General features: G+C 38.5%; 1 protein-coding gene, 1 long non-coding RNA gene and 1 pseudogene across 2 annotated transcripts; 1 reads left to right on the forward strand and 2 right to left on the reverse strand.

The window, feature by feature from the left end:
• Nucleotides 1-18,300: 18,300 nt before the first annotated feature.
• Nucleotides 18,301-41,861, reverse strand: LOC137771542 (uncharacterized). The gene is made up of 4 exons (XR_011075381.1): nucleotides 41,735-41,861; nucleotides 38,228-38,378; nucleotides 23,252-23,311; nucleotides 18,301-19,057 (listed from the first exon to the last, which is right to left on the reverse strand). It is a non-coding gene; the product is annotated as an uncharacterized lncRNA (long non-coding RNA).
• Nucleotides 41,862-42,072: 211 nt separating this feature from the next.
• On the forward strand, nucleotides 42,073-120,492 carry TMEM123 (transmembrane protein 123). Its single transcript, XM_068555149.1, has 5 exons — nucleotides 42,073-42,319; nucleotides 46,515-46,571; nucleotides 113,740-114,090; nucleotides 115,249-115,402; nucleotides 117,944-120,492. Exons 1-5 carry the CDS (start codon nucleotides 42,220-42,222, stop codon nucleotides 117,966-117,968), a joined length of 687 nt encoding a protein of 228 aa, XP_068411250.1. The 5' UTR covers nucleotides 42,073-42,219; the 3' UTR covers nucleotides 117,969-120,492.
• LOC137771992 (synaptobrevin homolog YKT6 pseudogene) lies at nucleotides 91,442-92,038 on the reverse strand (annotated as a pseudogene).
• Nucleotides 120,493-144,179: the final 23,687 nt, after the last annotated feature.

Genomic DNA, 144,179 nt, shown 5'->3' on the forward strand with positions numbered 1-144,179 from the left:
CATACAAAGGAATCCCCATAAGGTTAACAGCTGACCTTTCAGCAGAAACTCTGCAAGTCATAAGGGAGTGGCAGAACATATTTAAAGTGATGAAAGGGAAAAGCCTACAATCAACATTACTCTACCCAGCAAGGATCTCATTCAGATTCAATGGAGAAATTAAAACCTTTATAGACAAACAAAAGGTAAGAGAATTCAGCACCACTAAACCAGAAATACAACAAATGCTAAATAAAGGAAGTTCTCTAGGCAGGAAATACAAGAGAAGGAAAAGTCCTACAATAACAAACCCCCCAAAATTAAGAAAATGGTAATAGGAACATACATCGATAATTACCTTAAATGTAAATGGATTAAATGCTCCAACCAAAAGACATAGACTGGCTGAATGGATATAAAAACAATACCCATATATATGCTGTCTACAAGAGACCCACTTCAGACCTAGGGACATATACAGACGGAAAGTGAGGGGATGTAAAAAGATATTCCATGCAAATGGAAATCAAAAGAAAGCTGGAGTAGCAATCCTCATATCAGAAAAAATAGACTTTAAAATAAAGACTATTACAAGAGGCAAAGAAGGATATACTACATAATGATCAAGGGATAAATCCAAGAAGAAGATATAACAATTGTAAATATTTATGCACCCAACTTAGGAGCACCACAATACATAAGGCAAATGCTAACAGCCATAAAAGGGGAAATCGACAGTAACACAATCATAGTAGGGGACTTTAACACCCCACTTTCACCAATGGACAAATCATCCAAAATGAAAATAAATAAGGAAACACAAGCTTTCAATGATACATTAAACAAGATGTACTTAATTGATATTTATAGGACATTCCATCCAAAAAAAACAGAATACACTTTCTTCTCAAGTGCTCATGGAACATTCTCCAGGATAGATCATATCTTGGGTCACAAATCAAGCCTCAGTAAATTTAAGAAAATTGAAATCATGTCAAGTATCTTTTCCGACCACAATGCTATGAGACTAGATATTGATTACAGGGTAAAAACTGTAAAAAATACAAACACATTGGAGGCTAAACAATACACTACTAAATAACCAAGAGATCACTGAAGAAATCAAAAAATATCTAGAAGCAAATGACAATGAAAACACAATGACCCAAAACCTATGGGATGCAGCAAAAGCAGTTCTAAGAGGGAAGTTTACAGCAATAGAATCCTACCTCAAGAAACGAGAAACATCTCAAATCAACGACCTAACCTTACACCTAAAGCAATTAGAGAGAGAAGAACCAAAAAAACCTCTAAGTTAGCAGAAGGAAGAAATCATAAAGATCAGATCAGAAATAAATGAAAAAGAAATAAAGGAAATGATAGCAAAGATCAATAAAATAAAAGCTGGTTCTTTGAGAAGATAAACAAAATTGATAAACCATTAGCCAAACTCATCAAGAAAAAAAGAGAGAAGACTCAAATCAACAGAATTAGAAATGAAAAAGGAGAAGTAACAACTGACACTGCAGAAATACAAAGGACCATGAGAGATTACTACAAGCAACTCTATGCCAATACAATGGACAACCTGGAAGAAATGGACAAATTCTTAGAAAAGCACAACCTTTGGAGACTGAACCAGGAAGAAATAGAAAATGTAAACAGACCAATCACAAGCACTGAAATTGAAACTGTGATTAAAAATCTTCCAACAAACAAAAGCCCAGGACCAGATGGCTTCACAGGAGAATTCTATCAAACATGTAGAGAAGAGCTAACACCTATCTTTCTCAAACTATTCCAAAATATAGCAGAGGGGGGAACACTCCCCAAACTTATTCTATGAGGCCACCATCACCCTGATACCAAAACCAGACAAAGATGTCACAAAGAAAGAAAACTACAGGGCAATATCTCTGATGAACACAGATGCAAAAATCCTCAAGAAAATACTAGCAAACAGAATCCAGCAGCACATTAAAAGGAGCATACACCATGATGAAGTGGCGTTTATCCCAGGAATGCAAGGATTCTTCAATATACGCAAATCAAACAATGTGATACACCATATTAACAAATTAAAGGAGAAAAACCATATGATCTTCTCAATAGAGGCAGAAAAAGCTTTTGACAAAATTCAATACCCATTTATGATAAAAAAAACTCTCCAGAACGTAGGTATAGAGGGAACCTACCTCCACATAATAAAGGTCATATATGACAAACCCACAGCCAACATCGTTCTCAGGAACAAGACAAGGTTCCCCAGTCTCACCACTATTATTCAACATAGTTTTGGACCTTTTAGCCACAGTAATCAGAGAAGGAAAAGAAATAAAAGGAATCCAAATCGGAAAAGAAGAAGTAAAACTGTAACTGTTTGCAGATGACATGAGAAGATGACATGCTACCAGAAAACTACTAGACCTAATCAAAGAACTTGGTAGAGTAGCAGGAGACAAAATTAATGCACAGAAATCTCTTGCATTCCTATACACTAATGATGAAAAATCTGAAAGAGAAATTAAGGAAACACTCCCATTTGCCATTGCAACAAAAAGCATAAAATACCTAGGAATAAACCTACCTAAGGAGACAAAAGACCTGTATGCAGAAAACTATAAGACACTAATGAAAGAAATTAAAGATGATACAAACAGATGGAGAGATATACTATGTTCTTGTATTGGAAGAATCAACATTGTGAAAATGACTACATTACCCAAAGCAATCTACAGATTCAATGCAATCCCTATCAAATTACCAACGGCATTTTTCACAGAACTAGAACAAAAATTTTCACAATTTGTATGGAAACACAAAAGACCCCAAATAGCTAAAGCAGTCTTGAGAAAGAAAAACGGAGCTGGAGGAATCAGGCTCCCTGACTTCAGACTATACTACAAAGCTACAGTAATCAAGACAGTATGGTACTGGCAAAAAATATATATATATAGATCAATGGAACAGGATAGAAAGCCCAGAGATAAACCCAGGCACTTATGGTCACCTTATCTTTGATAAAGGAGGCAAGAATATACAATGGAGAAAAGACAGTCTCTTCAATAAGTGATGCTGGGAAAACTGGACAGCTACATGTAAAAGAATGAAATTAGAACACTCCCTAACACCATACACAAAAATAAACTCAAAATGGATTAGAGACCTAAATGTAAGGCCAGACACTATAAAACTCTTCGAGGAAAACATAGGCAGAACACTCTTTGATATAAATCACAGCAAGATCTTTTTTGATCCACCTCCTAGAGTAATGTAAATAAAAACAAAAATAAACAAAGGGGACCTAATGAAACTTAAAAGCTTTTGCACGCCAAAGGAAACCATAAACAAGACGAAAAGACAACCCTCAGAATGGGAGAAAATATTTGCCAACAAAGCAACTGACAAAGGATTAATCTCCAAATATACAAGCAGCACATGCAGCTCAATAACAAAAAAACAAACAACCCAATACAAAAATAGGCAGAAGACCTAAATAGACATTTCTCCAAAGAAGATATACAGATTGCTAACAAAAACATGAAAATATGCTCAACATCACTAATCATTAGAGAAATGCAAATCAAAACCACAATGAGGTATCACCTCACACTAGTCAGAATGGCCATCATCAAAAATCTACAAACAATAAATGCTGGAGAGGGTGTGGAGAAAAGGGAACCCTCTTGCATTGTTGGTGGAATGTAAATTGATACAGCCACTATGGAGAACAGTATGGAGGTTCCGTAAAGAACTCAAAATAGAACTACCATATGACCCAGCAATCCCACTACTGGGCATATACCCTGAGAAAACCATAATTCAAAAAGAGACGTGGACCACAGTGTTCATTGCAGCACTATTTACAATAGCCAGGACATGGAAGCAACCTAAGTGTCCATCGACAGATGAATGGATAAAGAAGATGTGGCACATATATACAATGGAATATTACTCAGCGATAAAAAGAAACGAAATTGAGTTATTTGGAGTGAGGTGGATGGACCCAGAGTCTGTCATACAGTGTGAAGTAAGTCAGAAAGAGAAAAACAAATACCATATGCTAACACATATATATGGAATCTAAAAAAAAAAAGAAAAAGAAAAAAAAAGGTTTTGATGAACCCAGGGGCAGGACAGGAATAAAGACACAGAGAATGAATTTGAGGACACAGGGAGAGGGAAGGGTAAGCTGGGATGAAGTGAGAGAGTAGCATTGACATATATACACTACCAAATGTAAAACAGATAGCTAGTGGGAAGTAGCTGCATGGCACAGGGAGATCAGCTCGGTGCTTTGCGACCACCTAGAGGGGTGGGATAAGGAGGGTGGGAGGGAGACGCAAGATGGAGGGGATATGGGGACATACGTATGCATATAGCTGATTCACTTTGTTATACAGCAGAACTAACACAACACTGTACAGCAAGTATACTCCAATAAAGATGTTAAAAAATAAATAAATAAATGCATGTCAGTGCCCCTAATTTTTTGAATGATACTAGTCCATAAAATCCAAAAACCTGGAAATCACTGTAGCAGGCTACAAAGACAGGGGAGGTTTTCAGTAAGGAACTCACAAGATGAGCTTTGTTTTCTAGATGTCAACTAAAATGTCAGCCTTATGAATTATGAACTCTCCTATCTATAACCCCGTCAAAAAAGGGCAGGAGACCAGTACTAGTTGGCAAGACTGTTAAAAATATTTACCATGGTAGGAATAGCAAAGTACAATTTAAAAAAAATATTCCTAGGCAAATGTGATTTTCTTCATCAAGATTATTTAGAAGTCCATTTATTTTTAACACATTTTAAAAGAGGTAATTAACATTCGGCTATTTCATCAACAATGAATCCCTGTATTTACCAGATAGTTATAACTTATTCTAAGAACTACACAGAAACCATGATTTGACCATTATTCTCAGTTAACCATTCAAAAAACACTCACTGAGTCAGGAACTTGGGGGTCAAAGAAGTATACAAAGGTGAAAAATACATAAAACCTGTCTTCAAAAATCTCAAAGTCAGTCTAATTAATAAAGCACATACTCAAGAAATATTTATAATACAACATTTTAAGTGTTACAATAGAGCATTTTACAATGTGTGAGGGAGGAAGTCCTAATATTGAGATTCCAGGAGTTATTTTAATGAATTTCTGAGCTACATTCAACAAATTCTAGCATACCACAGATAACATGCAAGACCAAAACTCCAGTTTGATCATAAAGTATTCCAGATAAGTAGGACTTCTCAAATAGGCCTAGGACTTCCCACCAGCCTGATCAAAACTTTTTTAGAACTGTGATGTATCCTAAGACTTCACAGATACCAGACCTGCATCATGGTCTGAAGGCTCTCCCTACCTACTCCACTCCCTCCCCCTTTATCCTTCCTAACTCTAGGAAGGATACCTAAGAACAAATCTCTTGCATGTCTAATCTAAAAAAAAAACCAAACTCACAGAAAAAGAGATCAGATTTGTGGTTGCCAGAGGCAGTGAGTAGGGAGTGTGGGAATTGGGTGAAGGTCGTCAAAAGGTACAAACTTCCAATTATAAGATAAATAAGTGCTGGGGACGTAATGTACAATATGATGACTATAGTTAACAATGCTGTATGGTATATTTGAAAGTTGTGAACAGAGTAGATCCTAAAGTTCTCATCACAAAGAAAAAAATTTTTCATAACTAAATGAGGTGATGGACGTCAACTTATTGTGGTAATCATTTCACAATATATACGTATGTCAAGTGATTATGCTGTACACCTTAAATTTATACAATGTTGTATGTCAATCATATGTCAATAATACTGAAAGAAAAGAAATCTCTTGCATGTCTAATCCTCTCTTAGCATCTGCTCTTTGGAGGACCCGAAGTAACACAAGCGGTGTTCTGTTTATCTATCATTGCATTTAAGACTGCCCTAAATCGTCACTTAAAACAACAATTATTTTATTAAATCTCATGATTTTGTGGGTCAGGAATGCAGGCAAGGCTCCACGGGGTAATTCTTTTGTTCCATCAGGCAGATGGGCTGGTTTGGAGGGTCCAAGATGGGTGCGCTCATATGTCTGCCACTTTGGTATAGATGGCTAGAAATCTGGGCTCAGCTGGCACTGTCAACCATATGGCCCACATGTGCCCTCTCCAGTATGGAGATCTTAAGGTGGTCAGACTTCACACATGTGGCTCAGGGCTCCAAGAGCAAGTGTTCCCACAAACAAAGAGAAGCTGTAGAGCCTTCTAGACACATAGCATCACTTCTGCTATACCCTACTAGTCAAAGTAATCACAGGCCACCCAGAGTAAACATGAGGGGGAACACCTCCCGCTTTGATACAAGAAGTGCCAAAGAATTTGCAGTCATGTTTTAAAACTGCCACATGGGGTCACCCTTCCTCTTACAAAACCATCTATCATTTAAGCCAGGGGAGATTAATTCTAGCTGAAAGTATACTTGCTACAATAAAAATGCTATATGTATCAGCAGAATTAAGTTTTAGTTTGCACTCTCGTTTGCCATCACAGCCCAGATGTCAATACCCCGATGAACAAAAAGGGAATTCAGAGTGCTTTACTGTTCAGGTGTAGACCTGTAGACCATGACCCTGGTGACCACAACTGTTTCTTTGGGGGTAAATTTTTTACTTTCTGCATGTATTGAAGGCTGTCATGCAACATGACCCCTGCCCACTTATTCAGTGATCATGCTAAGTGTGTGAAAGAGTTACTCCCATTACTAGCAAGCATAAAGAGGATGGTGAATTGCCCTTTGGCTTGACTCCAACTAAGGGACAGCTGTGAGCTACTATTGCAACTTTAATTGGTGAGAAAGAAGCATGGTGTTGTGATTACCAAAGGATAATGGGTTAAATTTTAAGGAACAACACAGTCTTTCATCCCTGATTTCTTTTGCTGAAGCATTTTCCTGAGGATTATAGACTTTAGGGCCAAGAACCAATGATTCTCCTTGGATATAAAGTACCTAAGTAAGGGTGGACTTGCTCTCTTAGACTTTAATAGTAATGATTGTCATTTGTTTTATGTGTATGTGTATGGGCTAAACATTCACATGGAAGAAGCCTTGAGAACTACCTCAGCATCAGAGCAAATACATTCGACAGGCTTCTTTTTCTTGCTTCTCAGGTTAGCAAATACACCTAGCCCTGAATAAAAACAAGCAGCTATGTAGAAAAGTTTGGGAACCTTAAATAACGAATTGGACTTCTATTCAAACTTAATACCTAATATACTTTTTTGGTTATCTATAACTAGATCATATTCAGGGATGAATCTACCTCAAAGTAAGTAGATTACAACCTCTATCTAAGGAATCATTCTGGTATAAAAACATGATTAATCTAATATATTTTAAAACTTCTTCTCCCCCATGACATTGATAAGAAAAGTGTAGTTCTTGACAGAAAAGGCAGTCTATGAGTTAATTGTTCTGAATTAGAAGCCTAAGGATTAGCACCATCACTGGCACATAAAGGTTGTCTGATAAATTTATTTGTTGAATGGTTGAATGATTGAATGAATGCAGTATTTGAATTAACTTGCTCAATTAAAATTTTCATTTTAGACATCTTCCAAAAGATGATGGTATAAATCAAGAATGATATGTAAGGTGGATGCTAATTTAAATTTGAAATACTTTAATGGTTTCTATTCAGCTTATTAAGGATTAATACTTAGAAGATGTTAATTATAACTTACCTAGGACAGATTTCCTTTGAACCTCATTTCTTATATGTTCATATCAGATAATTAGTCCTTTTTAGCTAAACCCTAATATTCTGGTTATATCGATATCACAAACAAAGACTAAAGGATATCATCTTAATTACTTTCAGGCAGGGAATTTAGCTGCTTTGTTAGTACCCAGAAGAGTATGTGACAAAGAGTAGGGCACCCATTCAATATTTTCTGAATGAAGGAATTAATGAATGTATATATTAGTGGCCTGGAAAAGCGTTGGCTAGAAATTGACTTTTTCCTGAATGATTTCTCCATGTGCTGGGCTTACTGGAATAATAATTGCTAACATGTAAATGCTTAGAAGAATTACTTGGAATACTGTTCCAAGCATTCTGGTGGTTGTTGAATATATTCTTTGGGTTGTCTATTGCTACATAGCAAACAAACCCCAAACTTAGTGTCTTGAAACTACTACAACCATTTTCTAACACATAATTCTGTGGCTTAACTAGGTAGTTCTGCTAGTTTTGTTTAGGGTCTCTCATAAGTCTTCAGGCAGATGGTGGCGGGGCTAGAATGCCCAAGATGGCTTCATTCACATGTCTGGTGCCTTAGCAGGATGGCTGGAGAGCTGGGACCTCTCTCCCCACAAATGGTCTCTGCTATACGCAGTGACTGAATCCCCGGACCTACTGCTTCCAAGGAGGAAGAAGTAGAAGTATCACTTCTTCCAAGTGCTACTGGTTAAAGCAGCCACAGTGCCAGTCAGCCCAGATTCAAAGTGAAGGAAAATAAACTCCATTTCTCAATGGGAGAACACAAACAAAAAATGTGTAACCATCTTCAATCCACCCTACATACTTACATTCTAATCATTAGAGCAACCCTGAAAAGTAGGTATTATTTTCTCCATTTCTTAAAAGAGGAAATTCTCACAGCCAATAATGGCACTTGGATTTGAAGCTACGTTTGTATATTTCCAGCCTTTTTTACTGCCTCTCCAAGAAGATAACACTAAGGATACATACAAAATAAAAACAAACAAAATTACTGTATATCTAATTCTGTGTCTGGACTTGGTCACTTGTTTTATTCTTGTCCCTGCAATTGAATCATCAATCAGAGCCTCATATTGCTTTTTGCCTCCAAAGTCTGCCCCTTCAGGTTTTCCCATCATTGTTGTCGACCAAAAAAAGAACAATCATTCTTTATTCAGCCTGGCATTCCTTTCTTTTCACAACCCAGAAATGGTTCAGCCACCAGCGCATCACCAGTCCTCGGTTCTTTGATTGAGCCTATGCTCCCCTGAGTTTACCATGAAGATTTCAGCTCCAGGGTAACTTGCCCTAATAACACAATCAATTTCTCTGGTGACATGTCCTCCGAGAATGCAAAGTAGTTTAATACTGGCCTAACAATCATAATTCTTCCCTACCCCAAAGTCCTAAAGATAGTTGATATGTTCTTCTAGCAATTTTAATCTTTCATATTTAGCACCTTACTTACTTTTATATTCTGGAGTTTATTTTTATACTTTGCCTGAGGTAGGAATCTTTTAATTTTTTTCATATAGTGAACCAAATTTTCCTACAAAATATTTAAATAACCCAAATTCCCATGTGCATTTTTCTGAGTTCTATTCTGTTCCACAGTGCATTTGTATGTTTCTATACCAGTACCACATTGTTTACCTAGGGTGGCTGGGTAATATGTCTAAATAGCTAGTAGAATGAGTCTGTCTCTTCCCTGCTTTTCTTTTTCATGATTGTCTTAATCAGGGATCAGGGAACTGCAGCCCATGAGCCAAACCCTGCCCGCTGACTATTTCTGTAAATAAAGCATTATTAGAACACAACCACATGCATTTGCTTACATACCATCTACGCCTGCCTTTGAGCACTACAACGGCAGAGTTGAGTAGCTGCATCCTGCCACCAAAGCCTAAGATATTTATAGTATCTAGCTTTTTTACAGAAAAAGTTTGCTAACCCCTGGTCTAGGTGACTCATTACCTTGAATTCTTCTACATAAATTACAGAATCATTTTGGCAAGACTCCCAGTTCCAAGTTCTTGATTGCAAGCAACAGAAACTGGTTCTGTATAGTTTAATGCAAAACAAATTTATTGGAGAAGATATCAGTGAGTTCACAGAAGTTCTCAGGAAGGAGGTTATAGAAGAAGCCTCACAAGTGGGCAAGAACCAAGGGAGGCCTGGCAGTAGCATGACAGACAAGGCTACAATGCAGGGGACACCTGGTTAAGATGCCACCATGCCACCACAGTGAAAAGCCTTCTGAACTCTCCCCGCACCACTGTAACACTCACTCAAGATTCAGAGTCCTGGGAAGGAAAATTTTATGTCCGAGCTGGGATCACATACTCATGTGCTAGCTTCCAAAGAGTGAGAAGGAGTGTCTGACCCTTCCTCTACTTCCATAGAGGGAGAAGGAGTGTCTGACCCTTCCTCTACTTCCATAGAGGGAGAAGGAGTGTCTGACCCTTCTACTTCCATAGAGGGAGGTAGAGTCCTGCCTTCCATCACGAGTTTTGATGGTTCATTCAAAATATGAAAGGAGCAGTATCTCCCCAAAGGTAGCTATGACTTTGCTTGGAACTGCATTACATTTGGGGCAACTTGTTATGTCTAAATACTGCATTCTCATTCATGAAGATGGTTCACCTCACCGTTAATTCAACTCTTTCTTTAGGCCCTTTTGCAGAGTTTTTAAATGCTCTTCTGTAATGGTCTTGTGAGTTTTTATCCAGTTAAGTCCTTGAAGTTTTCCAGTTTTGTTGTTGTTGTTTTGGATGATATCTTACTATCTTCTTGATATTAATATTGCTGGTATTGAGGAAAGCTGCTGATTTTGGTATGCTGATCTTATAATCAGCAAACTTACTGAACTCTCTTATTACTTCTAAGAGTCTGTTGATTTTCTTTAGTCTTCTATGTAAATGATCATGACACTTGAAAATGACAGTTTTATCTCTTCCCAGCCAATCTTGTATTTCTTAGTGTTATTTCCTATCTTAAAACATTGGCCTGAACGTCCAGCATTATGCAGAACATTGTGATAGCATATATTTTTGCATTGTTCCTAATCTTAAGGCAAATGCTTTTCAAGTTTTTCCAGGTAAAAAGATAAATACCTTTCTATCACATTAAGGGATGTTCCCTTCTATTTCTACTTTAAATCATAAATAAGTATAAAACTTTAAAGAATGCTTTTTCTGCATCTGCTGAAATGTATTTCCTTCTTTAATTTGTTAGTATGGGAAATTATATTAATAGATTCTTTTCACATAGAATTTTCTCCTTGCATTCCTAAGAATTAACCATAATTGGTCACAATATATTACATACTTTTTTTTTATTTTTGAATTTTATTTTATTTTTTATACAGCAGGTTCTTACTAGTCATCAATTTTATACACATCAGTGTATACATGTCAATCCCAATCGCCTAATTCAGCACATAACCATCCCCACCCCCCCGCAGTTTTCCCCCCTTGGTATCCGTACGCTTGTTCTCTACATCTGTGTCTCAACTTCTGCCCTGCAAACCGGTTCATCTATGCCATTTTTCTAGGTTCCACATACATGCGTTAATATACGATATTTGTTTTTCTCTTTCTGATTTACTTCACTCTGTATGACAGTCTCTAGATCCATCCACTTCTCAACAAAGGACTCAATTTCGTTCCTTTTTATGGCTGAGTACTATTCCATCGTATATATGTACCACATCTTCTTTATCCATTTGTCTGTTGATGGGCATTTAGGTTGCTTCCATGACCTGGCTATTGTAAATAGTGCAGCAATGAACATTGGGGTTGCATGTGTCTTTTTCAATTATGGTTTTCTCTGGGTATATGCCCAGTAGTGGGATTGCTGGATCATATGCTAATTCTATTTTTAGATTTTTAGGGAACCTCCATACTGTCCTCCATAGTGGCTTTATCAATTTACATTCCCACCAACAGTGCAAGAGGGTTCCCTTTTCTCCACACCCTCTCCAGCATTTGTTGTTTATAGATTTTCTGATGATGCCCATTCTAAATGGTGTGAGGTGATACCTCATTGTAGTTTTGATTTGCATTTCTCTAATAATTAGTGATGTTGAGCAGCTTTACATGTGCTTCTTGGCCATCTGTATGTCTTCTTTGGAGAAATGTCTATTTAGGTCTTCTGCCCATTTTTGGATTGGGTTGTTTGTTTCTTTAATATTGAGCTGCATGAGCTGTTTATATATTTTGGAAAATAATCCTCTGTTCATTGGTTCATTTACAAATCTTTTCTCCCATTCTGAGGGTTGTCTTTTCGTCTTGTTTATGGTTTCGTTTGCTGTGCAAAAGCTCTGAAGTTTCATTAGGTCCCATTTGTTTATTTTTGTCTTTATTTCCATTACTCTAGGAGGTGGATCAAAAAAGATCTTGCTGCGATTTATGTCAAAGAGTATTCTTCCTATGTTTTCCTCTAAGAGTTTTATAGTGTCCAGTTGTACATTTAGGTCTCTAATCCATTTTGAGTTTATTTTTGTGTATGGTGTTAGGGAGTGTTCTAATTTCATTCTTTTACATGTAGCTGTCCAGTTTTCCCAGCACCACTTACTGAAGAGACTGTCTTAGCTCCATTGTATATCTTTGCCTCCTTTGTCATAGATTAGTTGACAATAGGTGCGTGGGTTTATCTCTGGGCTTTCTATATCTTGTTCCATTGATCTATGTTTCTGTTTTTGTGCCAGTACCATATTGTCTTGATTATTGTAGTTTTGTAGTATAGTCTGAAGTCAGGTAGCCTGATTCCTCCAGCTCCGCTTTTTTCCCTCAAGACTGCTTTGGCTATTAGAGGTCTTTTGTGTCTCCATACAAATTTTAAGATTTTTTGTTCTAGTTCCGTAGAAAATGCCATTGGTAATTTGATAGAGATTGCATTGAATCTGTAGATTGCTTTGAGTAGTATAGTCATTTTCAAAATGTTGATTCTTCCAATCCAAGAACATGGTATATCTCTCCATCTCTTGGTATCATCCTTAATTTCTTTCATCAGTGTCTTATACTTTTCTGCATACAGGTCTTTTGTCTCTCTAGGTAGGTTTATTCCTAGGTATTTTATGCTTTTGTTGCAATGGTAAATGGGAGTGTTTCCTTAATTTCTCTTTCAGATTTGTCATCATTAGTGTATAGGAATGCAAAAGATTTCTGTGCATTAATTTTGTATCCTGCTACTTTACCAAATTCATTGATTAGCTCTAGTAGTTTTCTGGTGGCATTTTTAGGCTTCTCTATGTATAGTATCATGTCATCTGCAAACAGTGACAGTTTAACTTCTTCTTTCCAATTTGTATTCTTTTATTTCTTTTTCTTCTCTGATTGCTGTGGCTAGAATTTCCAAAACTATGTTGAATAACAGTGGTCAGAGAGGACATCCTTGTCTTGTTCCTAATCTTAGAGGAAATGCTTTCAGTTCTTCACCATTGAGAATGATGTTTGCTGTGGGTTTGTTGTATATGGCCTTTATCATGTTGAAGTAGGTTCCCTCTATGCCCACTTTCTGGAGAGTTTTTAACATAAATGGGTGTTGAATTTTGTCAAAACCTTTTTCTGCATCTATTGAGATCATCATATGGTTTTTATTTTTCAATTTATTAATATGGTGTATTACATTGATTAATTTGCATATATTGAAGAATCCTTGCATCCCTGGGATAAATCCCACCTGACCGTGGTGTATGATCCTTTTAACGTGTTGTTGGATTCTGTTTGCTAGTATTTTGTTGAGGATTTTTGCATCTATATTCATGAGTGATATTGGTCTGTAGTTTTCTTTTTTTGTAGTATCTTTGTGTGGTTTTGGTATCAGGGTGATGGTGCCCTCATAGAATGAGTTTGGGAGTGTTCGTTCCTCTGCAATTTCTTGGAACAGTTTGAGAAAGATGGGTGTTAGCTCTTCTCTAAATGTTTGATAGAATTCACCTGTGAAGCCATCTGGTCCTGGACTTCTGTTTGTTGGAAGATTTTTAATCACAGTTTCAATTTCATTACTTGTGATTGGTCTGTTCATATTTTCTATTTCTTCATGGCTCAGTCTTGGAATATTATACCTTTCTAAGAATTTGTCCCTTTCCTCCAGGTTGTCCATTTTATTGGCATAGAGTTGCTTGTAGTAGTCTCTTAGGATGCTTTGCATTTCTGCAGTGTCTGTTGTAACTTCTCCTTTTTCATTTCTAATTTTATTGATTTGAGTCCTCTCCCTCTTTTTCTTGATGAGTCTGGCTAATGGTTTATCAATTTTGTTTATCATCTTCTCAAAGAACCAGCTTTTAGTTTTATTGATCTTTGCTATTGTTTTCTTTGTTTCTATTTCACTTATTTCTGCTCTGATCTTTATGATTTCTTTCCTTCTGCTAACTTTGGCTTTTGTTTGTTCTTCTTTCTCTAGTTCCTTAGGTTTAAGATTAGATTTTTTATTTGAAATGTTTTCTTGTTTCTCGAGGTAGGCTTGTATAGCTATAAACTTCCCTCTTAGAACTGCTTTTGCTGCATCCCATAGCTTTTGGATTGTCGTATTTTCATTGTCATTTGTCTCTAGGTATTTTTTGATTTCCTCTTTGATTTCTTCAGTGATCTCTTGGTTATTTAGCAACGTATTGTTTAGCCTCCATGTGTTTGTGTTTTTTACGGTTTTTTCCCTGTAATTCATTTCTAATCTCATAGCGTTGTGGTCAGAAAAGATGCTTGATATGATTTCAATTTTTTTAAATTTACTGAGGCTTAATTTGTGACCCAAGATGTGATCTAACCTGGAGAATGTTCCATGAGCACTTGAGAAGAAAGTGTAATCTGCTGCTTTTGGATGGAATGTCCTATAAATATCAATTAAATCTATCGGGTCTATTGTGTCATTTAAAGCTTCTCTTTCCTTATTTATTTTCATTTTGGATGATCTGTCCATTGGTGTAAGTGAGGCGTTAAAGTCCCCCACTATTATTGTGTTACCATCGATTTCCTCTTTTATAGCTGTCAGCAGTTGCCGTATGTATTGAGGTGCTCCTATGTTGGATGCATAGATATTTATAATTGTTATATCTTCTTCTTGGATTGATCCCATGATCATTATGCAGTGTCCTTCCTTGTCTCTTGTGACATTCTTTATTTTAAAGTCTATTTTATCTGACATGAGTATAGCTACTCCAGCTTTCTTTTGATTTCCATTTGCATAGAATATCTTTTTCCATCCCCTCACTTTCAGTCTGTATGTGTCTCTAGGTCTGAAGTGGGTCTCTTGTAGACAGCATATATATGGGTCTTGTTTTTGTATCCATTCAGCAAGACTGTGTCTTTTGGTGGGAGCATTTAATCCATTCACATTTAAGGTAATTATCGATATGTATGTTCCTATGACCATTTTCTTAATTGTTTTGGGTTTGCTTTTGTAGGTCCTTTTCTTCTCTTGTGTTTCCCACTTAGAGAAGTTCCTTTAGCATTTGTTGTAGAGCTGGTTTGGTGGTGCTGAATTCTCTTAGCTTTTGCTTGTCTGTAAAGCTTTTGATTTCTCCTTTGAATCTGAATGAGATCCTTGCGGGGTAGAGTAATCTTGGTTGTATCTTCTTCCCTTTCATCAGTTTAAGTTTATCATGCCACTGCCTTCTGGCTTGTAGAGTTTCTGCTGAGAAATCAGCTGTTAACCTTATGGGAGTTCCCTTGTATGTTATTTGTCATTTTTCCCTTGCTGCTTGCAATAATTTTTCTTTGTCTTTAATTTTTGCCACTTTGATTACTATGTGTCTCGGCGTGTTTCTCCTTGGATTTATCCTGTATGGGACTCGCTGTGTTTCCTGGACTTGGGTGGCTATTTCCTTTCCCACGTTAGGGAAGTTTTCTACTATAATCTCTTCAAATATTTTCTCTGGTCCTTTCTCTCTCTCTTCTCCTTCTGGGACCCCTATAATGTGAATGTTGTTGCATTTAATGTTGTCCCAGAGGTCTCTTAGGGTGTCTTCATTTCTTTTCATTTTTTTTTTCTTTAGTCTGTTCCGCAGCAGTGAATTCCACCATTCTGTCTTCCAGGTCACTTATCCGTTCTTCTGCCTCAGTTATTCTCCTACTGATTCCTTCTAGAGTAGTTTTCATTTCAGTTATTGTATTGTTCATCTATGTTTGTTTGTTCTTTAATTCTTCTAGGTCTTTGTTAAACATTTCTTGCATCGTCTCAATCTTTGCCTCCATTCTTTTCCCGAGGTCCTGGATCATCTTTACTATCATTATTCTGAATTCTTTTTCTGGAAGGTTGCCTATCTCCACTTCATTTAGTTGTTTTTCTGGGGTTTTATCTTGTTCCTTCATCTGGTACATAGCCCTCTGCCTTTTCATCTTGTCTATCTTTCTGTGAATGTGGTTTTTTTCCCACAGGCTGCAGGATTGTAGTTCTTCTTGCTTCTGCTGTCTGCCCTCTGGTGGATGAGGCTATCTAAGAGGCTTGTGTAAGTTTCTATATTTCTTTGTTTAATCATTACTGAATTTAGTTAGCCACTACATATTACGATTCTTGCACCTTTGTTCACAAGTGAGACTGGACTGTAATCTATGTTTATTGTACAGCTTTTATTAAGTTTTGAGGTTAGGGTTAAATTGGCTTTATAAAAGGAGGTGGCAATCCTATCTTTCTTAAAGGAAGGAAATAATAAAACTATTACAAATCAGTAAGGTAGGGAATTTTTTAAAGTAGAAGTGCTTACCAAAATTACAATTCGTTCTTTAAAAAAGTTAATAAAAATAGAAAAATAACCAGTTTCCCACACATCCCAATCTGCTGAAGAGAACTCCATTGTACACCTAGTGTCCTGGCATAATTATTAAGAGCAGCCCCTTTCATTCTCAAAATGTTGCTATTGGGCAATAAATCATCCATAGGTTGAACCTACAACTGACAAGTGTTTAGGCCACACATTAGCTGTGTTACTGTGGTAAATTCACCTGGCCTCTCTGAGCTTCAGGTTTCCCATCAGCAGAATGGAAATTGTAAAATTTACCACCCTGGGTGGTTTAAAGAGAGAATTGAATAAAGCAAGTAAATGCTTATCTTCTAAACAAAAGTTAGCTGATTCCAGCACCAGCCATTCCCAGCAATCCACAGATTAGAGCAATGATCCCGGCACCCAGATACAACCCAACAGAATTCCAAAGCCATCCTGACTAGAGGTAGGAAAGTATGTATGAGGCTATACCACTGTGAAATAATAGACAAAATATATATTGGTCTCTGCCCCCACTTCATGCCACAGAGCTCCTAAAACCCTTGTGACTTCCAAAGTGATAACAGCACCAAGAACATATTTTTTTCTCATATTTGGTCTTTGACCCCAGTTCCTTACACAGGATTCCTGAACCCTTTGTAATTTCCTGAGTGATATAAACTTTTGTCCTCATAAGGCAATTCTGGGTGGGCTCCTGGATGAGGGCTGGTCACCAGAAAAACCAAACCATGATTAGAAGCTTGGAATTTTCAGCCCCTTTCCCAACCACACCCCATTCTCTTGAGGAGGGAGAAGGAATGAGTTAATCATCAATCATGCCTACGTGATGAAGTCTCCATAAAAACCCCCAAAGTAAGGGGTTTGGAGAGCTTTCCAGTTGGTGAACGCATCCATGTTAGTGTACCCCAACTCCATGGGGACAGAAGCTCAGGACCCTCCAGACTTCTTGCCCCATGTATCTCTTTTTCAGGCTGTTCATCTGTATCCTTTATTATCGTTTATCACATCCTTTAATAAACTGGTAAACAAACATACATATTTCCTTGCGCTCTGTGAGCCATTCTAGCAAATAACTGACTCTAAGAAGGGGGTTCTTGGGAACCTCCGATTTGCAGCCAAGTTGGAAGGAAGTTGTGGGTAACCTAGGACCTATTACTCATGATTGGCATCTGAAGTGTGTGTGTGGGTTGGGGGAGGAGGGATCTCCTGGGATCTGAGGCTATCTCCAGGTAGACAGTGTCAGAATTGAGTTAAATTATAGGACATCCACCTGGTGATGCTCGTTGTTGGGGAAAATCTCCACACATCTGGTGTCAGAAGTGTTGTTAGTGTGGCAATGTAAAAGTCAAGGAGAAACACAGGAGGAAGACTGGGTATTTTTCCTACACAACCAACAGTGCCCAGTGCTCCCCCCTCCCCACCCCACCACCACCTGCAACCCTGTCTACTAGGTAACTGGGGATATTCAAGGTTTGATCTATGACCCCTGAGTGCAGGCTCCCTGCAATGCTCCATTCTAAAAATCAGGGAAGCCCAAGTCCAAAGATGTCACCTTCAGCTACTCCTCGTCCCCATCTCCTGTCCCGCCTTATTCATCCAGCCCTTTAGAGGCCTGGGTTCTTCCTTGGACTTGCCAATCTCCTCTCTACCAATATGTGCCAGGATACAAATGCTCACACTGTTCCAATGCATAATCTTATCTGGTTTTGTTTTTCTTCTTTTTCTTTGATGCACTAGAAAGTGAAATGCCAAGATTTTTCCTCCTCTTTGGTGAAGAAAGCCCTCCCCTCCCTGGAGCAAAGAAGAACATGTTTTTCAAGTTACAGATTTAATGAACTTAAAGTGTATGGTGAAGGAGCAAGAGGGAGGAACTTCCACCCATACTAGAGATTACTTGGCAATGGTGGGGAGAAGAGGTCCATAGGTCTAGAAGCAGTAGGAAGCCAGGCTCTGCTCCAAGTCATTACCCCAGGAAGCAGCAAGACTCCAGAAGGAGGTATGTGGTTTACCTAGGGAAGCAGAGGCCTAGGCACTGGGTTTCAGAGCTTTGACAAATATTCTAGTATGCTAAATGTGTCAGGGAAACTGCCAAAAGCTGCCCGACCTGACAGGATTGTGCGGACAGAGACAACGGGCAGACCAGCAGTAACTTGGGTGGGAGAGATGACTCATGAGTAAGAAAGGCCTCCAGAACCTTGGTGAAACGAGGGAGCACAGATGAGGCGGCAATGCAAGGCTGCTAGAATAAGTTGTGTACACCTTCCTACCAGCCCAGTGGAGTGGTGCCTTGGAGTCAAAACTAGGTTGATTCAGGGATCACAAAGAAATGTGATATTTCTTGCACACCAGAAGGTCTTAGATTCAGACCTGTTACAATATAGTAGATTCCTACTTGGGGTGTAAATGCAGTAGCTGAGGGACTAACCCCAGGAGGAGAGATCTCTGTTGACCATTCCTTGGTCACCCTTCCAGACTCATTTTTGCCACACCAACCACGCCTCAGCCTCTGGCACGACACTGCTCACCAGCCTCAGCATCCATCCTCAGTCCTGCCAGGTGTCCAGGGCAAGCCTTCTGTATCTTCTCTTCCACCTTGTCTTGATGTGGTTTATCTAAAGAAAGAGATACTTGTAGGATGGAGAAGTTTCTCTTCCTCAATTTTACTTTCCAAATGTTCACCATCTATCCCCTGGTGACTCTCAAGTCTGTATCTCCAGCCCTGTCCTGACTATAGAATAACAGTTCATATATGTGACATCCCCTTGGTACCCTACCTAGAATTCAAGTTCCAGATGCTAAAACTAGAACTCATTAGCTTGTGCCACCCTGCCCTTAGATGTCCCTATCTCAGTAATTAGAACCACCAACCAGTTGCCTTAATCAGAAACCCAAAGTCACCAACTCTTTTTAAATGTTCTTTATTCTCCAACTTCTCAGGTCCTATTACTTCTGATTTCATTCAGGACTTCATCATCTTCTGCCTGGATTATTACAACAGCCTCCTAACCCATCAAACTCCAATATACTTTCCACAAAGCCAGACCGATATTTCCAAAACACAAAGTGACTGTCACTCCCCTTTTTAGCATCCTTCAGTGGTACCTCACTATTTTGCTGTCCCATGTCATACAAACTGCGGCCCCTGGACAAATCCAGCCTATACCCTCTTTTTGTATAGCCCTCAAGATAAGAATGGATTTCACATTTTTAAGTGTTTTAACCAAAAACAAAAAAGAGAAGAAGAAACCCAACAATGGTCATATATGGCCTACAAAGCCTAACATATTATGATCTAGCCTTTACAGAAAAAGTTTACTGCCCCTCTTAAGTTTAAAGGACTCCATTCTGGCCCTCCTCCAACCACTCCCCTCCCCAGTCAGGGCCAGGAGTCCCCATCTATCCAAAGGGTCGTCTCACTGAGAACCTGTGTCCTTCTCCCTTCCAGACAACAGTCCTGGAATTCCCAACCCAAACAGCCTGATCCCACTGCTAGGGCTCACTCTTAGGCCTTAGAGGTGGCCAAAGGCAGATATTTTCAGGGAGATGGGACAGAGCCTGGACATGCAAGCTAGGTTGTTCACACATGTGTGTGAGGAGAATTACAGGAGAGAGGGTAAGATGAGAAGGGGACCAGCCAGGAAACTGTACTTGTGTTTTTGGCCTGGGCTCCACAAGTATAAGGATATTTTAGAATTCCCTAGGTCTGCTCAGGATACTTTTAGAATTCCCTAGCGTGATAAGGAAAACTTTTCATGATGTGGTACCCTTGCATTCCACACTCAAGACAAGCACTAACAAGACAGACTCTTAGTGCACCCTGCTGTTTTACCAAGCTCCCATGGACTTGCCTCCCTTTTGCTGTCCATACTCCTCGTGGAATCCTCTCAATTTCAAGACTCAACTCCAAGGTCAGCTCCTCAATGAAGCTTTTCCTAGTCTCACTCTCTCATCTCTCATCATTTCTCATTTAGTTTTTAGGGTCTCAATGCCCTATACAAATGTCTACCACAGTACTTCTGACACTTTATTCTACCTCATTTCTATGCCTGTTTCCTTCCTGTAGACTGGACCTTCCTTGAGGACAAAGACTTGGTCTAATTTTTTTCTGTAACCCAATCAGTGTAATGGAGTATCTAATGCATAATACGTACTCAATGATTTTTGAAAGACTGCATGAATAAATCAATATATATGATCAGTTTACCTTACCAAATCTTGGGATTCACCCTCAAAGGGCATAGATACTTACATAATCCTAAGTGACTATGGTCTCCATCCCATTTTAATCCATGGGGAATTAAAATAAAAACTAGGATCCTATAACTATCTGCAGTTTTCTACATGCACCATATGTTTATGGCCTCTATGACCTTGTTTTGAGGTCTGATGAAGTCCTCAACACTTAACACTTACCTCAGGTGTCACCTCTTTCAGAACACCTTCAAGCTGAGTTTGTCTTCCCCATTAGCGTACTCTTGTTCCATTGCCTATTTCTCATACCAAACTTTCACATTGTTTATGTCTTTCTCCCCAACAAGATTGAGAGCTCCTTGAAGGCAAGATCTGTCTATGCATTTTTGCATTTCCAGTGCCCAGGGCTACAACTGACACTTAGAAGTTGTTTAATAAATGTGTGTTGACTGATTAATGTTCACACACACAGAGACTTTAGAGACTGTGGAAGTTATCCAGTCCAAAGAAGGAATCCCAGCCACTGTATTCTCTCTGATCAGCCCATCTTTGTTTGAAAACCTCCAATGACTGCCACATAAGACTACCCTAACAGAATGTACACCTCACTGGGACAAGAGTTTTTGTGTTTTTTTCACTGGCAAATCCCCAGAACCTAGATCAGTGCCTGGCACATAGTAGATGCTCAACAAATATTTAGTAATGTTTGAATGAATAGTTGAAAAGTTTTTCCTGACACTGAACCCAAATTTGTCTCCTTGTAATTTCCACCCTTTGAACTTGGAATATATGTTTTCCTTCTTCACATGACAAGTTCCACATATTTTTCAGGGAGATCTCATATCTCCCCCACCGTGAACCTCCTCTTCTCCAAGCTCAACAACCTCAGTTCCTTCAACTCTTCCTAATCTGTTCCCAGTCCCTTTGCCATCTCCATGCATGCCCTTATCATCAACATCCTTCTGATACTGAAAAAATAATTAAGAGGAGCTGTGAAAGAGAGGAGCATAATGTAATTAAAACCCACAGCCCTAGGCCTAGTATAACAACTTGAACATTAAAGAGTTCAGAGAATCCCTAGGGGTTAACTAGTTTAAGCTCCTCATTTCACAAATGAAGAAACTGAAGTTAAATTACTCATCAGAGCAAGACCTGCTCCTGGTCCAGTAGCTAATCAGGCATAGACCCATCTCAACCCCAAGATTAATCATCTTATTCTACTTGAATTCTTAGTTGGATGCTAAACTGAAAAAGCTTAGATTTGCAGAATCTAGCTCTCTGCCAAAGACTATTCTCTCTAGAGATGTGATGAAATTATTTTAAAAAGAAGGCCAAGTTTCCTAATTCTATAAGCAATAATTTACACTTGTTTGAGCTGTTTTTCATGAATCACCAGATTCTTGGTAGCCTTTTAAAGAGAGTTAATAAAATGGTTTATAACTTGTTATAAGAGCTATAAAAATCATTTTATTAAGTTCTTACACAGATTCTTTGCATGATACTTAAATTTTTTTAGTTCAAGAACTAACTGAATCTCAATGTACATTATATGACAGAGGTAACCCAGCTGAACCACAAGAGGTCCATGCCACACTTTTTTCTTTTACCCCATATCAGGCAAATGTAGAGGAAATTAAATTAAAACCAATTTTTTGGAACAAGAAGGGATCACCCATTCCCACCCCGATTTACCACTTCCTCTTTTCTATTTACCACTTTTTCTTATCCCATAAAAGAATGAACAAAATTAAGTAAACAAAGTCAAATTTTTAGTAAAGACATTTAAATATTTCAAAGGCATGGGCAGTTACATACCTTTTAAGGAATTCTGTCTCAAAATTGATGGAGTAGAATAATTAACAGAGGGATGGTAAGGGTTACTTTGCATTTAGTAGGTACAACGTCTATTTGCAAATAAGCCAATTTGCAGATAATCCAGTTGAAGGGCTGGTTTTCTAACCCATTTTTCTAAAATGGATCTGCCTATTTGTAATTGGGAACTTCCTGGAAAATGGATAATACACACATAAATTTTACTTTCACGTTAAGTACGAACTTTAGTAGTCAACAATTTGCACAAATTATTTTGGAGAGAATTTTCCTCTATGAACTTCTCCCTCAAAGATTTGTAATTTAAAACAGGAAAATGCACAGTGTAGTCCAGTGTCAAAATTGCATCAGAGTATTACCAGGAGAAAGTGGTAGATTTTTATCTTGGGAATTGCAGCTAACTACAATAGGTCTTTTCTTTCCCTGTAATCATCCTCACCTTTGATACTTCCATCTATGTCAGTGGTTTTCAAAGTGTGGTCTGGCTGCATCAGCAACACCTGGGAACTGGTTAGAAATGCACATTCTCAAGTCCCACCCCAGACCTACTGAATCAGAAATTCTGGGGGGTGAGGCCCAACATTCGGTGTCTTAACTAGTCTGCCAGGGGATTCTGATGCACGTTAGTTTGAGGATTGACACTGTATCGTAATAGCAGTTCACCACATCCTGTTCCTTTACCTTTCAAATGCAATGTTCTTACCCTTAGACAGGCCCTTGTCACCTTATAGAGGTGAGAAAGAGAAAAGTAGTCACTGACATCTGGGAGCTGATCTGGTACTCACGGCTTAGGCCTTGGTGTAGAACATATTCAATTTCACAGAACATCATCAGATCAGGCCACTCTGTGATCAAGACAAAAACAAACCCAGTCCGTAATCATATCTGAACACAGACAAAAACAGGAACATGTCCAAACCACAAAAATAACCAAAATATTTTCCATCCTAGCTAATATAAGCGGCCACTGCCTCTTTGCCAATTAAAGTTTAGGCTCTTTTTATTCCTGTCCCTTTCCAATAAGATTTATAAGATACCCAATCACAGAATTGCCCCCACTTCCTGACAGCATCCAATCCCAGACAAAGCCCCATCTCTCAATATTACCTAACACAAGCCCAAATCCTAAAATAAGTCCTTTCTAATTACATAAGCCCCCACTTATCTGCAGTTTCACTTTAGCGGTTTCAGTTACCTGTGGTCAACCTCAGTCTAAAAATATTAAATGGAAAATTTCAAAAATAAACAATTCATAAGTTTTAAATTGTGTGTGGTTCTGAGTAGCATGATGAAATCTCACACCGTCTGCTCCATCCCACCCACGACGTGAATCCTTCCTTTGTCCAGCTATCCTGCCCCTTAGTCACTTAGTACCCAACTTAGTTATCAGATCGACTGGTCATGGTATCACAGTGTTTGTATTCAAGTTGCCCTTACTTAACAGTGGTCCCCAAGTTCAAGAGTAGTGATGCTGGCAATTCAGATCTGCCCAAGAGTAGAGGCAAAGTGCTTCCTTTAAGTGAAAAGGTGAAAGTTTTCGATATAAGAAAGAAATAGTATGCTGAGGTTGCTAAGATCTACAGTAAGAACAAGTCTTCTATCCATGAAATTCTGAAAAAGGAAAAAGAAATTCATGCCAGTTTTGCTGCTGCACCTCAAACTGAAGAAGTTATAACCACAGTGCATGATAAGTGCTTAGTTAAGATGGAAAAGGCATCTTAAATTTGTACAATAAGATATATTGAGACAGAGACCACATTCACATAACTTTTATTATAGTATATTGTTATAAGTATTCTATTTTATTATTAGTTACTGTTGTTAATCTCTTACTGGGCCTAATTTATAAATTAAACTTTATCATAGGTATGTATTTTTTTTTTTAAATGTAGTATGTATAGGGTTTAGTACTATCCACAGTTTCAGGCATCCACTGGGAGTCTTGGATCGTATCCCCCGAGGATGGGGGAGATGACTGTTCTTACTAAGATGTTGCAGGGTGTGTAACTCATCTTGCTACAACGAGTAATAACCACCTTTCTCAGGAACAGATGTGTTCCTGCAGTCTTTGACTGGACGGCATTGACATAAGAATTACTGCACAACCTCCTAGTCAGTGGGGACAAGTACCCTTCCATGAACAGTTTGTTCCCAGTCCAACACAAGGTAAAAATTAGGATTTGTTGTTTAGAAACATTGACAACCATTTGAGAGAGTAATTTTATGTCTGTTGAACCTAAAAATAGAACATTGCTTGTATTTTGTATACCAGTTGTTTAGATTTTATTTTTCTAGTAATTTGTAATTATATCTTACAAATGATCTGCAATAGATTTAAAAAAGAAAAAAGAAGCTGATACTCCATTACAAATTGTTTGAGAGGCATCGTCCTATAGGACTTCTCTAATACTTTTCTTTTTCAGTGCTGCTATCACATTAATCTTCTGAAAATTCTGCTTTCAGTATATTGTGCTCTTTCTCAAGCATCTCCAACATTACGATCTCCTCTGTTTTCCAGTTGAAGAGAGAGGAAACTAACATATTTTGAGTGTCTACCATATGTTATTAATTGTGCACATTTAAATACACCCAATTCCCAGGAAACAATTCTAAATAAATATTAGCATTCTATTTCAAAACCTATTCCACAAAAAGTACAAGGACTTTTAGGTGATTTTTTTTAAATTCAAGGAACATATATATCAAATGTTATTTAGACAAGAATAAAACAGGACAGGCTTTCTAATTAATTTTTTAGAAGCCATCATAGTAGAACAAACCTGATCAATATAGCATTTGAAAACTCTAGTGCAATGTCATTAGTAAATATTGATGCAAAGGTGCTGTACTAGGCACTTGTGAGAATTTGTTCTTCACTTAACATTTATCAGGTACTTACTAAATGTTGGCACCATTCATGGTCCCTTTGGCAGCCACATTTGTGCCACTTCCCCTTCTTTTGATAATAGGCTTTGTCATCCTTGGCTACAGAAGTAGGTAAGCAACATAAGAGCCAATCAAAACACCTCACCCTACTGGCCTCAATGATGGATCCAGTGGTGTGTTCATTACCCATGTAGAATAAATCAGTTTTCCCCAGAATTGTTCTAACTATAGGTAGCAGGGAAGTTGCCCTTTTTCCTTTGTTGTGGGTCATTAGGACATGGTACAGATTACCAGTAGCATATTCCCCAGTACATGGAGAAAAATCTATCCGGCATGGGGAAAAAAATAAATTCAAAATGCAGAGAGACATAGAGATAGAACAAGAATGAGAACAAGAGTGCAAAGGAGAGACTCCCAAAACTGTGGGATTCCCTGGGGCCAGGTCATCCCTGAAGCCAGCACATTCTCTTCCCTGTCTCAGGCTTGGTTTCATAAAACAAAAAAATTCCTTTTTGGTTTAAGGTAGTTTGAGTTCCTTTTCTGTCACTTGCAACCCAAAAGCCTTCATTAACACAAACCTTCAATAAGTAGCCTGTGTGGTAGAAAGAGAAAGGGCTAAAGATTGAGACAAATATAGTTTTTCCACTTAATAATTATGTGACTATTAGCCTCTCTGAGCTTCATTTGCCTTGTTTGCTATCTGGGAATAAAAAGAGCCCACTCCTAGTGTCATGGACATATATACACTACCAAATGTAAAATAGATAGCTAGTGGGAAGCAGCCGCATAGCACAGGGAGATCAGCTCGGTGCTTTGTGACCACCTAGAGGGGTGGGATGGGGAGGGTGGGAGGGAGGGAGATGCAAGAGGGAAGAGATATGGGAACATATGTATATGTATAACTGATTCACTTTGTTATAAAGCAGAAACTAACACACCATTGTAAAGCAATTATACTTCAATAAAGATGTTTAAAAAAAAAAAAAAGAGGTAGAATATTTTAGCTTAGTGCTCTTCACCTGGGAAGCAGGGTTCCCAGAGATGGGCCATTATGTATAATTTAAGCTTATAGGCAACATCCCTTTGTAATAGAATACAAAGGTTCTTCCCTATTACGACACTGAAGCTTACTCTTTGGTCTCTTAAGTTGCTGCCTTTCTAGGAGAAGCCATCCACCATGCCATCCCCCCACATCCTGGCCATTACATGATCTTATTAAACTTAAACTTATTAAACTTAAAACTTATTAAACTTAAAAAAATTTCTCATTGATAAAAAAAAAAGAGCCCACTCCTAGAGTTAGACTGTAAGCTTTGGAAGGACAGGAAATATGTCTACCTTTCTTGTTATGTCCCTCTCACATGAGGGTCTCATGACCTGCTTAATGCAGGAAGGGCCAGGGGAAGGTCAGAGAGACCTTCCTGCTTCTGCCATTTTCTCGGACTCCTTCAACTTAAAATATTCAATATACCAAGATGCCATATTTTAGGATAGCATGTCCTAAACCCTATCAATCACTTGAAAACCAGAGCTTGGTTTGGCAAATGTTCCCACAGTTAAAGCCAATTCATTGACCTTTTTGTGTTTCTGCTTTCACTCACTTTTTAGCCTCTAAAATTCCTAACTTACTCATCCATTTATTGTTTTTCAAATGTCCTTTTATCCTTTATCCAGCATTTTTATTGTGAGAGTCAACCAAGATATCTAGACTGCCATTTTGCCAGAAACACAAGTCTCTGACTGGTAGTTCTATTTACTAGTCTTACGGACTTCCACTGTTTTCATTCAAAAATCTTTCCTTAATTTAGCATCTTCTATCTTTATTATTGTAGAATATTTTAATGTTTTAGTCTATATGATTTTCCTTCTCATATTTCATGATTAATTTGTCTAAGTTTTCCCAGATGTCTTACAATTTTCTAACCTTTGACTAAAGCTAGTAAGTGGTCAGGAGTATGAACAATTTTCATAAAATAATCAGTAAAGCAGAGTAGTTAAGAGCACGAGTTCTGGACCCAAACTTCCTGTGCTCAAACACTCATTGCCACTTAGCTGTGAGACCTGTACCTTGAACTTCCTCATGTGTAAAATGCAGGTGATAATAATAGTACCCTCCTGTTAGTATTAAAGAGAAAACCACAGGCCCAAAATGGCATCACTTCTGCTAAAGACCATGATGCCAAACGTAGATTTAATACCTAACCCAATTGCAGTTTCAACCTTCCCCAGAAATGTAATCTTAATCATCCAGTCTGGAATGTTCTGGTCAGTATCAAGGAGGTAATCTGCCACAGTGGGCCCTCTCCATTCTCCCCCATCCCCAGAGGAATAAGAGGCAATCTACATGATAAAACCCTTGCCCTTCTCTCCCCTCCCCCCAAAAAGATATCCTTTCTTTTCTTTTGCTAATAGCTTCCTCATCCCACACTTCTTCCTATAAAAACCTACCATTTAGTACAACCCCTCAGAGTGCCTTTCTGTTTTCTAGATGGGATGCTGCCTGATTCATGAATCATTTATTAAGGCCAATTAGATCTTCAAACTTACTGGGCTGAATTTTTTAACATTAGGGACTGAATTAGTTAATATATGTAATGCTCTTAGAACATAGTTTGCCACATAGTGTTATATTTTTTATACCATTAAAACTGTAATATGATTAAATTATTAAAATTAGTGTAATTACCTGGCACCTGTCAGTGACAACATTTATAAATTAGTAACTTTTTTTCACATAATCCTAGAGGCCTGTGCTTCATTGGCTGCAGAAACCATATAAAAGCCATACCCATACGAACCTTAGAGAAACCAGACCTAAGTGTTTTATATAAAAGAATTAACACTGAACACTTACTGTGCCAGGCATAACAGTAAGGACTTTCTATGAATTATCTCATTTTTTTCTAATGTCACTGTGACATAGGTAGTATTATTATTCTCATATTACAGTTGAAGGAATGGAAGTTCTGAGAAGCTAAAGTATATGATTGGGCCACCCAAGATGGCTGTATCTTGCTTTCTGTACACCCCCTGGTCAACCAGTTCCTGCTTCACCTATACCCTACCCACCTAACTGACTTTCCCTCTTAATTACAGATCCTAATCAGTAAATGCCTACATACTTGCACCTGGTCCCAGCTAGTGATAGTTCAAAACTTTAGATCAAAACATCTCCACTATGATAGCTTATCAAAGGAGCAATGAGGAGAGGGCTCCTCTGCTGGTTTCCCTGGTAACCAGTGAGCCCACCTGAAGTCAATTCCCCCTTTGACCAGTAACCTCCTTCTCCCCCCTGAAGCGAAGACTGCTGCCATGTCCTGCCCACCATCGGCTGCACACAGTGGGGTGTCACTCCAGGACCTTACTTCAGACATGTAAGATCCCTCATCCATTAAACCATTGATGTCTCTGTTGCTGACTCTGGTCTCTTCCTTCGGTCTTGAGGCTGGGCAAGTACAGTGCTTGCAGGCCTGCGGGGTGCAGCCCAGCATAAGCATACTTAGGCTTGTGATGGAGGGAGGCCCAGATTCAAAGTCAGGCTGTCAGACCTCACAGTGAGTATGTTTAACCAAGAAGGTGGGCAGCACATCTCTGGGGTCAGCTCACGCTTTCATCCTTTGAATTCATGGGTTTGGTTCCATGTTGCTGTTGTTCTGGCAGCTGGATAGGACATTAAAGACTCCTTTGTCAAATGACTCCTCTCCATTTTACCTAGCAGGAAATTGGGGCTATAAGTTTGTGACTTGGGCTTCACAATTAGAAGTGGCAGAAATGAGGCCTTCTAACACAACACTCTAACACTTATTCATTTACTTCCTTAATCCTGAAGCCAAAGTATTATTTATTCACACCATCTGAATTCACACCATCTGAGTTATTTGATATGTAAATTATAAATATAACAATAAGAAACTTATTTAGGTGAACACGTTTTGAACTTGCTGGATTTCTATATTAATAAAACAAACAATAAAACAAATAATACAAAACCAAGCAATTTGAACAAAAGTATCTTCAAAGGAGAAATAGGTTTAGCTAGATTGGATTATAATGCCGCCATCATTAGAGCCACACCATCTTTCTAATATGCTAGAGGGTCATGTGAACCACCTGGTTAGCAAGAAAAAAATGTTTCAAGCCTCAGTAAAACTTCCTCCTTCCACTGAAGCATACTCATCTTCTGTGAACAGATATAGCAAAATACAATAGAAATAAAACTAAGGCTGTCCTGAATGAGAATGGGAATGACCACCTCCCAGACTCAGCTCATCTCACTAGTCCCTTGAGTCTCAGGTACCACCAGGCCAGTTGGCAGCCCCTCCCAGCGAAGTTAGTCCTCATTTACAAGAGTGAAGATCAGGAGATCCTCAAATTGATTCAGGTCTGGACATGCTATCTCTGAGATTGGGATGCTCATGGTGTTCTAGCTAGCTAAGTGTTTAAGGGCTTCACTTATTCCAGCCTGAAACTTCCACAGGGAAGGGAATTTGCCATGTTCATCTTTGTCTCCCCAGCACCTAGCATGGTCCTAATGCTTAGCAGGTGGGCCATACCTGTCTTTGGAATGTTGTAAAGGTTAGACAAATGAAGGAGTCAATGAGTTAACGGATGTGAGTGAGACTGAAGGTCAGGGACGGGATGGTTCAGTTATGGCATCTTCCTTCTGTGGTCACAGACAAGGTCTGCGTGAAAACAGCAGACGATTTAAGTTCCTCTCACACTCAACATAAACCAGCAGTGAGATGTGGCTGATAAAAAAAAATTATGATATAACCTTGATATTGAGTTAACAAGAGTATGATACCCAAAGAAAAAAGTTAGTAGGGGATTCTTCACTCCTACGGTCACTTCCCAAGCATCCCAGATGCCATGCTCAAATCCAAAGGAAACTGATCTTTCTTTCCAAGATAGACTCTCACCCTTTTGTCCTGTTTCTTCACATGGTTTTCTTCCACCCATAAAAATCCTTTCCATCTCATCTTTCATTTGTCCGTTGTCCTTCTTGGAATACTCTGCTGTTCCACAATCCCAAGCCCCATGCTCCCAACCTACCTCTATATCCCCCAAACCGCTATTACAATGTTATGGTACTTATCTTTTTTAATCTAATATTTTCACTATTTATGTTCTTGTCTTCCTTCTCAAAAGAATCTAAACTGTAAAGCACTGATCAAAGGCAAGGAATTTTCATTTTTATTGTTGTACTTGCCTCCATGTACATTTCACATCCATTAGATTATGATCTTCTAAAGGCCAGTAAGAGACCCATTTATTTTATTTTATTTCTCTTTAAGTTACACACTGTACCTAGCTAGTTGTTCTGGGCAAAAAACAAATGTTGCTTGTCTGATGGTTGACTCAGGTATAACTGCAAGCCACAACAAGAGGAAGCTAACACACTAGCAAGGAAAAAGAGCATACATACACTGCAAGCCAGGGTTTGAAACCTCTCTTAGTATGCAGACATACAGATCTGTTTCCCGATTACATACTTTCATGTACATAGATCAAACAAGAGTTAAGCAACTAAGGACAAAAACAGATAGTTCACAGAAAAGGAAATACAAATGGCTAATGAAATAGACAATGATGTGCCATCTTAGTTAATAAAGAGAGAAATGCAAATGGAACAAAATGAGACACCATCATTTGCCTACCATACTGGCAAAAGGCAAAGAGATAGATAATATTCAGTGTCAGCAATGGTGGGAATGTAAATTTTAAAGGGTACTTTACAATACTGATCAAAATTTTTAAAACACACATTCCTTACTAAATAAGCCCACTTCTAAGAATCTACTCTTCAGAATAACTTTTTCCATATTGCCAGGATATTGGCTGAAGAAAGTTCACAGTGCCATTAAATTTATATTAGTAGAAATCAGAGATAATGTAAATATGTCAAAAGTGAGATGTTTAAGTAAATTATATTCGTACTCTGATGCTACATAGCCATCACAAAGAATGAACCATATCTATATGTGTAGATATGGGAAAATGATCACAATACATTGTCAAAAAAAAGCAAGTTGCAAAGCAGTAAATGTAGTATAATTTCTTTTTTGTGGGGAAAAAAGACATGTTCCATGTCTCTGTGTTCATATAAATACACAAATTTCTACATAACTCTACGTGCAAAAACAAAAACAAACATACAAACAAAAACAAAGGTCTGGAAAGAAAAACACCCAACTGCTAACTGCGGTTACCCCTGAGGAGGTAAAGCAGGAAGGGCTTTTCTTTTTGTGTATTCCTATGCATTGTTTAAATTTTCTTGCAACATCAATGTAATACTTTTGACTTTTCTGAAATAAAAAATAAACCCAATTAAAGTAGCTATAAAATATGTGAAGATTCACAAAAGCAGTGATCAAACTTTCAGGAACTGCACGCATGAATTATCTCTTTAAGTATTCTTTAGAACTCTATGCTCACAAAATTATTCACATGTATTTGTGTCAGTTACCAAAACCTGAAACCTTATGTGGTAGCATAAAACAGTCATTCCATGTTTTAGAAGAGGTAAGAAAGGAAAAAAGAAATTTCTTTAACACTGTGTATGAAGAATGTCACCTGTTATCAGTAAACAAAGGATGCTGCAGCCATCAAGCCAACAACTGCAGACACCTCCAAGTGTACACCCTGAGGGAACTCAAGATGGGAAAGAACAGGATACTGGCTCTAAACAGTTAAGGTGCATATCAAAGGAATGATTTTAATGAGCCCAGGCTCTTGCACCTTCCCATACGTAAAGAAGGGCTAAATTCATTAACTTGAGATGTCTGGTTTTCTTTAATCAACAGTAATCTTTTGATGTTCCAACTACCTGGATTTTGCAAAAACTCACATATCCTGGCTACTCCTGTACCTCTTTGGAACAGCTCCTCAGAGCTACCTGAGACTGTGTTTCCCAGGCTTAAGTCCTCAGTAAGTCCACCGAATAAAACATAATTTTCAACTTTTAGGTTGTGTATTTTTTTTTTTTTTAGTTGACAACACTTTTTTTTAAAGAAATTGACAAACCAAGCAGAGGGCTCTCAGAACTAATTCACCTGATCATTGATTTATGCTAGGGGCCACAAATTCAAATGCCACAGGAGACTGGCAAGTAACAGATTAATGAGGCCAGCTGGGAATAAGGCAGCAAGGACCAGAGGGACTATTTGGAGAGTGTGTACCTTTTAAAGGGAGCAGCTACTTCAAAACTCCAGCTAAGTGAGAAGATGGATCTGGTGTTATCAGATCTTTTAATATTTCAAAGGAAGTCAGAAACCAGAATTTTTAATAGCAATACACCCAGGTTTTACATTTTAACAACTGATTTCTTAAAATCTTAAATGCCATGTTGGAGGACTTCCCTGGTGGCACAGCGGATAAGACCCTGCACTCCCAAGGCAGGGGGCCTGGGTTCGATCCCTGGTCAGGAAACTAGATCCCATGTGCATGCTGCAACTAAGAGTTCACACGCTGCAACTAAGGAGCTGGTGAGCCACAACTAAGGAGACCACCTGCCGCAACTAGGGAGCCCATATGCCGAAACTAAGGAGCCCACATGCCGCAACTAAGACCTGGTGCAACCAAATAAATAAATATTTTTAAAAATAAATAAATAAATGCTATGTTGGTAAACATTGCACAAGCCCAACAAAACACATCTCCTAGCTGGATGTGGCCTGCAGCCTCCCATTTGCCATTTTTGGGTTTCACTGTCTCCATAGAGATCTAGTGGACTAATTCTGACAGACACATCCTTCATCACCCAGATCAGTTCCCTCTTCTTCCATTAGCACTTTGGCCATGGTATTATAGAACATTAGAGTTCAAACATATTTTTAAAAATCTCATTAAAATCTCAATTTTTTATGGTAGCAAAATACATATAACATAAAATTTGCCATTTTAGCCATTTTTATGTGTACAGTTTGGTGACCTTAATTACATTCACAATGCTGTGCAAATGAAGCAGGAGGGAAGGGGGCAGGGCACAAGCTTTAAAAGAATGACATAGCCATAGGACATGACAAGAACTGGTTAGAACCAACTAGGTCCAAGATGGCAGAAGGTTCGACTTCCAGTAGACCTTGAGCCTCATTATATGCTCATTGTAATACATTAACAAGATAAATGACACACCTACCAGTGCCATGACAATTCTGAGGCCAACCATAAAAGGTCAAAAAGTGAGCAGTGGGAGATTGGCATTGATATATATACACTAATATGTATAAAATAGATAGCTAATAAGAACCTGCTGTATAAAAAAATTAATAAAATCCAAAATTTCAAAAAAAATAAGAAAAGTGAGTGGTGGCCCAATTCCTGGAAATTCCTGCCCCTTCCCTGAAATAATTGGAATAATCCTCCCATTCATTAGCCTATGAAATTACCCAGTCCATAAAAACTAACCACGCCATATTTTGGGGCCTGCTGCCTTCTGAGATGTCCCACACTCTGTCTGTGGAGTATTTTTCTCTCTAAATAAATCCACTTCTTACCTATCACTTTGCCTCTCACTGAATTCTTTTTGCAATGAGACATCAAGAACCTGAGCTTCATTAAGTCCTGAGACCAGGTGTGTGATCTCAATTAAAAGACGTGGGTTCAAGTCTCAATCTGGGTTTTGGCTGGGTTCGAGTCCTGGGACACGGGTTCAAGTCCCAGTCTGAGTTGCACAGTTTCATTACCATCACCACCAGCTCTTTCCAAAATTCTTTCATCATCCCAAACAGTAACTCTGTACCCATTAAACAATAACTCCCCACTCCACCCTCCCCGAGTCCCTGGTAACCTCTAATCTATTTTCTATCTCTATGAATTTACCTATTCAGGGTACCTCACATAAATGGAATCATATAATATTTGTCCTTTTGTGTCTGCCTTATTTCACTTAGCTAAATACTTGTAAGGTTCATCCATGGCACAGCATGTATCAGAACTTCATTCCTTTTTACAACTGAGTAATATTTCATTGTATATTGTGATTCATATTAGGAAATATGTATTTGGTCTTTGTTCCCATTACTAGCACAAGAGTTTCTAAAACACTTGGAATTTTCTAAGTGGTGTGAGAAATAAAGGCTTCTTTTGTTATGTCAATGAGGTGATTTTTGGAATGCCCCTAGGTCACCTAAGAATGGATGCTGGTTGCCAGGGGAACCAACCCTGTGATTGGAGGTTTGGAACTTTCAGCTCCATCCCCCTGACCTCCAGAGAGGGGAGAGGGGCTAGACACTGAATCATCACCAATGTCTATTGATTTAATCAACTGTGAGTATTTAAGGAAGCCTCTGTAAAAACCCAAAAGGACACGGTTTGAAGAGTTTCCAGCTTGGTGAACATGTGATTTGAGAGAGAGTGGTGCACCTGGAGAGGGCATGAAAGCTCAGCACCATTTCCCCATACCTTGCCCTATGCAGCTCTTCTGTCTAGTTGTTCCTGGGTTATATCCTTTTATAATAAACCCATAATCTAGTACATAAATGGGTTTCCTGAGTTCTGTGAGCCACTCTAGCAAATTGAACTCAAAGAGGCGGTCATGGGGACCTCTGATTTACAGCCAGTTGGTCAGAAGCACAGGTAACAACCTGGACTTCTGATTGGCATCTGAAGCACAGGGTAGCCTTGTAGAACTGAGCCCCTGACCTGTGGAATCTGATGCTGTCTCCTGGTAGGAAGTATCAAAATTGAGTTAAATTGCAGGATACCTAACTGGTGTGAAAGCATTGTTTGTTGGGAAACGCCCCTCTGCTGCCACTATGGAACTGTCTTCAGAACGATTTGTATGTATATAGCACATTTTGTTTACCCATTCCTCTGTTAATGGACACGTGGGTTGTTTCTACCTTTTGGATATTGTGAATAATGCTGCTATGAACATTTGTATAAAAATATCTGTTTGAGTCCATTTTTTATTCTTTTGGGTATATACCTAAGAGTAGAACTTCTGGGTAATATGGTAATTCTGTATTTAACTTTTTGAGGAACTGACAACCTGTTTTCTACATCAGCCACACCATTTTACATTCCTACCAACAATGCATGTAAATCCCTCATTTTTAAGATGAAGAAAGCAAGGGTGAAACTTGTTAGATAGCTTGACCATATACACAGAAAGTCAACTGCAGAGCTGACATCAGAAACCAAGTATCTTGACTCCCAATACAGTCCCCTTTCAAAGGTTAACTCCACTAGGATTTAACTCAGATGACTAGGCAAATGGCAGTATTGTCTACACAAAGAGTGGGTCTTTGGAAATAGATCAGTTGATATATTGGAGGAAAGAATTTGAATTAAGTTCTGGATTTTGCTCTCCATAATGGAGAGAATTTTGTTTTTCTTCTTCAGGTCTAAGCTCTTCTCTAAGAGAAGATTAAGTCATACTTGTCTTTAGCCTAGTACCTAATTGTAGAATAATCATAGAAACATTATTGTATCATTATTAGTCTTAACATTCTGAACTAAGGGCTTTTTAAAAAAATTCCTTGAAATGCAATAAAAACTTATTTTAGAGGAGTTGGAAAATTCAGAAAAGTGGAAAGGAAAAAGAAAGGGTCACCTAGAGAACTCTCAACCTGAAAAATATTCACTTTTTAGTACTTTCTTCCAGGCTTGTTGTCCTAAACATGGTGTTTTGGTTTGCTATACATGGTCGAAATTATAGAATCTTAAAGCTTAAGAAAATTATTACAATTTGGGGAGCAAGCTTAAAAAACAGAATAAGGAAAAGTAGATATTAAAGTCTAGGAAAGCACCCAACATAGAGTTAGCACTCCTTCCTACCAAGTCTCAGCCCTCACAGTCTTATGACATCCCTTTTGGTGGTATGTTCTTACTTACCTGTCCACATGGAAATGTGTTATTTATCTAAATGTAAAAGCTCCAAGGACATGGCCACACGATGCACTATTTTGTTTCTCCCTCTGTGCCTCATAGAGTGCTACAAATACAGTTGGTACTCAGTAAAGAACTTCTGAATGATTATTATTGATTTCGTACCATCTTCAAGGTTAACACCCCTTAAGAGTCTCCATAAGGGGTAACCCAATTCAGGCCCTGCAGGACCCAGTCTTGGCAGGGCTTCACACTCCACAGAATTTGGTTCCATAATCAAAGATAATTTAAAAGTCATTTGAATCTTTACTTCCATTACTTGAATACTATAGGTAATTCAACTTGTAACCCACAGTAGCACTTCTTAAAACCTCCTTGGCCCCATTCTTTTCACTTCAGTATATTTCAAGTCCACAGCTGACTTTAAGGCCCAGTCTCAAAATCTTCACCAATAATTCTCTCTCAACTTCATCCTTTGTGGTTCTTGGTTTTGCTTTTCATCCCCTTTATCTTCTATTTCTTCTTCCTTTCAGCCAAAAAATTACAGCCATTTGTATCACCTTGGCATTCATTCTTACTTCTTCAGCTCAGCCCCTCTCTCCTCAGTCTCTGATTCTTTTTCAGAAAAGTTCAGGAATAGAGTGGGCATACTCAGCCCCTCTCTTGGAAGGAGACCCAGGAGTTAGGACTGGGGGAGAAGAAGGGGGAGGAGGTGGGAGAAATCACAAATGCTTATAATGTACTGTCCTTTCTTTTATTCTCATCACGCAATGAAATTCTCATATATTTTTTATTTGGGGTGGGCTACATGAAAGTTCTTTGGAAAAAATGTGACAAGTCGTAAAGGTAAAATGATGAAATTTTCTTTGAGGACGGAGGTCACGGCCTACCCACCCTCTCCTCTTTGGGGTGTCACCTTGAGGGCATATAATAGGCCTGATAAAAATGGTCTGATCTTTTGATCTTACAAAGCAGAGTCACAGGCCTTCTGACCCTTGAAACTGTAAACATTTACTCTGGAATTAGCTCAGAGGTCTCTCATGGGTATAATGAGACAATTACAAGGTACATCATCTTGTCTCTCACAGAGATAAGTTTTCATTTTTCTCTCTTCTACTTTCTGCATAAATCTGTGTGGAAATTTCTCCAAATTTTGTATTCACTTTTGTGATATCTCATATGCATGTTATCACTGATAATGCTTACCTAATAGTAAAATTACATTCTCTCTCTCTTCTATATTGGTACAGAGGGGTCTTTTGTTGGAGTCTTTGTTTTCTTTCCCCAACACTATGATATGGTCCTCCAAACAACAGTTACATCTGTTTAACTATAGTTCTTATTTCATCTCTTCCCTCAGTCCAGTAATACCCACAGTGCACTACTCCTAGGTGACAGCAGACTTAAGTAATACTTAATACTACTTGACATGCGTCGAGTAGGTACCAACAGATAATCACTGAAACTTTTTATTCTCCCTGGCTATCCCTGTATGCAGAGACTCAGAAGAACAGAAGGACAGTAGGACGGAGTTCAGAAAGTGTGACTGAATATTCCAGGATAAGGGATGTAGAGCTACCACTCATCCAGTTCTCAAGCCACAAACTTAGGATTTTGCCTTAATTTCTCTTTCCCTCAAACACCACATCCAACTGACTCCACACTCAATCCACATCCCAAATCCATTCAGTTCTTCCATTTTCACTACTTCTACCCTAGTTCAAGCCCATCATGCATCAGCCTCTAACTGCACTTCCTGTTTCTACTCTTGTTCCTCTCTATAGCAGCTGGTGTAATCTTTTATAAAAATATAAATCATAAAATGCCACTGCCTAGTCTTTAATGGCTTTTCATCATACTTAAATTAATACCCAACTCACCTGAAAAGCCCCAAACCTCATTTTATACTTCTCTGCTTCAGCCACACTTGATTTCTTTCTGTTTCCCCAACACACCAAGCTTGGTTAAAATGTACTTTCCCCTGGTTTTCACATGGCTCCTTTTAAGGACTCAGTTTAACTTCTACCTACTTAGAGAGGACTTACCTATATATTGTAAGGTAACCGCCCAGTTGTTCTCCATCACATTGCTGTGTTTTATCAGCATGACACATTTCTAGTTGTTTCTTGTGTGTATGTATGTTTTCAATTGCTCAAACTTTTGTTGAATGGATGGTAAGCCTTACTCTTCCATTTCCTAGATGGGAGATAGGAAATACTGAGCAGGGATCAAAAGACTAAGAACTTTATTTCAGATTTTTCTTTAACTTCCTCACAACAGCTATTTTATCTACTGTCAGTTTTCTCCATCGTGATTAGCTCTTACTATAGAATGGCATGGGGACTGGCAACTAACTCCTTATGAAGTCTTGAAGAAATAAGAACACCAAAGAATGGGGTAGGTGGCAGTGACTTCAAACAGGAAAGGAAAGTATGCTGAATCCCTATAGCCTCCTATAGAGAAGAAACAAAAAGAGTCGAAGTAGGAGCTGATAAATAACCTGGGACTAAGAACGGAAAGGCCCATGGGACTTCCTAGTGCCCGCCACTGAAATCTCTGAACTCAGATCTCACCTTCCTACTGTCCTCATAGCACAACATAATCCTGCCAGATCCATACTGAAAACTCACCATCACCACCTCTCTCCCAACCAAACCCTTCAGATTCAGACACAACTCTCCAATTCCTTTTTGAGAAGTCATTCCTTAAAACTTTAGTCCACCAGAACTCTCTTCTCTGATCTCCTTGTTTCAAAAGTAAAATCCAATTGTGGAGCTCATTGGTCTTTCTTTGTTTGTTTATCTTTACCATTACTCTTGGTGTTTTGTTTTTTTTTTTGGCTTGTTTTATTTTTATTTTTGCTCTTGTCTTAATCTTAGAATCCTATGTAGCATTGAACACAAGATACCCAGTAAGGTTTTTGGGGGTTTTTTTTTTGGATTAATTGAACAGATTCACACTCTGGCTGCAGTTTGTACCCTCAGGGACAAAAAAAAGAAGGAAAAACTAAAAGGAGAGGGAAGAAGAAGGTGTGAGAAAAACAGGGACTCTAATATATAGGGAAAGGAAGCAGGGGTGCAGAAGAGGGAAAGGACCCAAAAAATCAGCTTTCATTGTGAAGACTTAATCACAGTTTATAACATGTTGTCAATCTGCTAAAATGGAAGTTGACAGGAAATTGGCAGAAACAGGGAAATGGCCACAGGCGAACTTATACTCTTGTGTTAAATCTTTCCACTGCCTTGCCTTATTTGCAGCTACCTCACGGTCTCAAAGCCAGGTAGATTCTGATTTGTTCCTCATGCAAGTATGGATTTATCAACAGACTGATTTATACATAGCTAGAAAGTAATAATCATCTGTGGACATCAAACCAGATGAGCCTTCCTCTATCACCTCTTTCTTTTCACAAATAAAAACTTACTGTGGGATATACGTAAGTTTCAGTGGAATAACATGAAATCTCAATATCTCTTGTACAGTCATAACAGAAGCGGTTTCTGCCATTCCTATCCAGAAACTAACTCACTTTGAAACCACTCACTTGGTCTATCAGGTAGATCAGTGTTATTCACTGCTATTTCCTAGCACCTAGCATAGTGCCTGGTACATGTCATGTGTGCAATAAATTTTTGGATATTGACTGATTGGATTAATGAATAAATGATGGTTCCAATCTCTGGTGCACCCTTGGGTGACCTTAAGCCAAAGATACAGACATACAGGAAATACAGGATGGATTTTTAAAAAGGACATAATTGAGGGAGAAGATTACCAGAGTTTTGCTGCTTTGTTTATCTCCACCTAAAATTCATTCCACGAATAGAAACTGAATGCCTTCTATGCCTTCTATGTGACAGGAAGTGTGTTATACCCTCAAGTACAAATATAAAGATACAGACCCTGGATCCAATGTGTGCTTTTCCATGACTACATCATAGCCTCTAATCACACTGTTTCAGTTACTAGACTGTAACTGTCAATGTATCTGTCTTGCCACTATATTGTAAGCTCTATTAGGACATTGCCCATCACACAGTAAGCACTCAGTAAATAGCTGGTAAAGTATCTGCTTAAAGATGCCTTACCAGCTATTACCAATTTACCAATGGAAATTGTAGCCTACTAGGGGGAAAAGACATAATGAACCGTATAAAGTCAGGATTCTTAGTTTTGAGAAAGAAGAGCTAACTCTTGCTGATATAGCAGAAAAGGAGCATGTTGAAGATACTGGGTGGCTCTCAGAATTACTGGAGGGTAAAGAGAATCATGGCAGACGCTAGGTCTCCAGGAATAATGCACAAAATCACTACAGAACTAGTCCGGTGAGGAAACTGTCTCCATTGCAGTTCCCCACCCATGCCACTTCTGCATCGGAAACTCAGTCTTGCAACCACTGAGAAACTGCTGTTGCCGTCAGTGCTGCCAACAAAGTCAGCCACCTCTGCTGCTACTCCTATCAAATGTCAAAGAACCAGAGAGCACCCTTGTTCATTGGCAGCTGAACCAAGGTTGGAAAGACAGGTTGAGCCTGGATTGTGAAATGCTTGAACAAAGGCATAGGCAGTCACCAGAACAATTTATTCCTAAACCAGATTCCCCAATCAAATGGAGTAACCAAAAGCTAAATGTGCAGTGCTTGCTTTTTGCCCATGGTGGATGTCAATGAGTATTTGCAAGTTTGGTTGAAACAACAGATGGGGAGTCTGCAAATTTAGGACAGACTGCCCCACTTAATCCCTATGATTAGTCATGTCTATATTGATAGCCTTACCTGAGATCAGAAAGTACTATCTCTCATAACATATTTTTGGGAATACAACTATGATATCGTGGCCCTTATGTCATGAAATCTGGGTCAGGTACCAAGAGAATCAACAACATTTAGATCTGCCACATTTAGAGTGTTGGGAAGGGGGGTGGATTCACCAGGATTTTAAGTGCCCTGGATCCTTTTCAACTGAAGGTTTCCCACCCAAATCAGGACTCAATCTTTGTCGTTCTTTTGCATCAGCCACGGGTTGCTACAGGTCACTTCGGAGTTTCTGAGCAAAAACAAAATGCAATCTGTAGGAGCACTGCAAGTCAAGACAGGTGAGTAGAATTGGCTCCAAGGGCTGAAGAGGAACTTAGCCAAAAACTATTCAAAACAGGTTAATCCATCTGAACTGGGATAGCAGACCCCAAGGAGAGAAGGGACTAGGTTAGACGTGTGCAACCTCGGCCTTGTTGGCTATTCTTGCCTATGAATAGCTACCAATTCTTCCAAGTCCCCCCGCCACCATCCCCCCGCGTCCACTCGGATAATCTCTTTAGGCACGTTGGCTAGCCAGAGAAGCAGGGAACCTGTGGAAGAGGATGAGGTTATTTGGGGTATAGAGATCATGGATGTTTTACGTATGCACTTAATTTGTCGAGCCCCTCACCCCCGCCCCATCTTAGGCTGGGTCACTCGGAGGAAAAAAACCCTCTTTCCTGTACCTCCCTTTAAGCTGTCCTCGCCTGCGACTTCTCCCTCTCACTCCGAGCCGCACGCAGCCTCCGTGCCTCACCTGAAAACTACTCTTCAAAGACTTCCTTCCGGGCCCAGCAAAGCCCGGCGTACTCGGTATCGGGAGAGGCAGAGGTGCTCACTTCTATCCAAAAAAAACAAAACTGCCCTTTCCGAAAAAAAAGAAAACTGCTCGAGCGTTCCGGGACTCGCATGCGCGCGTCAGAGGGGGAAGCAGCTAGGAGGGTCCAGCAGCTAGGAAGGTCCGGGTGCTTCGAATTGCAAACCCCGCCCCCGCGTGTCGGCCCCGCCCCGCCCCGCCGCCTCAGCCCCGCCCCGTCCCGCCGCCGGGGCAGGCACGCGACGCCCTCTCCAGGCCAGGCTCTCGCGCCCTATTTGGTCTTTGGGGGGCAGGCGGTGGGAGGCGAGGCGTGCGCGGCGGAAGGGGACGCAGGGCGGGCTCGGGTGCGCCAAGGCACAGCTCTAACCAGCGCAGCCGCCACCTCCTCGGGAACCCACGAGGCTTCCGCGTCCTGCCTCGGAACAATGGGACTCGGCTCGCGAGGTATCTTGGCTGTGCTGGCCCTGGGGGTCGTGGTGGGGGTAGCGCTGCTGAAGATCATCGCCGACAGCACAGACCCGGAGGGTAAGTGGCTGCGGGGATCGCCAGCCCCGGCCCCGGGAGGAGTTGCGCTGCCCATCGGGAGTTTCCAAGTTGGATCTGGTTGTGCAGAAAGTTCTGCAACTCTTAGGCCAAACGCACGGGGCAGACCTGGAGGTGACCTGATGGCCCCATCAGGGGGAAAACTGAGACTTGGGCCAGTCCCCCAGCTGCCCCAAGGCCGCCTGCTTAAGAAATGGTCCGGTCCTTCCCCTCGGTTTTTCTGCAAGCAGCGGACGCAGGCCTGGAGGAGTGCGTATAACCTGTTGAGTTACCGAAGGATGGGCCTTCAGCAGGGGTTCAACTTAGTTGTTACAGTCTTTCCCCGAAGTTAATGTTTTCCTGGGAGGTTAGAGATTATCTAAACCTTGCTTTTGTAAACGATTAGATGGATTGAAAAATATGTCTACCGATTCCTGAGCAAACATGTCTACCAGTTAGTTGCGGAACCTTTTAGGCGTTTTCCGGTGTTTCATCGCCTAATTGTGTATTATCAAACCAATTATTTATAGTGTTAAGGACCCCAGACGCTCTGGGGCTAGTGTAGCTGGTTGGGAGCTTTCGGGGAGTGCGGACAGCTCTCCCGGGCGCAGGTGATGCTCGTGCTTCTGTGGATGGGCGCTACCAGCCCCTTGTGTACCGTAAACACCGGCCGAGGCGGGCCGAGGCGCATATCAGCTGTGCAGCCTTAAGATCACAGCTGCACTATTGTTAGGAGTCCACGACGTCGTCAGTAAAATCATAACAAAATGATTTTGACATTTCTCTTCTGGGGGAAGTGGAGGTGTCCCTTTAGGCCCTTGGCCCTTTGGGAACTTTTTGGGTAAAGTCGTGAAAACTGATTTGCTGTGTAAATTCTGTTTTCTCTTTGTCAACTCTTATAGAAGTCAGGTCACTGATTAATGGTCAGTAAACTAGAATAAGTTAGTTTAAATGACCCAAGTTTTTCCTGGTTTTAAATTCTATCCACTGTATATTACATTAGTTTTATCCAGCAGTTTGCAAAACCAGACGGTTCAGGCACAACACCTGCTTTTGCTAGAATAATCTGGGTGACTTAGACAATAACAGTTTTCGTTTGTTTTGCTGAATTTTTTTGTTTGCCGAATTGCACATGTGACAGACTGACTTTGTAGAGCTAATTTTGAGATCGTTTCAGGAAAGAATGATCAGTAAAATCATGTCTGTCATATTTTCAATATTATGAGGTATTTTATTGTAAAAGTGAACTATCTGGAATTAAACTGTATACTTTGCTGCTAATTTTATGCCAATATTTATGTGAGTTGGTCTCCATTTTTTTATTTGTTACTTTGTGAAGGTATACCTGCTTATTGTTTGTCTAAAGAATTACTGAGTAGAGAAACTGAGTGTGCTTGCTTTTCTTGCCCTCATAACAGATTTTTTTTGCCCTGTTTTAATACTCACTGTTTGACTGTTCTGTTTGTTACTTGATGTCTCACTAGACATTAATGCTATTTGGAAAACTTGGAATGTTCTACTATATGAAAGCCTTGATTTCATGAACTAGTATAACCAATGTGAGCTGGAATCCATTTCTGCAGACTATAAGGTCACCTTGAAACTAGAGTAAAGGAAGGTTCTATAGAGGATGTCTCAAAAGAGCAAGTAAACGTTGTCCTAGTCGTTATATGCAGTGTGTAATCTGTATAAAGTGTCATTATGAAGTACAGTGATTTTTGTCATACTAGAGCTTATATAGCTAATTTTTACTAGACACTTTTCCTGTGCTCCTCACACTATGCTGATTGAGGTCCATACTTCATCCCATTGGATCCTCACAGTATTATCCCCATTTTATAAATGAGGAAACTGAGGCTTAGAAGTTACCTAATTTATTCAAAGTGAAACAACTTATACATGTTTGATTTCAGAGGCCAGAATCCAAACTCTCAATTAACCATTTTGCCACTAAGCTACAGTAGGTGATGTTGGCTCTTCAAGTAGGTAATACTTTTATCCACAATGCTGTCATTGCCCAGAATATTGTGGGAGAAGATAAAAACATTATTGAAATTCTTCTTTTAAAATATCCTTCACAGTCTGCTGCATAGTTTCATAAATATCTTCAGTTGAAGGAGGAGGGATACTATGAACAAGTTAGCAAGCCAGCAAACAGGATAGATTGTGGTAGTGCAATGAAAGACATAAGGGTGGGGAAGGCTATTAATCAGGACTCTTGGTGGCAAGTGACAGAAACCCACCTTAAACAGCCTTAGGGGAAAGGAAGGACTTTATTGACCCTTAAATGGAAAAGTCCAAGGATTAAGGTGGCTTCAGAAATGCTGCATTCAAGAGTTCAAATAGGTTGCTAAGAGATGGCCATTTCCGACTCTCTAGATTACATCTATCAAACCATAGGCAAGCCCTCGTTAAAGTGTTCTTAGCCTGCAGGGGGAATCCAAATAACAGGGACTTTCTAAAGTGATTCCCAGGCTTCAAAAGCCAACATAATGGGTAGCCAGTTAGGATATGAAATTAATCTTTAATGAGCCTATGCCACTTAATGAACTTAACTTTCTTTTTTTCTATTTAGTGCAATATTCTATTTTAATACTTGGTCATTTTGTCAGGTAAATCGTCAGCCTCCTTGTACTTAGATTGTCCATGACATTCTTTATCTCTTAGGACACAGAAACAGTGCCTGCCCATAGTAGATACTTCATAAGTATTTTTTGAAAAGAGGAGAAAAAGTCCTAAAGCTAGAAAGAGCTTAGAAAGAACACTGCTTCTGCCTTCTTCCTCAAGCAAAAAAAAAAAAAAAAAATGGGTTGTCAGGATATCATCCCTCATAAGAGTGACAACAGCAGGGAGACAAACAGGAGGCTCTCGTAGCAGTCTAGGCAAAAGACGAAGGCACGTGGTAATGGAGATAAGTAGATAGAGTCTAGATCTTTTTAGGGGGTAGAACTGAAATCATTTGCTAATAGAGTGCATGGTGGAGTGAGGAAGAAGAAAGAATCAAAAGATGACCTCTTGGTTTTAGGGTTGAACAACTGGTAATGCAACAACTGGGGACACTGGGGCAGAAGCAGGTTTATAGCAGAAAATCAATGGTTCCATTTTGGCACTCACAAGTACAGGCTTTGGAATCAAACAGCCTGGTCCAAATCCAGACTCTGCCACTTACTAGCTGGGTGGCCTCCTTTGGGTCTCAGTTCTGTCACTGCACAACAGTGTTCCTGTCACAGAATTGTTGTGAGGGTTAGATGAGCTAATGCAAGTTACATGCTCACCACGAGGCCTAGCATGTAGTAAGCCCTTAATAATGTTGGCAATTATTTGCTACCTGCTGCTAAATACATGTGTATAGTCTACTGACCTTGATCTTTTTCAAGTTTAATCTTCACACTATATCCTTTTGTGATAAATGGATTATGGTTCCAGCAAGAGGAAGAAACGCACAGTAAAGATAGCTCCTTCAAAGTTGTTATTGCTTACTTTCTTTGTACTTTGAAGGTTTTTTGGGTAGGGGAAACCTATCTTTGTGAGAAGTGCACAATAATAAACTTACTTGCCTCCCATGTAGTATATGTGTTAATCTTCCATTATACAAAGACCAAAGATGAATAACCCACTCTGAAAAGTTGCTTAACTGGGGCATAGAATTCTTCCAAACTTTTTCCAAAATTTAAGGTACTAGCTAAAAATTCAAAGAATTATACTGAGAAGACTTGCAATTTTAAATGAAAATCCTAACCCACTTCATCTTCTCTCCATTGTATGAAGTTAGGTATGTTGGTGGTACGAGACCTCGGGGCACCCATTAATAGTAAGGGCCCCTCCCAGGATGGTCCACTCTACTCAGAAGAGCAGAGTTGTCAGTAGCAAAAATTCCTCACCAACCACTGTGTCCTCATGTGGGTGAATGAACTTTGGCAAACTATTGTATCATTGGCTGGCACATAGTAAGTACTATATAAGTGTTACATTAGCCATATGTTTTCTGTCTTGAAAAATCCAATAATACAGTCCCAGATTTACTGACAGTTTCGAGGTATATTTCATAGCAACAGTGACAAAAGTAGAACTTCCTGTGGAATAATCTACCCTTCCCCCACACCACCACCACCCCAGAGACAGAAAGAAACATATTGCCAGTGTTCTTAGTTAAATATTAAATGTCCTTTCATCACAGGATATTTCTTTGTTTTTATAGGATCTCCAGGTAAGAAGAATCCTATGTCTGTGGAAGACTCCAATGATAACCCAATAGGTGAGTTTAAAAAGGTTAGGAAACGGATTATCTGTCTAGTATACATAAAGTAATATCAGCTAGTCAAGTACATGTAAGCTGGTACACTGACCTGTCTTAACCATGATTTGTTCATTCATGAATCCCTAAAGCCTACCATCAAGGGCTGCCCTTAGTGGGCATCAGTAAATGATAGTTCACTGGATTAATAGTCTTTCTCAGTTTAGCAAAGATGTGAATAAATTCTAAAACTAAAAGCATACAGGAATTTATTACTGAGTTCTGAAGCACATTTTTAGGTATGACATTTTGCGCTCTGCCTATAGATATGTACTATGAATATGTAAGTCTGCTGATCTTGCTGGTAGAACAAGTCACGCTAAGCTGGTCAGCCACAGCAGCCTTAATTTGCCTTGGTGGACTCCAGGGAGACCCTACTTATATTTCACCCATCAGTTAGATTTCAACCCACCCTCTTGCTTCCCTATTGAAACAATAGATGAGGCCCTTTTTTAATTTTTTGGCTGCACTGGGTCTTCTTTGCACCTTGCCGGCTCCTCTCTAGTTGCAGCACGTGGGTTGCCCCACGGCATGTGGGATCTTAGTTCCCCAGCCAGGGATCGAACCCGCATTCCCTGCATTGGAAGGTGGATTCTTAACCACCAGGAAAGTCCCAAAAAGATGCTCAAGCACTTTTCTTGTGCTTTTAGTTTGGGACAAATGGATTTCTTTCTTGATTTTCTGAGTTCATTAGCATGGAAAGATAGGAACCAGGCTGATGTTATAAATAGTAAACCATCAAGGCATGTTTCTTGTAAGCAGTATTTAGTTTTTCTTCTTACTGTCCTTGTTATTAAGAGTTGACAGAGGTAGAAACTAGAAAAAGGCATGCAAATCCTATCACTGGACCCATTTTCTCTACTTTTATTCAACAAATATTTATTGAGTGCCCTAATGTAAGGACACATTACAAAATGGACCAAGCCCTTACTTCTTGGAGTTTTTGTTTGTTTTTTGTTTTATGTCATTGTAGAAAAATACACATAACATAAAATTTACAATGTTAACCATTTTTAAGTGTACAGCCCAGTGGCATTAAGTACATTCATATTGTTGTGCAATGTCATGGAGTTTTTTTTTAATTAATTTTTTTGGTGAAATATAGTTGATTTACAATGTTCTGTGAATTTCTGCTATACAGCAAAGTGATTCAGTTATACATATATACACATTCTTTTTTATATTCTTTTCCATTATGGTTTATTCCAGAATATTGAATATAGTTCCCTGTGCTATGTAGTAGGGCCTTGTTGCTTATCCATTCTGTATGTAATAGTTTACATCTACTAACCCCAAATTCCCAGTCCATCCCTTCCCCACAGCCCCCACCCCCTTGGCAACCACAAGTCTGTTCTATATGTCCGTGAGTCTGCTTCTGTTTCATAGATAGGTTTATTTGTGCCATATTTTAGATTCCACATATAAGTGACATCAAATGACTTTCTTTCTGACTTACTAAACTTAGTGTGATAGTCTCTAGTTGCATCCATGTTGCTGCAAATGGCATTATTTCAATCTTTTTTATGGCTGAGTAGTGTTTTATTGTATATATATACCACATCTTCTTTATCCATTCATCTGTCGATGACATTTAGGTTGTTTCCATGTCTTGGCTATTGTGAATAGTGCTGCTATGAACAAAGGGATGCATGTGTCTTTTTGAATTATACTTTTGTCCAGATATATGCCCAGGAGTGGGATTGCTGGATCACATGGTAATTCTATTTTTAGTTTTCTGAGGAAACTCCATACTGTTTTCCATAGTGGCTGCACCAACTTACATTCCTACCAACAGTGTAGGAGGGTTCCCTTTTCTCCACACCCTCTCCAGCATTTGTTATTTGTAGACTGTTTAATGATGGCCATTCTGACTGGTGTGAGGTGGTACCTCATTGTAGTTTTGATTTGCATTCTTCTAATAATTAGAGATGTTGAGCATCTTTTCATGTGCTGTTGGCCATCTGTATGTCTTCTTTGGAGAAACGCCTCTTTAGGTCTTCGATTGGGTTGTCTGCTTTTTGGTTGTTGGGTTTTATGAGCTGTTTGTATATTTTGGAAATTAAGCCCTTGTTGGTCGCATCTTTTGCAAATATTTTCTCCCGTTCTGTATATTGTTTTTTCATTTTTTTATGGTTTCCTTTGCAGTGAAAAAGCTTATAAATTTGATTTGGTCCCATTTGTTTGTTTTTGTTTTTATTTCTGTTGCCTTGGGAGACTGACCTAAGAAAACATTGGTATGATTTATATCAGAAATGTTTTGCCTATGATCTCTTCTAGGAGTTTTATGGTGTCATGTCTTATATCTAAGTCTTTAAGCCATTTTGAGTTTACTTTTGTGCATGGCGTGAGGGTGTGTTTTAACTTCATTGATTTACATGCAGCTGTCCAACTTTCCCAGCAACACTTGCTGAAAAGACTTTTTCCCATTTTATATTCTTGCCTCCTTTGTTGAAGATTAATTGACTGTAGGGGTGTGGATTTATTTCTGGGCTCTCTATTTTGTTCCATTGATCCCTATGTCTGTTTTTGTGCCAATACCATGCTGTTTTGATTACTGTACCCTTGTAGTATTGTCTGGGAGGGTTGTGCTTCCTGCTTTGTTCTTTTTCCTCAGGATTGCTTTGGCAATTCTGGGTCTTTTATGTTCTGTATAAATTTTAGGATTATTTATTCTAGTTCTGTGAAAAATGTCATGGGTAATATGATAGGGATCACATTAAATCTGTAGATTGCTTTGGGTAGTAGAGCATGGGATATCTTTCCATTTCTTTGAATCATCTTTAATTTCCTTTATTAATGTTTTATAGTTCTCAGCATATAAGCCTTTCAGCTCCTTGGTCAGGTTTATTCCTAAGTTTTTTTTTTTTTTTTGGTGTGATTTTGAAAAGTAATTTTTTTTACATTCCCTTTCTGCTATTTCATTGTTAGTGTAAAGACATGCAAGTGATTTCTGTATGTTAATCTTGTATCCTGCTACCTTGCTGAATTTATTTATCAGTTCCAATAGTTTTTGTGTGGCATCATCAGGGTTTTCTATATATAGTATCATGTCAACTGTATATAGTGACAGTTTTACCTCTTCCCTTCCAATTTGGATATCTTTTATTTCTTTTTCTTGTCTGATTGCTGTGGCTAGAACTTTTAGTACTATTTTGAATAGAAGTGGTGAGAGTGGGCATCCTTGTCTTGTTCCAGAATTTAGCAGGGCTTTCAGCTTTTCACCATTAAGTATTATATTGGCTGTGGGTTTGTCATAAATGGCTTTTATTATATTGAGATATGTTCCCTCTATACCCATTTTGGTAGAGTTTTTATCATGAATGAATGTTGAATTTTGTCAAATGCTTTTTCTGTGTCTATTGAGGTTATCATGTGGTTTTTGTCTTTTCTTTTGTTGATATGGTGTATCACATTGATAAATTTGCATGTGTTGAACCTTCCTTGTGAACCTAGGATGAATCCCACTTGGTCATAGTATATGATCTTTTTTATGTGTTGTTGGATTCAGTTTGCTAGTATTTTGTTGAGAACTTTTGCATCTACGTTCGTCAAAGATATTGGCCTGTACTTTTCTTTTTTGGTGGTATCTTTGTCTGGTTTTAGTATCAGCGTGATGCTGGCTTCATAGAATGTCTTTGGGGGTGTTGCCTCAACAGTCTTTTGGAAGAGTTCGAGAAGTATCAGTAAAATTTCTTCTATGTATGTTTGGTAGAATTCACCTGTGAAGCCATCTGGTCCTGGACTTTTGTTTGTAGGGAGTTCTTTTTTTATTACAGGTTCTATTTCACTTCTAGTGGTCGCTCTGTTCAAATTATCTATTTCTTTTTGATTCATTTGTGGTAGGCTGTATGCTTCTAGAAAGTTGTCCATTTCTTCTAGTTTGTCAAATTTGTTGTCATATAATTGTTCATAGTATTCTCTTATGGTTTTTTGCATGTCTGTGGTATCAGTTGATATTTATCCTATTTCATTTCTTATTTTATTTGGGTTCTGTCTTTTTTTCTAGGTCTTGGTTTTATTGATTTTTTCTATTGTTTTTTATCTCAATTTTATTTATTTCCTCTCTGAGCTTTATTATTTCCTTCCTTCTGCTGACTTTAGGTTTTGTTTGTTCTTCCTTTTTTTGATTCTTTTAGGTGATAGGTTAGGTTATTTTTTGAGATTTTTTTCTTGTTTCTTGAAGGCCTGTATCACTATGAACTTCCCTCTTAAGAACTGCTTTTGCTGCATCCCATAGATTCTGTATGGTTGTGTTTTCATTGTCACTTTTCTTAAGGTATTTTTAAATTTCCTTTTTGATTTCCATGTTGACCCATTGGTTTCTTAGTAGCATTTTGTTTAGTTTCCATATAATCAGGTTTTTTTCATATATCTTTTCTTGTGGTTGATTTCTAGTTTCATGTCGTGGTCAGAGAAGATGCTTGAAATAATTTCTATACTCTTAAATTTGTTGGGGTTTGTTTTGTGCCCTAGTATGTGGTCAGTCCTAGAGAATGTTCCATGTGCACTTGAAAACAATGTGTATTCTGGTTTTTTTGGATGTAATGTCCTGAAAATATCAATTAAGTCTAACCGTTCTATTGTATCCTTTGGATCTTTGTTGCCATTGATTTTCTGTCTAGAAGATCTGTCCATTTATGTGAGTAGGGTGTTAAAATCTCCTACTATTATTGTATTTCCATCTCTTTCTCCCTTTATGTCTGTTAGTATTTGTTTCATGTATTTGGGTGCTCCTATTTTAGGTACATATATGTTGACAAGCGTAAAAATCCTCTTCTTGTATTTGTCATGGATTTTTATTGTTGTGGGTTTCCTAATGCTCCATGTAGTTCATACTCTCAGTTTCCTCTGGGCTTGCTTTTTATTATTTCTGCTGTACATAGTCAGAATATACTTTTATTCTAGTTACAGTAATTCTACAGAAAAATTTTCAATTGGAAAAAAATGACTAGATAGATTACCCTAAATGTACTTGTGATTATTATTGGGCAGTTGTGGGAGTGGTTTTTTGTTTTTAAATACTTTATTCAGTTGTTCGGTGTCTTTTCCTATTGGCCTTTTTTTTTTCATTTTTAAAATTTCAATTTATTTAAACAGACTAAAAATAAAGCACAGTTCACCCTTTACTCTCATGCCCCCATCCTCAACCTCTGGCAGCCACTGATTTGTTCTCTGTATCTATGAGCTTGTTTTGTTTATTTTTTGAATTCCACATATAAGCGATATTATACAGTATTTGTCTTTCTCTGTCTGACTTATTTCACTTAGCATTATGCCCTCACAGTCCATCCATATTTGTCACAAATGGCAAGATTTCCTTCTTTTATATGGCTGAATAATAGACCATTGTGTATATATACCACAATTTCTTTATCCATTCACCTATCAATAGACACTTAGATTGTTTCATATCTTGGCTATTGTAAGTAATGTGAAATGAACGTGGGGGTTTGCATATCTTTTTGAGTTAGTGTTTCTGTTTACGTCAGATAAATAGTGAGAAGTGGTAACTGAACATACGATAGTTCTATTTTTAATTTTTTGAGGAATCTCCATACTGTTTTCCATAGTGGTTGCATCAATTTATGTTGCCACCAACAGTGCATAAGGGTTCCCTTTTGTCCATATCCTTCACAACAGTAGTTATTTCTCGTCTTTTTGGTAATAGGCGTTCTAACAGGTATGATGTGATATCTCATTATGGTTTTGATTTGCATTTCCCTGATGATTAATGAAGTAGAGTATCTTTCCATGTACCTGTAGGCCATCTTTATGTCTTCCTTGAGAAAATGTTTATTTAGATCTTCTGCCCATTTTTAATTTGATTGTTTTTTGATGTTGAGTTGTATGGGCTCTTTATATATTTTGGACATTAACCCCGTATTGGATATATCATTTGCAAATATTTCCTCCCATTCAATAGATTGCCTTTTCATTTTGCTGATGGTTTCCTTTGCTATGCAGAAGCTTTTTAGTTTGATGCAGTCCCACTTCTTTATTTTTGCTTTTGTTGCTTTTGCTTTTGGTGTCAGATTCAAAAAAGTCATTACCATGCCAACATCACTGTCAAGGAGCTTACCACCTATGTTTTGTTCTAGGAGTTTTATGTTTTCAGGTCTTTTGTTCAAGTCTTTACCATTTTGAATTTATTTTTGTGTATGGTGTGTCAACCTTAAAAACTAAATAGCCAGTTATTTTACCAGCAAAATGAGTTCATTTGGGAACAGCAGACTAATTGTAATTCAGGACAAGCAATATATGGTGAATCATAGGCAAGTCTGGAGAACAAAGGAGAGAAGCATGCTTTTATAGAGGAAGGGAGGAAGTTGGGAGGGCCTGCTTCAAACAGAAGTTCGTTGGAGGAGAGCAGGAGTGCAGGGTGATAGCAGCTTCTCATTGGCTGGATGTGGTGGTTTCTCATGGGCTGGGCTGTTGCTGGGCAAGGAGAAAATCTTTCTTCCTTCTTCTGCGGCATGTAAAGTAAGCTTCTTCCTGCTGGGTCTGCAACTGGCAGTGAGAGGTAGTGTATGAGAGCTCTCCCTTCAGGGCTTCTCAACTTCATTTTTAAATGAGAGTTTATTTATTTTCACATTTCCCCCTGTTGATCAAGATCTTTCCTCAGAAGCATCACTGATCAAGAGTCAGGTTTTGGTGATTCTGTTCCTTGGTTTGAGGAAGGTCCTTTCCTGGTTGTCATATCCCACGTTGGAGGGAAAATGCACAAGTTGGAAACTGTTGAAGCTACATTTGAGTAACAGGGAAAGGTAGGAGGGAGAACTCTCAGACACTTCTCATGTAAAGTTTATATCTTATCAAGGTCATAGCATTTGGAGATCATCTAAGAGTATTGAGTTAGAATTTTCTCTATTTGATGCAAAACCTCTACAGAGATTTGACAGGCAACCAGTACAAAGTTGAAAAATAATTATGCAAAACAATAAAAAGTAACAGGACAAATCCAAGTTGTTTGATGATTCTAAACCATAACCCTAGACCCGAAGGTAGCCAGCTGAACAAATCAAAGGACCATGGAGAGAGTCAGGTGAAATTCCTTGTAACCAGTACACTTGCTCCCTGATCTTCTGCAGTTGAATTTCTGTCTTCCCAGAGGCATTAATCCATATGTGACAGGGGGTATTTGCTATTACACAAATGCCTCCTTGTTCAGCAAGTAGACAAACAAAGGCTATATGATTGTCCAAAACTACCTTAGCCAACGAGTCATGTGATTATTGTTAGGCAGCTACTGCCTTGGCTGTGGAGTTGGCTAGCTCTCCTAATGTTAGGGAGAGATTTTTGATTATGCATTCCCTGGTTCTTACCCCAACCCATGGGAGAAGGGCTCTCCCTATGGAGGCAAACCCAGAGTCATGTGTGCTTCCTGGAAGTTCCTGTTTAAGGCAGCCATGGAAGTTTAATGGGGAGAACCAATGGGAGGCTTCTGATTTGTTACAAATGTTGACAGTTAAATGTCCCAATAAGCATTGGCCTCCAGTTCACCATCTATCTAAACATTCATATACCCGTGAGAAATGTCATCCACTAGAGAAAAAGATAAAACCAGGTGGAGCAGAGAACTCCATCTAAGGTCTGGTTCTTCATTAGCTAGAATTTCCTGATTGACCTTTTCAAGCCAAGGGTCAGAGGAATTGGGATGACATTCTGTAAGGTACTATCCGAGCCTAAAGGTGTCTTTTCTAAAAACCTTGCAAAGAGAAGTTTGCCCACTTGTATTTCCCTTGGGTGTAGGAAAACAGATGGTATTTTAATAAGGAAAAGGGTGTGGGAGAGTTAAGGTCGTACAATTGGTCGTACAATTGTTATGGTTGGAGAAAGATTGAAACAAGGCATGGGAACACCTGCATGTAACAGCCTAACCAAATAGGTAACACCTGTAGGCTTGTAGGTATAATTGACAGTGGCATTTGGGACTAATGAGAAATTAGTTACAGGTAAAAACGATGGATTTCCAACATCATGAACAGTTTGGAGTATCTAGTGACATCCAGCAGTCAGAGAGGTTTCCCCTTTTGCAATAGATTGGGAAATGCAGATAAGAGAATTGTCTTTTCAAGAAAGAAGGGGAGAAAAAGGTGTATACCTGTACAGGCCTGGTTCAGTCATCTTGGAAGAGCTGTCTCCTTCAGGTGTCATCTGCTTCAATTCCTGTAAATCTTTATTTTCAGATCACCAGTTGGTGTACCGGTCCAGTCAGTGTTTGATGCTTTCTTGAGATGTGATGTGTTAAATCCGAGTCTATTTTTTTGAAGTTTGGCAACACAAGGGTTGGTTAACAGTGCCTGATAGAGGCCTTTCTAGTGGGGTTGAAAGGAGTGTTTCTAGAGATGTCTTTTCCAATAGATGAAATCTCCAGGCTGCAGTGTGTGGTGTTTGAGGCCTTCATCTCCCAGGAGTGCACTATGAAAAGATTGCTCTACTAAAGTATGGTTATTTTTGTGACACACATTTTAGGATACTAACTAGAATTATGACTGATAACATCATACCAGGACATATCAGAATTTTATACAATTTCTAGAACATTTATGTTAATAACATTCACCCATGCAATATAACTTAAAAAGGTTTATTATAGTTTATTTGACAATGCTTCCCATGTAATTTAACATGCCAAATAAGCCTAATTAGTTTAATATCTCTTTGTAAAGAGAGAGAACAAATCTTTTGAGATGTTGTAGGAGCTCTGGAAATTCCCAGGGTTACGTTCAGGTCAAAAAGACATTATTTAGAATTTGATTTTTGGAAAGTTTGTCAAAATTATCAAAAGGTTTTTGACACTTGACTAAATGAAATCACAGATTATTATAAAGCAATACTTTATTATCTAAAAAGTTTACATAGTTCTGAGCAAAACTTAGTTCTTTTAAAATTGAGAAGACTCTGTTTTCCCAAGTAATCAAAGACCTGATTAAGATAACATGAAGCACAGGAAATAATTTTGATAAAACACAAAATCTTTGCTTTCTAAGCAGGTTACTTAAAAGATAAGAATAAACCTTTCACAGAATCTTATCAGGAGCAGATCAATAGTCCAAGCAAACTTTGTTCTTTTAGTAGATGAAAGAAAATTAAGTTCCAGTTTTACATAAGTACACTATTGATATTAAAGGTTATTTTTTTAAACCCTTAGGACAAATTTGTTCAATCTTATCCAGCTTGATCACACATAAAACTTCTTTTCCAAGATTCTCTTTCCACAAACCTCCTACAACTTTCTTAATATCCCTTCAGATTTTGTTCTGTGTTTTTTCCTCTTTCCCTTTCTGAAATAACAAGCGTCACTTTAGGACAAATTACTTTCTTTTCTCTCAACAAAAACACATCTCTCATACCTTCTTTTACCAAAAACACACATCCTAGTTTTCTTGCATATGGAGATGTTTCCCTTATTATTTCTAGTAGCTTTAATCATGTTGAAGCATTAAAATTTTTAACACTAAGTAACCTTAATTTCTAGTGAAAGTAAGAAAAAGAACTGAACTGTTAGACCAGCATTCTTTAGATTGGTCAGTTTATGAATACATTTCATAATTTCTAGAAACATATGCTTTCTCATAGTACAGTTTTTTAGCATGGTACAAAGAGTATTTACTAAGAGAACTAAATATCTTTAGTAACTCTATAAAAGAAAGCCCAAAGTGGATAAACCTGGGTTCAGTATTTAGTGTTTCAGTGTTTTATCTTATTTGGAAATGATTCAGGTATTCAATGAATTTAACTTAACTCATTATTTAACTGAACTTAGTGAAACTTTAAGGTTCCAGATTACCAAAAGATTTAGGGAAACTATTTTAAAAGTTTACCCAAAAACTTTTTATTCTGTGTACATCTATTTAATTTACTTGTTTGTAACAATCATATTTAGGTTAATTATGACAATCTGATCATACTAAGTTATTTTTCTTGAATAATATTTTTCTTGAATAATTTTCTGAATGATCATTAAAGATCAATTCAGTACTTTGAGAACAGCTTCAGAGTCAGTGAGATGATTTCAAATACCCCTTCTAGCACAGGGAAATTTATTCTGAGGGGAGAAAAAGCATTGCCTCAAAATATTTTTCTGAAGAGACCAGATAATACAGCTATTATAAGAATATTTTGTTCATTGTGTAACATTTTCCATAACTGTTTTATTCCTTTTATATCCTCTATTTTCTCTTTTGTAGTAACACAGTTCTAATCGTTGAAAGGTTGTCTTTTGGACATACCGTTTGCCAATTTATTGGATGCAATTTAGCACAGTTTATTTGGCACCAATCCCGAAAGGAAAACAGCGTCTTTGGGGAATCCTGTATGATGTGTATTCCAGGAATGTGCTGTTGGGAAAAGTGGAGACAGCCATTAATACTACAACATCGGTGCCTATTGCTTTTGTAGGACTCACCACATTGGATTCAACAAATCCAGTTTTTCTCTATTTTGTTTGTTTTTCTGGTCTCTGTCTAAGTTCTATGAGTGGTATTTATGATTTATTCATCCTGGCACCTAACACTATGCCTGGTACGTGTAGTAGGTATGCACACATGTTGGTTGAACTGAATTGTGGAACCAAGTACATATTTTGTAGTTGCTGATTTAACTTATCAAAGAACCATTATATATGTTTTTCAGACAAGACTGGTCCATGCTCCAATCTTACCCACTATCATAGCTGGATTTTTTTGTTTGTTTGTTTATAGAGTAAGATAGATACTTGAGGTCAAAGAAACAGGAATTAAGGTTACTTTCTAACTGTACCACCGAATTATATGTAACAGTTCTATTTTTTTAATATGCTCTAATCATTATTTGAAGACGGACATACTTTTGACATTCTTTTGTGCAGGGACTTGTTTGATGATTTATAAGCTTATAGAGAAAATAATTTCCTCCATTTCATGTACAGTCAGGGGCTTATAATTTAGGGTCTGTGGATGGATGGGTTTATTCTTCATGGTGCAAGGAAGGCACATGCCCAGATTATTTTTCATAAAAGGGGTTTGGGCAAGGATACAAGGAGATGTAACATGGTCTAGAATGGACAGTAGGTCTCAGAGCAACAGCTCAGTATCATTCAGGATACTGCCTTCTCCTCAGTCAGTTAGCATCAATGCTTTCCCCAAAAGGGGAATCTCAGAGGTTAAGGGTACCACCGTCCAGTCTGAAGCTCTGTTCTTGGGCATAATTTTACAAAACCAGATTCAAAGCAGTTGATCTTCCCTAATATTCTATCCATACACAATTACCTTTGGCTTGGTAACCCATCCTTGGTACCGTCACTTGGGCTACTCTAGTAGGGTTGGCTTTATCCACAGACCTGGCAGGACCATAGCAATTTTGAACAGATGGACCTGATTTGGAGGTTAGATTTCTGCAGAAGAGGGCAGCCGAAATTTGGGAACAGCTTACTCAAGTAATTATTCCAATTTTTACCCCCAGTGGAAACACTAAAAGTCTTACTGAAGTAGATAGAATTTTACTTCAGGTATATAATCCCATATTCCTTACTACCTTCTTTTATTCACTTTGGGTAAAATGTTTTATGTGTGAAAGAAACATTAGATGGAAACTTCCTGTTAGGTTGTAAGCTGCTATAAGACAGGAACCAGTTGGCCTGACAGGTTGCTTCAGATGCAAATGGTGTTAGATAGACAGACAGACAGACATGAAGGTATAGATATTGATACTTGTTTCTAACTAGAGAGTTGACGTAGGAAAGAATTTCCCTGACAACTCTGAAGGATTAATTTGTACTTAAGGAACTGCTTCAACTCCTCAAAGACTGTTTATTGTGTTCAACTCATGTTTTTGAGATTGCATTTGAAAATTGCTGGTAATTTTTAACATCATCAGGTTTTGTCTCAAGGAATGTAGAGTGGGAAATCATGCAATATTATGTTCAGTTATAGAGTGAACAGATGTTTGTTTTGATTGCCCACTTTACTATTCACTGTTTTAGGCACAAGGCATACAGTGATAAATAAGACAGATTAGTCCCTGCTCTCAAAAAGTTTATAATCAGGTGGGGAGAGACAGACTATAAGGAGATAAACAACTAAAGAAGATGATTTCAGATTGTGATTTTTAGAAATAAACAAGGTAATATAAATATGTAGATACATAAACAGGGTAATGTGGTAGAGAATGACTGAGGAAGGGCTGCTTCAGACTGGGTGGTCAGGGAGGACCTCTCTGAGGTGGGGTCATCTGAGCTGAGCCCTGACTCACAGGGAGGAGCCAGCCCTGCGTATACCAGGGAGAGAGCGCTGCAGGCAGAAAGAATAAATAGTGCAGGTGTGAAACAGGAGTGAGCCTCTTGTGTCCAAGGAGCCCAGGCAGGTCATGTGGCTGGCATGCAGCCGTGGCTGTACACTGCAGTTATGTTATCACATATAGGAAATTATGAAGTGGAAATACAGTATTTAAGATGTAAGAGTTGTATTTTGAAACGTCAAAAACAGAGCAGGCTCCAGAAGAGGAGGCCGAGGGATGTGGATTCTGCCAACTTCATTAATTTTTCTGGGTCTTTTTTTTTTTTTTTTGGTGGGTGGTGGGTTTTATTTCTTCAAGCATTAAAATGCTACAGTGATTCTAAACCACTATGCACCTTCATACTCTGCACTCTCAAGACAGCAGGTGTAATAATAAATTGGAATTGTTCTAGTGTTTTCTTTCCTGAAGCATGCCTCTATCCTGAAGTTATAATTAGGAGCCAAATGAAATGCTTCCAATTCAGATCAAGAACTGCTGCTTGCACTTTATTGTGATGTGAACATCTAAGGGAATATCTAACGTTTAAATCATTTTAAGGGTTAGAGATAATGGGGCTGAGTAACCAGCCTGTTGTATGAGTTCTGGGAAAACCCAGGAAATTGTGAATATTAGCTTCAGTTCGTGGGGGCAGCGGGAGGGGGGAAAGTCATGATGAACGGAGGTTAGGAGAGATAAACAGTGCGGGATGCACATGCACTGAGAAAAGTTTGAGCAATTTTTTTATACTTTTGTTCCTTTTGAAAAGCCAGAAAAACAAAAGGTGGTGTAGAAGATAAACATAGGTCCTCTCTCCCCACAAAAGTAGGCCTAGGGCAGAAAAGCCAACCATCAGACCCTCGGTTCCTGTTGTCTTTCAGTATGCCCATGAAGGGGCTGCCACACATTGAGTGCCCCATGGGTCCTTGATGAATGTGAATTCTAGTTTGAATAGGAAAATGGACTCAGCTGGAATTGAATACACAGCACTTCTTTTTTATCTTTCTTTTTCATGGAAATCTAGTAGGCTTGCTCTGGACTCTCGTGACTTCTTTCAGACTAAGATTAATGACTTACCTACCCAATTATGTGCAGTAATACATAGAGATTTCTCAAGAATAACTTCCCCAGATGCATAATGTTCCAAGGAAGAGACTTTGATGTACTGATTATAGAGTTAAGCAGTAGTTGGTATCAGGCATTCATCTTTTTGCTTGCAGTATCTTCTTTTTTTCCTTCATATTTTAATTTTGTTTACAACTTATTATACAATAGGAGTAATGCATGTACATAATTTAAAAGTTCAAACAGTACTTGAAAATATGAAATACATAATACCAGTCTTCTTTTCTCTATGGAGTCCCACTCAGTCCTTTTCCCAAATGTACTTCAACAGTCAAAAGCCAGATTCATTATCCACCCAAAGATCTGCTCTTGTATTCCGTATCTCACTTGAGGGACCAACCATTCATATCTAAAGCAAGAAATGGTTACCAGTTTTACATGTATCATTCCAAAACACAATTTAAGCATAATGCAAATGTAGCATATGTGTTTTTTATGAACATAAATGAATACTGCTAAGCACACTGTTCTCTACTCAGCTGGTCTCACTTATCCTCATCCTTCCTAATGGCTACGTGGACTCCACGGTACAGATGCAGCATAAGTCATTCACCCAGGCCCCCACTGATGGATATTTAGGTTGTTTGCAGTCTCTGCTAACTTAAGCAGTGCTACAGTGAGCATCCTTCCTATTGCATGCTGGTATACCTCTGCTAGGGCACCTGTGGTGTTCTTTTCTAGTGGTGGGATTGCTGAGTCAAATCATGCATGTATTTTAATTGGTGATATATTGCTAAATTTTCTTCCAAGACAATTGCACTAGTTTACTCCCACTGACAGTAAAAGGTGCCTGCTTTCCACGCCTCGACAGCACTGGGTAATAGCAAACATTTTAATATTTGCCAGTCTGATATGTGATTAATAAAAAGTTTTATCGTTTGGAGTTACAATCCTTTAAGTTTAGAATATTTTCATATTGGTTTTGGGGGGTTTTTTGGTTCTTTTTTTAAAAACAGCTTTACTGAGATATAATTCAGCCATTTCAGGTATATAATTCAGTGGTTTTTAGTATATTCAGATAAGTGCAGCCATCACCACAGTTAATTTGAGAATATTTTTCATCACCTCTGAAAAGAAATTCTGTGCCCTCTAGCCATCATCTCCTTATCCCCCATCTCACCCCAACCCCCAGCCCCAAGCAATCACTAATCTACTTCCTCTATAGATTTCCTTATTCTGGACTTTCATATGAATGGAATCATTGTAGTATGTGGTCTTTTGTGATTGGCTTCTTTCACTTAACATAATGTGTTCGAGATACATCCAAGTTGTAGCCCTTTTATGGCTGAATAATATTCCACTGTATGGATATACCATATAATGTTTCTACATTCATCCATTGATGGACATTTAGGTTGTTTCCACCTTTGGACTACTATGAATAATGCTGCTGTAAACAGTTGTGTACACATTTTTGTGTGGATATATGTTCTTAGGAGCATAATTGCTCTGTCATGTGGTAACACCATGCACAATGAACTGCCAGGTTGTTTACCAAAATGGCTGTACCATTTTACATTCCCACTAGCAGTGTATCCTGATTCTGATTTCTCCACATCCTTTCCAGCACTTTTAAACTTTTGATTCTAGCCATCCTAGTGGGTATGAAATAGTATCTCATTGATTTGCACTTCTTTGTTGACTAATGATGTTGAGCATCTTTCATGTATTTATTGGTTATTTGCATATCTTGCTTTGAGAAATAGCTATTTAAGTATTTTTTAATTGAAGTATAGCTGATTTACAATATGTTAACTACTGTTTGTTAGTTTACTGTACAGCAAAGTGATTCAGTTATACATATATATATTATTTTTTTATATTCTTTTCCATTATAGTTTATCATAGGATAATGAATACAGTTCTCTGTGCTATAGAGTAGGACCTTGTTGTTTATCTGTTCTGTATATAAAAAGCTTACATCTGCTAACCCCAACCTCCCACTCCAAAATATTTAAGTATTTTGCCCATGTTTAAATTAGGTTATTTGTTTTTTTGTGTCTTTTTTTTTTCTTATTAGTTATCCATTTTATACATATTAATGTATATATGTCAATCCCAATCTCCCAATTCATCCCACCACCACCCCCCCCCACCACTTTCCCCCCTTGGTGTCCATACGTTTGTTCTCTACATCTGTGTCTCTATTTCTGCCCTGCAAACCGGTTCATCTGTACTATTTTTCTAGGTTTCACATATATGCATTAATATACGATATTTGTTTTTCTCTTTCTGACTTACCTCACTCAGAATGACACTCTCTAGATGCATCCACGTCTCTACAAATGACCCAATTTCGTTCCTTTTTATAGCTGAGTAATATTCTATTGTATATATATACCATATCTTCTTTATCCATTCATCTGCTGATGGACATTTAGGTTGCTTCCATGTCCTGGCTATTGTAAATAGTGCTGCAATGAACATAGGGGTGCATGTGTCTTTTTGAATTATGGTTTTGCCTGGGTATATGCCCAGTAGTGGGATCGCTGGGTCATATGGTAATTCTATTTTTAGTTTTTTAAGGAACCTCCATACTGTTCTCCATAGTGGCTGTATCAATTTACATTCCCACCAACAGTGCAAAAGGGTTCCCTTTTCTCCACACCCTTTCCAGCATCTGTTGTTTGTAGATTTTCTGACGATACCCATTCTAACTGGTGTGAGGTGATACCTCATTGTAGTTTTGATTTGCATTTCTCTAATAATTAGTGATGTTGAGCAGCTTTTCATGTGCTTCTTGGCCATCTGTATGTCTTCTTTGGAGAACTGTCTATTTAGGTCTTCTGCCCATTTTTTCATTGGTTTTTTTAAAATATTGAGCTACATGAACTGTTTATATATTTTGGAGATTAATCCTTTGTCCGTTGATTCGTTTGCAAATATTTTCTCCCATTCTGAGGGTTGTCTTTTCGTCCTGTTTATGGTTTCCTTTGCTGTGCAAAAGCTTTTAAGTTTCATTACATCCCGTTTGTTTATTTTTGTTTTTATTTTCTCTAGGAGATGGATCAAAAAAGATCTTGCTGTGATTTATGTCAAAGAGCGTTCTTCCTATGTTTTCCTCTAAGAGTTTTATAGTGTCTGGCCTTACATTTAGGTCTCTAATTCATTTTGAGTTTATTTTAGTATATGATGTTAGGGAGTGTTCTAATTTCATTCTTTTACATGTAGCTGTCCAGTTTTCCAGCAGCACTTATTGAAGAGACTGTCTTTTCTCCACTGTATATCCTTGCCTCCTTTGTCATAGATTAGTTGACCATAGGTGTGTGGGTTTATCTCTGGGCTTTCTGTCCTGTTCCACTGAGCTATATTTCTGTTTTTGTGCCAGTACCATATTGTCTTGATTACTGTAGCTTTGTAGTATAGTCTGAAGTCAGGGAGTCTGATTCCTCCAGCTCCGTTTTTTTCCCTCAAGACTGCTTGGGCTATTTGGGGTCTTTTGTGTCTCCAAACAAATTTTAAGATTTTTTGTTCTAGTTCCATAAAAAATGCCATTGGTGATTTGATAGGGATTGCATTGAATCTGTAGATTGCTTTGGGTAGTATAGTCATTTTCACAATATTGATTCTTCCAGTCCAAGAACATGGTATATCTCTCCATCTTTTTGTATCATCTTTAATTTCTTTCATCAGTGTCTTATAGTTTTCTGCATACAGGTCTTTTGTCTCGCTAGGTAGGTTTATTCCTAGGTATTTTATTCTTTTTGTTGCAATGGTAAATGGGAGTATTTCCTTAATTTCTCTTTCAGATTTTTCATCATTAGTGTATAAGAATGCAAGAGATTTCTGTGCATTAATTTTGTATCTTTCAACTTTACCAAATTCATTGATTAGCTCTAGTAGTTTTCTGGTGACATTTTTAGGATTCTCTATGTATAGTATCATGTCATCTGCAAACGGTGACAGTTTTACTTCTTCTTTTCCAATTTCTATTCCTTTTATTTCTTTTTATTCTCTGATTGCCATGGCTGGGACTTCCAAAACTATGTTGAATAATAGTGATGAGAGTAGTCATCCTTGTCCTGTTCCTGATCTTAGAGGAAATGCTTTCAGTTTTTCACCATTGAGAATGATGTTTGCTGTGGGTTTGTCGTATATGTCCTTTATTATGTTGAGGTAGGATCCCTCTATGCCAACTTTCTGGAGAGGTTTTATCATAAGTGGGTGTTGAATTTTGTCGAAAGCTTTTCTGTATGTATTGAGATGACTATATGGTTTTTATTCTTCAGTTTGTTAATATGATGTATCACATTGATTGATTTGCATGTATTGAAGAATCCTTGCATCCCTGGGATAAATCCTACTTAATCATGGTGTATGATCCTTTTAATGTGTTGTTGGATTCTGTTTGCTAGTATTTTGTTGAGGATTCTTGCATCTATATTCATCAGTGATATTGGTCTGTAATTTTCTTTTTTTGTAGTATCTTTGTCTGGTTTTGGTATCAGGGTGATGGTGCCCTCATAGAATGAGTTTGGAAGTGTTCCTTCCTCTGCAATTTTTTGGAAGAGTTTGAGAAGAGTGGGTGTTAGCTCTTCTCTAAATGTTTGATAGAATTCACCTGTGAAGCCATCTGGTCCTGAACTTTGGTTTGTTGGAAGATTTTTAATCACAGTTTCAATTTCATTACTTGTGATTGGTCTGTATATATTTTCTGTTTCTTCCTGGTTTAGTCTTGGAAGGTTATACCTTTCTAAGAATTTGTCCGTTTCTTCCAGGTTGTCCATTTTATTGTCATAGAGTTGCTTGTAGTAGTCTCTTAGGATGCTTTGTATTTCTGCAATGTCTGTTATAACTTCTCCTTTTTCATTTCTAATTTTATTGCTTTGAGTCCTCTCCCTCTTTTTCTTGATGAATCTGGCTAATGGTTTATCAATTTTGTTTATCTTCTCAAAGAACCAGCTTTTAGTTTTATTGATCTTTGCTATTGTTTTCTTTGTTTCTATTTCATTTATTTCTGCTCTGATCTTTAGATTTCTTTCCTTCTACTAACTTTGGGTTTTGTTTGTTCTTCTTTCTCTAGTTCCTTTAGGTGTAAGGTTAGATTGTTTATTTGAATCTTTTCTTTTTTCTTGAGGTAGGCTTGTATTGCTATAAACTTCCCTCTTAGAACTGCTTTTGCTGCATCCCACAGGTTTTGGATCATCATGTTTTCATTGTCATTTGCCTCTAGGTATTTTTTGATTTCCCCTTTGATTTATTCTGTGATCTCTTGGTTAGTTAGTAACATACTGTTTCGCCTCCATGTGTTTGTATTTGTTACAGATTTTTTCCTGTAATTCATATCTAGTCTCATAGTTGTTGTGGTCAGAAAAGATGCTTGATATGATTTCAATTTTCTTAAATTTACTGAGGCTTGATTTGTGACCCAAGATATGATCTATCCTGGAGAATGTTCCATGCGCACTTGGGAAGAAAGTGTAATCTGCTGTTTTTGGATGGAATGTCCTATAAATATCAATTAAATCTATCTGGTCTATTGTGTCATTTAAATCTTGTGTTTCCTTATTAATTTTCTGTCTGGATGATCTGTCCATTGGTGTAAGTGAGGTGTTAAAGTCCCCCACTATTATTGTGTTACTGTCGTTTTCCTCTTTTATAGCTATTAGCATTTGCCTTATGTATTGTTATGTCTTCTTCTTGGATTGATCCCTTGATCATTATGTAGTGTTCTTGTCTCTTGTAACCTTCTTTATTTTAAAGTCTATTTTATCTGGTATAAGTATTGCTACTCCAGCTTTCTTTTAATTTCCATTTGCATGGAATATCTTTTTCCATCCCCTCACTTTCAGTCTGTATGTGTCCCTAGGTCTGAAGTGGGTCTCTTGTAGACAGCATATATATGGGTCCTGTTTTTGTATCCATTCAGTGAGCCTCTGTCTTTTGGTTGGAGCATTTAATCCATTCACGTTTAAGGTAATTATATGTATGTTCCTATGACCATTTTCTTAATTGTTTTGGGTTTGTTTTTGTAGGTCCTTTTCTTCTCTTGTGTTTCCCACTTAGAGAAGTTCCTTTAGCATTTGTTGTAGAGCTGGTTTGGTGGTGCTGAATTCTCTTAGCTTTTGCTTGTCTGTAAAGCTTTTGATTTCTCTATCAAATCTGAATGAGAACCTTGCTGGGTAGAGTAATCTTGGTTGTAGGTTCTTCCCTTTCATCACTTTAAGTGTATCATGCCACTCCCTTCTGGCTTGTAGAGGTTCTGCTGAGAAATCACCTATTAATCTTATAGGAGTTCCCTTGTATGTTGTCATTTTTCCCTTGTTCCTTTCAGTTATTTTTCTGTGTCTTTAATTTTTGTCAATTTGATTACTGTGTGTCTCGGCTTGTTTCTCCTTGCGTTTATCCTGTATGGGACTCTCTGCACTTCCTGGACTTGGGTGGCCATTTCCTTTCCCATTTTAGGGAAGTTTTCGACTATAATCTCTTCAAATATTTTCTCGAGTCCTTTCTCTCTCTCTTCTCCTTCTCGGACCCCAATGATGCGAATGGTGGTATGTTTAATGTTGTCCCAGAGGTCTCTTAGGCTATCTTCATTTCTTTTCATTCTTTTTTGCTTATTCTGTTCTGCGGTAGTGAATTCCACCATTCTGTCTTCCAGGTCACTTATCTGTTCTTCTGCCTCAGTTATTCTGCTATTGATTCCTTCTAGTGTATTTTTCATTTCAGTTATTATATTGTTCATCTCTGTTTGTTTGTTCTTTAATTCTTCTAGGTGTTTGTTAAATATTTCTTGCATCTTCTCAATCTTTGCCTCCATTCTTTTTCTGAGGTCCTGGATCATCTTCACTATCATTATTCTGAATTCTTTTGCTGGAAGGTTGCCTATCTCCACTTCATTTAGTTGTTTTTCTGGGGTTTTATCTTGTTCCTTCATCTGGTACATAGCTCTCTGCCTTTTCATCTTGTCTATCTTTCTGTGAATGTGGTTTTTGTTTCACAGGCTGCAGGACTGTAGTTGTTCTTGCTTCTGCTATCTGCCCTCTGGTGGATGAGGCTATCTAAGAGGCTTCTGCCAGTTTCCTGTTGGAAGGGACTGGTGGTGGGTAGAGCTGGCTGTTGCTCTGGTGGGCAGAGCTCAGTAAAACTTTAATCAGATTGTCTGCTGATTGGTGGGGCTGGGTTCCATCCCTGTTGGTTGTTTGGCCTGAAGCGACCCAACACTGGAGCCTACCCAGGCTTTTTGTGGGGCTAATGGTGGACTCTAGGAGGGCTCACACCAAGGAGTACTTCCCAGAACTTCTGCTGCCAGTGTCCTTGTCCTCACAGTGAGCCACAGCCACCCCCAGCCTCTGCAGATCACCCTCCAACACTAGCAGGTAGGTCTGGTTCAGTCTCCTGGGGGGTCACTGCTCCTTCCCCTGGGTTCTGATGCACACACTACTTTGTGTATGCCGTCCAAGAGTGGAGTCTCTATTTCCCCCAGTCCTGTCAAAGTCCTGCAATCAAATCTCACCAGGCTTCAAAGTTTGATTCTCTAAGAATTCCTCCTCCCATTGCTGGACCCTCAGGTTGGGAAGCCTGACATGTGGCTCAGGACGTTCACTCCAGTGGGTGGACTTCTGTGGTATAAGTGTTCTCCCATTTGTGAGTCACCCACCCAACAGTTATGGGAATTGATTTTATTGCAGTTGCGCCCCTCCTACCATCTCACTGTGGCTTCTCCTTTGTCTTTGGATGCGGGGTATCTTTTTTTGGTGAGTTCCAGTGTCTTCCTGTCAATGATTGTTCAGCAGTTAGTTGTGATTCTGGTGCTCTCACAAGAGGGAGTGGTTTGTGTCTTTTTATTAATTTTTTTCTGATTATAATATAGTATATAGTTCCTGTCGAAATTTTGGAAACTACAGCAAGTATTTTTTAATTATTCAAATTATTCCCACCAAGTGGTTTTAGGTTTTTTTTAAACTGAATATATAGGCACAGTTTCTTAAAACGGAAACTAATTCTCTTCTACAAAACATTTTATTATGGTTACAAATTACGACATGAAAACAACTAGTTGAAAAGTGACAGTTTTATTCTACTACCTGACTGTTCAGTGAGAACTGGTTTGACAACTTTTTTCACTCTGCAATGAATTTGATTCACTAGTTTTAGTGTTTTTCACCCAGTGTGTGTGTGCCCTGTTGTATTTTGGGGAAGATACAAAGAGAAAAATAATTGCTTTGCTGTTAAGTGAACTTGGGCAAGTTGCTTAACCCCTCTGTGCCTCAGTTCCTTTTGTAAAAACTAGAACTGGTAATATAGCTATCTCATGAGATAAATAACAAGTAAAGCACCTGGCTTTAAAATAGCACCTGGCACAAACTAAAAACTAAATAAATGTGTTCCTCTTTGCTCTCCAGCCACAGTGGTCCTTTTTTTTTAAATTGAAATATAATTAACTTAAAATAGTGTATAGTTTCAGGTGTATAGCACAGTAATGTGGTATTCTTAAACATTAAGAAATGTTTGCCACAATAAGTCTAGTTACCATCTGTCACTATACAAAGTCTCTATAATATTATTGATCATATTCCCTATACTGTACATTATCTTTTCATGACTTAGACTTATAAATAACTAGAAGTCTGTACCTCTTAATCACCCTATTTCGCTTGTTCCTCCACCCCTTTCCCTTTGGCAACCACCCGTTTATTCTCTGTACCTGTGAGAATGAGCGCTTTTTTTGATGCCTCCCATCTGTGCTCTCTTTGCCACAGAGCCTTTGCATATGCTGTTCTGTTTCCATAAAGAACTCTTCCCTCCCATCTTTGCCTTTGCCTCGTTAACACCCATTCAGCCTTCAGATCTCTGCTCCAGCTTCAGTCCTCAGGGAATAGACCTGTGGTTACAGGCCTTCAGAGGACCATATGTGTTTGTGTGACGCCTTAGCTAAGACTGCCTTCCCGACCAGAAGGTCATCTTCAGGGGCAATGCTGATTTCACTCAGCACCACATCGCCAGTGCTCAGCTCAGACCTGACACGTTTTTGTTGAAACAAAGAATAAATGAATGCTCTGGGAGGAGGAAACCAGTTTTTGCGCTTGCTGCCCCAGGCTTACCTGCAAGGTTATTTGGGAGCTCCTTGGTCAAAATAAATCACCACCTGCTCTCTGCCTGACGTTTAACCAGACCCAGGCTTTTCACTTTACAGTTAAGAAGAACAGGCTTGCATGTTAATGGGAGAGTTGTCAAAATTCTATTACTGTGTCCCTGGACAACTCTTTTCTTTCTTTTTGTTCCCATAAAGCCCCTCCAACCAGGCCCTGATACAATGAGGGGTGTGGGGAAGGGGAGGGACAGGGCCATTCAGATCCAAGAGGACAGAGAGGACCTTGCCAGGCTCACCAGGGCTGTGCTGTGGTCAGTCTTCCTGCTGAGTAGGAGATGCCCAGGTTGTTCAGCCCTGGTGACCTTCTGGCAAGACATCTGTGCTCTGCACGACATAAGAGGGTCATAAAGGTGATTCAGGGAAGAGGTGTTGGGAGGCTTTACTGATGTTGAGGGAGGGGAAGGGGTTGTTGAAGTTCCTTAGGGAGTATGGATTTGATAATAATGCAGTGGGAAGCCATTGCAGGATTTTAAACAAATTAGTTCATATGGATGATGGGCCGGGTTGCTAGTGGTGGAGATGAAGATAGATTCTGCTGATGGATTGGGTGTGGCAGGTAAGAGGAAGGGATGGCTGGTGGCTGGGTATTTGAGTTTGAGCGCAAATGTTTTATTGGCCCAGTCAAACCCAGACACCTGGCCACCATGTATCTGGGCGGTTATTACAGGGGAGAAGTTAAGAATGAGAACAGCTGAGGGATCATGGCAGGCTGGAGGGGAAGAGTGGGCAGTATCCAAAGAGGGAAAGCCTCATGATGAAAGACAGAGGAAAAGAGTAAGGACAAAGAATTGGGGGTTACATAAAGTGAAGAGTGAAGAGAATCCCACTTTATTATGCTTCCTTGCCTTTGAGAAAGATGGGAGGTAGGGGTTACAATGTGAAAATTAGGCAGTTTTAACTTCCTGCATGAGCCAGTTATTAGGGGTTTCTTGCAGGATAAATCTTAGAAACTGTCATTTAGTAGTTATATTGTCCCATTTTATTTTTTTAAATTATCAAACCTTAGAACTGGAAGAAACCTTAGAGCAGTGTTTCTCAAATTTAGTAGCTCATTAGAATCACTTGGAACATTAAAAATTACTTGTCTGAGTCCCACTTAAAACCAGTTAATTCTGAGTGGGGAGGAAGATAGCATAAAAACATGCCCAGGTGGTTCTAATGTATAACTAAGGTTGAGGATCACTGACTTAGAGAGTGGCTGAAGGGGGCCACTCTCCCCAAGTAGCCTTTGGTGGGTCTGTGGAATGCACGGCTGCTTTTGCAATGAGGGTCAGCTTTCTAAAAATAAAATTTTTTTCCATAAAGAATTACAAAATCTTAATTGGTGGGGATATGCAGAAATATTAGGGTATTTCCCACCCCTCATCCCACATCCCACAAAGGCCTCCCAAAACAAGACATTGCAGTAATACAGTGGACTGATTTTTTGTTGTTGGGGGGAGCTGGTGGGACACAGAAAGGAACAGACTAGTAGCAGTTATGTTAGTAGTACCGTAACTTTGTTATTGTGATTAACATTGTTAAATTTAGTAAAAGCCCATTAGCTGTCACGAAAGATTGGGGACTCACTCTCCAAAAATATACAATTTCCTGGAGACAAGTGTCAGACCTGAAAGATTTATTTACATGAAAATCTATAGAGAATAGTTGAGAAGTACATTCATAAGACTTTTTGTTCTGCTTACATCATCTTAATACATGTATTCTAAGTTCTTGAATTATTTGTTAAAGCTTCCTAAGACATTGAAGAAAACTCTCATACCAAGTTCACTCATCCCTGTTAACTCTTTTTACATCACAATGTGACAAAAAAGAAAGAGGAAAAAAGCAAATAGCAGTAATTTTTACAACTAATGAAATGTGAATCATTTATGCCTTTATCCAGAGAAAATTGGGTTAAAAAATTGTCTTGAGTCCTTTAGTAGCTTCTGTCATAAAGCTGTGCATATTGAGATTGTGTATTTCACATATAAAAAACAGTCATAATTGTTTTTTACAAGTCATAATACCAATATTACGTATAAAATTAATCATTTTTTACAGTTTTAATGAGGTATAATTGACATGCAGCACTGTATAAATTTAAGGTGTAAGCATAGTGATTTGACGTACATCTATTGTGAAATGATTACCACAGTAAGTTTAATTAACATCCGTCATCTCATATAGATACAAAACAGAAAAGGAAAAAATGTATTTTTCCCCTTGTGATCAGATCTTAAGATTTATTCTCTTAACAATTTTCATATGTACCATATAGCAGTGTTAACTGTAGTTATTGTGTTATGTAGTACATGCCTAGTACTTATTTATCTTATAACTGGAAATTCGTACCTTTTGACCACCTTCGTCCAATTCCCCCTCCTCTTTCCATCCCACCCCCATAACCACAAGTCTGATCTCTTTCTCTATGAGTTTGGTGTTTATTTCTTGTTCATTTTATTGATAGATTCCACAATAAGTGAGATCATAAAGTGTTTGTCTTTCTCTGTCTGACTTGTTTCACTTAGCATAATGCCTTCAAAGTCCACCCATGTTGTAGCAAATGGCAGGATTTCCTCCTTTTTATGGCTGAATAATATTCCGTGTGTGTGTGTGTATAAAATATATCACTTCTTTATCCATTCATCTGTCCATGGACACTCAGGTTTTTCCATGTCTTGGCTATTGTAAATAATGCTGCTATGAACATGGGAGTGCACATATCTCTTACACATAGTGTTTTCTTTTTCTTTGGATAAATACCCAGAAGTGGCATTGCTTGATAGTGGTGACAGTGTTTTTAATTTTTTGAGGAACCTCCATGCTGTTTTCCAAAGTGGCTGTACCAATTTACAATTCCACCACCAAGTCCCTTTTCTCCATGTCATCACCAGCGTTTATCTCTTGTCCTTTTGATCCTATCCATTCTTATAGGTATGAGGTCATGCTCATCAAGGTTTTGATTTGCATTTCCCTGATAATGAATGATATTGAGTATCTTTTCATATACCTGTTTGCCATTTTTATGTCTTCTTCGGAAAAATGTGTATTCAGATCCTTTGCTTATTTTTTAATTGGCTTAATTTGCTTTTTCTATTGTTGTATGCGTTCTTTATATATTTTGGATGTTAACCACCTATCACAGGTATGGTGTGCAAATATTTTTTCCCATTTTATAGGTGGTCTTCATTTTGTTGATCATTTCTTTCGCTGTGCAGAAGCTTTTTTAGTTTGATGTGGTTCCATTTGTTTATTTTTGGTTTTGTTGCTTGTGCTTTAAGTGTCATATCCAAAGAAATCATTTCCAAGACCCGTATGTGTTCTTCTAAGAGTTTTATGGTCTCAGGTCTTACATTTAAGTCTTTAATCCATTTGAGTTAATTTATGTGAATGGTGTAAGATAAGGGTCTAATTTCAGTCTTTTACATGTGAATATCCATTTTTCCCTGCACCTTTTAGTGAAGAGACTGTCTTTTCTCCATTGAGTATTTTTGGCTTCCTTGTCAAATATTACTTGACCACATATGCCTGGGTTTATTTCTGGGCTCTCAGTTCTGCTCCATTGGTCTTTGTGTCTGTTTTTATGCTAGAACCATTCTGCTTTGATTACTACAGCTTTATAATATAGCTTAAAATTAGGAAGTATCATGCTTTCTGCTTTGTTCTTCTTTCTCAGGATTGCTCTGACTCTTCTTTGTGGTTCTATGTAAATTTTAGTATTGTTTTTCTACTACTGTAAAAAATTGGAATCTTGATAGAGATTGCATTGAATCTATAGATGGCTTTGGGTAGTATGGATATTTTAACAGTAATTCTTCCAATCCATGAACACAGGATACCTTCCAATTATTTGTCATCCGATTTCTTTCATCAATATCTTACAGTTTTCATTGTGAGATCTTTCACTTCTTTGCTTAAATTTAGTCCTAAATATTTTATTGTTTTTGATGCTTTTGTAAATGGGACCATTTTCTTTTTTTTCAGATAATTCATTTTTAGTGTATAGAAATGCTACTGCTTTTTGTATATTAATTTTATATCCTGCCGCTTTACAGAATTCATTGATTAGATCTAACAGGTTTTTTTGGTGAGTCTTTAGGATTTTGTATATATAAAATCATATCATCTACAAATAGAGATAGTTTTACTAATTCTTTTCTAATTCTGATGCCTTTTATTTCCTTTTCTTGCCTGGTTGCTCTGGCTATGACTTCTAGTACTGTGTTGAATAGGAATAGTGAGAGTGGGTACTCATTTGTTGTTCCTCATTTTAGCAGAAAAGCTTCCAGCCTTTCACCATCGAGTATGATGTTAGTTGTGGGCTTGTCATATAAGGCCTTAATTACATAGAAGTATTTTCACTCTACCCAGTTTGTTGAGCATTTTTATTATAAATGATTGTTGAATTTTGTCAAATGCTTTTTGTGCATCTATTGAGATGATCATATTATTTTTAGCTTTCATTTTGTTCATGGGGTGTATCACATTCATTGATTTGTGGATATTGATCCATCCTTGCTTCCCTGGAATAAATCCTGCTTGTTCATACTGAATGATCATTTCAATGTTGTGCTGAATTTGGTTTGCTACTATTTTATTAAGAATTTTTGCATCTACATTTATCAGGGATATTGGCCTGTAGTTTTCTTTTCTCATAGTGTCCTTTTCTGGCTTTGGTATTAGGATAATACTGTCCACATAAAATGAGTTTGGGAGTGTTGCTTCCTCTTTGGTTTTTTTGGAAGAGTTTGAAAAGGATTGGTATTAATTCTTCTTTAAATGTTTTGTAAAATTCACCAGTAAAGCCATCTGGTCCTGGTCTGTTCTGTGTTTGGAGAGTTTTGATTACTAATTCAACCTGCTTACTAGTAATTGATCTGTTCATATTTACTATTTCTTTTAGATTCAGTCTTGGTGGGCTGTATGTTTCTAAGATGTTTCCATTTCTTCTAGGTTGTCCAGTTTGTTGGTGTATAATTATTCATAGCAACCTCTGATGATCCTTTGTATTTCTGTGATATCTGTTGTAATATCTCCTTTTTCTTGTATAATATTGTTGATTTGAGTTCTCTCTTATTTTTTCTTTGGTTAGTCTAGCTAAAGTTTTGTCAAATTTTTTTTATCTTTTGAAAGAACCAACTTTTAGTTTTTTTAGTCTTTTCTATTGTTTTCCTGTTCTCTATGACATTTATTTCTGCTCTAATCTTTATTTTTTCCTTGCTTTGCTAGCTGTGGGTTTATTTTGTTCTTCTTTTACTAATTTCTTAAGGTGTAGTGTTAGGTGGCTTATTTGAGTTCTTTCTTGTTTCTTAACATAGGCGTTGGTTGCTATGAACTTCCCTCTGTTTTTGTTGAATCTCGTAAGTTTTGGTATATTGTGTTTCCATTTTCATTTGTCTCAAGATACTTTTTTTATTTCCTCTTTAATTTCTTTGATCCATTGGTTGTTCAGAATATTGTTTCATTTCCATGTGTTCATGAGTTTGCCATTTTTACTCTTGTTATTCATTTCTAGTTTCATAGCATTGTGATCAGAGAAGATACTTGGTATGATTTTAGTCTTCTTGAATTTGCTAAGACTTGTTTTATGGCCTAACATAGGGTCTGTCCTAGAAAATGTTCCATGTGCATTTGAGAATTCATTTTCTGCTGTTGTTGGATTGAATGTTTTATATATGTCTATTAGATCTGTTGGTATATAGTGTTGTTCAAATATGCTGTTTCCTTATTGATTCTGTCTGGATGAATTATCCATTATTTGAGTGACATATTTAAGTCCCCACCTATAATTATGTTGCTGTTCATTTCTTATTTTTGCCCTGTTAGTTTTTGCTTTATATATTTAGGTGCTTTGATGTTTGGTGCATAAATATTTACAATGTTATATCATCTGGATGGACTGGCTCCGTAATAATGGCATTCTTTGTCTCCTTTTACCATTTTTAATTAAAGTCTGTTTTGTCTGGTAAAGTGTAGCTATCCCTGCTTTTTTTGTATACCATTTGCTTAAAATATTTTTTTCTACCCTTTCACTCTCAGTCTATGTGTGTTTTTAAGGCTAAAGTGAGTCTTTCATAGGCAGGATATCATGGATCTTGTTTATGTAATCCATTCAGCCAGTTTGTGTCTTTTGAATGGACTATTTAATCCATTTATGTTTACAGTAATTATTGATAGGTAAAGACTTACTTTTGCCTTTTTTGTTCACTGTTTCCTGGATGTTTCGTAGATCCATTGTTCTTTGTTTTATATCCTGATTTCTTTTTTGTGCTGTGATGTTTTTTGGTATCAGTATGTTTTGACTTCTTTATCATGTTTTTTTGTGTGTGTGTCATTACTGCAGGTTTTTTTCTTGTGGTTACCATGAGGCTAACATAAAATATCTTAAAATTATAACAACTTCAGTAGATTTCCTAAACTTTGCACTTTTATTTCTCCTCCGCTTCACATGTTAGGTTATTGCTGTTACAGTTTACATATGTTTCATACTGTATAACTAATAACAAAAGTTTTTAGCTATGATTATTTTTACTACATTTGTTTTTTAATTTTTAGAGTTCTGTGTGAATTATGCAACCCCATTACCATATTACAGAATCTAACTTTGACTGTATATTTACATTATTGAGTTTTACAGTACCTTCTTATATTTTTATGATGTTAATTAGTGTCCTTTTAATTCCACTCAAGGAACCCCCTTTAACATTTCTTATAAGGCAGGTCCAGTAGTGCTGAACTCCCACAGCTTTTGTTTTTTCAGGAAATTTTTATCTCTTCTTTATTTCTGAAGGACACCTTTGCCAGGTATAGAATTCTTGATTGACAGCTTTTTTCTTTCAAGATTTTGAATATATAATTCCATTCTCTCCTGACCTGAAATATTTCTATTTAGAAATCCACCAGTAGTCTTATGGGGTTTCACTGTATGTAAGTACTCTTTTCTCTTGTTATTTTCAAAAAAATCTTTGTCTTTGACTTTAGACAATTTAATTATAGTGTATCTCAGTGTAATTCTATTTGGGTTCAACCTATTTGGGGTCCTTTGGTCCTTGTGGATCTGGAAATCCATTTCTCTCCCCAAGTTTCACATGTTTTCAGCCATTATTGCTTTTGTTTTTCTTTTATTAAAGTATAGTTAATTTACAATGTTGTGTTAGTTTCAAGTGTACAGCAAAGTGATTCAGTTATACATATATTTTTTTTTTCTTTTTCAGATTCTTTTCCCTTATAGGTTATTAAAAGATACTGAGTATAGTTCCCTGTGCTATACAGTAGGTCCTTGTTGTTTACGTGTTTAATATATAGTAGTATGTATGTGCTAATCCCAAACTCCTGATTTATCTCTCCCCGCCTCACCATGCTCTCCCCTTTGGTAACCATAAGTTTGTTTTCTATGTCTGTGAATCTATTTCTGTTTTGTAAATAAGTTCATTGTATCATTTTTTTAGATTGCACATATAAGTGATATCATATATTTGTCTTTCTCTGTCTGACTTCACTTAGTATAATAACCTCTAGGTCCATCCATGTTGCTGCAAACGGCATAATTTCATTCTTTTTCATGGCTGAGTAATATTCCATTGTGTATGCATACACACATCTTTATCTGTTCATCTATCGACAGACATTTAGGTTGTTTCTATGTCTTGTAAATAGTGCTGCTGTGAACATTGCATTATTGCTTTAAATATACTTTCTGTTTTCTTCTGGAATTCCCATAATGCAGATATTGTTTGTTTTGGTTATGTCCTATAAGTCCCATAGTCTTTCTTTCTTCACTCTTTTTTCTTCCTTCTGTTTGCTCCTCCGACTGGATAATTTCAAATGTTCTGTCTTATAGGTCACTGATTCTTCTGAATGGTCAAGTCTGCTTTTGAAGTTGTCTGTTGAATTCTTCAGTGCAGTCATCGTATTTTTTAGCTCTAGGATTTGTGGGGGGGGGGGGTTATTGTTTATATTTCTTTGTTGAACTTTCTGTTTTGATCATACATTGTTTTCCTAATTTCATGTAGTTGTCTGTGTGTTTCTGCAGTTCACTAAAATTCTTTAATTATTCTGAATTCTTTGACAATTCATAGATCTCCATTTCTTTAGGTTCAGTTTTTGGAGCTTTATTAGTTTCCTTTGGTTGTGTCATGCTCAACAAATTTTTCGTGATCCTTCATTCCTTATATCGGTATCTGCACATTTGAGTAAGTGGCCTCCGCTTCCAGTCTTTACAGGTCTGGTTTGTCAGAGACAGTTCTTTACCAGTCAGCTCAGTTTGGGTTTGTGCATATGTCTGCTGGTAACATCCTTGGGCAGGTGGGACTTGCTATCAGGGTCTATTTTGAGTGAGGCCACTGCCTGGGCTTTAAGGTCAGGGGTAAGGGGGTGGTACCACTAACCAAGAACAGGTAGATAGGATTGCTGACTTTGTCCCCTGCTCCACGATTGCCTGGATTCTCTGGCAGTCCTAGTAGACAGTCCAGACTGGGTACTACATTCAGAAGTAGATGGGGCTATGAGTTAGCTTCTCTCCCCTGATGTGGTAGCAAAATGGGTCCCAGGGCCTACACAGCTTGTTGTTTAGGAACCTGAATCAGGCAAGACTGTACACTGAATCCTCTGGCCAGATAGAGCAACTGGCTGTGCTCTTTATTCAGGTGTCACTGTAAGCAAATGACAAGTAACAGTAAGCAAGGCTGTTGGATGGGCCACGCAGCTTCCCATGTGCTCTGGTGAGATGGGCTGAAGGCTGTATTCAGCAATAGTCAGGGCTACAAATTAGTTTTCCTACCCAGGCACAGTGTGGGAGAACCAGCTCCAAGGCTGGTAAGGCTGTTTGTGGTCTTGACTCAAGCCACCTGTTTCCCAAGCTCCCTGGCCAAACGGGGCCACTTGCTTTGCTCTGCAGACTACCAGCTCTGACTGCCAGCTCTGACTGCTCAGCTATTTCCAGGCGTTCTTGTCAGAGGCTCCTGGGTAGGGCTGGGAGCTTCACGCTTCAGTGGGCAGGACTATGACTCAGCTCTCTTGCCTGGGTATGGTGGGAGGGCAAGCACCTGCAGGTTTTCCCTGTCAGGCTTTCTGGTCTGGAGGGACCAGGAGCTACACTCAGCTGTAGACCCAGTATGATTCAGCCCCACTGCCTGGGAGCGGATGGAGACCAGGCTCCAGGACCAGCAAATCTCTTCATCTGAGGCGTGCAGACCTGCACTCCACTGATTTCCCTAGTCAGACTGCCCCTACTTGGTTCTGCAGATGAGCAGAGCCGCTAGTTGGGATTACTAGTTGGGTGCTCAGGCAGGGACTTGGTCTACCAAGATCCTAGTGCCACTTATTGCAAGCCCCTTCCCCCTTCTTCATCACAATCAGGTGCTCAGTGGTCAAGCCCCACAGATTCTCCTGCAGTCCCCAGGGGACAAGACTGGGGTGGGGGCTCCCAAGAAGCTACCCACAAAATGTGGGAGCTGGATGTCCACCCTGGGCTCTCTTTACCCTTAAAGGAACTGTAGACGCATGGGAACCTCCTGGCATGGTGCTGTGCTGTCCAGGGGAGGGGCAGTACCCTTCTAATGCGGTCTGTCTTGGTCTCTGTGGTGCGGGGGGGTGCTTTAGCCTCACCCTCGTATTCTTGGATTCTCAGTGGTGTCTTGTCAGTGAATAGTCATCGTTAGTTCTTCTCGTGAAGGAAAATAAAAAATGTTCTATGTTGCCATCTTGGTGATGTCACTCTGAATAGTTTCTTAGTATATGCAAATATGCAGTCACTGCTGTTTGAATTGTTTTTCATCAACATGTACTACTTTTAGAATTTCAGGAAAAGGAAGAATACAAATACTTCTAAGTAAAGGGAGGGGTGAATTTTTAAATTTTCAAAATGTGGATCTTATTGATCCGCTTCCTCTCATAGATGAGAAGCTGTCTTTTTACATCTAGTAAACAATTAATGTGTGGCTCCCAAGTCCCAGGAACACTGCTAGACTCAGGATACAACAGTGAAAGAAGGGAATCCTTGCTCTTGTCAAGATCATGCTCTGTGGTCATGAACAAGAGTGACCAGCACCATGTGATGTGTGTTCGCAAGACCCAGTGAGGAAACAAGAACAAGTCACCAGCTTTGCCAGACCCATAGGAGCTCACCAGGAGAAGAACAGGACACTCCAGATTGAGGCAACAGAAAGTCCAAGGGCAGAGGTGAAAAATGAAAGTCTCTGTGGAGTCTCCCTCCGAAGGAAAGTCAACTATCCAACTTCTCGGGGGTTTATCATGGAGAAACCATAGGATTTAGAAGATGTCAGCAGGAAACGTCACTTGTCTTTCCCTTAGTTGTATGATTTTTTTTCTTTTGCTTATTTAACCTATTTGTTCTGGCAGCTATGCTAATGCTTAATTATATGTGAAAATTATAAACCAAAAAGTACTGTATAGTTCTTCAGTGAACGCCTAAACTTACCAGAGAGGAGAAAGTGTTCAGTTTCTAATTTTTTCAATTGAGTTTAATTGTCCTAGGTATTAAATTTTCTTGTAAGAGTTGTTGTATAATCCAAGTTTTGCCATGACTTCTTTCTTTTTATTCACAAAGCTTCTGTTTCACAAAGTAGCCTTGAGATTCAGCAATCCGTAGTAATTCTGACACACCAAGGATAATGCATGCTTAGTTGTATTGCATAGTTGTATTGATGAGACTTGGCATCAAATGTACAATGTATGTGTTGCCATCTCTGTAAAGAGGTTAATCTCTCTTCATGTTAGGTTTGATTGAGAATGATTCTGTTTATAACTAGGCTCTAGATCACACTGACCCAGAATAAAATCTTTAGACTAAGTGCTTTATATGATGCTAAGTCCCTGTAAATTCGGTGAGTCTAGCTGCATCTGAAATCCATACTAGCTTACCAGTAAAAGGTGCTATGTATGAGATGTAAAACTTCTGCTTAGTTGAATGCTATGATTATAACAGTTTACAGTCAAGACTTATAGTCTAGTTGGCTTGGCATAAGTATAGTAGCATTATAGCACACAGACACAGGCATTCATGTTTTCATGTTTGTTAGCTTAGAGTCAAAGGTTCATAGAGGGGTGTCAAAGTCCATTTCAAAGAGAAAAGTCTAATTTTAGAAGCTTGCAGTTTACACACCAGAGCTTGCCTTTCAATAAATAGCTTGTGTAATCTTCCTGCTGGCACAAGTTGAAAAGTACATTCTGTTGGAAAGGAAAAAGAAAAAACTGAAGAGAAATGATAAACTTGTTTATGAAGAGAAAGAACAGGAAGAATAAAGTAGACATCGCCACAGATTTAGTTTTCATGTTGTTAAAAGTATTTGGTTGCAAGCAACAGAAACCAACTCTAGCTAACTTAGGCAAATAAGAAATTGTTGGACACAAATGGGGTCACTCACAAAATCAAAGAGAAAGAATTGAACAACTAGAGCTAGTCCTAGGGATTTCAAGGGCAGGAGTGAACAGAAAATATCTTTAGGGAGTTGCCATTAAAATGACTGTCAACTGTTTTCCATCCTAGTGTACGCTGCTCGAGTTTCAGATTCCTGGGAGAGTCTGATTGGCCTAATTTGAATCACTTGCCCACCCATTGACAGTCCCTCCAAACTACATGGAATGTGAGGGATGTGTCTCTAAGGAAGAGTGGAAACTGTTACAAAAAATGAGGATCAGGAGCTGGACAGGGAATAAACAGTAGATGTTCACTACATCACATAGCCACAATCAGCAGTAATGATTTTGCCCGACCAGAGTAAGTGGCCAGTAGTTATTGGTATTTCTCTTCAGAAACATCTCTTGTCAGCTTTGTATTCATATGTGAGCTGTGGGAAAAAAATTATGCCACTTTGGTGGAGAGGGACCATTTCCCATGAATTTCAGAGTATCATTTTCATTTAGCTTTGTAAATTGTCCAGATGACCAGGAATTTCTGATATGGAGTAAAAAGATTCTAGAACCACTTTTCTTGTTTGCTTTTCTTTTTTTTTTTTCCAGCAAGTTCTTACACTAGAAGTATGTCTTGCCAGAAAGTTATCATGATAATTCTCAAAAGGTATATGTATATTCTTCTTTTCTACATCTCAACGTGGAGAAAATATTCTTTGTCTTCCTGAATGGACTGACAGATTGCTTACATTTAAAGTCTGTTTCCTTAGAACTTACACCCACCCTATTCCTTCTCTACCACTTCTCCCCTTCCGCTTGTTCCTCATAGTTCTTGGGCATGTACTACTTCAGCAGGGACCTGGGGTGGCTTTCGTGAAACTAAATACAATCAAAAAGCCCAGGGAACAAGAATTAATTTAAATGTGTTAATTTAATTCAACCTTCTGCTGCAGCAGCCATTGAAGAGCAGTGGTCATTACTCTGTGCTACCCCATGGCCACGGACCTCAGCAAGGACCACAAGGTGGCCAAGCACACTCAGTTTGTGCTGGACTAATCCCAGAGGTATATGGTTTCGCTCTGTGTGAGTAGTGTACACATGGGACTGTCAAGGTTTCCAAGGACAAGTGGGCCCTCAAGTTCATGAGGAAAAGGGTGGGGACACACATCCGTGCCTAGAGGAAGAGGGAGGAGTTGAGCAGCCTTAAGGAAAACAGCTGCCAAGAAGGACTGAGCCTCCTTCCCTGAGGTACATAATCCAACCTTTACAGGGAAAAAGCATATACTGTATGGGACATTAAGCCAACTGAATACTAGTGTTTTTCAGCACACTAGCTAGATATAGAGGGTGGATAAGATACGTGTAGTGTGTTCCAACCACAGATTAAAGGTTGTGAAAAGAGAACTTGCAAGAAACCAAAACCCTGCAACTTAATTCTGCAACTTAAATTGTCCCACAGTAGACAGTAATACATTCACAATTAGAAAACTTCTGTTTGGCTTGGTGACATCCTGACTACTATAGAATAGCAAGTAACTGATGCATATGCCCAGACACAAAACTTTTTATCCACAGCTTGCTGTTCAGTTAATAAAAAGTTTTGTGAATGGGCATATACCTCAGTTATTTGCTATTCTATGGTAGTTGGGCTATCCCTAAACCAAATAGAAGTTTTCTAATTGTAAATGTATTAGCCAGCCATGTATTTTGATCAATAAGTGGGAAATGAAACAGCCTTTGTAAACATTAAGCCACATGCTCATTCAGTCTTTATCGTCATATCCTAGTAAGTAAATTTGCTCAGTGTTAAACAACAGCAACAAAAGGCATACCAATATCCTTGTATACCTTTGGGTGTAAACTTTTCTGGGGTTTTACATTATTATGAAGTCAAAGACAGATTTATAACTTCCTTGAGATAGCTAAAACTTACATAGCAACCTCTTTAAGTAGGGATAAATTATTATAAAGAAATTGATCCTGCATTATTTTCTACTCAGGACAGGGTTTTGGTTAAATACATTTTTGTTCTGTTTTAAAATCTCTTATACGTGCTTTGTCCATCTACTAGTTAGCTGCAAAGCAGTTGACCTCAGGCAAAGTTAAGTCCCTTGGGAAGTCCAGTGCCTAGAGATTGGGAGACAATTTTGCTTGACATTGACACTATTTAATTAGAAGTAACTATAAGTGTTTAGGTAGATCAGTGGAAATTGATTATGGATGTTAGATAGTAGAAACTTATTTTACCTTGAGGAGAACATAAATATTATCAATAATATCCATTAAAATATGAATAGGGGAAGAATGGAAAATAAGGCATAGAACTAATTCCAACCCACAGGGGTTTTATGAAGATTGACTGAGGTAAACTGAGGAGTGTTACAATACATAATAAATTCTCTTTGGCCATTATAGCTTTTTTAAATTGTTGGCTCTTATTTTTACCAATCTGAGTTTTCATTGACCTTTGTTTTTCTTACACAGTTAGAGGGAAAGGAATTATGTTATGACCTTAAAATCTCTGTGCCTCAGTTTTCTTCTAGTACTTCTTTATAGGGTTGTTGTGAGGATTAAGTGAGATAATACATGTAAGGCTCTTAGAACAGTGCCTGGCACATAATAAAACTATGTATATGTTAACTATTATTATTGTTAAGAACGATCCAAATACAGTGCTCAAGAGTGGAGAAGTCAGAATTCTAATAGGTTGCTATAGTAACTTAGACTCAAAGCTATAAAAATTTAGCTGACCTTCCTATCAAAGTTCAATGTTAATTCTGCTACATAAGCCTCTGGTATTCTTTTGTTATATCCACTCAGCAAATGTTCATTCTGAACCTAATGTGTCGGGCAGTGTGCCAGGTTTTGTGAGAGCTATAGAGCCCAACTGGATATAGACACTGCCCTCATGATACTTAAATAAGAACAAAAATAGCTATAATAAAAAAATATGCTAAGTATAGTAGAAACGTGCACTCAGAAGAAGGAGAGATTTACTTTCAGTTAGGAAAATCTTGAAGGAAATAGCACTTGAACTAGGTCTGAGTGGATGTGACATTCAGAGATGGAGTGAGGAAGAAACAGATTTGTCATTGGAGGACACGATGTGAGGAAAGGAGTAGGGAAAGGAATGGGTCTGCGCTGGAAAGGTGGTCCAGGCTGTCTTTAGTTGTACCTTCCCTGTTGTAAAATGAGGGTGGTGGTGCTAAAAATGGTAGATACTGTTTGAACATAATGCTGCTGCCAAGCATTTTGCAGGTATTTCACGCTTGTTACTGAATTCCACACGATAACCAGATGAGCTAAGTATTATTTTCCCTATTTTAGAGGTGAGGAAAAGTTGTATACTTAGAAAGTAACTGCACAACCATTTAAGCACAGGAGTGGTTGATGGCAAAAGCCTGGGTTTCTTTCTAACATACCTGGCTGCCTCTTCAAAATCTCAAGCGATTGATTGACAGATAATTAAACACATATTCTACCATCTTGAGAATACTAATTGATACAAATTAGAATTTTCTTCATTACCACTTCTACAGTTTCAGCAAACAGATTTTCTGCCTCCAGCGTTTCCCAGAAACCCCTGATAAGAAGGTTTGTCTTTCCCCAAGACTGTTTCTGAAAAGGTTGCTGGTGAGCATGCAGTCCGTGCAGAGTTGGATGGTCAGGAGGGAGCACCCGTTCTGGCTGTAGTGACTTGGGGTCCCACATCTACAAGCTTGACCCTGTCCCTTCTCAGTATCAGATAAATAGCATTATCTGTGTAATCAAGTTCGAACTCAGAATGGAATTCAGGGGCTCTGTGCCTTGGCTCCATTCACTTCCTGGCTTTGTTTCCAGATCTATAAAATGGCAGTAAAAATACTTTTATATGCCTCAAGGTTTATTGTGGGATAAGATAAAATTCGGTACATGGAATACTTCATAAACTATTCACTGCCTTATAAATATTGTTTTTATAATCATAGTCTTGTGAAACAGTTACATTCTCAGAGGATACATAGGGGTCTTTGTTCCTACACTTGAGTGGCTTCAGATGGCTTATTTTAGCTTCTCCTTTTTTGTAACAGACTCAACTGTCATGTCTCTGTATTGTCATTATGCTTCCCTCCAATAGCCCACTCCTCTCTCAATTTGCTTTTAATCAGCAGTCAACTAGGAAACCACATAATAGAACTTGCTGGCAGTATGTCTAAAATTAAAGTAATTTTGTTCTTCTCTTTAACAAGGGGTGAGAGGAAATTTTTTTTTAATCTCAATTGGCTTAAAATTTCATATTAATTTTTTAAATCTTATAAGTTTTTAAGCATTTTTAGAAATTACTAATACATGCACTTAATCTTTCAAACAATGCAAAAGCGTATAAAATTAAAAAGATCTGATCCCACCCTCCCTTTCCTTCTCAACAACTCCCTAGAAATAATCACTATTTACTGGTATGAATATATGAGATAGGCACATAATGGTCTGCAACTTGCTTTTTTGACCAAACCGTTGAGCTTTTTGTGTCAGTACATTATTGGTTATTGCTACATAACAGAACCCCAGAACTTAGTGGTTTGACTATATTTATTACCTCAGTGTCTGTGAGTCAGGAGTTCAGTAGCGGCTTAGCTGGGCACTTAGCTGGAGGTAGATTTGAGGTTGCAGTACTGGAGGCTTGAGTGGGGCTGAAGGCTTTACTTCTAAGGTGAACAAACTCACAGACAGGCTGTTGGCAGGAGGCCTCAGTTCCTCTCTCTATAGGGTTGCTTGAGGATCTTCACAACATGGTAACAGGCTTCCCCAAGAATGAGCCATCTTAGAGATTCACTAGATCCTAGAGAGAGCCAAGTAGAAGCAATCCTTTTTCTGACCTAGCCTCCGAAGTTACATCATTTTGCCATATTCTTTGCTGGAAGCAAGTTTCTAAGTTAGGTCCACATACAAGGGAAGTGAAATTAGACTTCACCTTTTGAAGGGAGGCATATCAAAGAATCTGTGGATATGTTTTAAACCACCAGAGTCTGTATAGCTCTCTCATTCATTTTCATGTTTGTGTTATGTTCCATAGTATGGAGGTACCATAATTTCCTTAACCATGCCCCCATTAGTAGATACTGTTACTCTTCTAAACAGTGCTTCAGTGAATACACACATATGCCTTTACCAACTTGAGCTAGAATTTAGCCAGATACCTAAAAGTAGTTGTTGGGTTCTGAAGGCAGGCCAAAGGGGATGGATCCCTTAAAACTAAAGAGCTGGAATGTATACAGACATGTTTTGCCTTTCAGCTGTGTTCTGGCTAGATGGTTCAGAAAGATATTGGAGTTAGTCATTTCATGTAATCAGACTCATACAAACAGAAAACATCTCAAAATATTCTCAGTATTAAAACAAAATTTAATACTATGAGAAATGCGTGAATTAGGGGTATAGATGTCAACATGAGTGAAATTTATTAATGTAATGTTGAGTACAAAAAACAAGAACAGAAAAATATATAGCATGATGCTAGTTATATAAAATTTAAATGTGGAAAACAGTATTTTGTTGCTTAGAAATAGTGTACAGTAAAAATATAAAGAAATCTGTGATAAATTCAAGGTAGTGGTTACTTGGAATGGACTGCAGTTGAGGAGGTGCACACTTTTAGGGGGTTTCTTAATTGGCAGTTTTATTTCTTTATCAGAATAATGAGGACACAGATGTTGGTATTATTCTTTGTACTTTTTTGGTACATCTACAGTTATCACAATGAAAATTATGAGAGGCTCCTGATTTTTAAATTCTGAGCTCTTATTTTAGCTTCAACTTTTGGTATTAAGTATATACATTTGTTTATTGATGGTGATTTTAGTGCAGTGAAGATAGTCAAAAATTAATTAATTTTTAGGTAAAGTTAATACCTAAAGTAAATACAGTAGGCTCTGGAATTCAGGTGGATTTTCATCAGGAGACAATGAGCAAATCAGTGAAAAGATTACCAGGCTTGGAGGAATCCAACGACCTGTGTTATGGTCTGTTCACCACCATGTCTCACAGCAATTTGGAGCATTTAGTTAACCTGAGTCACAGTTTTCTCATCTGTAAATTGCAGGGAGCAAACCCACTTCTCGGTGCTATTATACAGATCACATGAAATTTTTTAAAAATTAAAAATATGAAAAGCACCTAGTCCAGTTACTGGCACAGCAGATGTTCATTATTTTCTTCCTACTCCCACAGATTACTGCCATCATGATTCTGGTACCATGTCTAGCATTTAAGCAAGTATGTATTTGTGGTAATTATGTAAAGTTTGCATTTTTCTTTTGTAATGTAAGAAAAAATGTTCAGTATTAAATATTAAGTTTTCTAATGCCTTTATACAATGAATTAAAATTATTTAATAGTGGATTCTAAACTGTACAGTTGTCATCTCTAGGGATTTCTTTTTGCTGACATTTGAGCAGACAGTTTTTTTGCTGACTGAATATCTCTTTGTTGTGTTGCTTTGAGCTCGTTAACGACCAAATTCTTATGTGGCAGCTGCACATTACACATGCTTATTCTCCATGTTCAGACCATAAATCTTCTGTGACTGAGTGACAACACCACCTGCATAGTCTTTTGATGTTGCAGATATAGCTCTAATAATGTTATTTCAAAATATTTCAGACCTGTTTTCTCATACATTTTAGCGCTACTGGGACAATGAAATGATATTTCAGGATATGAGAAGTTATTGTTATTGTTTTTTGTGTATTTTACAATGGAGACCGACTGGTAGTATTTGCTATATGTAGGATTGTAGAACATGGAACAGCAAGAGTATGCGGTACATACCCAGCTGAGGTTTGTTAAATACTTAGAGTAACTGAGTATGTTTATGTTATCGTTTTTTCTCCCTATAATCTATTTTCTAGCTTATTCTTATCTAACAACATGTTGAAGGTCAACATTGGGGCAATGACACAGTCACTCACCCATCCCAACCAAAGCTTTTTGTTTTGGTGGCACTACTTTTCGTGACTGGCAACCGAACACAGTGCTTGAGAGCAGAGGCTCAGTTCACGTCCTGGCTCCTCCCCTTACTAGTTTGTTCTCAAGTCACTGAACCTCTCTGTACTTCAGTTTCATCTATAAAATGGGGATGACCATAACATCTGCCTCTCGGGGTAATTATGAAAATTGCTAATATTTACAAAATATTAGAGCAGTGTCTGGCTCAGAACGAGGACTGTTTAAAGATTCATTAAATAAACACATTAAATAAATATAGCCGACAGAGCTGTAGAGCATAGAGCACACAGGACTGGGCTTAGCTCTGTGGGCTCATCCCAGATTGGATCTGTCCCCAAACAGTAAAAGACGCTGTCCTTTCAGTCAGATTAGTTATACAAGCTAATAAGGATAAGGAGGAGTATAAAGCATCAACAAATGATGCCTTCCCTTTGGCTTAACCAAACCAGAAGCCTAAGGGTTAAGGGAGCCTATGTCATTTTTTAGGGCAGAGGGCTGGTGGGACAAGGGTAGGGAGGGATCTAGAGGGACAAACAGAAAATATCCATCACAGTTTCTAAGACAAAGTGCATATTTATATATAGTGCACATATGATATGTAGATATGTGCATATCTCTATATAAATTTTCCATTATCTTCCAATATATTTTCTAAGTTTCTACAGAAAGAAATGTGATCTCGGCATGTAACTGGAATGAAAAAGTCTCACAGTCACTTAAAGTGTATTTCCAGCATTACTACTTCCTGGCTTAAACAAAGGAGGAACATAGTTCATTTTCCACTTAATTCAGAAAAGCCATTCCAAGCATGGTAGGAAATGTTAAAGAGCTGATAGATAGAATTGATACTACTACCTCCGAGGTAGAAATGCTGGCAAAACTATCCCCCAGTCTTTATGCCATATGCTTCTAATCTGCAACAATAATTTCTGTTCATAAATAGATATATTGAATTCTCTTTTTAGAGTAATAAATCTATGCCTAAATCAGTTATTTCATTTTTCTTCTACTAGAGCACCATTGAGCTCACTCTGGTGTTCATGTCTTCAATGGGAGGTAAAGCTGATATGGAATATTCTGAATAAGAAAAGTGGTTAAAAGAACACTTCAAAAGAAACCATTGTCTAACAGACTGGACACACATTGTCCTGGGGAGTTGAGGTAGCTGAGAGATGATGAATGAGCAGGCTTTAATTCTCTTGGTGATTTGTTGCTAGAGGACCATTTTAAATTTCTTCCCTGGAGCCTTGAGAAGGAAGCTCACTTGCCTCACTGCATTGGGTTAATTCTGTGTTCAGGTACACAAGGGACCTGATTAACCCTGGTTTGACAATTAGTTGTTGGTAGCTAATAAGTAATTATTCAGGACATGAGGAAACACATTTTTGTAACCTTACCCCCTCCAAAAAAAATATATTCAATTCACATAGGAGAACTTCAGCCTGCCTATGGTTGGGAGCCAATTTTGTTTGCCTGACTTTTGAACCTTTGAATTTAATGAGAGGTTGCTGACACTTTCTCCCATTCAACAGGTAGGAATTTAGTTTTCCCAGCTTTGCAAATCAGGATCAACTTTACCCAAAACACTGTGTGGAAGGTGGAATTCTAAGATGACCCCCCCAGTGACCCTCACCCTTTGTCTAATTCCCTCACCTGTGAATATGAGACATCATTCCTGTGATTATGTTATCTTACCTGGCAAAGGGGTTTTTGCAGATGTACTTAAGGTTAGTAATCAGTTGACCTTAAGATAAACTATTGAGTGGGCCTAGCATAATCATATGAGCCCTTTAAAAGCAAAGCGTTTTCTCTGGCTGGTGGCAGAAGTGGAAGTCGGAGAGATTTGAAGCGTGAGAAGGACATGCTGCTGTTGGCTTTGAAGACAGAGGGGCCACATGAATACAGGTGGCCTTTAAGAGCATGGAGTGGCCCCAGCTGATAGACAGTAAGAAAATGGGAACCTCATGCAAGGACCTGGATACTATCAGCAGCCTAAATGAGCTTGGAAGCAGGTTTTTCTCCCAGAGCCTCCAGATAAGAGCCAAACGTAGCCACACCTTGATTTCAGCCTTCATGAGACCCTGAGCAGAGACCCAGCTGAGCTGTCCATTCGTGCTTATGACCTCCACAACTGGAAGCTTATAAATGGTGTTTTAAGTGACTACATGTGTGGCCAGAAGTATATTTTGCGACTAGTTTATCTTGAAAGGAATACCGGGGAGTTATACTGCTCTAAGCTATAAGTGCTGTAGGTACTTTCCCGAGAAAAAAGTTGATGGCCAAGGTGAGTGTTTGCTTAGGATACAGTTATTTCAGTAATGGTGTGAAAAACCACACATTCTTCTGTTAGGGAAGAGTCTGCTGCTAGTATGTAATTTTTATGTGTTTGATTCTTACAGGAGCCTTTACAAACCATTAACATTTATTAAACAAATCCACAACCTGTGACAGAAATCAGTGAACTTTTTCTGTGAGGGGCCACATGGTAAATGTTTGTGGCTTTGGAGGCCATATGGTCTCCATCGCAACTATAATCAATTCTGTCCTGGCACCACAGCAGACACAGACAATATTTGAGTGAATGAGTGTAGCTCTGTGCCAGGAAAACTTTATTTATGGTCATAATTTGGCTTGTGTTATCAGTGTCTTATCTCTGGGGTATTTTTTCTTTTTACTCATGGCAGGTAGGTACTAGTTATTCCTTTAATTTATCACAACTGATTTCTGCCCTCATTTGTAGCTTTTCCTGACTTGAATTTACAAGAAACCTCCCCCATCAAAAAAAATCTCTTTACTGAATTATCTTATAATCTTGAGCATGTTTTAAAGTGACAAAATTGGTAGGAGAAGGACTATGGAATCTGTTTTATTACATAAGCATAGTGTATGTAACTTAATTTTAGGGCTTCCCTGGTTGTGCAGTGGTTGAGAATCTGCCTGCCAATGCAGGGGACACGGGTTTGAGCCCTGGTCTGGGAAGATCCCACACGCCGTGGAGCAACTGGGCCCGTGAGCCATAACTACTGAGCCTGCGCGTCTGGAGCCTGTGCTCCACAACAAGAGAGGCCACGATAGTGAGAGGCCCGCGCATCGCGATGAAGAGTGGCCCCTGCTCGCCGCAACTAGAGAAAGCCCTCGCACAGAAACGAAGACCCAACACAGCCAAAAATAAATATAAAAATAAATAAATAAATAAAGATTACTATTAAGCAAAAAAAGCAAATAGCTTTTAAAAAAAAAAAGGGGGGGGCTTCCCTGGCGGCGCAGTGGTTGAGAATCTGCCTGCTAATGCAGGGGACACGGGTTCGAGCCCTGGTCTGGGAAGATCCCACATGCCGCTGAGCAACTAGGCCCGTGAGCCACAACTACTGAGCCTGCACGTCTGGAGCCTGTGCTCCGCAACAAAAGAGGCCACGATAGTGAGAGGCCCGCGCACCGCGATGAAGAGTGGCCCCCACTTGCCGCAACTAGAGAAAGCCCTGGCACAGAAACAAAGACCCAACACAGCCAAAAATAAATAAATAAATAAATAAATAAACAAAAAAACTTAATTTTAAAAGAGGCAAAGGTCATTCCTTTTATTTATTGACATATAATTGATGTGAAACTTTATATTAGTTTCAGGTATACAGCATAATGATTTGATAATTGTGTATACTGGCAAAATGATAAGCCTAGTTAACATCCAACACTACACATACTTACAAAATTTTTCTTTCTTGTGATGAGAACTTTTAAGATTTATTCTGTTAGTAACTTTTTTTTTTTAAACGGGAGTCACTGAGCTTTATGGTTTCATTTGGCCCCAAAATACACTTTTAGAGGGCCTCAAATTACTAGACATGTGAATTTGAACGTTCCCCACCGCCAGGTGCCTTCACCCTTCAGTTCCTCCCAGGAGCTCCAAAGCCAAAGTTGAGTCTGTCCCACTCGGGTCTTTCCACAGTGGCTCTGCTTCCTGGGGGCTGCAGTTGCGATGTGAATGACGGTGACGTTCCAGCTCAGGGGCCTCTGCCAGCTGCTGTCACATGATTGCACGGCACGAGTTTTGTTTCCAGGCCGTTTTATAGAAGGCTTTAGACTGTATTCCCAGCACTTCGGATTTGGACACCAGGTCATCTAGCTTCTCACCTCACTCTAACAAAGACTCCACGGTATTGTGCAGGATGATTTTGGTCTCATCTAGTTCAACCTGCACTTTAGTCATCGGGTCAGCTTCTCAGGGGTTCTGGTATCTACTGAGGTGACCGTCCAGGCCTGCGTACTGGATGGTATCGGGGGATCCAACTGGCCAGTCTGTCCTTTCGACCTGCTTGGAGAATTCATCTAGTACCTTTTCCAGCAAGGTAAACGCCACCCGGGATGGGTATTCACTGTCAGCAATGACCACTCCCACCAGACTGTCGTTTCTCACTTAGACATGGCACAGATATCCTCGTTCTTTGACAGAAGCTCTGCTGCCTTTTGAGGAGCGCTCCACGATCAGTTGACTTGTGAAGGTCATGAATTCCTGAACGCTGGACCTCTGGAAGAAGCTGAAGGAGGACACGTCGTACGCGGCTTTGAGCAGCACCGCCTTGGCATCGCCTTTGTACGGGACCCTTAGGCTGTACAGCTTCATGGCGCCGCGCCTTCGGGCCAGCTACCCGCCTGGCCGCGGGACCAGCTCGCAGGGAGCAGCACGGCACCGCCCCTCGAGACCGCCGCCAGCTGCTGATGGGTTGGCCGGTCTCTTAGTAACTTTTAAGTATGCAGTACAGTATTAACTATAGTCACCAGTCTGTACATTACATCCCCTGACTTATTTATTGTATAAAGTAACTTTTAAATATGTAGTACAGTATTAACTATAGTCGCCAATCTGTACATTACATCCCCTGACTTATTTATTGTATAACTGAAAGTTTGTACCTTTTGTCCTCTTCATCCTTTTCACCCACCACCCCCGCCCCGCCCTGCCCCACCCCAGCTTCTCCACATTTGGCAATCGCCAATCTGTTCTCTGTATCTGTGAGCTCAGTTTTTTCTTTTGATTCCACATAAAAGTGACATTATACAGTATTTTTCTTCCTCTGACTTATTTCACTTAGCATAATGCACTCAAGGTCCATTCCTGTTGTCACAAATGGCAAGATTTTTTTTTTTAATGACTGAGCAATATTCCACTGTGTGTGTGTGTGTGTGTGTGTGAGTCTCAGTGTCACATCTTCTTTATCCATTCACTCATCAAAGGCCACTTAGGTTCCATATCTTGGCTATTGTACATAATGCTGGACTGAACATGGCAGTGCATATATATATATCTTTTCAACTTAGTGTTTTCATTTGGGGGGGTGGTGGAATAAATACCCAGGGGTGGAATTGCTGTATCATACAGTAGGTCTATCTTGAGGAACCTCCATACTGTTTTCCATAGTGGCTGCACCAATTTACATTCTCACCCAGAGAGCACAAGGGTTCCCTTCTGTTCATATCTTTCCCAAGACTTGTTATTTTTTGTCTTTTTGATAATAGCCATTCTAACAGGAGGTGTTATCTCATTGTGTCTCTGATTTGCATTTTCCTGATCATCAGTGATGTTGAACACTTTTCATATATCTGTTGTATGTCTTCTTTGGGAAAATGTCTATTCAGATTCTGTGCCTATTTTTTAAATGAAATTACTGGTTTTCTTGCTATTGAGTTATATGACTTCTTTATATAATTTGGATACTAACTGCTTAACAGATATATGATTTGCAGATATTTTCTCCCATTCAATAGGTTGCCTTTTCATTTTGTTGATGGTTTCGTTTGCTGTGCAGAAGCATCTTAGTTTGATGTAGTCCCACTTGTTTATTTTTGCTTTTGTTGTCTCTGCTTTTGGTGTCAATCCCAAAAATCATAGCCAAGACTTATGTCAAGGACTTTACCACCTATTTTTTTTAGATGTTTTATGGTTTCAGGTCTTACATTAGGTACTATTAAGTCTTTACCCCATTTTGAATTAATGCTTTGTGTGTGGTGTAAGATAGCAGTTCAGTTTTATTCTGTTGCATATGGCTGTCCGGTTTTCCCATCTCCATTTATTGAAGAGATGGTTCTTTCCCCAATTGTATATTCTTGGCTTCTTTGTCATAAATTAATTGACCATACATGTGTGGTTTCTGGGCTGTGTGTTCTGTTCTGTTGATATATATGTCTGTTTTTATGCCAATACCATACTGTTTTGATTACTATAGCTTTGTAATTGTAGTTTAAATTTAGAAAGTGTGATGCCTCCAGCTTTGTTTTTATTTCTCAAGATTGCTTTGGCTACTTAGGGACTTTTGTGATTCCATACAAATTTTAGGATCATTTGTTCAATTTCTGTGAAAAATACCATTGGAATTTTTATAGAGATTGCATGGACTCTGTACATTGCTTTGGATGGTGTGGATATTTTAACAATGCTCTTCTAATTCGTGATCAAAGAATATTTTTCCATTTATTTGTGTCTTCTTTAATTCCTTACATCAATGTCTTATAGTTTTCAGTGTACAGGTCCATTACCTACTTGGTTAAATTTTTTCCTAGGTATTTTATTCTCTTTCATGCAATTGTAAATGGGATTGGTTTCTTAATTTCTCTTTGTGATAGTTTGTTATTAGTGTATAGAAATGCAGTAGATTTTTGTATGTTGATTTTGTATCCTGAAACTTTATTGAATTTGTTTATTAGTTCTAACAGTTTCTTTGTGGAGTCTTTAGGGTTTTCTATTTATAACACCATGTTATTTGCAAATACTGACAATTTTATTTCTTTTTCTCTAATTTGGATGCCTTTTACTTCTTTTTCTTGCCTAATTGCTCTGGCTAGGACTTCCAATACTGTGTTGAATAAAAGTGGTGAGAATGGGCATCCTTGTCTTGTTCCTGATTTTACAGGAAAAGCTTTCAGCTTTTCACTGTTGAGTATGATGTTACCTGTGGGCTTGTCATATATGGCCTCTATTATGTTGAGGTACATTCCTTCTATACCCACTTTGCAGAGAATTTTTATCATAAATGTTGAATTTTCTTAAATGCTTCTTCTGCATCTAATGAGATAATCATGGTTTTTATCCTTCATTTTGTTAACGTGGTATATAACATTGATTTGCAGATGTTGAACCATCCTTGCATCACTGGAATAAATCCCACTGAATTATGGTGTATGATTCTTTTCATGTATTGATGAATCTAGTTTGCTAATATTTTGTTAAGGATTTTTGCATCCATATTCATCAGGGGTATTGGCCTGTAATTTTCTTTTGTTGTGGCATCCTTGTCTGATTTTGGTATCAAGGTAATGCTGACCACTTAAAATTAGTTTTGAAGTCTTATCTCTTCTGCTTTTTTGGAAGAGTTTTAGGAGGATTGGTATTAATTCTTGAATATTTGGCAGAATTCACCAGTGAAGCTGTCCTGTCCTGGACTTTTGTTTGCTAGGAGGTTTGTGTTTTGTTTTGTTTTTTGTTTCTTTAGTTAGTTTTTTTTTTTTATTTTGTATTTTGTTTTATTTATTTTTTTATACAGCAGGTTCTTATTACTCATCAGTTTTATACGCATCAGTGTATACATGTCAATCCCAATCGCCCAATTCAGCACACTACCATCCCCAGCCCCCCGTGGCTTTCCCCCCTTGGTGTCCATACATTTATTCTCTACATCTGTGTCTCAACTTCTGCCCTGCAAACTGGTTCATCTGTACCATTTTTCTAGGTTTCACATACATGCATTAATATACGATACTTGTTTTTCTCTTTCTGACTTACTTCACTCTGTATGACAGTCTCTAGATCCATCCACGTCTCAACAAAGGACTCAATTTCGTTCCTTTCTATGGCTGAGTAATATTCCATTGTATATATGTACCACTTCTTCTTTATCCATTCGTCTGTAGATGGGCATTTAGGTTGCTTTCATGTCCTGGCTATTGTAAATAGTGCTGCAATGAACATTGGGGTTGCATGTGTCATTTTCAATTATGGTTTTCTCCGGGTATATGCCCAGTAGTGGAATTGCTGGATCATATGGTAATCTATTTTTAGTTTTTTTTCTTTTTTTTTTTTTTTTTTTTAGAAATTTCATGTAATGTCTGAAACATTTATATTAACATATTTCCATACATATTTCCATACAAATACAAATATAAGATTTTTAGAAATTTCATGTAATATCTGAAACATTTATATTAACATATTTCCATACAAATAACCCAATGAAAGTTTAGTATTAGTTGTTTTATTTGTTTGTTTTTTTATACTGCAGGTTCTTATGAGGCATCAATTTTATACACATCAGTGTATACATGTCAATCCCAATCGCCCAATTCAGCACACCACCATCCCCACCCCACCGCAGTTTTCCCCCCTTGGTGTCCATATGTCCATTCTCTACATCTGTGTCTCAACTTCTGCCTTGCAAACCAGCTCATCTGTACCATTTTTCTAGGTTCCACAGACATGCATTAATATACGATATTTGTTTTTCTCTTTCTGACTTACTTCATTCTGTATGACATTCTCTAGATCCATCCACGTCTCAACAAAGGACTCAATTTCGTTCCCTTTTATGGCTGAGTAATATTCCATTGTATATATGTACCACAACTTCTTTATCCATTCGTCTGTTGATGGGCATTTAGGTTGCTTCCATGACCTGGCTATTGTAAATAGTGCTGCAATGAACATTCGGGTGCATGTGTCTTTTTGAATTACGGTTTTCTCTGGGTATATGCCCAGTAGTGGGATTGCTGGGTCATATGGTAATTCTTTTTTTAGTTTTTTAAGGAACCTCCATATTGTTCTCCATAGTGGCTGTATCAATTTACATTCCCACCAACAGTGCAAGAGGGTTCCCTTTTCTCCACACCCTCTCCAGCATTTGTTGTTTGTAGATTTTCTGATGATGCCCATTCTAACAGGAGTGAGGTGATACCTCATTGTAGTTTTGATTTGCATTTCTCTAATAATTAGTGATGTTGAGCATCTTTTCATGTGCTTCGTGGCCGTCTGTATGTCTTCTTTGGAGAAATGTCTATTTAGGTCTTCTGCCCATTTTTGGATTGGGGTGTTTGTTTCTTTAATATTGAGCTGCATGAGCTGTTTATATATTTTGGAAATTAATACTTTGTCCGTTGATTCATTTGCAAATATTTTCTCCCATTCTAAGGGTTGTCTTTTCGTCTTGTTTATGGTTTCCTTTGCTGTGCAAAAGCTTTGAAGTTTCATTAGGTCCCACTTGTTTATTTTTGTTTTTATTTCCATTACTCTTGGAGGTGGATCAAAAAAGATCTTGCTGTGATTTATGTCAAAGAGTGCTCTGCCTATGTTTTCCTCTAAGAGTTTTATAGTGTCCAGTCTTATATTTAGGTCTCTAATCCATTTTGAGTTTATTTTTGTGTATGGTGTTAGGGAGTATTCTAATTTCATTCTTTTACATGTAGCTGTGCAGTTTTCCCAGCACCACTTATTGAAGAGACTGTCTTTTCTCCATTGTATATCTTTGCCTCCTTTGTCATAGATTAGTTGACCATAGGTGCGTGGGTTAATCTCTGGGCTTTCTATCTTGTTCCATTGACTATGTTCCTGTTTTTGTGCCAGTACCATATTGTCTTGATTACTGTAGCTTTGTAGTATAGTCTGAAGTCAGGGAGTCTGATTCCTCCAGCTCCATTTTTTTCCCTCAAGACTGCTTTGGTTATTTGGGGTCTTTTGTGTCTCCATACAAATCTTAAGATGATTTGTTCTAGCTCCGTAAAAAATGCCATTGGTAATTTGATAGGGATTGCATTGAACCTGTAGATTGCTTTGGGTAGTATACTCATTTTCACAATGTTGATTCTTCCAATCCAAGAACATGGTATATCTCTCCATATGTTGGTATCATCTTTAATTTCTTTCATCAGTGTCTTATAGTTTTCTGCATACAGGTCTTTTGTCTCCCTAAGTAGGTTTATTCCTAGGTATTTTATTCTTTTTGTTGCAATGGTAAATGGGAGTGTTTCCATAATTTCTCTTTCAGATTTTTCATCATTAGTGTATAGGAATGCAAGAGATTTCTGTGCATTAATTTTGTTTCCTGCAACTTTACCATATTCATTAATTAGCTCTAGCAGTTTTCTGGTGGCAGTTTTAGGATTCTCTATGTATAGTATCATGTCATCCGCAAACAGTGACAGTTTTACTTCTTCTTTTCCAATTTGTATTCTTTTTATTTCTTTTTCTTCTTTGATTGCCGTGGCTAGGAATTCCAGAACTATGTTGAATAATAGTGGTGAGAGTGGACATCCTTGTCTCGTTCCTGATCTTAGAGGAAATGCTTTCAGTTTTTCACCATTGAGAATGATGTTTGCTGTGGGTTTGTATATGGCCTTTATTATGTTGAGGTGGGTTCCCTCTATGCCCACTTTCTGGAGAGTTTTTATAGTTTTATCATAACACCTTTCTGGAGAGAGGTGTTGAATTTTGTCAAAAGCTTTTTCTGCATCTATTAGATGATCGTATGGTTTTTATTCTTCTATTTGTTAATATGATGTATCACATTAATTGATTTGCATATATTGAAGAATCCTTGCATCCCTGGGATAAATCCCACTTGATCGTGGTGTATGATCCTTTTAATGTGTTGTTGGATTCGGTTTGCTAGTATTTTGTTGAGGATTTTTGCCTCTATATTCATCAGTGATATTGGTCTGTAATTTTCTTTTTTTGTAGTGTCTTTGTCTGGTTTTGGTATCAGGGTGATGGTGGCCTCATAGAATGAGTTTGGGAGTGTTCCTTCCTCTGCAATTTTTTGGAAGAGTTTGAGAAGGATAGGTGTTAGCTCTTCTCTAAATGTTTGATAGAATTCAACTGTGAAGCCATCTGGTCCTGGACTTTTGTTTGTTGGAAGATTTTTAATCACAGTTTCAATTTCATTACTTGTGATTGGTCTGTTCATATTTTCTGCTTCTTCCTGGTTCAGTCTTGGAAGGTTATACCTTTCTAAGAATTTGTCCATTTCTTCCAGGTTGTCCATTTTATTGGCATAAAGTTGCTTGTAGTAGTCTCTTAGGATGCTTTGTATTTCTGCGGTGTCTGTTGTAACCTCTTCTTTTTCATTTCTGATTTTATTGATTTGAGTCCTCTCCCTCTTTTTCTTGATGAGTCTGGCTAATGGCTTATCAATTTTGTTTATCTTCTCAAAGAACCAACTTTTAGTTTTATTGATCTTTGCTATTGTTTTCTTTGTTTCTATTTCATTTATTTCTGCTCTGATCTTTATGATTTCTTTCCTTCTGCTAACTTTGGGTTTTGTTTGTTCTTCTTTCTCTGGTTCCTTTAAGGTTAGATTGTTTATTTGAGATTTTTCTTGTTTCTTTAGGTAGGCTTGTACAGCTATAAACTTCTCTCTTAGAACTGCTTTTCCTGCATCCCATATGTTTTGGATCATTGTGTTTTCATTGTCATTTGTCTCTAGGTATTTTTTGATTTCTTCTTTGATTTCTTCAGTGATCTCTTGGTTATTTAGTAACGTATTGTTTACCCTCCATATGTTTGTGTTTTCTATGTTTTTTTCCCTGTAATTCATTTCTAATCTCACAGCATTGTGGTGAGAAAAGATGCTTGATATGATTTCAATTTTCTTAAATTTACTGAGGCTTGATTTGTGATCCAAGATGTGATCTCTCCTGGAGAATGTTCCGTGCACACTTGAGAAGAAAGTGTAATCTGCTCTTTTTGGATAGAATGTCCTATAAATATCAATTAAATCTATCTGGTCTGTTGTGTCATTTAAAGCTTGTGTTTCCTTATTTATTTTCATTTTGGATGATCTGTCCATTGGTGTAAGTGAGGTGTTAAAGTCCCCCACTATTATTGTGTTACTGTTGATTTCCTCTTTTATAGCTGTTAGCATTTGCCTTATGTATTGAGGTGCTCCTATGTTGGGTGCATATATATTTATAATTGTTACATCTTCTTCTTGGATTGATCCCTTGATCATTATGTAGTGTCCTTCCTTGTCTCTTGTAACCTTCTTTATTTTAAAGTCTATTTTATCTGATATGAGAATTGCTACTCCAGCTCTCTTTTGATTTCCATTTACATGGAATATCTTTTTCCATCCCCTCACTTTCAGTCTGTATGTGTCCCTAGGTCTGAAGTGGGTCTCTTGTAGACAGCATATATATGGGTCTTATTTTTGCATCCATTCAGCAAGCCTGTGTCTTTTGGTTGGAGCATTTAATCCATTCACGTTTAAGGTAATTATCGATATGTATGTTCCTATGACCATTTTCTTAATTTTTTTGGGTTTGTTTTTGTAGGTTCTTTTCTTCTCTTGCGTTTCCCACTTAGAGAAGTTCCTTTAGCATTTGTTGTAGAGCTGGTTTGGTGGTGTTGAATTCTCTTAGCTTTTGCTTGTCTGTAAAGCTTTTGATTTCTCCTTCGAATCTGAATGAGATCCTTGCTGGGTAGAGTAATCTTGGTTGTAGGTTCTTCCCTTTCATCACTTTAAGTATATCATGCCAATCCCTTCTGGCTTGTAGCGTTTCTGCTGAGAAATCAGCTGTTAACCTTATGGGAGTTCCCTTGTATGTTATTTGTCATTTTTCCCTTGCTGCTTTCAATAATTTTTCTTTGTCTTTAATTTTTGCCAATTTGATTACTATGTGTCTCGGTGTGTTTCTCCTTGGATTTATCCTGTATGGGACTTGCTGCACTTCCTTGACTTGGATGGCTATTTCCTTTCCCATGTTAGGGAAGTTTTCGACTATAATCTCTTCAAATATTTTCTCTGGTCCTTTCTCTCTCTCTTCTCCATCTGAGACCCCTATAATGCGAATGTTCTTGCATTTAATGTTGTCCCAGAGGTCCCTTAGGCTGTCTTCATTTCTTTTCATTCTTTTTTCTTTATTCTGTTCTGCAGCAGTGAATTCCACCATTCTTTCTTCCAGGTCACTTATCCGTTCTTCTGCCTCAGTTATTCTGCTATTGATTCCTCCTAGTGTAGTTTTCATTTCAGTTATTGTACTGTTTATCTCTGTTTGTTTGTTCTTTATTCTTCTCAGTATTGGTTAAACATTTCTTGCATCTTCTTCATCTTTGCCTCCATTCTTTTTCCGAGGTCCTGGATCATCTTCAGTATCATTATTCTGAATTCTTTTTGTGGAAGGTTGCCTATCTCCACTTCATTTAGTTGTTTTTCTGGGGTTTTATCTTGTTTCTTCATCTGGTACATAACACTCTGCTTTTTCATCTTGTCTGTCTTTCTGTGAATGTGGTTTTTGTTCCACAGGCTGCAGGATTGTAGTTCTTCTTGCTTCTGCTGTCTGCCCTCTGATGGATGAGGCTATCTGTAGGAGGTTTTGATTACTGATTCAACCTCCTTATTGGTCTGTTCAGATTTTCTGTTTCTTCATGATTCAGTCTTGGAAGGTTTTATGTTTCTAAGAATTTATCTGTTTCCCCTAGGTTGTCCAATTTGTTTGCATATAATTGTTCATAGTAGTCTCTGAAAATTCTTTGTATTTCTGTGGTATCTATTGTGATGTCACCTCTTTCAATTCTGACTTTAGCTGGAAGTTTGTCCATTTTTTGTTTATCTTCTCAACGAGGTGGCTCTTGATTTCATTGATCTTTTCTATTGTCGTTTTAGTCTCTATTTCATTTTTCTACTCTGATCTTTGTTATTTTAATTCTTCTACTAACTTTGAGTTTCGTTTGTTTTTTTTCTAGTTTGTTTAGTGTAAGGTTAGATTGTTTATGTGAGATTTTTCTTGTTTCCTGACGTCGACATTTATAGCTGTGCACTTCCCTGTTAGAATTACTTTTGCTGCATCTCATAAGTTTTGGTATGCTGTATTTACATTTTCATTAGTCTTAAGGTATTTTTTGTTTCCTCTTTGATTTCTTCTTTGACCCATTGGTTGTTCAGTAACATGTTGTTTAATTTCCACATATTTGTGCATTTTCCAGTTTTCTTCTTGTAATTGAATTCTAGTTTCCTACCATTGTGGCTGGAAAAGATGCTTGATATTATTTTAGTCTTCTTAACTTTGTTAAGACTTGTTTTCTGGCCTAATATATGATCTATCCTGGAGAATATTCCATGTGCACTTGAGAAGATTGTGCATTCTGTTGCTTCTTGGTTGAAATGTTCTGTATATATCTGTTAAGTCTCTATGTTCTAACATGTCATTTAAGGCCAATGTTTCCTTATTGATTTTCTGTCTGGATGATGTATCCATTGATGTAAGTGGGGTATTAAAGTCCCTCATTGTTATTGTATTGCTGTCTTTTCCTCCCTGTACGTCTGTTAATATTTGCTTTATATATTTAGGTGCTCCTATGTTGGGTGCATAAATATTTACAAATATTTTCTTATTTGTTCGACACCTTTATGTGATGCCCTTCTTTGTCTCTTATTAATATCTTTGTTTTAAAGTTTATTTTGTCTGATGTAAGTATAGCTACCCCAGCTTTCTTTGTTTCCGTTTGCAGGGAATATATTTCTCTATCCCCTCTCTTTCGGTCTCTGTGTCCTTGTATCTGAAGTGAGTCTCCTGTAGGCAACATATAGATGGGTGGGTTTTTTTAATCCAGTCTGTATCTTTCAATGGGAAAATTTAGCCCATTGACATTTAAAGTAATTGTTGATAGGTATGGACTTACTTCCATTTTGTTAATTGTTTTCTGGCTGTTTTGCAGGTCCTGTATTCCTTTCTTCTTCTCTTGTTCTCTTCTTTTGTGGTTTGATGACATACTTTAGTGGTATGCTTAGATTCCTTTATGTTTTGTGTATCTACTATAGGTGTTTTTCTTTGTGGTTACCATGAAGCTTACATATAAGAACTTATTTATAACAGTCTGTGTTAAGCTGGTAACAACTTAAATTTAAATAGGTTCTAAAGCTTTACAGTTTTGCTCTCCCCACCCCCACGTTTTGTTTTTGATGTCACATTTACATCTTTTTCTCTTGTGTATTCTTCAACTAATTATTATAATTATAGTTATTTTTATTAGTTTTGTGTTTTAATCTCCATACTAGCTCTATAAGTGATTAACTTACCACCTTTACATTAGATTATTCTGAATTTTACCTTTACTAGTGATACTTATTCTTTAATATGTTCTCTGTTACTGATTAGCACCTTCTTGTTTCAGCTTAAAGAAGTGCCTTTAACATTTCTTATAAGGCCAGTTTAGTGGTGAACTCCTTTAGCTTTTGCTTTTCTGGAAAAACTCTTTATCTCTCCTTCAATTCTGAATGCTAACTTTGCCAGATTGAGTATTCTTGGTTGACAGTTTTTCCTCTAAGCACTTTGAATATATTGTGCCACTCCCTTCTGGCCTGCAAAGTTTCTGCTGAAAAATCTGTTAGTTTTATGAGGATTCCCTTATATGGAATAGGTTGGGGTTTTTTCTTGCTGCTTTTAAGATTTTCTCCTTGTCTTTATCTTTTGACACATTAATTATAATGTGTCTTGGTGTGGGTCTTTCTGGGTTCATCTTATTTGGAACTCTCTGGGTTTCCTGGATCTGGATATCAGTCCCTCCCCAGGTTGGGGAAGTTTTCAGCCATTATTTTCTTTCAATAAATTTTCTGCCCCTTTCTCTCTTATTTTCCTGGGACCCTTATAATGTGAATGTTGGTCTGCTTGATGTTGTCCTATAAGTCCCTCAAAGTATCTTCAATTTTTTTTCCACTCTGTTTCCTTTTTGCTGCTTTGATTGGGAGAGTTCCACTGTCCTGTCCTTGAGTTCACTGATCCTTTCTCCTGCTTTATCTAGTCTACTGTTGAGCCCCTTTAGTGTATTTTTCAGTTATTGTATTCTTCAGCTCTGTGACTTCTTTTGATACTTTCTTATATTTTCCCTTTATTGAATTCTGACTGTATTCATTCATTCTTCTCCCAAATACGGTGAGAATCTTTATGACAGTTATTTTGAACTCTTTATCAGGTAAATTACTTATTTTTGTTTCATTAAAGTCTTTTTCTGATGTTTTATCTTGTTCTTTCCTGTGGAACATATTTCTCTGTTTCTTCATTTTCCTTGATTCTCTGCGTTGGTTTTTATGCATTAGATAAAACAGCCACCTTGCCCAGACTTGAAGGAGTGAGTCCATGTAGGAGGTGAACCTTATTGTTCAATCCTGCCCTAGCTCTTGGTTGTCTCTCAAACTTTTTTGATTGTTAAGTAGTCTATTTTGTTTTTAATGGATGCTAGTAGCTGAGGGTATGCCAAGACCTGTCAGTGTAGGAGAGGATCTCAGTCAGCACCTAGACCAAGCCTGATTGGAAGCTAAACCCTCAGATAACAGCTTTCAAAGTATGCAAATATATACAGTTCTCTGGGACCACAAACATAAGTCCCACTGGCAGCTAGAGCCAGGTGATCTGGAGGTTTCCCCTGGGCAGCATCACAAAATTGGTGCCTCAGAAAAGTGTACAGCCTCCTTTTCTGAAGATCCCAGAGACCTGGAATGAGGCAAAGGGAGAGTGCAAAGATGGTGTCCCCTGGCCTCCATTCCCTGAGAGCACCTTTGCAGGCCTCTAAAAGTGTGCCAAACCCAAAGCCTGCCCCTCAGGCCAAAGCTCCTGGACAAGCAAATAGGCCTCTCAGAAAGATCTGCTATCTGCACAGTTCTCTGGGGATGGCAGCCAGCCAAGAACTACCTTTGCATTTGTTACAGTCCCGTGGGACCTAGGAACACAAGCCCCCCTGGCCTCCAGAGCCAGGCAATCAAGTGAATCCCCTGGCAGTGGGGGGCGTGGGGGCGCAGCCACAGAAAACAGGGTACCAGACACATGTACAAGTCCACTCCAGGATACACTGGTGCTCTGGAGTGTGGCAGAGGGAGAACATGAAGATAGCACCGCCCCCCCGCCAGGTCTCTGGAAAGGATTGTGGTCAGCCCTTAGATGTGTGTTTAATTAGAAGCCTGCCCCTCAGGCCTAGACGATAAGATAATAGGCCTCTTTCACAGAAAGGCTGAGCTCCTGAGTCTGTTGCCTCTTGCTGAGCCCTGGGGGGTGGTAGCTGGTTGAGAGCTCTTTCTCTGTTGGTTACAGGCCTATGGAACTTGGGAGCATATACTCTGCTGGCCACCAGAACCAGTCATTCTAAAGGTATCCCCTGGCAGCAGCCACAAAAATTGGGGCACCAGAGGTGGGCATAGGCTCCTTTCTGGGAGATACTGGTGAGCTGGAGTGAGGGAGAGCACAAAGATGGTGCCCGCCAGCCTCTGTCCCTAGAGGGTACTCCAGTAGGCCCTTAGACATGTGTTAGATTAGATTCCTTCTGCTCATACCAAACTTCAAGATTAGCAAATGAGCCTCTTTCACGTAAAGTCTGGGTGCCTCTCAATTGACTGCCTCTGAGCTGGTCCTTGGGGTGGGTGAGTCTGAAGATGAGTGCCCTTTACGAGCCATTTCTCAGTTGGCTATGGCCTTGGGGGGTCTCATGGACATGGCACCATTGGTTTTCAAAGCTAGGTGTTTAGAGGGCTCACCTCTCAGGTGCAAGTCTTAAAAGTCGGGTGCCTGATGTGGGGTTCAAACCTTTCACTCCTCAGGGAGAAGCCACGGGTTTTGAATTCCCTTCTGATTGTGTGTCACTGCACCAGGTTGGGGGCAGGAGCGGGTTGCAGAGTTTATGGCGAGATTGTGTCAGCCTCTCCTACCTGCCTCAATGTTGGTTTTTTCTCATTTGCCCGATGTGTAGGAGTTACTCAGCCAGTTTTGGGGTGTCTTTTTTCCCAGAGGAAATTGTTGTGTAATTGGGTGTAGATTCAGTGTGTCTATGGGAAGAGGTGAGTTTAGGATCTTCCCATGTCACCGTCATGAACCAGAACCACTCGTCCCCTTTTTGCTGATTAGTAATTGTATAGTATGTTTCTTTCCCATACCTTCACTTTCAATACTTTTCAGCTTTTTGGAATCTTAATTTTAAGATATATTGCTTATGAACAGTTCATAGTTTTTCTATCCAGTTGATAATCTTTGTCTTTTACGTGGCCTGTTTTGTACATTTAATATAACTTCAATGTAATTTCTGGGCTGCGCCAGGAACAGTAGTAGGATTTCGCCAGGTAAAGAATGGGTGGGAAGCATCCCAGGCAGAGGAAGTAATATAACAAAGCAACAGAAATAAAGAAGTAAACTGCATAGGGAAAGCTGAGTAAATCTGCTGGGGCAGAAAAGAGTAGCAGAAGATTAGGCAGCAGAGGAGACCGTGCCCTTGTCATCATGGTGAAGAGATAGCTTTTGGCCTTCCCTCCTTGCATAGTGTGGAGCACATGCTAGAAGTGATCGAGTTCTTCCAAAACTGTGCCTGGCACTTCTGTAGAGTAAAATGAAAATACAAGATGTAGTTCTTGCAATTAATAACCAACTAATTCCATTAAAAAGGTAAGATAACACAATTAAGAGTCCAGAAAAAGGCAAAATAAGGAGATAAATAATAAAATAAAGTTAAGAATAAAGGAGATACCTGGGAAGGATTGCATCTTTCTTCTGTCTGCAGAGCCTCCTAGCGTTGTTCTTGGCACTGAGAAGGTATTGGGTTGGCCAAAAAGTTCGTTCCAGTTTTTCTGTGACATCTTAGGGGAAAACCTGAATGAACTTTTTGGCCAGCCCAATACTAAATGCTGGGAGGAGTGAGAAGCCAGGCTGACTGGAATGTGTTGGGGAAGAATAGCAGATAGAGTGAATTCTATTCTGTGGAGAGTGAAGATTGCCAGGATGAGAGGCTGGGAAGGTTTGGAGCAGGAACAGAGGAAAAATAATGTCAGCTTGCCTGATGCCCTTGTGAATGTGATTCTTGCCTTATTTATTTATTTATTTTTTTTAATTAGCCAGGGTTACCAATTGTGGGCTGGGTCTGTGGTAATGGAATAGAATGGGCAAGACCTATGGCAATACCATAACAAAGCCTGGATATTGTCTACACAGCCCCGGCCAGCTCAGCCTTGGCTGAGTTGGGTTCTGACTGCCTTGAAAAGCCATGCTTCTTTTCTGACCCCCTCTTGCTCAGCTGCTTTCCGTACAGCTCTGGGAATGCACGGGATCGCCCTTCAGAATGAATTTCCTTAAACAAGCCTGGACTGTGTCTCAATTTTTAGTTCTCACTGTCCTTAAGACAGATAATTGCCTTGACTGAAAATGCCTCTTTTAGCTCCTGCCAGAGTTTATATTAAAAGATTTAGGTAGAGTGATGATAGTGTAACAAAATGTGGAAACAGAATTTATTACAGATATACTATAACTTATTTAAAACACCCCAGTTGTTATTTTTCTGTGTTCATATATATATAGAGAGAGAGAGAGAGGTTTTTTTCCTTTTTTGGAATTTTAATTTTTGAATTTAGAAGTTTAGGAAAGTGTATTTGATTTTCAGAAAATGGACAGCTCTTTATGATGATACATTTTTTTAAAGCCCAATTTTCTCTTAGATTGTTTTAAATCTAGATTTTTCTTGATTTTTTTAAAAGATAACTTTTTAAGATTTTTTTTCTAACTATATTTTTCAGTTCTGTGGATTTTTGGTCCTCAGGTAATTTGAATTCAAGGAGAATTTTCATAATGAATCTACTGACTTTGTACAATGAGGAAAGGCCCCTTTGCTTTCTAAATAATGAGTACTTCTGGGATTACACTGATACTTAGATTCTCTATAGCAGGGGTCCCCAACCCCCAGGCCACAGACCAGTACCAGTCCGTGGCCTGTTAGGAACTGGGCCGCACAGCAGGAGGTGAGCAGCGCGCAAGTGACCAAAGCTTCATCTGTATTTACAACCGCTCCCCATTGCTAGCATTACCACCTGAGCTCCGCCTCCTGTCAGGTCAGCAGCGGCATTAGATTCTCATAGGAGCTTGAACCCTGCTGTGAACTGCGCATGCAAGAGATCTAGGTTGTGCGCTCCTTATGGGAATCTAATGCCTGATGATCTGAGATGGAGCTGAGGCGGTGTTGCTAGCACTGGAGAGTGGCTGCAGATACAGATTATCATTAGCAGAGAGGTTTGACTGCACAGAGATCATAATAAATCATTTGCTTGCAGACTCATATCAAAACCCTATCAGCAGACTTCCCTAGTGGCTCAGTGGTTAAGAATCTGCCTGCCAATGCAGGGGACATGAGTTTGATCCCTGGTCTGGGAAGTTCCCACATGCCGTGGAGCAACTAAGCCCATGCACCACAACTACTGAAGCCCGCGCACCTAGAGCCCGTGCTCCGCAACAAAGAGAAGCTACCACAATGAGAAGCCCACGTACCACAACGAAAAGTAGCCCCCGCTTGCCGCAGCTAGAGAAAGCCCACGCACAGCAATGAAGACCCAATGCAGCCAATAAATAAATAAATAAATAAAATTTTTAAAAGCCCTATCAGTGAGTGGCAAGTGAAAACAAGCTCAGGGCTCCCACAGATTCTGCGTTATGGTGAGTTGTATAATTATTTCATTATATATTATAACGTAATAATAGAAATAAAGTGCACAATAAATGAAATGTGCTTGAATCATCCTGAAACCATCCCCACCCCCATCCGTGGAAAAGTTGTCTTCCATGAAACCGGTCCCTGGTGTCAAAAAGGTTGGGGACCACTGCTCTATGGGAAAGAGGTTCTCAAGGTTCTCAGTGTTTAAAAATATTCCAAGAGACACACACAAGACTAGTACTAGCTGCAGACTGTACTTAGAATCATAGAACCCTCAAAATGAGTCTGTGGCACCAGAAATTTATGATCCATGATCTTAAATAGCTCTGTATTTTTGACAACTATAATAGGAAATGAAAAGCTACTACTATCCCATTTTTAAATAACTGAGATTTTTTTTTTAAATGAATGTGAATTTTCAACTCTGGTTTAAGTGTGTATCTGATACCCCAAAGAAAACAAATCGTCACCCTTAACTTTGAAATATTTAGGTTAAAGGACAAAAATGGCACTTAGTTTGGGGCTCAAGGTTATAGGAGTAAAGAAAGTTATTTCAACACAACATAGTTATACAAAGATACTTGGAATAAATCCAGACTTTGAAGAGGATGAGTACTTTTACTTGGTACTAGGAAAAAACAGGCTGCTTCATAGTGTCCTTGGTCTTGCTGTAATAAGAAGGTGGCCAGCTGGTGTTAATAGAAAAAGGCCTGGAACATCACTTTTTTCTTCTTGGATATTTATATCAATGAACTGAAAATACCTTTAAGAGCATCCTCTTCGATGTGCTGTTATTCAGATGGCAGTGGTGATAATCATGGAAGTAGATCTGACTGACTACTCCTCAGCCTCCTATAAGGGAACTGTGTAGTGCAGCTCCGTAGGAGAGGTATATTCTGTAAAACAAATGCTGAGATACAGAGTAACCATTCATTGAGCAGGTCCTCCATAGGAGGCACTGTGCTAAGTGCTCAATACAAATTATGTCAGTTATTTCTCCCAAACCCTTGTGATATCCCTTTTTATAGATGAGGAAGGAGACTGAATCTCAGAGAGGTTAAGTAACTTGTCTAAGGTAACCCAGCAAGTAAATGGCTGAGCTGATCCAGAGCTTGAGCTCGTTCCCACCATGCCTGAAAAATATCACCAGCACTTGGTAAAGAGAAGAGCTCAGTACATGGAAGTGCGAATTCTGTCATAGAAAAATTGTGCTCCAGGGATAGTTCTCTTATTACAGAACAGGAACGGAGTGCTGATTGGACTGTCTTGAGTATTTTTGCAGCAGTGACAAAACATCAATTCATCCCCATTTGTACTTTCTCTGTCTTGTCCCTTTTGTGCCTGAACATGGCAGTTGCTGGGACGGAGGGTGCACAGGTACTCTTACTACAGCCCTTCACTTTGTCTTCCTGTGATTATGTTAGTTGAAACCAAGAGTTAGGGTCAAGAAATTTTTATAGCTCTGAAATCTGTAGGTGATCTTAGGTTTCATTTAAGAAGTTTTGAGAGTGGTTTGACAATACCGAATGACTTAATGCATCTCACAGTGATTAGTTTCAAGGATCTGTGAAAGGAACAAGCTCAGCACTGCCACTGGCGAGTGCCGTGGCACAGCTGCCTGAAGACACGTTTTGTTAGCAGTGAAAGACCTGTGGTCCTGAGTGCATTAGTTTGCTAGGGCTGCCACACAAAGGACCACTAACTAGGTAGTGTAAACAGCAGAGATGTATCGTCAGATTGTCGACAGGGTTACTGCCCCCTGAGAAAGGATCTGTCCCGTGCCTCTCGCCTCGTTTCTGCTGTTTTGCTGGCAATCTTTGGCTTTCCTTGGCCTGTTGGAAGCCTCACCATGATCTCTGCCTTCATCTTCACATGGTGCTCCTCCCATATGTCTGTCTGCCTCCAAATTTCCCATTTTATAAGGACACCAGGTATTTAAGGCTCATCTTCATAACCTCATTTTAACTTCATTATAATCCTCTGTAAAGATCCTGTCTCCAAATAAGGTCACAGCCTAAACTACTGGGGGTTAGGGCTTCAACATATGAATTTTAGGGGGACACATAACACTAAATAAGTGTTAACAACTGTGTGCCACATACACCCCTTCCCGCAGCTCCACTTGCATTAGCTGAGGTGTTATCGATAGTACGTAGGTCCAGTTTATTGAGTGAGTTGTATTTAGTAAGGTGTCTCTCCTTTTCAGAATAATACCAAAATAAATAAAACTCTACAATGATTGGAATTTCTCCCTCTGCCAGCCTGGGACTGCTTTGGGTTTGGAACCGACAGTGGGGAATTTGACACTGTCGGCTTCCTTCCTTGCACTGCCTTTCTCCCCCTCGCTTCTCCTGGTTTTTACCCTTCCAGGATCAGGCCTAAAGGGGCTTAAGGGGAAAAGCCAGCTGGGATGTTTGCATCTGGCGAAGGCGCCCCCTGGGTGGCGGATGTGGTTCTCTTTGGTAGATTCCAGGGAGACCCTACAGCTGGGGCTTCCCCCTTCAGCTCCCCTGATGCAGTAGGGCCTCCCCTCCAGCTGACCCTCTCACTACACACCCTTGGCCCCTAGCTTTTGGTGTTCCACTTCTCTGCTGGTTATCTTCATCCCTCTGCGCAGAACTCTCTGGGGAGGCTATCTTTTAAGGCAGCCAGCCCCATGCTGGCTATGTTCCATGGGGCCTGGTTTGGTCCTTGGGAAACACGCACCTTTGCTGTCAGTGGAAATAAGAGTCTACTCCCAGCGCAGCCTTTTTTTTTTTTTAATTAATTTATTGATTTATTTATTTATTTTTGGCTGTGTTGGGTCTTCGTTTCTGTGCGAGGGCTTTCTCCAGTTGCAGCGAGCGGGGGCCACTCTTCATCGTGGTGCGTTGGCCTCTCACTGTCGTGGCCTCTCTCGTTGCGGAGCACAGGCTCCAGACGCGCAGGCTCAGTAGTTGTGGCTCACGGGCCCAGCCGCTCCGTGGCATGTGGGATCTTCCCAGACCAGGGCTCGAACCCGTGTCCCCTGCATTGGCAGGCAGACTCTCAACCACTGCGCCACCAGGGAAGCCCCCAGCGCAGCCTTTTAAACTCTGCTGACAGGTAGAGACAGCTCAGCCATAGCCTGTCGCCTTTAGAGTTACTTTTCAGGCTTGAGTCAAATCTTGGTCTTTGTCGCTTCAAGTCCAGGAGATTCTGGGCCTGCTTCTTCAGGTGATTCCCTCCGCTTAGTTTGAGGTGAGGGGTTGCGTTCTCCTCTTTTCCTCTGTGGGCAGAGGTGGCGGGGGACACAGAGCACACTTGACACTCTCCAGCAACATACCCTCTTTGGGCCTTTATAACTTGTTTTGTTTTGATTTGATGTTTTTGTACTGTTTTTGATTGAGATATAATTGACATATAACATTATATTAGTTTTAGGTGTACAACATAATGATTTATATATTGCAAAATGATCACCACAATAAGTAACATCTATCATAATATATAATAATGTATATAACATAGAACATCTATTTCGTCATATTTAGTTACAAAATTTTATTTCTTATGATGAGAACTTTCAAGATCTATTCTCTTAAAAACTTTCAAATATACAATACAGTATTATTAACTGTAGTCACCATGTGCTGTACATTACCTCCCCATGACTTATTTATTTTATAACTAGAAGTTTGTACCTTTTGACCACCTTCACTCATGTCACCTACCCTCCACGCCTTTACAACTTCTGCTTCTCAGAGGCAGGGGGAGACTGACTGGCTAAAACAGCAAAGTCAGATAGGGCTAAACCCTTTCCAAACCCTGCATGGAGGCTCTGTTCTTCTGACATCTCTGCAGGCATTCACTGAGCCACGCCCTGGAGGGCACTGGTCAGTAGCTGAACAGTTAAGGGAGAAGGAAGACACCCAGACGTCCATGGTGGGATGGTCTCATTTGCAGAGGAGCACAAATGACCGTTTACTTATATATATACTTATATACAGACAAGGGGTTTGAGTCACGGAATGTGAGTTCTGACCTTGAAGAGAGCATCCTTGCATTGCAGTTATCACAATTAAACATCATGAAACACACCTTAACATAAAACTTATTGGCCTGTTTTGTCAATTTATAGAAAACTTTAGCTGCTTAGGGGTTTCTGTAACACATTTGGATTTTCTTAGTGAAGAACCAACCTGTCACAGCTCCCTGTTTTTGCCCATGTGACTTCATACAGTATCTCTGAAGAATATCTTATTATGGCAGGGAGAAGAGAGTAGGCTGTGTGTCTGTGTGGAATCCAAAAGCAGCATTGTGTTCGTTGTTTTACTCTGCAAAGATCATTCTGTTCTAAAGATATGATATAAATGATGGTTCTTTGCTGTATTTAATTTCATTATAATAGAATTCATTCACTACATTAAAATAATAGGTGATTATTTCAATGCTAAAGTATATTATATGTCTATAGAGCATTCAGAATTGAATAATAAAAAATTAGTTCAAGTTCATAGCATTCTACTTGAATAATTATGATTTATTCACCTATATAATACAAAAGTACTGATTCCTTTGGTCTTTTTAAAAAATTAGGTAATACTCAGTGGAAGAGATCACACAATAAAGACCCAAAGTTCACAAAATGTGATAGGAATTTAAAGAGTAAAAGCAGACGGGCAGATAAGCACTATTAAAACCAGCCTGTAAAATTGAAAATAAATATTTGAATTCTTTGAATAAAAAGTCCAGAATAATTGTGAAAGGGTGATAATGCATGAAGTAATCACTTTTGGTGTGTGACAGCAGCAGTGGGACAGAGAACCTGAAGGCCTTGTGCTGCTGTCACTGGGGGAAAGGAGAAGGCAAGCCCGGTGGGTAATTCTTTCCACTTTAGTTCTTGGCCATAAAGAGTAAAATGGGAGTATATAGGCAACATAACAAACCACTAAACCTGCAAGTAAACTTTGAGACTAGGAAACAAACACAGAAATAAATTACATCCTATTAATAGGGCAAAGAGAGATTTTTCATTCCTTAGATAGTATATACTAAATTATAATAACTAAAGTATCTTTAGTTGTAAACATCAGTTGGGTTGTGGTGTTACAATGAAGATAGAGTATGAAAGAATATTGTTAAGACAGAAAGGTTTGCTTTTGGTCATAGGGCATTTTGTACATATATAGATATTTAGTATTTATCTTGGGTCATAGCACTTATTTATTTATTTATTTCCAATTGTTTGTTTTAAATTAATACCAGTGATTCTCCTTTACAAAATTGGCTTTTGCATTTTTAAAACTTTCAGAAATAATTTTAGAAATACCTTCCCAATGACAGAAAATTATCACCAGTATGAGATTTCCAACTAGCCACGTTCTGTGATGTTGTTTCACTTCCTAATGCACCACGGGAAGCTGGTTTTACTCTTATGAAGAGTATCTCACTCATGCTCACATCCTACTCGGGGGTTAGAAGCATGCAGCTACTGTTTGTCCTCAAAGCTTTTTGGAAGAATGTGGCAGAGAAACCTTAAACTTTAAAAACCCTTTTTATATCCATTGGTTTAATAATCCATTCAACTAATATTTGTGACATGAAGCATGGAATATTCAGACACAGAGATGGTTAAGACACTGTCCCTGTATCAAAAGAACTCAGTCTTCTGGGTTGAGTTTCTTTTTTTCCCATACGTTCACAAAAATTTCTTACTTTACGTAAATCCAGGCTTGGTTCCTGTTGAATATTTTACTATTTTGAGACATTTTATGGCTTCTTGCTCTGTAGTGCAAAGTATTAATAAACTAAGTATCTTTCATGATGCTGTGTTTGTTAGACCTTTTTCTTTATGTGTGACCACGAAAGTCAGTGAAGTGGGAGCTTAATTATCTAAGTCATAGCTCTGGCTTTAATGTTTCTTCATATTCTTGCAGCCTCACAGGAGCTTTTCAACCATACAAGTGAATCTTCCAACTTCAGTGTGAAATCATCAAAAACTCCAGTTTCCCCAGTCTCAAAGATGACAGCTACCACCTCGAAACCCATAGCAAAACCATCAACAACTGCAGTTGCCTCAGTCTCAAATAGTGGGACAGCCGCCACCTCAAAACCCATAGCAACGTCTAAAATGATAACACCAGAGGTCTCAACAAATATGACTTCCACCACCTTAAGGTCTACACCCAAAATAACAAGTGTTTCACAAAATACATCCCAGATATCAACATCCACAATGACCACAACCCACAATAGTTCAGTGACGTCTGTTTCTTCATCAGTAACAAGTATGTATAAAAATGGACCTATTTTTCCTATGCTGAAAAAATAGTTGTTAAAATGCCACATTTATATCATTCCATTCTGCAAAAATGTAGAAATTTAGACAATTATTTCTCATTTCCTAAATAAATTAGTTGTAGAGATCAGGAAAAGAGTCAGTTGACTTAGTAACTATCTTGTCCCTTTAAAAAAAATTAGCTTCCAACTTAACCATGCCAAATAATGACTGTATGAGATCCATCTGTAAATAAATAATTTATCCTAACATGGGATTTTATTTTGCATGGTTTGAAAACTTGTCATACCTTTAACTCTTTGAACCTCGTTCTAGAAAGGAATTAGGCAGGCTCAGTCTCCATGATTTCTAAACCTAAATCATGTAGAACTTTGGTTTTAATTTACTTGTGCCATAAAGATAGTTTTTAATGGTATTAGATATAGTCACATATGTAGTATTAGTCTCAGCACTCTTTATTTTTTTGCATTTGTTTAAAATATAATGCCTGTGAAACCATGAATTCAAAAACCTTAAGATTCTCTTTTAAGTTATCCAAAGTTGAAGTTCTGTTTAAAAGCTAATGATTACATTTATCAGAACAAATAGCAGACTTCATGGTTTCTTTTATGTGTTTTTATATACTTCTATTCCAAATAGTTTATTTTCTTTATTACTACAATGTATGTATTGAAATCAACTTTAATGTCTCAAGGGCTCTTGACTCCATAAAATTAAAGTAGTTAAAATTCCCAATTTATTCAAAAGGAGAAATTTCAATTAGAAACATTTACTCAAATTGGATCCAGTTTCAAGATTTCAGCTGTTACCCAGACCTGTTTTGTTTAAGGCATGAACTCTTAAGAAAATTCATAAAAGAATTAACCAAATCTTGCTGCCTCTGAGGTTTTGGTAGACTATCCAAGCCCAGTCTCACCTTAAGATCTTGGGGTTATAGGCACTGGGGGTTTAAGGGATGTGTTGGATCAAGTGAAGAAAACTAGAACCAGGCGGTCACTAGACACAAAATCAGCTGGAGAGCACCTTGATGTGCTTAAGATTCCCCCTTGTCCCCAGATCAGCATTCTTACATAGAAATTCAGAATGTTTTAGCTTATTACAATATGTTTAAAAAGCACTAAAGCCTTATTTTTTTGTTTTCTTCTAGTCACAGCAACTATTATTTCTAAGGAAAATAAAGGATCAAAATTTGATACTGGCAGCTTTGTTGGTGGTATTGTATTAACACTGGGAGTTTTATCTTTTCTTTACATTGGATGCAAAATGTATTATTCAAGAAGAGGCATTCGGTATAGAACCATGTAAGTTTTGATTGGCCAGGACTTTTTTATTATTATTAATTCTGTATTTCTGTATTTAAATATCATGACAAAATATCAGAGAGTAGAGCCAGTGTTCATCTCAGGGATTAATAATTTATAGATTTATGAGTTATATTTCCATTAATCCTCTATGCCCAAAGCAAATTGTTTATGTACAAGCTTGTGATTATAATTATTTGCAAATGCAAATGGATATACCTATAAACATGATTGTATTTTATTAGTGTCATACTTTTTTTTTTTTTTTTTTACCAGAGACCCAAGTTTAGTCAGTCCTTTCCATTTGCTTATACATCTAATTGCAAGAAATACCATTATCAGTTCTCCTGAGGCTGTTGACCTAGTGTTACTGACAAACACAAGACACACTAAAATAACATCCTCGATAAAAACGTGATTTTTTGCTTTCTGTGACAAAGAAAATAAAGAAATTCTTCTGACAGCCTCATTTTCCCTGATACTGAGTTGTTAGTATAATATACATTATCAGTTAATCTGTAGTAAAACTGTCTTTTCAGGTGAGCTTTATCAACAAGTCCCCAACAACAATGTCATTCTATAGGTCTGATGGTTTTTGGAGGTATCATCTCCCAATTTTTGTTATTCCAACAAAGTCCTTTTGGTTTTTTCTTTTGAGCCTTATATGTACAAGAGTGAATCCATTCTTTTGATTGTTAATGTATATATAAAATAAATACCATAGAATAGATGACCATTTTCCAAAATTTGTTTAAGTTGTCATATGCATATGTGTCCCACACAGAGTTTCCATGTCAGAAACACTTGGGAAATACTAATTGAGCAAAATAAAATAGAATAGGTTACTTTACTATAAGAATACTGTAAGCCTTTGATATGTTGATGTACATTATGAATTTTTAGGAGGAGAATATAGTATGAAAATATGTCTCAAATTTTTCATTGAACTAAGAAAACCAGACTTTAAAAAAGTATATTTGAATTGGAAGTTACCTTCCACATACAGTATCCATCATATCGAACTTACCTTAAAAGCGCATCAAGGTGGTGTTTTGTCAGATTACAAGCACATTCAGAAACATTCATTCTTTTCTCTTTTAGATCAACCCGTAAAAGAAAAAAATACATGAAGGAAACTGACTAAACAGAGTTGACTCTAAAAATGCTTTAAAATTTGAAATATTTTTTAAAACCACTGTGTTTCTAGAAATACTTATCATCTGTTTTCTTGGTAAATTTCACCAGTTAAACAGAAGGCACATTTTGATTATAGTAAATTTAGTGCAACTCCTTTTTTATAATATCAATATTTATTGATATACTTGAGGCTATAAAATATTGAAGGAATTAAATTTAAATGTGCTGTTTTCATTTTAAAGTGCCTTAACTACGAAGTATATAATTTTAGCTTTATGGACTTTTTCCTCACGTATACATGACCACATAATGCTGCATGCCCTGTGGAGGACATCAGAGTCCAGAATCCCCATAAGTGTAAGGACAGATCTGTGTGGCATGTAAGGAAGGCAGTGTGACTCTAACAGGAGTCTTATTCATATCAGAACCAGTAGATGGTGAAAACACCATATTTAGTTGAGTCTAAGTACACATTTTTGTTTTTGTGTATTTCCACATTTTAACACCTCTGAAATGGATGTATCTTACAGTCTATGGGATGAGAAAGCATTGTGTTGTAGTTTAATAGGCCATGTTTTTCTTAGTGCTACATTTTTTAAAGAGTGCCTTTTAAAGCCAGTAGTTCCTTTGAAGTTATAAATAATGACATTCCATAAGTAAGGACTTAATAATTGTCCCATTAAGGAACCTGAGACCTTCTATATCTAGTAATTATTAGCATTTCTAGTTTTCATTTATTGGATAATAACACTGATTATAGTGTTAGCTCCTGTGTTTCTTAGAGTTGCATGGAGAGACAGTGGAGTGAAGTGGTAAGAGATGGGGTTTGGGGCAGACAGACTTAATTTTGATTCTGGTTCTACTGTTGACTAGCAGGGTGCCTACCCATGTTTATATAAATGATGTAGCACAGTGTACAGTGGTCAAGATGAGAGGTCACATGCTTGCTTAGCTTCTGATCTTCTGTGAAATGGAATTGACTGATTAAAGAAATAACATTTTATATATATATTTTAAGTGCCCTCTCTCTGCTTAGGGCTACTGTGATGATTAAATGAGATATGGATGTAAAGTCTGTAGCATAACACCTGGCACATAGAAGATGCTCAAGAAATGATCGTTGTTTTGGTTGTTTTCTTTTTTGAAGAGGGTTACAATAGCTAATTGATGAAAAGTCACACAGCCACTGCAGAGATTTGAGCGTAAGTCCATTTCGCAACCTGAATACACTGCTTGAATCCTTAACCAATACAGTATACCAGGTATTTTTTCTTAAGAAACTTTACACAAAGCAATGACAGTTTTGATTCTGAAGCTTGAAATTTATTACTTAAAAATATGAACTATAAGTAGTTTGATACAAATACAAAACATAAAGTAATTTTAACTTTTGATATATTACAGCGATGAACATGATGCCATCATTTAAGGGACTCCAAGGATCAATGGAAAGAAGATTGATACAACCCTATCAATTAATTTTGATTTATTATTACTTTAGAACAGTATTCTCTTCTTGAAAATAGCATAAACAGGCCATGAATATAATATACAATGTATTATATAAATATGTAAAGATTCCTCATGATTGCTAAAGGTAAAAAGGGTTTGATTTGGGTTTTTAAATGAACATACGTAGCATACAGTTAATGCAATGGTTATAATATTCACTTTTAGAAAATATATAGTAACACAAGTCTTGTCCCATTTTTTTGTGGCATTGGTCGCATAGGGCCAGTAATTGGAAAGTATCATCAGTGAAGGGTATGATGCCATGTGGTCATACAAATAAGGAGCTTGTCTCGGCACTCAGGATTTTGATGTCTTTGTTGGTCACACAAAGAACCTCAGTGCTATTAAGAGCTGGATATATCCTAATTACCATTGCCACATAGCAGAAATTATATGAATAAGCCAAGTCTTAAGCATAATTTTAGTTAAAGTGTCTCTTCAGACACTTATTTGGTTTAGAAACAAAACGCATGCCCTCCCCCACCAAAAAAAAAAAAAAAAGTCAAATAAAACTAGAAACAATACGTGGGCTTACCCCTGTTAGAGAGCCATTGGAGAGCCTGTATTTTTAATAACTTCTTTTGCGCTTTCAATGGCAGTTGATGTAATTGCCTTTTTTTTTCCCTCTGTAATTTCAGTAAATTGCAATGTTTAACATAATAATGTTTTAAAGACTTAGTTATTAGTGTTAAATGATAAGTTAGATTATTTGCTACTGTGAGAATACTGTCACCACTGGAAATTGCTTTACTTCATGTTCAGCTGTTAATCTTATATTTAGTGAATATTTTTAACAGATGTAGAACTGCTTTCAATGTCTAGAAATGGTTAACGTAATGTAAACACACCTAGCCTTAAAAAAAAAAGACTCATATGATTTCCAAAGCAACATTTAGAACTCTCTTTAGTCCAAACGACAGATGAATGCTGTTTATCAGGCCAGGGATTGTGGGGCCCCCTCAGGCTACTAAACCTACAGGATGAGATTGCCACATTTTCTTGCACTGTCAATGTTACTCAAAGATTTGGGGAAACAGCATTTTTATACTAAGACACCAATGTACTTTGGAATAAATTCGTGCGGAGTTTTTAAGACAGAAAAGTTCCTGCTTCCTTATTTGGGTCCTCTTCCTCCCGTGCTGACGAGGGGAGGCACGTTCAGATGTACCATGTTAATGGAGAGGAAGCACGCAATATTGAGGGACACCATTATCAGCCAGCATATTTTGGAGTGTTTTCAGCTTTACAGTTTATATTCCAGCACTCAAAACTCAGGGTCAAGTTTTGACAAAAGAGGTATTTAGTCATACTGTGTACTAAGATATTGCTTCTTCTATCTTAGATGGTCACAGTAAATCACACCAATGTCTGACAGTCCAAAAATGAGCTAAGAAGTCCTAAAAAATATGTCCCTACATTTAATAGGAATTAAATGTAACTTTTGTGATCAGCTTTTGGTTTGCAGAGAATCAAGAATTCTGATATAAAAGGATCATTTCTACTCACTGTGCATTATGGTCAATTGATGTGATGAAAATGAATAATAAAAATTATCCAGAATATGGATATGACAGGATGGATGGATGTGACACGTGGAATGTGGAAGAAATATTAGGAAACACATGTGTTCGCATTAGTTTGAAAAAAGACGTGGGCTGATAAGTTGTATGTTACTAACTTAGCCATAACTGGTCTTTTAAACACTGCTTCATTTCTTTGCAAAATATACTAAAGATACGTTTTATAGTAATGGGGGCTTTCTAAACTTAATTTGTCTCCTGCATTCTTGATATTTCAGTACTTTAAGTCAGTCAGAACTTTGTAGACAGGACTGAGCTTTTCTTGAATACTTGTTTCTTAGCACTTTGAAAAATATAAAACCACTTTTTAAGTACTAAATGTCATTATTTGCCTTTAAAGTTTCCTGTGCTTTAGGTTCGAAATATTTTAGTTATGTCTTTTTTCTGTATATAAGTTGTATAATTTGTTACTTTCAAATATCAGTACTTCAATGCAATCAGGTGTTGGGGGTTTTTGGTTTTTTGTTTTGTTTTTGTTTTTTGGTTATCTGCAGAAATTGAGGGAAACAGCTATATAAACCAGTATTTCCCTTTGGAGCACATTTCCTAAGCGTAAATTTATCTTCCTCATTATGTTTACTTCAGCAAATGTTCAGTTTTATTTGCATTCTTTGAGAATGTATTTACTTGAAGATAAAAGCAATTCAGATTTATGTATAAATATTAGGTAGAATTCAACCTGTGATTTTAAAATTTCCTTGGATAATCCATAGAATGAATAATTCAAATACAGATAATGAGAGCTGGCAGTATATTACAGTGATAATTTTGTATTTTTCAGGAAAATAATGTAAAGCAAATTTCTGTTACTTTTTTTTCTTTTTATTACAATGAGCAACTTTTGGCATTTTTTTGTTACTGAGATCTATTTTTAGAATAAAATTTTGTTCTTTAAGAGTAGTATGTGGTTTTGCTTCATTTTATCAAACTCAAGAGAAATTAACAAATAGAAAATGCCCAGAGTAAAAAGGCAGACTGTGGGGGCTAAACTGACACTGTAAGTGTGGTTGCCTGGTTCAGCAGCAGCGGGAACATCACCTGGAAACTTGTTAAAAGTGCAAACTCTTGAGTCCCATCCCAAACCTACTGAATCACAAACTCTGGGGTGGAGCCCAGCAGTGTTTTAGCAATCCTATCAGGTTATTCTGATGAACACCAGAGTGTGAGAGGCACTACTCAAAGGATTTTCATTTGAAGCCATTTATTTGTTCTTCTGGGTAGAACTTTTAATACAGGTATATTCAGGACTTCCCTGGTGGCACAGTGGTTAAGAATCCGCTTGCCAATGCAGGGGACACAGGTTCGTGCCCTGGTCCGGGAAGATCCCACATGCTGGTGGAACAACTAAGCCTGTGCGTCACAACTACTGAGCCTGCACTCTAGAACCCGCAAGCCACAACTACTGAGCCCGCATGCCACAACTACTGAAGCCTGTGTGCCTAGAGCCCGTGCTCTGCAACAAGAGAAGCCACAGCAATGAGAAGCCCACACACCACAATGAAGAGTAGCCCTCGTTTGCCACAACTAGAGAAAGCCTGCACACAGCAACGAAGACCCAATGCAGCCAAAAATAAAATAAATTTATTTTTTAAAAAACCAGGTATATTCGTGGTAGAAATTTAAAAATTACCATTCCTTATGTAAATCAGCTGCAAATGCATTAACGTATAGTATGGTATTTTCAACACTTCTTTTCCTTTACAACTGGAAATAATTTAACTATATCTAAGGATGACTTAATATGTTATTATAAGATAACCAAGGGGAAAAGGTGCAGTCTTCAGAAAATTTATATAATAAAAAGTACTCCTACAGCAATATTTGTACACAATTCTTCCTCCCTCCCCATCATTACTGTGGCTTTACTCTGGGCAAAGTTACTCCCCCAGCAACTTCAGGCTTGGATGTGTGTCTTGTTTGGGTCAACAATGGTATGAGTGTAGCTATAATAAACATCACATCTGTCCAGAAAAAAATACCTTTTTAAGTTTCAGCTAATTATTGAAGTATGTTATACATACAAAAAAAAATGCAGATTGTCTTCACCAAGATGGCAACAGAAGCACAGCTAATAACTATTCATGCACTGAGAGAATCCTGGAATGCAGGAGTGAGGGTGAAGCACACCCCCTTGCACCACAGAAACCAAGAGAGACCGCATTAAAAAGGTAAGAGGAGTGGCTACATGGTGACTGCACTGCCACTCCCCCCAGGCTGGCACAACACCATGCCAAGAGGTCTCCCTTGAGCCTCTGCTTACCCCATTTGGAAAAGAGCCCAGAGTGGACATCTAGCTCCCCCAGCATTGTGGGTCACTTCTTGGGAGCCCCCACTCCAGTCTCACCCCATGGGAATTGCAGGGAAGTCTGTGGGGCTTGACCACCAGGAATCTGTGACAGAGACGAGGGGAAGGGCTTGCAATAACCAACACTCAGAATGTGGCAGACCGAGTTCCAACCTGCAGCATGCAGGTGTAGTCCCAGCCAGCAGCTTGGCTCACCGGCAGACTCAAGTTGGTGGCACAGTCTAACCAGGGAACTCAGTGGGGTGCAGGTCTGCCTGATTTGGGTCCTCAAACAAAGAGACTTAGCAGCCCTGGAGCCTGGTCTACCCCAATCCCAGAAAGCTGAGTCATACCCTGGTCCGCTGCTGAAATGGAAAAAATAGAAACATACAAACTGCCTAACTGAATTCAGAAGAAATAGAAATCTGCACAGACCAATTATTAATAAGGAGACTGAATCAGTAATCAAAAATTTTCGAACACAAAAAGACCAGGACCAGATGGCATCACTGGAGAATTATACAAAACATTGAAAGAAGAATTAATGGCAATCCTTCTCAAACGCTTCCAAAAAATCAAAGAGGAAGGAACACTCCCAAACTCATTTTATGAGGCCAGCATTACCCTAATACCAAAGCCAGAAAAGGACACTACCAGAAAAGAAAACCAGAGGCCAATATCCCTGATGAATATAGAGGCAAAAATTCTCCATAGAACATTAGCAAACTGAATTTAGCAACACACAAAAAGGATCATTCGCCATGATCAACTGGGATTTTTATCTCGGTGATGCAAGGATGATTTAACATATGCAAATAAGTCAGTGTGATACATCACATTAATAGAATGAAGAAAGAAATATCATCTCAATGACACAAAAAGCATTTGAAAAATTCAACATCCATTCATGATAAAAAACAACATTTTAGGTATTAAGGAATGTACCTCAACATAATAAAAGTCATATATGACAAGCCCACAGCTAACATAGTCATTAGTGAAAGGGTTGAAAGTTTATCCTGCAAGATCAAGAACAAGACAAGAGTTCACTCTCACCACTCCTAGTCAACACTCCTATTCAACATAGTCCTGGAAGTCCTAGCCAGAGCAATCAGGCAAGAAAAAGAAAAGGCATCAGAATTGGAAAGGAAGAAGTAAAATCGTCCCTATTTTCAGATGACATGATTTTATATATAAAAAAATCCTAAAGACGCCACCAAAAAACTTTAGATCTATTCAACAAATTCAGTAAAGTTGCAGTATACAAAATTAACATTCAAAAGCAGTAGCATTTCTATACACTAACAATGAATTATCTGAAAAAGAAATAAAGAAAATGGTCCCATTTACAATAGCATCAAAAACAATAAAATACTTAGGAATAAACTTAACCAAGGAGATGAAAGATCTCTACTCTGAAATTATAAAACACTGATGAAAGAAATTGAAGAAGACACAAATAAATGGAAATGTATCCTGTGTTCCTGGATTGGAAGAGTTAATATTGTTAAAATATCAACACTACCAAAAGCCATCTATGTAATCCCTACCAAGATTCAAATGGCATTTTTTTACAGAAGTAGAAAAAAAATCCAAAAATTTATATGGAACCACAAAGACCCCAAAGAGCCAAAGCAATCCTGAGAGAGAAGAACAAAGCAGGAGGCATCATACTTCCTGATTTCAAGCTATATTATAAAGCTATAGTAATCAGGGCAGTATGCTACTGGCACATAAAAACAGACACATAGAACAATGGAGCAGAATCCAGGTCCCCAAAATAAACCCCTGCATATATGGTCAAGTAATATTTGACAAGGGAGCCAAAAATTCTCAATGGAGAAAAAGTCTTTTTGATAAGTGGTGCTAGGAAATTTGGATATTCACATGTAAAAGAGTGAAATTAGACCCCTATCTTACACTCCTCACAAAAATTAACTCAAATGGATTAAAGACTTACATGTAAAAACCATAAAACTCCTAGAAGAAAACATAGGAACAAGGCTCCTTGACATGGGTCTTGGCAATGGTTTTTTGGATATGACACAAAGCAAAAGCAACAAAATCAAAAATAAACAAGTGGGACTACATCAAACTAAAAAGCTTCTGCATAGCAAAAGAAATGATCAACAAAATGAAAAGACAACCTATGGAAAGAGTAAAAATATTTGCAAACCATATATCTAATAAGGGGTTAATATCCAAAGTGTATAATGAACTCATGCAACAGTAGCAAAAAAAAAAAAAAAAAAAAGTTAAGGGGGAGAGGAACTCAATAGACATTTAGACATTTTTCCAAAGAAGATATACAAATGGCAAACAGGCATATGAAAAGATGCTCAACATCACTCATTATTAGGAAATGCAAATCAAAACCACAATGAAATATTAGCTCACATCTGTTAGAATGGCTATCATCAAAAAAAACAAGATATAACAGATGCTGGTGAGGATGTAGAGAAAAAGGAACACTTGTGCACTGTTGGTGGGATTGTAGACTGGTACAACCACTATGGAAAACAGTATGGAGGTTCCTCAAAAAATTAAAAATAGAAATATCATATGACCGAGGAATTTCACTTCTGGGAATGTAACCAAAGGAAACAAAAACACTATGTTGAAGACATATCTGCACCCCCATGTTCATTAGCAGCATTATTTACAGTAGCCAAGACATGGAAATAACCTAAGTGACCACTAATGGGTGAATGGATAAAAAAGTTGTGGTGCATATATATACAATGGAATATTATTCAGCCATAAAAAGGAAATCCTGCCATTTTTAACAGCATAGCTGGACTTTGAGGACATTATGCTAAGTGAAATAAGTGGACAGAGAAAGACAAATAGTGAATATCTCACTTATATGTAGAATCTAAAAAACAAACAAAAATCTAATCTCATAGAGAGCAGATTTGTCTCCCAGAAGTGGGGTGTAGGGGGAGGGGGCAATTGGATAAAGGGGGTCAAAATGTACAAACCTCCAGTTATAAGATAAATATATACTGGGGATATAACGTACAACATGATGACTAACAGTTAACACTGCTGTATGATATGTAAGAAAGTTAAGAGAGTAAATCCTAAGAATTCTCATTATAAGGAAAAAAATTTTTTCTTTTGATCTATATGAGATGGTGGATGTTAACTTATTGTGGTAATCATTTCACAGTGTATGTAAGTCAAATCATTGTGCTGTAAACCTTAAACTTATACAGTGTCAAATGTCAATTATATGTCAATAAAATTAAAAATGCATAAATCATAAATATACAGCACAATGAATTATCACAAAGTGAACAAACCTCTTTAACCCCCACCCAGGTCAAAGACTAACCAACACTTTAGAAGTCCCTCTCATGCCCCCTCCCAACCACACTTCTCTCCTTCTCCTCTGAGGTTAACAACTGCTTGACTTTTAAGGCCATAGATTAGTATTGCCTGTTTTAGAATTTCATGTGATGGAATCATGCTACTTTTGCATCTAGGTTTTTGCAGTCAACGTCTGGAGATTCATTCACATTATTGTAAGCAGTCACTAATTTATATTCATTGTTGTTTAGTATTCCATTGTGAGCATATCGATTTGTTCATCTCCTGCACATTTGGGTCTCCAGAATTTGGCTTACACAAATGACATGCATATGAACTAATTGTACATGGCCATTGATGCAAATCTGTAAGCATTTCTTTTGGGTATATACCTAGCACAGGAATTGCTGGGTCAGAGAATTTGTGAGTATAGCTGCAGAGATAATGCTGAACAATAAGAACCTGCTGTATAAAAAATAAAATTAAAAAGTTTTTTAAAAAGAACATAAAAAAAAAAGCTAAACAGTTTTTCAAAGTGATTCAATCAGTTTGCACCCCCATGGTAGCCTGAGAGTTCTAGTTGTCTCATATCCTAATCTGCACTTGATTTATCCGTCCTGAATTTTAGTCATTCTGGCAGATGTGTGGTGGTATCCCACTGTGGGTGTACTTTGCATTCCTCTGATAACTCTTGATACAAGGTTACACACTTTTTCATTTGTTTTTTGGCCATTTGGCTATACTCTTGGGAAGTGCCTGTTTGAATCTCTTGCCCATTTTTCTGATAGGTTTTCTGTCTTTTTGTTGATTTGTAATTTTCCATATATCCTTGATGTAAGTTTTCATCAGTAATATGTGTACAAATATATCTCTCCAAATCCATAGCTTACATTTAATAAATATAGGAAAATTAAATTTTTGTTCTATGCAAGGAACTAAGAGTGTAATTTATATAGCATATGGTATATTTTCATTAAATATGTTTCTGGCAAAAGAAATGTTTGTTATTATCCCTGCAAGTATTCTGTGTAAGAGCGCAGTGACTGACAATTTCCTAAGAAGTAATGCATAATAAAAAGAAACATTTGATAAGTATGAACATTTTATATCTACTCTGCTGTTGTGTGATTGCAGATTCACAGATTCATTAGTGAGTTTGTAGTAAAGGGGAGAACACAATTTAATACATATCTCTGGATATAAATAGCTGATAACTAAGAAGAAAACTAGTTGGAGATCTGTAATTAAGTCCTAGAAAATTTCTACTGTGAATAGAAAGTACTCAGCTTCCTGCCCTTTTCCTGCAGCAGCACCACTACACCTACCTTCCCCCTACACACATCCATCCATCCTAACCCTCTTCCATTCCATTTCAGGAAGAGATAGATTTCTGCCCCAAAATATCTAGTTTTATCACCTCCCGACTACTCAAAAGCCTTGCTTAGTTTTATTAATAAAATACTATAATCATTATTTAATAATTTCTTAAGAACCAGTTAAAGTGCCACCTCTTTTATGTATAACTTTTCCCATGCCCCCAAGCCTGCTCTTTTTCTTCTGTTCTGTGTTTTCTGCTATTGCTGCTGCTTCAAAGTGTTGACAGGAGGGCATGTAGCAAAAGGATTCTCATAACATGTCCTGTCCTGCTGCTTTTGCTGTGGGATCAGGAAGGAAGTTTCTAGGAACTTCAAATGCTCTGCACCAAAGGATATTAAAAAAAAAAAATCAGCTGAGATGGAACACTTCCTAACTCATTCTGTGAAGCTAGCTAGCATTACCCAGATACCAAAGCCAGACAAACACACCACAAGATACCTACAAACCAATATCCCTTATGAATATAAACGCAAAAATCCTCAACAAAATATTAGCAAACTGAATCCAACAACATATTAAAAAGATTATACACCCTGATCAAATGGATTTATCCCAGGAATGCAGGGTGTTTCAACACAACAAAATCAATCAATGCAATATACCACATTAATAAACAAACGTGGAGGGGAATCATGTGATCATTTCAATGGAGAAAAAGTATTTGACAATAGCCAACATTTTTCATGATAACGCTCAGAAAAGTAGAAATGGAAGTGACTTCATCAACCTGACAAATGGCATTTATTAAAAAACAAAACAAAAACAGCTAATGTACTCAATGGTAAAAGACTAAAAACTTTCCCACTAAGGAAGCCCACTTACATCACTGATGTTCAACATTGTGCTGAAAATTCTAGCCAAAGCAATTAGGTGAGAGAAAAATCTTCAAAACTGGAAAAGAAGTAAAACTATCTCTATTTGTAGATGGCATGATTCTAGACACAAAAATTCCCAATAAAACAGCAAGGAATATAGAGCTAATAAATTCACAAAGTTGCAGGGTACAAGGTCAACACACAAAAATCAGTTGTGTCTCTATACACTAGCAATGAACAGTCCAAAAAGACATTAAGAAAACAACATTCAAAAGACTAAAACACCTAGGAGGAAATTTAACCAAGAAAGTGCAAGTCTTGTACACTGAAAACTACAAAACATTGCTGATATTAAAGACTTAAATAATGGAAAAAATCCCCACGTTCATGGATGGGAAGATTTAATATTGTAAAGATGGCACTACTACCCAAGGCAATCCACAGATTCAATGCAGTCCCTATTGAAATTCCATCAGCTTTTTCCTCAAATTCATATGGAATTACAAGGGGCCCCCAAATAGCCGAAACAATCTTGAAAAATAAGAACTATGTTGGAGGATCACACTTCCCAATTTAAAAAGTTACTACAAGTCTACAGTAATTAAAACAGTGTGGTACTAGCACAGGATAGACATATAGACCAATGGAATTGAATTGAACATCAGGAATAAACCCATAATCTATGGTCAATTAAGATGTGTGTGTGTGCTGTACACTTGAGAGCAAGTGCCCATTTTTTTAAATTTTATATTTTAAATAAAAAATATATTTACCATGTGATTTTTTTGTGATGAGAACGCCTTATTCTATTCTCGTAACAAATTTACATTATTCAGCACAATATTATTAACTATAATAACTATAGTCATTATGCTGTACATTAGATCTCTATATTTATTCATCCAACATAACTGCAATTTTGTGCTCTTTGACCAATATCTCCCCATTTCCCCCACTTCCTTCTTCCCAGCATCCACAGTTCTACTCTCTACTTCTAAATTTGACTTTTTTAGATTCCACGTACAAGTGAGATCATGCATTTATTTCTTTCTGTGTCTGGCTTATTTCACTTAGTCTAATGTCACCCAGGTTCATTCATGTTGTTGCAAATGGCAGGATCTCTTTCTTTTTCAAGGCTGAAATATATATATTATGTATATAAAATCTCTCAATTTTTTAATCCATTCTTTGTTGAATGGACACTTAGGTTGTTTCCACATCTTGCCTGTTGTGAATAATGCCACAGTAAACATGAGAGAGCAGATATCTCTTCAAGGTACTGATTTCATTTTCTTTGTTTATATGCCCAGAAGAGGTATTGCAGGGTCATGATAGTTTTATTTGTAGTTTTTTGAGGAAACTCCATAGTGAGTATACAATTTACAATCCCGCCAAGTGTGTACAAGGTTCCCTTTTCTCCACTTTCTCACAAGCACTTATCTCATCTTTTTGATAGTAGCCATCCTAACAGGTGTTTGTTGCTATCTTATTGTGGCTTTGATTTGCATTTCCCTGATGATTAGTCACATTAGAACCTTTTCATTTACCTATTGGCCACTTGTATGTCTTCTTTGGAAAAATGTCTATTCAGTTCCTCTGTCCACTTTTTAAATTGAGTTGTTTTTCCGCTATTGAGTTGTACAAGTTGCTTACATATTTTGGACATTATCAGATGTATGGTTTGCAAATATTTTTCCCTTTTAATTTTGTTGATTGTTTCCTTTGCTGTGCAGAAGCATTTTAGTTTGATGCAGTCCCACTTGTTTATTTTTGCTTTTGTTGTCTCAATTTTAGATGTCATATACAAAAAATTATAGCCAAGACTAATGTCAAGGAGCTTGTCCCCTATTTTTTTTCCTTCAGAAGTTTTGTAGTTTCAGGTATATGTTTAAGTCTTTGATCCATTTTGAGTTATTTTTGTGTATCGTGTATGATATGGGTCCAATTTTATTCTTTTGCATGTGGATATCGTTTTCTCTATACCTTTTATTGAAGAGACTATCCTTTTCCCATTGTGTATTCGTCACACCCTTGTCAAAAATTAGCTGACCATATATGCTTGGGTTTATTTCTAGGCCCTCTATTCTGTTCCATTTGTCTATGTGTCTGTTTTAATGCCAGTATCATACTCTTTTGATTACTATAGCTTTGAAATGTAATTTGAAATCAGAAAATGTGATGCCCCCAACTCTATTCTTCTTTCTCAAGATGGCTCTAGCAAGTCAGAGGTTTGGGGGTTTTGTGTGTGTGTATGTAGTTCCATACAAATTTTAGAATTTTTTTCTATTTCTGTGAAAAATGCCACTGGAATTTTGATAGGGATGCATTGAATCTATATATTGTTTTGGGTGGTATGGACATTTTTACAATATTAATTCTTCCAATTCATGTATACAAGGTATATTTTCATTTATTTTTTTCTTTAAGTTTTTCCTTCAATGTTCAATTGATTTTTGACAAGGGTTCCAAGGCCATTCAATGGGGAAAGAATAGTCTCTTCAACAAATATACTGTTGTCCCTGTTCAAAAATGCAAAAGAATGGAATTGGACCCTCACCTCACACCATGTAGAAAAATTAATTCAAAATGGATCAACAATTTAAATATAAAAGCCAAACTATAAAACTCTTAAAACAGGGGTAAATCTTCATGACCCTGAATTTGGCAATGGATTCTTAAATATAACACCAAAATCATGAGCAACCAAAAAAAACTAGATAAATCAAACTTCATCAAAATTAAAAACCAAACTTTTGCATCAAGGACATTATCAAGAAAGTAAAAAGATAACCTATAGAATGCAAGAAAATATTTGCAATCATATTTCTAAAAAGGTTCTAGTATACAGCATATATAAAGAACTACTACAACTCAACAACAAAAAGACAAGCAACCCAATTGAAAAGTGGACAAAGAGCTGGAATAGACATTTCTCCAAAAATATGCAAATGGTCAAAAAGCACATGAAAAGATGCTCAACATCATTAGCCATTAGGGAAATGCAAATGAAAATGATAATGAGAAACAATTTCATATCCACTAGGACATCTATAAAAAAGAGAGAGCAAGAAAAAAGAAAATACAAAGTGTTGCAGGGAATGTGGAGAAATGGGATCCCTTGTGGATTGCTGGTGGGAATGTAAAATGAATGGTGCAGCTGTTGTTGAAAACAGTCTGGCAGTTCCTAAATAACCCCATTCCAGGTATATAACCAAAAGAACTGAAAATAGGTACCCAAACAAATACTTGTAGAAGACCATTCATAGCAGCACTAATCACAGTAGCCAAAAGGTGGAAACTACACAAGTCCACCAATGGATGAATGGATAAATAAAATGGTATACACATTCAATGGAATATTACTCATCCATAAAAAGGAATGAAGTACTTATACATGCTACAATGTGATGAACCTCAAAAACATTATGCTAAGTGAAAAAAGCCAGACACAAAAAGCCACATATTGTTTGACTCCATTTATATAAAATATCCGAATTAAACAAACCCACAGACAAAAAGCAAATTGTTTGCCAGGGGCAATGGGGAAGAGGGCATGGGGACTGACTGCTTAAAGGGTACAGGATTCTCTTTTGGCTTTAGTCATCCACATAATCTACATCCCTTTCTCCATTTTTTGGCACAAATGATGTTTTTCAGTATTATTTATGGTGTTTGTTTATGAATTGAACTTCAAGTCCAACCAACTAGCCTTCCCAAACTCCTTTTATATAGAAATTCAATTCTGCCACTACATTATTCTGTATAACAGCTACAATCATATAACTCATCTACTGAAAAAACCAATAGTTCTTCTTTACCTTTAGAATGATGTCTAGACAGCAAAGCCCATAATCTGTAGTCCTTTTAAATCTGGTTCCCATCCTAACTTTCTAACCTTGTTTCCCTAAATACTTTCATTGACCCTACAACTACTCACTTTTTCCAAAAAGTACTTCATGCATTTTTCTCTTTCTCCATATTTTCCCCTCTGCCTGGAAAATACTTCCCAATACTTCTGTTCTCCAACTTTGTATACTCTAATCCCATTTAATCCTCAATAACCAATTGATTACTAACTTAGTTAAAATTCTTTTTAAAAATCCCCATAGCACTTTATCTGGACCTCTCTTACAGCAATTATTTTCTACTTTGAATTAAAATATGTCTCTCAGAGCCTCAGTACCCCTATCTTATTCTTTTGCACATCTGTGCCTTTACACATGCCAAACCTATCACCAGTCTCTATACCTGCCCCCATGCTTTTTCACCTTTGATATGTGTAAAGCATATCCTAATTATTCCAAATTACATTGTTCTATGAATTACTTTAGCAATCACAATAGCTTCAAAATGGATACGCTTCCTCAAAAGACAGTGAATTCTGGTGGAAACGGAGACTGTACATGCAATCATCTGAAATGTAATCATCTGAAATGCTATAGAGATTATATATACCAGATAAGGACAGAGAAAAATTTTGAGTTTCCTTGTAACTTTGAAACCAAGATTATGATTTCTATTTTCATAGAAAAATCATGGGGTATTTACCTACTGACATGGAAAAGTAAAGTTCTTCAAGGCATACTGTTGAGTGAAAAAGCAACCTAAAGAACATTCATATTTTCTTTTAATATTTATTTATTTATTTGGTTGCACTGGGTCTTAGTTGTGGCAGGCGGGCTGCTTAGTTGCAGCTTGCCAACTCCTTAGTTGTGGCATGCGAACTCTTAGTTGTGGCATGCATGTGGGATCTAGTTCTCTGACCAGGGATTGAACCCGGGCCCCCTGCATTGGGAGTGTGGAGTCTTAATCACTGCACCACCAGGGAAGTCCCAAGAACATTCATATTTTCTATGCACATGTATGTATACACAATCACACACATTAAATACATAGCAAATTTAATGATTAGCCCTGGGTGATTAAGCCCTGGGAAGGAGACTGAAAGTAGCAGTGGGGAGAAATTAAGGAGGACTTAAACAGTTTACTTTATATATCAATACTTCGAATCTTTTACAACAAGTATCTATTCAAGTTTTACCTGCCCTTTTAAAAACAAAGCACAACAAAAAAGACACTGAGTGGAACACAATGCTGTGACTCAGTTTATCCAGGTCTGACATCGAAGAAGATGCTTGCTACTTGGGGATGAGACCAATGACACTGTCATCAGCACTGCCCGCTAACAGAGAACACAGAAATTCTTATGTGCAGTCCCACATTAGACCCCACTATAACCTTATGAGGAATAAGTAAGGCAGAAATTGATCCGCAAAGAAAAGCCGAGGATCAAAGAGGGTTATAAAGGGCTTGCTAAAAGCCTTATTAAATGGTAGAACTGAGCTTAGAGACAAAGTCTTTGGATTTGAAATTCTGGACTCTTTTCACAATACCACAATACACAGTCACTTGGCTTACAAGATAATTATCCACTACCTTTTATTGCCAGAGCTGCAAGGGATTAAAAGTGCCAAGAATTCACTGGTTAAAACCTGTCTGGACACCATTATACCAGAAATGTAACAGGACCTCGCATAATTATCAAATATTATCATGGTTTTTCTGCTTCCACTAAGCTAATCACGTATATCCCAACAGATCAACCAGGCAATACAATCTGTTTTGGGCTTGTGGGGCCCAATAAATAATACACCCTTCTTTTACCTGAGTGCAGAACCAATAAAGGGTAAAAGAAATGATCACACACATGGGACTTCCCTGGTGGCGCAGTGGTTAAGAATCCAACTGCCATTGCAGGGGACGCAGGTTTTTTGTTTTGTTTTTTTTTTTTAAGTACAAATATTTACTAGTTTACATTTATTTTAAATATGCAAATAGAACAAGATTTGACAAAACACAGGTAATTTTCACTACTATTCTAACGTTCTCCTTTTTTTTTTCTTTTTTTCACACACACACACTGTATTTTATTTTTACAAGAGATAAATAGACTGACACCAAGCATTGTAAATGGATGACCACAACAAAAGGGGATGCGGGTTTGATCCCTGGCCTGGGAAGATCCCACATGCCGTGGAGCAACTAAGCCCGTGTGCCAAAACCACTGAGTCTGCGCTCCAGAGCCCACGAGCCACAACTACTGAGCCTAGTGCCACATCTACTGAAGCCCACATGCCTAGAGCCCGTACTCCACAACAAGAGAAGCCGCCACAATGAGAAGCCCGCGCACCACAACGAAGAGTTGCCCCCGCTTGATGCAACTAGAGAAAGCCCGCGTGCAGCAACGAAGACCCAACGCAACCAAAAATAAGTAAATAAATATTTAGAAAAAAGAAATGATCTCACATAGATTAAAATGGCATCTTTATTACTGATAAAGACTTTGAGGACAACACTTAGGTTTAGATTTCCTAATACTGAATCCCAAAATGAAACTTTACTGCTCAGTTACTGGAAATACCGAAAAACCAAAGCAGGCCGCTGTGATGCCAAAAATCACAAAATCTGCAGGCAGTCTGGCTGGATCCCAAAGAGAAAGAAGAGGGAAGATGAGATTGAGCCACTAGGCATACCCAAGTTTCCCTCCAAAAGGCACCAAGAAGGTAATTGCAGGGGCAAAGAGAGCTCCTTCTATGCCAAAGGAAACCTCAAAGAAGAAGACTAAATGCTCTCCCTTAATACAGTTCTTTCTGGATTAATTTTTGTAGAGAATAAGACTTTATGGTTACCACACACCACTGGTTCTTAAAGGGTGGTTCATGGATCTCTGAGGGTTCCTGAAACTCTTTGGGGCTCTGGAAAATCAAAAACAATACTAAGATGTTATTTACCATTTTCACTGATGGTACAAATACAATGGCGGTAAAACTGTTGACCTTAGCATGAATCGAGGTAGTAGCAGCCATGTCTATTACTGCCACATATTCACAGTATAAAAAATTGCCAACTTGCATGTAAGAATATTTTCGATGAAGCAGTAAAATTATTTTTGTTAAGTATGACTCGAGCAGACATCATTTCAATACTGACAAAATGGAAAAACACAAAGTCCTCATGCTACATACAAAAGTACAATTGTCTCAAGGAAAAGCACTTGTGTGGTTGAATTGCAAGCTGAACTAGTTGCTTTTTTCATGGAATAGCATTTTTACTTAAAAGAATGACTGAAAAAATACTGACAGTCTTAAGTATTTGACAGTCATTCTCTTGAAGTGAATCTGAGAAAACAGCTGACAGTGTTGTAGCTAAATGATAAAAATCAAGCTTTTAAGCAAAAATTAAAATTTTAGAAAATTTGTATCTACCTCTGTGAGCTTGAGAGCTTCCCAATACTTAGATTTGCCCTGATATTGGTGATACTGTTGAGACTAATTCAAACGTGATTTGAATACTGAATAATGAAATGTGTCAACATTTGGGGATTTACATAATTCAGTAAACAAATATTTTCCAAATGATGAATACAAGATGGTACATGATGGAAAAAGATCCATTCAAAATGCAAGAGTCACCAATGGATCTTATATAAGAGAAAACAAAAAGACTACTGAACATTAAAAAGATTAGTGGTTGCCAGGGTTAGCGCAGAGGGAGGGATGAATAGATGGAGCACAGAGATTTTAGGGCAGTTCCTGTGGCTGAGCCTGACTGGGATCATAATAATGGAGGTATGCCGCTCCAGTATAGGAAGTGTATGATAGGAAACATTATAGGAAGTTTATCTTAGCGGGTCTTCGAAAGGGAGTACTCAGGCAAAAGAGCTTAACCAAAATTCAGGAGATACACCAAAAACCCATCAGAGTTTCTAGAAAGAATTTATCAAACTTATAGGTGGTAAACTGATGCAGACCCTGAGGTCCCCTAAAATATGAGAATGGTAAACATGACCTTCACTGGGCAAATTACCCCAGATAGAAGAAAATTACAAAAGTTAGATGGTGCATTTGGAATGAACCCTTCTCAATTGGTAGATGTTGCTTTTAAAGCGTTCAACGACAAGAAACAGGGACAGAAGAGAATGCAAGAAGGAACACAGCTTTTCTGATAGCAGCATTGGAGTCCCGGAAGGCAAGTAACCCGAAGAGAGGTAAGCCACCACTGGGGAGAGAACAATGGGCTTACTGTAAAGAGGAAGGGCATTGGAAAAAAGATTGCCCTGGGCTAAAGAATAAGAAAGAAGACAATAAAAGAGACGGGAGCCTCTCATATGGTAGAAAGAGAGGAACACTCTGATGATGAAGAGTCCTGGTGCTCCCTTCGACTTGAGGCGTCCAACTCCAATTTCCCCAGGAGCCCCAGGTAACTCTGACAGTGGGGAACAAGTTGATTGACTTTCTGATAGATACAGGTGCAACATATTCTGTGGTAAACACCAAGGTGGCACAGAAAACATCTCAATCCAACCCAGTCATGGGAGTTTCTGGAGAAATACAAAATCGTTCTTTCTTACAATCTCTAAAACGCCAATTAGGGGACCTCACCCTGAAACACAGTTTCTTATATGTTCCAGCGTGTCCAATCCCTCTTTTGGGTTGAGATCTCCTTTGTATATTAAATGCTCAAGTAACTTTTTCGCCAGGACAGTTTGACATCAGGGTCCCACCAGAGCACGCTGTAAGCCTACAGATGGCACTCATGGACACCCCAGAAAAGGAGACACTGCCCTTTCCCCTCCGAGGTCTATGAAAAGGTAAGGCAGAAGTGTTGGGCTGATGGCACCCCAGGGAAGGGCAATACTAATCCCATTAAAAAGGGGATGCTGGGACACCTAATCTAGAACAACACCCTCTGAGGCAAGAGGTCCAAAAGGAATTCAGCCAATTCTTGAAAAGTTTTTGAAAATAGGACTGATTAAACCTTGCAGGTTCCCATATAACACCCCCATCCTCCTGGTCAGAAAGCCAAACTCAACAGAGTATCGCTTTGTCCAAGACTTGAGGGCCATTAATGAAATAGTCCAATATTTGCACTCTGTGGTACCTAATCCATATACTCTGCTTACAACTATTCCAGTAGAATACAGCTGGCTCTCAGTTTTGGACTTGAAGGATGCTTTTTCTGCATTCCTATTGCAGAAGAATCACAGCAGCTGTTTGCTTTTGAATGGCTGGACCCAGAAACACAGGTAGTCCAACAGTTATTATTGGACAGTCCTACCTCAAGGATTTAAGAATTCCCCTACCTTGTTTGGGGAAATGTTGGCTAGGGACCTTAGAAACTTAATATTGGATGAAAGAGTCTTACTCCAATATGTGGACAATTTGCTCATCGCAAGCCCTACACATGATAAGTGTCTACAAAATACCATAAAAACCCTGAACTATTTGGTCAGTTGTGGATATAAGGTCTCCCAGAAAAAGGCCCAAGTATGTAAGCAACAAGTCACGTATCTGGGTTTTGTCACTTCCCAAGGAGAGTGGGGTCTTTTGTCTGATAGAAAACAGGCAATTGCAGGCTTTGGAACATCCAAGACTTGCAGACAACTGAGGGGGTTTCTGGGAATGGCAGGGTTCTGTCGGATCTGGATCCCAAACTATGGGCTCATAGTAAAGCCCCTCTATGAAGCTTTAAAGGGACATGATTTTGAGCCCCTTACTTGGACTATGGAATGCACAACAGCCTTTGAAACAATAAAAACAAAGTTAGTCTCAGCCCTGGCTTTAGGACTACCAGACTTACAAAAACCTTTCAAATTGTATGTCTATGAGAGACAAGGCATAAGTCTTGGGGTGTAAATTCAAACTCTGGGAAATATCCCTTGACCCTTTGCCTACTTCTCAAAAATAACTAGAACAGACTGCTAAGGGATGGCCAACTTGCCTTCGAGCTGTAGCAGCTAATTGTGACATACTTCTGGAAGCTGGTAAGTTTACCTTGGGGCAACCCACCACGGTGTATGTCCCTCACCATGTCCTTTCTTTACTGGAACAAAAAGGGGGCTATTTGGCTAACTTCTGGGAGAATGGGAAAGTACCAAGCCATTCTCTTAGACAATCCCAATGCAAGACTCCAGGTCTCTTCAACCCTAAATCCAGCCACATTGCTTCCAATTGATGCTGCACAATCCCCAGAGCACAACTGCCTACATGTCATCGAGCTAGTGTACTCTAGCAGACCGGATTTAACGGACCAACCCTTGGCTGAGCCAGATATGGAACTCTTTACTGATGAAAGCAGCTTCATGGACCAAGGTAGGTGACGTGCTGGGTATGTGGTGGTAACCCTTAGAAAGACTGTTGAAGCAAAAGCTCTGCCCCCAGGGAGTTCAGCTCAGAAGGCAGAAATCATTGCTCTGACAAGAGCCTTACTACTCACTGAAGGCAAGTGAGTAAATATATACACAGACTCTCACTATGTATTCTCCATGGTGCATGCTCACAGGGCAATCTGGAAAGAAAGGGGACTCCTCACTTCAAACCATAAAGACATAAAACATGCTTCTGAAAACCTATCACTATTAGAAGCAGTCTATAAGCCCTCACAAGTGGGCGTAATGCACTGCCCAGGCCACCAAAAGGGCTAAACTCATATAATAAAGGGCAACTGGTTAGCTAACCAAGCTGCAAAGAAAGCAGCAAAGGAAGGGGATTATCAAGTCAGGATAGGGTCACTTCTCCCGCAGATTGACTTGTCAAAATACCAGCCAGTGTTTTCAGGAAAGGACAAGGAGAGGGCCAAAGAGTAGGGATTCCCTCTTGATCACAACTCATCTGGCTGGAAATGTAGTGCACAAGGAGTTGTTTTGATTCCTGAGGCACTCTTGGACACTGTGCTGCAGCACATTCATAATAGTACCCATTACGGGAGAGATGCCACCTTATAATGGATTCAAAAATATATAATAGGTCCTAACTTACAAAGGGCCATCCAGTGAGTCATTCAAAATTGCATGCTTTGTGCTAAAAATAACCCAAAGACTGCTATCAGACTTCCCCAGATGGGGACTCAACACAGAGGATCCTACCTCACTCAGGACTGGCAAATAGACTTTACTCAAATGCCTCGAGCCACAGGAAATTTCAGACACCTGCTAGTATTTGTGGACACTTTCAGGATGGGTAGAGGCATATCCCACCAGGACAGAAAAAGCATCTGAAGTAGTTGAGTCCTCCTTAAGGAAATTATCCCCCGATTTGGACTGCCTAACTCCCTTCAAAGTGATAATGGGCCTGCTTTTGTCTCTAGCATAACCTAACAAGTGTCTAAAGCACTGCAAATTAATTGGAAGCTACATTCATCCTGGAGACCACAATCAATGGGAAAAGCTGAGAAAATGAATTATACATTAAAAAGGAGCATTGCTAAAATAAGTCGAGTCTAATTTAACTTGGGATAAGGCTTTGCCAGTTGCCCTGCTATGGATCAGAGTGGCTCCCAGAAGAGGCTTAAATTTAGCCCCTGTGAAATATTGTATGGTAGGCCATTCCAGGTGTCTGCCCAGGTGGGAGAATCTATTGATATAAATGCTCTGAAAGATCTAGCAGTTGCCAATTATGTTAAAACTCTGGGCACTATACTAACCTTTGTTCATGAGTTTGCTTCCAGCAGGTCTGGCTATCCAACTAAGGTAGCCTTATATCCTTTCTGGCCTAGAGACTGAGTTCTCCTTAAAACCTGGAGAGAGCAAGGGCCTGAACACCAGCTGACTGCAAGGTGGACAGGACCACATGTGACATTACTTACCACACACTCATCTGTCAAGTTAGCTGGAGTAAAGCCATGGATTCATCACACTTGGGTTAGAGCAGCACCACTGTCATCAGAAAATGACATAACTCCTGAGAGGCCTAGAGAGCAATGGGTTTGTGAACCCTTAGAAGGGTTAAGGTTGTTCTTCAAAAAGAATAAGTATTGAGGTGAAAATTTCATTGTAGAAGTAATTTCATCAGATTCAAATAGTTGTAGATAAAGAGAATTATATTGGTTACTAAAAATTTTAAGGAGTATTCCCGACCCAAAGCTGATCAATGCCATTTCACGATCACTCCCTCATTGCCCCTGTTCAGCAGGAAGTAGCCAGAAAGTTCATTGCCTCCTTTCCCACAAGATTGTGGAATGGACATTGACAGTGGGCAATAGTAATACTGGCGGGGCAGGCATGAGCTGTAGCAGCCCTGTTCAGCCATTGGTTGGTGCCACGGTGGGCCTCTCCCCCAAGTGAGCGACCATCAACGAGCCACCGGTAGTGGTCCCACTCAGCCATTGATAGGCACCACAGTGGGCCCCTCCCCCAAGCAAGCAACTGTCAATGAGCAACCGCTAGTGGTCCTGCTCAGCCATTGGTCAATGCCACAGTGGGCCCTCCCCTTCCCCCTCTTCTGTATTAAAGGAGCCCTAATTCAGCCTGAGGTAAGATGGTTTTTTGAAGACGCTAGTCTGCCATCTTCTCAGTCTGCTAGCTTTCCGATCAAAATCGTTATTCCTTGTTCCAACAACTTGTCTCCTGATTTATTGGCCTGCCGTGTGGCGAGCAGAACGAGCTTGGGCCCAGTAACCATGGGAGTGAGGAGCTCCGCAACCAGGAATGCTCATGGAAGGAAGCCCAGAGCACCACAGAAACAAAGTGCCATTGTTGAGTGATGCGCAAAGGGTGAGGCCGCCATTGCAGCCTTTCTCCCCATGCACCAGCCCCTGCCTCCACAGGCACTAGGGAGGGCTCCTGCTGGAGTAGGCTCACACACCACTGGCCATCACCTCCTCTACCCCCTCCCCACCTGGGCTGCCCACGTCCTCCGATTGCTGTCCCAGCACCCTCCCACCTGATGGACTTGCATGCTCTGGCAGCCTTGGGAGCAGCTGCAGAGGTGGGGTTGAAACCACAGCTGAGTCCCAGGGTCTGTGTGACTAAGGAAGAAGAGCTGAAATCTCTCCTCGCAGATGAGCAAACTGAGGAGTTACACCTCCGCTGACGGCTTCATAAATTCAGTGCCTGCAGAACACCCAGACAACAAGTGCTCCCGTAGCTGAGATGGGTGTGGCTTTAGCAGCTGTGGGCTTTGTGGGCATGTACATGCAGGGGTTGGGCCAGTCCAGAGTCTGAGCTGCCTGCACAGCTCAGCTAAGGAACAGATCTGGGGACTTCTACTCCAACAACTAGGGAGCAGGCCCCGCCCCAAACAGGGCAGTGACAACCACAGAGCAAAGGGAAGGCCTCACTCAACAACCAGTGCAGGCTCTGGTCACCACAACATCACTTACACCCCCTATCAAAGGGGTAATGGCCAGCATACACTGAGGAAGGAGGGTAAAAAAGTGAAGTGAAGTGAAGTGAAGTAAAAAGTAAAGTAAAATTAAATTAAATTAAATTTTAAAAAAAAACGCCCACACAGGCTACACAGGGGCATTTCCACATAAAAATAGCCCTCCAAGACAGTCTGAGGGTCTGGCATTGGGAGGAAGAACCCCCAGAGCATCTAGCCTTGAAGGCCAGTGGGACTTGAGTGCAGGAAACCCACAGGGCTGCGAGAAACAGAGACTCCACCCTTGGAGGGCACACACAAGGTCTCACATGCACTGACACCCAGCACAAAGCAGTTCTCCATAGGAACCTGGGCTAGACCTACCAACAGGTCTTGGAGGGTCTCCTGGGGAGGTGGGGGTTGGTTGTAGCTCACTGTGGGGTCAAGAACACTGGTAGCAGAGGCCCCAGGGAATATTAATTGGCATGAGCTCTCCCAGAGGTCCCCATTTCAGCACCAAGACCCAGCCCCACCCAACAGCCTACAAGCTCCAGTGCTGGAACACCTCAAGCCAAACAACCAGCAAGACAGAAACACAGCCCCACCCATCAGCAGACAGGCTGCCTAAAGTTGTACTAAGCTCACAGCCACCCCAAAACACACTCCTTGACACGGCCCTGTCCACCAGAGGGACAAGACCCAGCTCCACCCACCAGAGGGCAGGCACCAGTCCCTCCCACCAGGAAGCCTGCACATGCCCCTGGACAAACCCCACCCACCAGGGGACAGACATCAGAAGCAAGAGGAACTACAATCCTGCAGCCTGCAGAAAGGAGACCACAAACACAGTAAGTTAGACAAAATGAGACAACAGAGAAGGAGCAAGATAAAAACTTACAAGAACAACTAAATGAAGAGGAGATAAGCAACCTACCTGAAAAAGAATTCAGAGTAATGATAGTAAAGATGATTCAAAATCTTGGGGAAAAAATGGAGGCATGGACCAAGAAGATATAAGAAATGTTTAACAAAGGGATAGAAGATTTAAAGAACAAACAGAGATGAACAACACAATAACTGAAACAAAATACACTAGAAGGAATCAATAGCAGAATAACTGAGGCAGAAGAATGAATAAGTGAGCTGGAAAACAGGGTGGTGGAAATCACTGCCACAGAACAGAATAAAGAAAAAAGAATGAAATGAGGACAGTCTCAGAGACCTCTAGGACAGCATTAAACACACCAACATTCATATTATAGAGGTCCCAGAAGAAGAAGAGAAAGAGAAAGGGCCTGAGAAAAATATTTGAAGAGACTCTAGTCGAAAATTTCCCTAACATGGGAAAGAAAATAGCTACCCAAGTCCAGGAAGCACAGAGAGTCCCAGACAGATAAACCCAAGGAGGAACATGCTGAGACACATATCTCTGGCAACCTGCATCATTTCACTGAGCCTAAATTTCCACATTTATAAAAAAAGGGATAACGAGTCTCTTAAGGTATTAAGGATTAAATAAGGCAATAAATAAACCTAACAAAGATCTGACATTTCATCTATTTGTTCAACATAATGAATCCTATTATGACACTGATTATTATCATTAGAAGGGCAAAAAGGGACTTATCCAGCAAGAGGTTAAATCCTACTCTCTGATCTAGGTACATATGAGGATTCGGCAAGTGGATAACATATTAATTACATTACCATTTACTTATACTTTATGCAGTATTTTTACTGAATGCGAAAATGTTTTTATACATTAAAACTGACTAGCTGAATAAAGCCAAACGAGATAAACTCTCAAACACAACTCAAATAGAAAGTTAATTTTTATGCTGGATGGTAGCACATGAAATTTTCAAAAATATTAATAGAGCTTAGTTGGACAATTTGCCTAGAAAGCACAAGCTAAGGAGTCAAGTAGACCTGTGATCAAACTTTACTTTGCAGTTGTTGAAAGGTGTATGGTCCGGCCCTCAAGGTGGCTGTTCTCTTGCTCTCTGTACATCCCCTGCTCAAACAGTGCCTGCTTCACCTACACCCTACTCACCTTACTGACCTTACCTCTTTGCACTATGCCCCAGCTAATGATTGTTCTAACTTTAGATCAGAACACTCCACTAAGATAGCTTATCAAAGGGGCAGTGAGGGGCATGGCCCTCTGCTGGTTTCCCTGGTAACTGAAGAGCCAATCTGACATCAATTCCCCTTATAACTGGTACCTGATGCCATGTCCTGCTCCCTTCTACCAGACAGTGAAATGTCACTCCAGGGGGACCTTACTTCAGACATGTAAAATCCCCCTATCCATTAAACCAGCGATCCCCAAACTTTTTGGCACCAGGGACCCGTTTGATGGAAGACAATTTTTCCATGGACCAGGGGGTGGGGGGAGGGACAGTTTCAGGATGACTCAAGCACATTTACATTGTGTACTTTATTTCTATTATTATATTGTAATATATAATGAAATAATTATACAACTCACCATAATGCAGAATCAGTGGGATCCCTGAGCTTGTTCTCACTTGCCACTCACTGATAGGGTTTTGATATGAGTCTGCAAGCAACTGATTTATTATGGTGTGTGCAAACCCCTCTGCTTATGATAATCTGTATCTGCAGCCACTCCCCAGTGCTAGCATCACCGCCTCAGCTCCACCTCAGATCATCAGGCATTAGATCCTCATGTGGAGCGCACAACCTAGATCCCTCGCATGCGCGGTTCACAGTAGGGTTTGTGCTCCTGAGAATCTAGTGCTGCCGCTGGTCTGACAGGAGGTGGAGCTCAGGCGGTAATGTGAGTGATGGGGAGCGGCTGTAAATACAGATGAAGCTTCAGTCACTTGCCCACTGCTCACCACCTGCTGTGTGGCCCAGTTCCTGACGGACCACAGAGCAGTACCAGTCTGTGGCCTGGGGGTTGGGGACCCCTGCATTAAACCGTTGATGTCTCTGTCACTGACTTTGGGCTCTTTCTTCAGTCTTGGTCTCCAGGTGGGGCAACTACAGGGCTTGCAGGCCTGCAGGGTACAGCCAAACAAAAGGATTACAGCTAACGTGCTTTGAATTATTTAGCACCTTGTATTAGTTTGCTAGGGCTGCCATACAAAGTACCAAGTCTGGGTGGCTTAAACGACAGAAATTCATTTTTTCACAGTTCTGGTGGCTGGAAGTCCGAAATCAAGCTGTTGGAAGATGTGGTTTCTTTTGAAGCTTTTTTTACCTTGGCTTTTTTTTTTCCCCAAGATTTTTTTTTAAATTAATCAATTATTTATTTTTATTTTTGGCTATGTTGGGTCTTCATTGCTGCATGCAGGCTTTCTCTAGTTGCCGTGAACGGGGGCTACTCTTCAATGCAGTGCGTGGGCTTCTCATTGTGGTGGCTTCTCATTGCAGAGCACAGACAGCTCCAGGTGCGCGGGCTTCAGTAGTTGTGGTGCACAGGCTTGCCTGCTCTGCAGCATGTGGGATCTTCCCAGACCAGGGTTCGAACCCATATCCCCTGCATTGGCAGGCGGATTCTTAACCACTGCGCCACCAGGGAAGTCCTTACCTTGGCTTGCTGATGACAGTCTTCCTCAGGTATCTTCACATGGTCCACTGCCTGGGTGTGTC

The sequence above is a fragment of the Eschrichtius robustus genome, chromosome 11, assembly GCF_028021215.1.
Source record: "Eschrichtius robustus isolate mEscRob2 chromosome 11, mEscRob2.pri, whole genome shotgun sequence".
In the NCBI taxonomy this organism is placed as follows: Eukaryota; Metazoa; Chordata; class Mammalia; order Artiodactyla; family Eschrichtiidae; genus Eschrichtius; species Eschrichtius robustus.

Coding starts and splice junctions, on each gene's coding strand:
- TMEM123 (XM_068555149.1), top strand. CDS start 42,220: ATGGGACTCGGCTCGCGAGGTATCTTGGCTGTGCTGGCCCTGGGGGTC. Junction 46,572..113,739: donor CTCCAATGATAACCCAATAG/GTGAGTTTAAAA, acceptor ATATTCTTGCAG/CCTCACAGGAGCTTTTCAAC. Junction 114,091..115,248: donor TGTTTCTTCATCAGTAACAA/GTATGTATAAAA, acceptor GTTTTCTTCTAG/TCACAGCAACTATTATTTCT.